Raw genomic sequence first — 142,680 nt, forward strand, 5'->3', positions numbered from 1 at the left:
CCTACCAGGAAGTAGCCTCGTCCAAATAGTCTGGAGTAGGCTTCATATTCGCTCCGTTTTTTTTTGTTTTTTTTTGTAATTTTCCGTTCCACCTTAAATAGTGCAGCAGCTACGGCCTGGCGCCTATGCAGGCCTATGTGACTGCCGCGCCATTTAAGGTGGAACAGAAAATTCGCGTCACCAAGTTCGAGCACAACTTCTCTGAGGCAGTAAAGGAATTAGCTGTAGCTCATGTTAATAGTTCGGTCAGATGGCAACTTCAGCAACTTTTAATCCAGGCCTGGGTCTATAATGTGAACATGACAGTGGTGAAAATTGGACTTAAATGTTGTAGCTAAATGTTTTCTTGGTACGAAAGACGTCGACTGGCCAGCTACACCACACTGTCTGAGGCACACCATGTTGTTTACAGCTGATAACGGCCGTTCCTCAGCTTGGAGTTCAAAACTAAGGGTCATCTTTTGCTCTGGGAACCTCATTGACATGTTATTTGAATGCTAATGAAGCTGACAGCGGCTTCCCAGCTTTTCTTTTTTAAACTGGGGCCTTTTATTTAAACCTATCCTAGAAGAAGAGCATAAGTAGAGCTGGACGATATGGAGAAAAATAACATCACAATACTTTTGTAATCATTTTTCATGATATTTATTTTTTCTGGCATCTGATAAGTTATAGAGTGCCACATTTTAAAGTGCTGTCAATAATTCAGTGATTTGTATTCAACATTTCACGTACTAAATCGACTCCAAAATAACTAATTACAGTCTTGTGCAAAAGTTTGAACACCCTTGGTTAAATTCCGCTTTGTTCATTTTTTTACGTTGTATTGTTTTTGTTTTCCTCCCAATATGTTTCAATCAGCCAATACACAGTAATTGTGCATTAAAAGGTGCAGAAGTGTGTTCTCTGTAGAGGATGATGTAAAGAAACATGCAGTTGGAAGGATTTTTAAGTACTGACAATATCCTTGATACGTCCAGAAAAGCAGATTGTGACATATTATGTTGTATTTTATTATGGTAATGATAAATACTGTCATATTGCCCAGCTCTGGGTATAATAATACTTTTAGATCCAATAGATTTTTGATTCTGATGTCCAGATTTGGTTCAATTGTGATATTTTTTGTGTTTATAGTGTCTGCATTGTGCATAACTCGAATTATATGCTTCACAGGTTCAGTTTCAATAAACACTAGGCCTCCATTTAACTGTTATTTAAAAAAATAAGATTGCCAAGTTTCATAAGCTTGTGCGCAATAATGATCTTAAAAACAGTGCAGCTGTGCTGTAGACAATACAGAAATAGACAGGATGCCTGGTTTTGCTTAGTTTTGGTCAAAAAAATGGTTTCTACAAATGATTGCAAAGGAGAGACCCTTGGAGGTGCATACAGTGGTATGGGAGGGTTTAAACACCCCCGGCACAGAACAGACTTAAATACGGCATTTTTAATTCAGCAAATAAGTAGCAACTGTGCATTGAAATGTCCATTTATTATTTATGTTCATGTGAAAAATCAACAAAACATGCCACTCGACCAGGGGCGTCCTAATTTTTGCATATGACTATATTTTTTGGATACCTGATTTTTCTCATTACAGCCTTGCTTAGAAACCTCTTTGCAGCTTCTCAGACCTCTTATAATACGCCTGAAACCTCAGCCACTACCCAGTATATTATCACTGCGTTAGTGGTGTGTTCTGGTGTAATCTCCTCAACATAGGCGCTCTCTCACAAAAGTGCTGCAGAAGCCCAAGGGAGGAGGGGGTCAGATGAGGAAAGCTGTTCTGTCTGGTGCTTTTTGGTGCAGAGAAAAACGCAGTGTAGAAAGAGCACAATATAACAGGGGGGATTCGTTATTGCAATATAAGCTTCTTTAATGTCACAGTATAAACCTCTGATATCATGAAATATTGAAAGCCTGAGAAAATCGAGTCGCTCTTTCGATCTGTATGAGCACACTAACCAATCTCAGATGTTTCTGATGAATTCAATGAATGTTCTGACAAATTACAATCATTCATGTGGTCTGACAGCAGCATTATTTGGTCAAATTGTAGGCCTGCCCTGAACCATAGGACACTTAAATATGCGTTTATATGGCAATTAATGTCACAATGTTTGTTGCAGTATCAGTAAAAGTGTCAACTGCATTTCATGAAGGCCTAATTTTGTATCTGATGGTTCTGCACAGCTTACACTTTCACCAGCAGTTCGGATTACATGTATTTAATTTAATATAGAGCAAGTTGAACATACAAAACTGTAGAGATTCAAGGTTTATATGGTCATTTCAGTGCGCGGTGCTGGGAATGAGGCTGTGCAGAAGGAGAGAGAGATAGCCTAAACTAGAAATGTGGGCAAAAACGAATTGCTGTCAGAAAAGAAGCTGACAGCCAGGTTTTCTTTGTCTAGTTTCCATGGTTACTGTCTGGGCTGCTTTGGAAAATGTACTCCTGCCCAGCAAGTTGAACTACCTTATTAATCATTTCCCCACCCACAGTGCCACTCACGCACACTGAACACGGACAAACAACACTTGTTTATTGATATTATAGTAGTATTACATGTCCATTACTGCGTTCATGTAGATCTTCAAGTGCTTGTGTTTTCTAGATGTATATAAATTGTTATTTTTGGACTCTGTAATCACAGTCTTTGTACATGTCTGGGCAAAATGTCAACAAAGATTATGCATCGGTTCCATTTCAGATGTGCTTTTAAAAGGCCCTGAAATGAAAGCAACGTGCTAAATGTGCTTGATTTGTTTGCATAATTTCCACTTCATTAAAATATCACTGCTGTCAGAACAAAACCTCATATCTCCAAAATGGTAACTTTACAGGAGAAGCAAAAAAACAGCTTTACTTTTAATGTGAGTCAATGGAACCAGACTTTTTTCCAAGTAATTTTGGGCTGTTTCTTCTGGTTCCTTCATTGTGAAATTTACACACAATGTAAAGGATGACAAGTATTTTCGAATTATGTCAAAAACTGAAAAACAACAAAAATGCGAGGTTTTGTTTTGACAGCAGCGATATGTTACAAAACACGGCCGAAAATTGAAAGGCAGTACTGTTGAATGTATCTTATTAACGTGGAAATAATGGATCAGGTGCAAAATTAAATGACTTCAGTGCATCATTTACAGTATGTCCAATGCAAGAGCTATTATATTAACACTGTCAGTTTAATTCATGATCCTAATCCCCGATTCAGGTCTTTAATAGGAGCAATTTGCTCATGCTTTAGTGTAATTGAGAACCTGTTCTCAGTGTATGAATATGTATAATGACTGAAGAGGCCCAACACTGTGAATTCCTGGTGCGTTGTTGCCTCATTGCTCATGGGGTGTGTCGTCACAGAGTGGTATGCTATGATAGCAGAGCTAACTTGCTTTTTCTCTTCTTCTCACACAGTGATCCCCACTCATACAGCGCTCAAAGGCCCAAAAACATCACAATCACGGACTGTCTATGTAAGTTACTTGTTTACTTCTTTTTTCACTTGAGAAATTATATTTATCCTGCTGTTAAAAGTGCTGTAACGTCCGTCATATATATACCAGGGGTGTCTGCGAAGGGCTGGCATAGCTGCAAGTTTTCATTCCAAACAAGCAGGAGCGCACATGATTCTACTTGATTAATCAGGTGATCTCAGTCTTCAGATAATTGGTCATGTGTGCTTCTGCTTTGTTGTAATGAAAAGCTGCTGCCAAGAGCTGGTTAGTTTGACAGTTTATATCATAGTGATAAATTGTGTGACAATACAATATAATATGCTTTTCTGAGCATATCATGAATATCGTCAGTATTGTAGAACACTGACCAACTGCCTGTTTTATTATAAAGAGAGCAGAATTAGTCCCTTTTAACTGGACTTAGTGCAACACAGTATGCAAAATATTGCATAAAAATCATAAAATCATTGTATTCACAGTTTTTGATTTCTTAGCACTGTAGCACTGCTGGATCTTTTTTCTCTGTTCTAACTGATCAGATATCTGAAAATCTAAATATCATGCAGATTTCTTGAGGTATCGCAATATAATATTTTTTGCCATATCGCCCACATCTACTGCAGCCACGCCAGCCCTTTGCATATACATTTGTACACCCGATATGTACAGTCTTATATCATGTTCACATCAAGTATTTGAACCTTACTAATCTAAACTTACTAATCTGTAACTAACATAAATTATTCAGTAATTAGTACTTTATATTCCTTACTTGTGAGTCAGTATCATGATATTGGCTTTTGCAGTAATATGCAGATGAGGCCTCTAAACAGTCAGAATTATTTTACTGTTTGCCGTGAGCATCCTGACCGGTTACAGTTTAAGATGTGTGTTTCTGTGGTTTTTGATGAATCAAGGTATTGATGCAGCCTAACAAAAGTACATTGTTTTGCACAAAATAATACAAGTCAATCTTAAACCATGCTGCATTGTTGATTTGTGCACTTTTAATATACTGCAAGGTACAAGTAGCAATATAATCACCAAACGAGTATACTTTATCCATATCATGCAGGCCTTGTAACTTACTGTGAAATTATTATGCAAGTTATGTACTTCAAGAGTAAGGAATTAATGTGTGGACCTGCTTACAGTGCTGTGCAAAACTAACCCTTCCTTTGTTTAATTTACAGTCAAAACAGCCAATATACACAAGTTGTTTTGATATTTCTGAGATACATATACAATAATTCCTTTGTGTGAAGAAGGGAAGAACTATTTATACTATTTATGCTAGTTCAAAAACTATTACAATTGGGGATTAAAAATGGACCTTTTAGACCACCAGAATGGCCACCAGTACCTAAAGCATATAGAGAAATAGCAAAATGCCACACGAGAGTCCAGACCTCAACATTGCTGAATGTGTTTGATTACTTGGATTGTAAAAAGCAGAAAATGCAACCAACTTCTAAGACTGAACATTAGAGGAAAAATATCCCTGCAGATTTCTTTAAAAAACTAAAAGCAAGTCCCCTGAAAAGATTGGAAGCTATAATAAAGGCTGTATAAATAAAGGGTGGACACAGGTTGGGTTCCTTCACCTCACAAGAATGAGCCATATTAACTTGTACCTAATATCCGTTTTGACAGGAAATTAAATAATAAATGAAGGGTGTGATGTTTGCACAGTGCCGTTTAGACCACTTTACAGGATTTATCTGGTTTGTGTTTGAAGGAAAGTGATACTTTGTTGTCTGACCTTCTCTGTTTCTTTGCACACAGAGTTACATTGTTTGACTTCACACCAATCATTAAAAATGGCGGATAAACTTCAGAAATTAGTTGCGGACAAAAAGGATGTGGTGGAGACAGTGATGGAGGTATTTGAGCAGGGTGCGGAGGTGGTGGCCAGCATCGCTGGAGATTTGTTCCCGGTTTTCTCCATAGCTGCTCCCGTTGTGAAGCTGGCACTGGATAACGTGGAGAGCAAAGAAGCGGAATACATGAAGGAACAGTTTCAACGGGTCCGTGAGCGCCTGGAGGTCGTGTCAGAGGAGATCCAGCGCATAAACGAGGAGGTCAAGAAAAGCGGGGCGGACGCTGCTTACTTCTCGGTGGAGGAGAATCTGACCAACCTGTTCCGCAAGTATATGGACATCCTGAATGCCAAACCGAAATTCCGGGAGGCTAAGAAGAAGCAGTTTATGGAGCACTTCAGCAAGACCGGGGGCGACAAAAATCTGCACACGCTGTATAACGCAGTTACAGGGGATAACTTTTCCGGAGAGTCTGTGCTGGAGATCACTCTCAACTATGAGCAAAAGAGCCGTAGGGCAGTGGAGGACTTTTGTGCCAGGCTGAAGCAGCTGTTCTGCATAGGCCTCATCGCCTTGATGGGCCACGCGGCCCTTAAAGGCAGCGAAGATGAGGAGCAGCTGCTGAAAGAGTGGGCCGAGAAGATGAAGGTGGTCCAGGAGAAAATGAACATTGTCATCGAGGACTGCATCAACAGCTTTCCGAGTCAGGCAGAGCTTGACATCAAGAGGCTTGTGAGGGACAACAGGGACAAGACCAACCAGCAGCTTGCAGACATGATTCTGGAAGCCCTGAAGAAGAAGTACGACTGGGTTGGCTGGTCGGTCCGTGTCTTTAACTCACCCACAGGCCTTTTCACCAACAAGAAGGACTACCATTGCCCCACAGGAAAAAGCAGGTTTCAAGTGCCTACGCCAGATGAGAAACTGAATGTATTTGTTTCTTTTAGTGCTTCTCCAGAACCTCTAGACAAAACCCAGATCCAAAAGTTGGTTGAGGCCCAGAAGAAGCCTTCAGTTACAGAAGTTGCAGAGATCCTGTTTGAGAAGGTCCCTGTATGTGTGGTCCATACCGTCAAAACTTCCTGCAAAGAAATGGCCTATGCCTGGAGCTTTAAAGATGAGCTTCACTTCTTTGAGCAGTACAAGAACTTCTACCTGTTTGTTCATTCTGCTTAGACACAAATAGTATAGAGACTATAATGTTTTTTGGGCCAAAAATAATGACAAATATATTTTTTGCCTTTATGCTGAGTTTAGTCCTCTTTAAGGACTCCTTCTAAGCATACTTCACAGTAGGGGTGGGCGATGTGACATGAAGATAATCAACACATTTTCACGACATGATACATATTGTGATATTTAGTTGCCACGGTGCCACATTTGAAAATGCAGTTTTAAAGTACGAGTATAATTATATAATTGTGATTCAGACTTGCAGTCTTGCAAACAAAGGGGGAAACCTTGCACAGCAATGCCATTAGGGAGCCTCTTCTAAACTTTAATTAACCCTTGTGAGGTGTTGATGTGTTTGGTTCTCAGTGGTCCGGTGGACCCACCGCATTATTATTATTATTTTTTTTTAATCAATACAGCCATAACACTGTATGTAAAAATACCAGATGTTTTAATTATCACAATTGTCCAGTGTAGGGTTCTCCTTTAGCAGCTGTAGCCAGTCAGCAGCCTGTCCATGTTGTCCACCCTCACACACACATATATACAAACACTTACACGCAGACACACACACTAACAGCAGGCCATGTAGGAGGAGAACAGAGTGAAGGAACACAGCAGCTAAACGTGGGTTCACCCCAACACCACATGTGTTCAGTGTGAAGTCACTGAAAAATTTTATTTTCTATGTTCTTCACAGAAAATGAGCAAAAGCCAAGGAATCTGGCATTGAAATAATAAAAAATCGTATTATTTTTTCTTATGGTAAACAACGAAAATGGGTCCACAGACCTCAACACCACACAAGGGTTAAATGTGCTGTTTGTAAGGGCTTCCAATTGGCACATCTGTCTTAAGTGTTGGCTTTTCATTAGGAGACGAAGTTTGATGCCACAGCCATCCGTGGGAACATAACTGGCCTCGCTCTCTGTGAGTGGATAGGAGCAGTGGGTCAAACATCACTCTGCGCAATGCTAGCCAGTGCTGGCATCTGTTAGCTGACATACTAGAAACTCTCCAAGTGCATTGCGTCTAATATTGTTGTATTGTTTTTGCCAACATCATACACCTTTATGTATTAACATCACACACACAGGCCCAAAAAGAAGGTCTGGCTCGATTTTTAGTCTCAAGTGCAAAATGACCCCACAATTTTGAAACCAATCAGGTGGTAGATTTCTAACCCATGACATGCCCAGAAAAGCTTATCAAGACATCATTTATTATGATAATGATAACATATTGTCATATTGCCCGCCCCTAATCCTCTGCAAAAAAGTGCATATATAAAAATGTAGTAAAGTATAAGCATTATTCTTACTTTGAGCACAAAAGAACAATTACTATTTTAGATGCAACACTAACATTCTCTTGTAATGCTGAAGGCACAGTTGTGAAGTGTGAGAACGTCTGATCTTCTCATTGCTAAATTTACACTGTGTTTGTACTCTGATATTTTAAATATAGCAGAAGTGCCTTGTATCTTTTGTCTCAGTTTATCTATGAATGTTCTGGGGGAAAATCACTAATCCTAAAATACATGAGGATGTTTTTGAAAGAACAGAATAAACCAATGAATTGAAATGAGGAGATTATTTCGTCTTGATGCAGTAATGCAAATGAAGTGCCACCCTTTCAAAACCGAAAAAATCACAGCACTGATCTCTGTTTCTACACCTGTTTGTCCCTCTGTGCTTTTAAAGGTGGAGGATGACACGATTCCATTTAAACTGGAGTTGCTACATTTCAGCAGGACCAATCTGGGCATGTTATAACGCATTTAGTATCGTGAAGGGAGAAGAACTTGTTGCCCTATGAATGTTTTCCACAGCCCGCTGGAATGCCAGACGGTTTATCAGGCGGGTTTGTTGTTTTTCTGTCCTTGAGCCGTGTAACTGACTGAAATATGCTCCCACACTGTTACTCATGGAACTGTGCACCCATAATTGCACTGATTGACACGCTACTTTTGGTTGTTGTCGTGGGCTGTTGTGTTTACTTGATTCAAATGTGTACATCATGTCCTCATGCATACAATATGTTACCTCGACACAGTTATTGCCAAAAGTATGTAACATAAAAGACACATTTGTGGTGGTGTATTATGTCATACATGCTGAAATGTACATATTTGGATTAAGTCAATTCAGTGCATGACCTTTTTTGGGATATTCATTGGCTTCATTTGCCAGTGTCATGCAAAAAGTTTCCTAATACAGCCCCTTCAGCATGGATAATAACCCTATCAGTGGTTTGTAGCATCTGTTTGCCAAGTGCCAGGTGTTTTACTGTGTTAAACAATTGCCCTTTGGTCATTTGTTCTCTGTTTTTTGACCACCATTGATAGGGTCTATAGGGCTATATGCGCTTATATGCTTTGACTGCTGTTTTTATTAGAGGAATATGGAGAATCCGGCCATCTTTTATGCTTCTGAACAAAGTGATTGAGATTTTGTTTGGATGTTACTTAAGATTGGCTAGATTTAAGCCAAATCCAGGAGCTATAAGCGATGGTAAGAATCATCCCAAGCTAGCCTACTAAGATCCTTTGGCAAAAAAAGCAGTCTAAGGCCTTGCACAGACATCCAGACTTTGGTTTAGATCTGTCTGAATGGAAGCACAAGCCAAAAAAGACATGAAGCTCATTTTTGCATTTCTTTTTCCCTTTCAGCTCTCCAGTAGAATGTTCTTTATAAACTGGATATTAAACCCGACATTAAGTTTATGCATGATGACGTCATTCCAGCCAGTGGCTTAGCTAGGATCTTAGGGGCCCCAGTGAAAAACAAATAATGAGATCCAGTGCAAAAAATACTTAAAGTCAATAAACAATGACTGCAGTTTGCTTGTTTACTCGCTGTTGTTATACCTCAGACACAATGCTTTTTAAGGCCTGTCACTCCACCCACCAGCATGCAGTGTTAACCTAAATGTTTACATTACATCACCTATTTTAAATCACAACAATCATATGTTATATTTAGCTCTCTGACAAGCCACTGGCCAAATAAGACGGTTATGTAGATTGCTTGCTGTGCGACCTACATATTTTGATAACATACATGTTTTTTATATATTATTTGAATGGAATGATTTTGATTTTAGAGTTATAAATAATGAATGTATAATGTTATAGGTTGCAGAGGACCCGCTTGAAAGTGGTTACCATGGATGAGACTTTGAATTGACATTATGAATAAGAGGGAGATACATATGTGTGACTTCTGTCTGTGTAGTGTTGATGGAAGCTGACTATTGAGGTATGAGTATTGAGTCATGTATCAGTATCTATGTGAGGGGCCCAATAAAGATTTTAGGGCCCATGACCCCCACTACATGAATAATCCGATCATAATCGTATTTCTGCAGTTATCTGATTATTCAAATTATCATGTAAACGGCATACTTTGATTTCTTAGATTGGAGTAAGTGTACTCTTACTCTGATTTCTTTCAGATTTCTCAGTCTGCACATGTGCGAAAACAGACGAAGGTACCGGAAATAAGTAAGCAGCGTTGCCACGAGATGCAGCAAAAAACTTTTGGAGTGATGCTGCAACCAAACACATGCTTGTCGGAATGAAGGTGACGTAGCAAGAAGTCATATAGGTTGAGTTTTGCATTACATTTACATCACATCATCTTCTGTGAGTTTATTGGCTGGTTGCAAAGCAGAAATCTGATTACTGACTCACATAGACCCAGAGATTACTGAGGCGCATGTAAATGCATTGATCAGATTACTGACAAAATCTGATTTTCTGAAGTTAGCAGGTTATGAAGTGCATGTAAGAGTTTTTTTTATGTTTTTTGTGCTGCATGTCAGATTGTCGGTCACCCTTTCGCTTACAGGGAGCAGCTAACTTCAACTTTATTAGGTTTTGAATTTTCAGAGGTGGGTTTTCGGACAAGAAATCAGTTTAGGCTGATTCTGTTACCAAACTAATTCTGACAAATCTGCTCAGCAGATGCTCTACAGTCTGTCTGTTTTGCGCATGCATTGGCAATCAAAACTCTCCTTTTATATTGTAATAGATTGCTGTTTTTTCACCTTAACATTTTTTTCTATTGACACATCATTTTTCCCCACATTAAGTTAAAATTGTAGTTGCAAAGGACTCCATACAGTGAACATACAGTGTTCCTCCTTAAGCATGCAGTGCCTGTAAAGTCTCTATGTTTTTCTTTTGTTTTTCTTACTTATACTCTGTTTTCTTACATATACTCTGTTGTATTCAGTGGGGCTGTCACTACCAATTATATTCGTAATTACTCTATGAACTAATTAGTTTAAATTGTTTCCTCCAATGTGTTAAGTTCAGCAAATAAACAGTAACTGTGCATTAAGATGTGCAGACGTGTGTTCTCTGTAGAGGCAATAAGGAATCTTATGTCGTTTGAACAGTGGTGACTGTAAGTTGGTGTCCATCAGGCTCTGTTTCTTACTGTAAGAGAGAGCAGTAATTTAAAATATGCATCATGCAAACTGCCAAATAGTCATTGCAGATTTACCAAGAAGGTACATTTTAGTCAATAATTTTTTTAAAATTGAGCAATAAAGTTCAATAATCTTGACAGCCCTATATTGCAGCTGGCTCCTGGTTTTCCAGTCAGTGGTAACACAGCATAAAGCCCGGGTGTCAAACTCAACCACTAAAATGGCCATAATGAGAAATCTCAACAAATCTGTGGGCCAGAAATCACCTGTGTTTTTCTTTGATTTTTAAAGAACATTTTGCTAAAACCCAAACTGGGCGTTATTTATTCAAAATCTGACAAAACATCAACAGCAAAATACAGGCACTTGTAGTAGACCTTGAAATATTACACAGATACTTGGGCCCAATCCCATTTCTTCTTTTTACCCCTACCCCTTTTTTTTCGAGTGTCACCCTCAGTAACTCAGTTCCAAGGGGTAGTGGTTGGAATCTTGCCCTTGCTTCATTAACAGGCTACTTGCGCTGCTCTGTAGGTGACCCGGCCCGTCTTCAGTGATAGCAGAGGAGTGTAAAGTTCAGCAACCTCACTGCCGGGCTTTAGTTACATTTAGGGCATCATATACTTTCAAAGAGGGACAATTATTTATTATCACCCACTGAAACGGCATTAAACTAAGATACTACAGTGGTTATCATCATTTGTTAATGGAGAAAATCCTCACATTTGTGGGTTTCTTTGGTCGCTTATGCAGCCATCTTGCCAGTTTTTCTTTTTTTTCTCATATCACTCCGTTTGGAGTGTGAAAAACCTCCGTTTGGAGGGCCATGTAGCCCTAACCCTGCCCCTCTATTTCAACAAAAATTGGGACACCCTAACCCTAGACGTGAACACGCAAAACAGAGGGTTAAGGGCTAAGTGGTAGGGCCGAGGGGTGAAATGGGGGCCTTGGAGTATTAACAAAAATAGGCTACATAAGCTACAGATTACTGTTAAATCTCTCAAGTAAGGTCTTTTATACCGATTTGCTTGAACTAGACACCTGGCATATTTTCTTTGCTGCCAGTTCTTTAATTCTTGGGATCAATTTCTGTGCTGCTGAGCCAGATCATGCCCACAGGCCTTGTGTTTGACATTTGGGGCCTAAAGTGTAAAATGGTGTAGCAAGCATCACTGTGAACATGTTCTGTTTTGCAGGTAAGATTATTTTATTATTGCTTTTGGTACTCCAGGCCAGATCGCATTCAGTGCAGCAGTAGTAGAAGACTTTGCTTCACTGGCTGGAGAAATAAATGAATAGATGTGGTTCTGCTCTGAGAGAAACACCCTTCTTACTCTGTCATTATGCACAGGAACTGTGGCCTGTAGTGCTGCTATATTAAGTTCCACTTTCCCCTACCACGTGAACACACAAAACAAGTTTATAAATACATTGCCACAGAAAATCGTGACTAAACTGACCACTAGGTTAGAAAGAAGAAATAAAAGTCAATACCACTGACTGCTACTGATACTATCATACTACTTTCTGTACTATCTAGTGCACCAGGATGTCTGCATGTGATGAATACAAAAAAATATAACAAATGTGTAATCGTAGGGAAGCAACGGATAAGAACAAATGTACTGCATGGCAAAAGCATTGTGTATGCTGCCTCACTCTGACTACACAAATCAGTGGGACATGCAAAGCAATTTGAATAGTAAGCTGCAAACAACATTGGGACCACAGGTTGCATCAACCTGACTTCAATCAACATCATAACAAGAAAAAGCTCATGACCTTTGACACTCATACATCTCATTTCCAATATTAGTTCTTTAAAGCCCCAAAGCCTCTAAGTATGTTAATCTTGCTTTTGTATATATACACTGACTGCCCACTCCATTAAGTACACCTCACTGTTCATATAGGTTCACTTTGTAGTCCTACAATTACAGACTGTAGTCCATCTGTTTCTCTGAATACTTTGTTAGCCCACTTTTACCCTGTTCTTCAATGGTCAGGACCACCACAGAGCAGGCATTATTTGGGTGGTGGATCATTCTCAGCACTGCAGTAACACTGACGTGGTGGTGGTGTGTTAGTGTGTGTTACGCTGGTCTGAGTGGATCAGACACAGCAGTGCTGCTGTAGTTTTGAACACTATGTCCACTCACTGTCCACTCTATTAGACACTCCTACCTTGCTGGTCCACCTTGTGGATGTAAAGTCAGAGGCAGTAGCTCATTTGTTACTACACAGTTTGTGTTAGTTTCCGTCTAGTTCTTCATCCGTGGTCACTGGACGCTGTTGACTCGATATTGTTGGTTGGTGGACTATTCTCAGCTCAGAAGTGACACTGAGGTCCAGCAGCACTGCTGTGTCTGATCCACTCATACCAGTGCATCATTTTTGTGAGGAAGAAATCCAGCTTTGACCCAAACTCACTAGTACGGGCATGACGTACGACTTCAGAGGTCTATTTCACCAAAAATCTCCACTTTCGATTTCAACTGGACAGTCCTAATCTTGGGCAATGCTTACATAAGCATTACCCTCACTAACCACAAGGCTCCCGCCCACACAACCTTAACAAATGTATGCATTCTCCACCATCTCTCTGTTTTATGGTGGAAACATAGCCAGGGAAAGCTAATGACCAAGTGAAAGCTAACTTAGCAAGCATGACAAAGCTAACAAGCTAGCTCATCTGCCTGTCTGTCGTTCATCCCAGTGAGGTAATGCAACCCATCATTGTGCATGGTGCACAGATTTGTGCACACTAAGAACCACAATCGAAAGACTAAAGTTCAGTTCATAATAATAATAAATTAGTTAGTTAATTAATTTAATTACTGCATTCAGCTACATTAAGGTGCACTTATTGCTGACACAGACATTCAATTGTGCACAAATGCTTTGCTAATAGAATGGGACACTCTGGTGCAGTCGTCACCATGCTCAGTACCAGGTGTCCTCTAGAGGGGTATAAAGTCCCCCCACATTGGGCTGTGGAGGAGTAGAACTGCGTTCTTTGGAGTGATGGAGCTCCAACCAATACCTCTGGGATGAGTTAGAGGGATTGAGAACTGATCATCCAACATCAGTACCTGACCTCACTAATGCTCTTGTGGCTGAATGTAATCACATTCACACTCAATGTTCCAACATCCAAAGTAAAGCCTTCCCAGAAGAGTAGAGGCTGTTACTGCAGCAAAGGGGGACAAATCCCTCTTAACATACTTGATTTCAGAAGAAACATTTGATAGGAAGGTGTCTACAAACTTTTGGCCATTTAGTGTATTTGTAGTAAAGCACAAATTGTTACATGAATTGAAGCTGACATGGAAACTAGGAGTGTGTGGCTAAGCTGCGCTTTTATGAGGTTCAAAGAGAAGAATAAACCCCTTAATCATTTTATTACACACTTCTATAACTTAAGAATGGCTCAACCAGTTTGCACTAAAGTTCCTGCAGTTACTGAATAATAAGCCTTAGTATGTAAAAAGCCTGGCATGTTCAAGGGTTGAAGGCAGTCTTCAAGCAAATATTAGCTACATTCCAAAGCCTAGGCTGCAGCCGGGGTAGGCTGCATTTCTCTGCCGCTACGTCTGAGAAGGACCCTTCGTATACAGCCTTGAAATGCAGCCTACGTGATTTCAAGGACGTATCAGAAGTGTCCTTCCAGGCCTTCCATTACCCACCGTTCTCTGTACACAAACGATGCGACCGCACCACGAAAATGGCGGGACAAAATGCCGCTGGAGCAGAGCTTGTTTTAAAATGTGAGTTGTTCACGTCCTTAAATTCATCTTTGTTACTTTATAAAGTGTAAAATCACTGATTAATTCAAGCATTCATCCATATATTGTATATCATCCATATATCATATTTTATTTAGAAGTATTTTTGTATTTGTAGTTTATCGTACTACATAAAAACATCAACTCCATTTCCGTGAAGAAATGAAAAAGCAACAAACACAATGAATTAGGCTCCATTTTCTCTCACCAGTTCCCTCACAAGTTTCGCGCCGCTCTGGTCACGTCACCACGCAGCCTCATTAGGACTGTTTGACCATTTGTGTGACCAATACACCACTAAGGACGAGTCTTCACAGGACAGTCCTACCTAGGACCCACACTACCTCGGCTGCAGCCTAGGCTTTGAAACGCAGCTACTGTTTGGTTTGCATTGAGAGGATTTGTGGTAGTTCTTTGCTAGTTTACACCTGCCTTCAACAGATCATCACAGTATGAAGTGAGACTGTGTGATTGTAGAGAACTCTACACAATTTGGCTGGAGATCTGGGAAGCTTCTGCTTGAACTAGAAGGCTGATCCCCCCCTTTTGGTGAACAAAGACAGGACTGAGAAAGAACTGATAAACAGGGAGGACATGGGGAGGTAGGGGGGGAGTGTGAAAACTTTATCACAGGAAACAGGAGGTAGAGATGGAATTTTGTGTTTGAATTAGGAGAAGGAGAAGAACTCCATTGTGAATTTAAAGTTAGAATAATTTACACCAGTGGTCTCCAACCCCGGCTCTGCCGCAACGGACCGGTATGGCTGCAGGTTTTCATTCCAGCCAAGCAAGACATCAAATGTTTGAAGCCTGAGAGGAACTGACTAAACTAGTTGAATGTCAGGTGTGTTTCAGCTTGTTTGGAGTGAAAACCTGCAGCCACACCAGCCCGTTGCGGACAAGATTGGATACCCCCGGCCTTGTTCCATCTGGCAATTTAGCACACTTGCTCCAGCTAATCAACATCTTCCAAAGTCCCTGATTGGCTGGATCAGAGGTATTAGAGTTAAGTAATTGGCCAGGCATCTTATTGGATACAGTTTGGAACTAAACTCTGCAGGAACGTGGCTCTCCGGGACCAGAGTAGGAGACCGCTGGCTTAGACCATTTTAAATTCTACAATAATTAAGAAGCAGATTTTGATCACAAAACGTTACACAGCAGCCTAACCTCACTTATTTTTGCTCATAGACTTCCTCTCCATCCTGCTGAACTTGCTTGAAGCTAAGCTAATATTAGCTTACGTGCTAGTATGACGTGCAGCATTAATCAAAGCATTAATCTCCAAAATAGTAACTTTACAGGAGACGGTAAAAACTTTTTTAACTCTCAGTGTAAGTTACTGTAAAGATGTTTCATTCCAAGTAATTTTAGGGCATATCTATTGGTCCATTCATCATGAGAAAAATAAATGAGATTAAAAAATGGAGATACATGTTTTTCTTTGGATAGTGATGATAAGTCTAGTTAGCTAGCGTTCACTTTAGTTTAATGAAATTGTGATTTACTGAAATCACTTGCAATAGACTGTAATAAATGTCCCCACTTGGCTATCTAAGGTCAGCTAAAGTATATTTTGGTGCTGCTCTTTTTTGCCATGTGGGTTAAGAAAAAGAATTGCCTACACCTGTTTACTAAATTTAGAATCAGAAAAAGGCTTATTTTTTCAAAATACAGAATTACTACTTCAAAATTAAGACTTTCTATGTCAAAATAAAATTGAAATAATTACTTATTTTCTCAATGTACTGACACACCCTGTCAAAATAACGACTTAGCATCTCACTATAATGACTTATTACCCTGAAAGAATTACTTTTTTTCATTATTTTGAGATACTCAGTTAATATTTTGACAAACTGCCATCAAAACATGGCACTGCCTGACGTCACATGGATTCTGCAAACTGGGGACAGCCAGTAGAAACTTTCCTTCAACACTTTTGAGAATTGGAATTCCCTTCAAGATGGTGCCAGGGATTTTCCCAAGGCCAAGCGTGGAGGGGAAGTCGTGGAGTGCCTTTTATTTCCAGAGTCAGCACACATGGGCAAGTTCTTGGTCGAGCGGGGTATCTAATTCATTTGTACGTTACAGGAAATGGTACAGTGAATATACTAAGGGTGAATTTTATGTTCTGGCAAATAAAAATCCATGTGACTTTCACTGCTGCTCATCCACTTTATTCGTCCCTTTCCCCAAATGATCTGCAGCCGTGATGATCTTTATTTTTCAAACTGAACAGATGACAATAATTCAGTTCTGGGATTTGCTGTATTGTTCCTGCCATTATTTTGAATTGCACAGCTATACAGTGATTGTCAAAGAGGCTCAGACATATACTGAGTGAACTGTTACAGATAATAAAGATATGCAGACAAAATGTCTTTTCGTTTTTGCCAGGGCTGAAAAGACAGCATCGTTATATAAAGGGCATCTAATCTACTTTTTCCTATAACGAATGGAAAATTTGAACCTTGAACAGCAACACTGACTTGACCCGTTTTTAAGTGTGACTTCACTATTCCCAATGAGAGTGCCAGACCCTTTTCAGGTTAAGAGCTGAAACCAAGACTTAACCCCTTAAAAGCCCAGAGTTATCGCGTCCTAAGGCTTTTGTTCTGTAACTACAAGGAAATGTAATCAAGTTATTCTTACATTACAAGGTGATTCAAAAAGATTCATCTGATTTCAAAATGATTTATTTCACTTGTAAATCATTACAGAACAATGCAGTGAATTGTAAATGGTTTAGTTGAGCATAAAGTTTATTGTGTAATTTTATAAGTGCTCAATATGAACCTCCTCCAGCTGTACAGACAACATCAACGCCATAGTCAAACTCATCCCATACTCGATTGAGCATGTCGGGTGTCACTGTACTCACGGCTCTTTCAGTGCGATTTTGGAGATCATCCAGGGTTGTAGAACCAACGACGAACGCTCTGAGCTGTTGGAGGTTCACTGCCCACGAAAATCACACTGCACAGTTATGATGGATTCACTCTTATTGAAGTGGAGAACGCAAAACGCTTTCTTCTCAGGGGTCTCCATCTCCTCTCAGACTGAAGGGAGCCATCTTCCGGTGACAGTCAGAAACTCTATGAGCCCCTCTTTCAATTGGTATGTGATTGGTTCCTAGGTGTCTCATGGTTGTAAAAATAGGGCGCTTTGAAATCGGATGAATCTTTCTAAATCACCCTGTATAAGTATATAATAGAAATGTATTTGCAGTATAGCTAGTTTAGACCTTAACTTCATATGGAAAGAAATTGTCAGATCAAGGCTGGACCCCCTTGACGAACAGAGATAGGACTGAGTGATAGGCTGGAGTAACAGGGAGGAGTTGGGGAGTGAAAACTTTTTCACAGTGGAATTTTTTACAGTTCTTTGCAAAAGTCAGAGACCACCCATCATTTATGTCTTTTCCGGTCAAAACGTCATTAAGTATAGTTATTCATTTTTTAGTGTCAGGAAAAAGCAGAAAACATACGTAACAGAAGATTCTTATGTTTAACAGAAGCCTCAACAATTAAATTTGATATATTTCATTATTTAGTGTGACCACCCTTTATTCTTTTCAGGTGATTTGGTTTCAGCTTTTCAAAGAAATCTGCAGCAATATTGTTCCAAAGTCCTTTATTTTGAGAACACCAGCAGCTTCTTAGTTTAATTTGCACATTTTCTTCTTTTTTTGTCTATTTCCTTTACTAAGTCATTCTTACCACATCTACATCTCCTTTATAAAGTGTTTGAGGTTGTATGACGTGGAATGACATGTTTTGAGTTTTTAAATGTCGATTTGTTAGATTTTTTTAATGTCGGTATATAATTGACCCTGATTTTTCCTTAGCATGCTAATGCTAATCTGCTTAACCATAAGAAAAAACAGGTCAAAAGTCTGTGACATCAACAGGGACCACCTAACTCCACCCCAAAACCATCCCATTTTATTTTTTACACATAAACAATGCACAAAGCATAAATAAAACCAGATTTTGGCCTTCTCACTTGAAAAGATTTGACCTATTGCACTGAAAGCACGAGTAGCATTGGAGCAGCATCTGTGCTCTGTGGAACCTTGGCAGTGGTACGATGATGCTACCCTGGTGAAATAGCTTAAGAGATTCTTTTAATCAGACCAGAATTACTCTTCCATAAATATGATTTGGTCACACAGCCCTGCATTGAGTCCGGCCCCATCAGGTGACCACAGGAACGCAGAAAAACATCACGTGGCATCAGGACGCTTTCGCCCGGGATGCAGGAATACATTGTGCTACCATTCCTCACCGTAATGTTACCCCGTCTCTTGCTTAATGCCACCTTTATGGAAATAATTTCATTTTGGTCCCCAAAAAAGGACATAGACATTCCTTATCAGATGATTGGCTCCCGTGAAGCATGAGCAGTACCATTAGGCCTTTGTAAAATGGCCTGATGCAGCCACAGAGGAAGGACAGTCTGCTGAGGTGCATCCTGGTCCAAGAAGCTGAAAAAAACAAGGATTAGTGTCTGCACGGAAAAAGTGTCAAGTTTCCCCTTTGAGGAACCAAATGGATGCCATTCATGAGCACCACCACCAAGATACAGGCCTTGGAGAAATGATATAAATTATCACCTGAAGGCCTTAAACTATGATTTTTTTTAGCCATCTCTGTTCCCAATTCTTGAAGTTCTCTACAATAGCACTGTTTTTTGCAGACAGGTCCTGCTGGCCATGTAGCATTTCAGTGTTTCAGCACATTTGGAGGAGAGCTAAATGGTTTGGCCATTTACAAAATTTTCCACTTCCCCTAGATGTAGTCAGACACTGTATGATATGCTGTTATCCATAAAAAGTGTAGAAAACTACACTGCACTGCTAAAAAAAAGTAGGAACAGTCATCTGAAAACATGAATTTTGCTCATTACCTTGTCCATTTTTATAGATAACAGTATGCCACTGCAGCAATGAAGGAGATGAGGAAACAGGATGCAAGTGTGAGTCTGAGATTTTATTGCTTTCCATGATGAAAACAAAGGGAATCCACAGGAGTAATGAAACAAAAGAACTAGACTAAGAAAGAACACTAGAAAGAGTGTAAGATATTAAACTGAAAGAGAACTGGGGAGAGCGATGAAAACCAGGAAAATCGAGACAACAACCAGGGGTATAAATAGATATGGGATATAAAGGAAAACAAGTATTGGGAATACATATTCAGAATCCAAAAAAAGTTTTTGTATTCATGCCAAGTTACATTTTGTAAAGGCAGTTTTCAGAATACAGTTAAGTTTTTAGGAGAATACTTGTAGAAAACGTACTCACTAAAAACAAACAAGTCTTTTTGTTAAAAGAATTGTTAAATACATAATGCTTATTTATAACTATTTCAAAATGCAAACAGTGTTAAGCAAAAACTCGTTAGAGCTCAACAACACAGAAGTTCTTGCTAAAGCCTGAGTAGACGGATAAATTCTCAATGCTCAGAACTTCAGAACGTCAAATGATTTTTTTTATAAAACATATTAACAGAAGAACTGAATAAAGAAAACTGCAATCAGGAGATTTTTTCCATGTGCCTTATCAAGATATATTCTACATTTATTCTGAATATGTTACATTTTTATGTATCGTAATGGAGTAGAAAAAGTATTGCCTGCACACTGTTTAAAAGTCAGACAAGTCTAGCAAAAATACACATTTTTATTCCATTAAATAGAGTACAAAAAAAAACGGACACAATGCGAGCAAACATTTCAGCTTCTTGTTGTCATCAGTGCTAATAAAGCAACTCTCTCAATCTACTTCTAGATCTACATCTGTGTAGGTTCTGCTAGGGCCTTCTTAAAGTGGCAGTACACCAACAAGAGGATATATTCAGTTGCAAAAACAAAAATCAAATACATAAAAAAGATCAGTACGGAGGTCCAGAGAGGCCATGAAGTGTTGCTTTAATTTTCTGGATTGTTATCTTGAGATAACAAAATAAGTAACTGGTTATTTTAAGATAATTTTGTTATCTTGAGATCACAAGATAGTCAGCTCATTATCTTAAGACAACAACTTTTGTTATCTTGAGATAACAAGATAAATATACTCGTTATATCAAAATAACAATCCAGAAAATTACTGTTACAGGGTGGATTAACAGACAAGCCACAGGTGAGTGGCATGACAGCAGGCCAGAGGAGCAGGAAAACTAAAACTGCATGGTCAACATGGTTAAGATGCAGTGCAAGATCATTTAGGCATGCATTTTGCACAGTGATCAGTAGCGACTTATGAGTTTCCATTATTTATTACCTACATTAAACCAATGCCAAACATGTCTTGGCTGATGGACGACATTTGGGATACGGGGGAAATTGTGTACATTGGAACTGTTGATGAACTCTTCCTCTAACAATTTCAAACATTTTGTCGTTTATTTTTGCATTTATGTGGTTGGTGAGTCTTTAAATGATGCATTAGCAGGAAAAATAGCTAAGCTGGTTCAAGAACTGCCCCCTTATGATTTAAACGAAAGCTTATTTATAACTAAAAGTGCCTTGTTTTGCCTGTGCTATTACACTTACTGAAGAAATATCAGTGATTGTATTGTGTAAGTGGAGCGTGGAGAACCAGAGGAGCTCCAAAGAAGCTCTGTAGGGAATTATTTAGCTTTAGTCACACTGTTTGAGTGAAATTTGTTTCATTTACACAGTGTGAATGTCAACCTCACTCTGCAAAAAACATGGATCATATGATAGACTGCAGGCACTAAAACAGAGTGAATGGAAGACAGCTGCAAACTAAATCAACTTATGATTCATATATTGCGCAGTTATTAACGTAATTCTTCAGGATTAGGGCGTAAAATCTCATCTCTTTCATGACAAATAGCAAAAGAGGTTTAGCAATATAGCAGAAGGAGACATCCTACTTCTACTGTACTGAACTCCAACAAGGGCATATTGTATTATATGCAGTGTGGGCGTTGTCATTACTAACAAAAGATGCCCGGGGGTTACATCCATGAGCAAACTGTATTGTATTACAACATTCTGCAATGACCAAGACGCATACAATAAAAACGAAACTCAGTTAAGGGTTCTTTGGTGTGATGCCAGTAAAAAAACATTTAGGTCCCTAAAGAACCTTTAAATCAGAGGGGAACCTTTAGGGCCTTCTAGGCCATCAGAGAAGGTCTAATGATTTCTGGCAACTAAACAATACATGTCTGTAATTTGAAGTTAATTTGTATTAAATAGAATCATGCTTGTATTTGACTCTTTAAGTATTACAGTGCTGCTCTTGTTTCATTGTCAAGTTTTTGATGGATACAAAAGAGCTAAATTCTAAAAAAAAAAACTGGATAATCAGGCACTGTTTTTCTCCACAGTATCACGGTAGATTCAGCTAAGTGAGCTCTCCTATTGTTTAGCACTGAAGAGAAGGCCCACAGCAGGTGTTGGCAACACAAATGTTAAGAAGAGCCATTTTGTCCTTTCAACAAAAATCAAACCACCTTGGGAGCCACAAAATTTTGTGTCCATTTTACCATCTTGGCTGTAAATATGTCTCAGTATGTGCTAATGTGCTAGTAAAGGTTAAAAATATAATATAAATGAAAATGCAGACTAAAGCTCTGCTTTAAGCTTTAGCTCAGCTACAGCCACTTTTCTCGCATCTCCAGCAGGAAACTTTTCCACAGAAGTAGAATAGTTTCTTATAAAATGTCTCTCAACATATGACTGAAGTCGCTTCTCATTCGTTGGCTTCTTGTTAGAATTTTCTCGTTCCACCTTAGATGGTGCTTGAGGCTCCAGGATGTAACTGCTGCACCATTTAAGGTGGAACGGGAAAATTTAAACTTTTTAGTATTTGACAGTTTTCCATTGCAGATTAAACGTTTTAGGAAACCAGCTGAGTACTTATAAACGCAAATAAGCCCATTAATTTCCAAATTATCGATGTTTGTCTTAAATTTTTTATCTTTGCCATTTCATTAGCTACTAGCTAGGCAAGATAGAGTTGCTATGGCGACCAGCAGTCTGCGTGCTAGTCAGGTTAAAGGTTGGTGAATTAGCAGTTATAGGCCACATTTAAGACCATTTATTGTTAAAACAGTGTTAGAACGATCACATTTACGGTCTGAATAAATAGTCTGAAATGCCCACTGCTTTCAATTAACTGGTTTCATCTGAGGTTTTAAAAAACATCCAACATCCATTCAAAGGTTCTTTAGGGAACCATAAATCGTTCTTCTATGATCATCAATCCAAAGAACCCCTTCTGGCTCCTTTATTTTTAAGAGTGTAGCTAAACAGAAACGCCTTTACTGGCTGTTTGGTGACAAATAAACCATGCGATGTGGTCTTGGCCTCAAGGGACTCAACCTGGCACCCAGTGATTCACCCTGAACCTAATCCAGCTAAAGCAGGGCTGAGAGAAAGAGAAAGGACGAGCCCAGCACTGACAAAGGCACAAAAAACACAGACATGCCTGTGGTATTGACCAAAGCGCTTCTGATATCTGCCTTTGTCTGGGGACTGCTCGTTGATCCCTGGTCTCAGACCACTTGAAACTGGCACCTGTAACAGAAACTCATTATTTTGGGTGGGATGGAAAGAATGCTGTAATTATGGCAGGTACTTCTTCTCAGTTCCACGCTCCAAAGCTAAATCTATCTAGTGTCAATGTTAAGAGATAGAAAGTACACATTTACTGCGATTTTACATGATTTACATTTATATATATATATATATATATATATATATATATATATATATAATATATATATATATGATACATATAAACATATAAACAGGCCAACAGTATAACTGAGAACAGTACCACTTTATACTCGTCCAGTATTGCAGGCAATATGAAGCGTATATGAAAACGTCCTGTGGGCCGTATCCTTTGACCACTGATGAAAAACTAGAGGATGACCAACACAAACTGTGCAGTGACACATTGGCTACTGTCTCTGACTTTACGTCTACAAGGTGGAACAACAAGATAGGAGTGTCTAATAGAGTGGACAGTGAGTGGACACGGTGTTGAAACACTTCAGCAGCAACACACATTAACACACCACCACTATAGTCTGTTTGTTTCCCTGCATACTTTGTTAGCCCCTTTTCTTCAATGACCAGGACCCCCACCGGACCACCACAGAGCAGGTATTATTTGTATGGTGGATCATTCTCAGGACTGCACTGACACTGACGTGGTGGTGTGTTAGTGTATGTTGACTTTACATCTACAAGGTGGACCAACAAGCTACAAGGTGGACCACTACAAGGTGGACCAACAAATGAGCATCTAATAGAGTGGACAGTGGGTGGACACAGTGTTTAAAAACTCCAGTAGCACTGCTGCGTCTGATCCACTTGTACCAGTGCAACACACACTAACACACCACCACCAAGTCAGCGTTACTGCAGTGCTAAGAATGATCCATCTGCTCTGTAGTGGTCCTGTGGGGGTCCTGATCATTGAAGAACAGGGTAAAAGGGGGCTAACAAAGTATGCAGAGAAACAGATGGACTACAGTCTGTAACTGTAGAACTACAAAGTGCACCTATATAGTAAGTGGAGCTGATAAAATGGACAAAGAATGAATATACAAGGTATGTGTACTTAAGGAAGTGGTTGGTCAGAGCTTACGTCAGGTTGGCTCATTCATGTTAAAGTTTTAAGCAGTGTTTCTATGTGGACAGCTGTTTCAGTCTTAATCAAAGCAGCCAGTCAGAGCAGAGGCCATTTACATATATCTGTCTTAAGGGGACAGTAACAGAAACACTGTTTAATTCAAAAAAAGAAGAGAGGTTGGAAAACGGTCCTGTAGAAATGAACTGCAGCTGTTTCTTGGTACATGAAACCAAAGCAAACACAGTTCTATTTGTAGACATCTGACTAGTACAGCTTTAGAAATGATCTGATGAAGACTTTCTGTTTCAGAATCATGGGGAATCTTTACTGCCTTCAGATATTTAGGCTTCATCTTATCCTTTCATTTCCTCCTCTCTTAAAATGGCAACTGACAGTTTAATCAGTAAGTTCCCATGGCGCCATCTGGTGGTGGAGGACTACAGCACAACTGATTAAAAGTTAAACAGCAGACACCTGGATATATTTAGATTTTTAGTCCAGTAAGCAAGGTTGGGTAGAGTATTCTAAAACCATATAAGTTTAGACACTCCATATACAGAACCTAAGAAGCCAAAACAACATAATTTGAAATCATTTTTTATTCGCATTTTTTCAGCGATCACCGATAACATTAAAACCACCTCCTTGTTTCTACTTTCCATTTTATCAGCTCCACTTACCATATAGGAGCACTTTGTAGTTCTACAATTACAGACTGTAGTCCATCTGTTTCTCTCCATACTTTGTTGGCCCCCTTTTACCCTGTTGCTCAAAGGTGAGGACCCCCACAGGACCACCACAGAGCAGGCATTATTTGGGTGGTGGATCATTTTCAGCACTGCAGTAACACTGACGTGGTGGTGGTGTGTTAGTGTGTGTTGTGCTGGTACGAGTGGATCAGACACAGCAGTGCTACTGGAGATTTTAAGCACTGTGTCCACTCACTGTCCACTCTATTAGACACTCCTACCTTGTTGGTCTACCTTGTAGATGTAAAGTCAGAGGCAGTAGCTCATCTGTTCAGTGGTCACAGGACGCTGCCCACAGGACACTATTGGCTTAATATTTTTGATTGGTGGTCTATTCTCAGTCCAGCAGTGACACTAAGGTGTTTAAAAACTCCAGCAGCACTGCTGTGTCTGATCCACTCATACCAGCACAACACACAATAACACACCACCACCAAGTCAGTGTCACTGTAGTGCTGAGAATGATCCACCACCCAAATAGTACCTGCTCTGTGAGGGTCCATGGGGGTCCTGACCACTGAAGAACAGGGTAAAAGGGGGCTAACAAAGTATGCAGAGAAACAGATGGACTACAGTCTGTAATTGTAGAACAATTTTTTTTTTTTATCAGCTCCACTTACTATATAGGTGCACTTTGTAGTTCTACAGTTACAGACTGTAGTCCATCTGTTTCTCTGCATACTTTGTTAGCCCCCTTTTACCCTGTTCTTCAGTGGTCAGGACCCCCATGGACCCTCAAGGAGAAGGTACTATTTGGGTGGTGGATCATTCTCAGCACTGCAGTAACACTGATGGGGTGGTGGTGTGTTAGTGTGTGTTGCGCTGATGATATATATATATATATATACAGTAAAGACAACAACAGCCTGTTTAATTCTAAGGGATAAAGAGAAGGTAAACATTAACTAGGATGTTATGGGTACATAAACCCATACAAACATTGTAGGTGGACATTGGACAGACTTATGGCCCTGTATAACAATCTCATTTTTTAAAACTGTCAAAGCCAGGGAAAAATTCAGGCTTCTACTGTTTTAAGCCATGAAACGTATTTTTGTCCATTTTTAAAGAAACCACATGACACTATTTAAGATTACTTAACCGTAGGAACATAATAGGCCTTTATTATCTTGCAATCACTTCTATTTCAATAAGAAAAGAAGCAGCAGGTAGTGTAGATGAATATGCATTCTCTTTATCTTTATTTCAGTCTGTATAATCAAGATTACAAACAATAATGTAGTGCATGTGAAAGATTAAAAGGTCAGAGTCAGCCCACAGTAATGTAGTGACAATAACAGTAATAGTTAGGTAGGAAAAGTCTCAAAAATGAATGGGATAACATTTCATTATGCAAGAAACTGAAAGCAAGGGATTGAAAGTGTTTCTAACATGCAGGATCTTCCTCCACAAGAGGCTGGTGAAGCTCAGGATCCTCCTGTGAAAATAATATAAAAACAAATCATGTTTAAACCGGCCTAGTTTCAAGAACACATCAGCAGTTTCCACACTCATGATATCAATACTTCGGCTACCGAGCTTAATAAAAGCCAAAAATCAGATTTACAGTCATCTCCAAAAGTATTTGCACCCTTGGTAAAGATCGATAAAAAGGTCACAATGTATTTGGGACTAATTAGCTCAGTCTCACACTGAAATTGTGAGAGAAATCTAACCTTTAATTCAAATATTAGTCTATTAGTCTAAATGCAAAAGTCAAAATTATTGGCACTCCTATTTTTTCAATACCATTACACTTTTCTAAAGGCCACTTGAGTGTTCAGGAACTCTGAAGTGGTCATCCCTGAGTTCCTGTTACATCAACATGAAGAAGATTAGAGCATATACACACGATGTATTTAAAACAACTGGAGCTGTAGTGAACCTGCCTGGAAAAGGAAGCATGTTCATTTTACCACCAAGCACAGTGAGGTCCATGGATCACAGCTGGAGATCTGATTATGAAATCATTTTGGGGTCACCAAATCTCCAAAAATACTATTGTATAAAACTTCCATGCCAAAAAAAAAATTGGAAGGTGTGCCAGAAGAAAGGCCTTTTCTTTTATTAACCACAAATGGATAAACAGACAAAAAATGGACAAATGGAGCTTTGACTGGTGCCAGGTTCTATGGTCAGATGAGAGAAAAATAGAGCTTCTGGCAACAAACACTCAGTGTGAGCTGGTTATAAAAAGAAAGATGGTTACAGAAGAGAACCTCATCCCCACTATATGGTAAGTATGGTGTAGTATCTGTCATGTTTTGGGGCTGTATCACCTACAAAGGCCCTGGAACCTTGTTAGGACATGTGGCACTATGGAACCAGGAGATTTGGCATGAAAATCTGGCTGCCTCTACCAGAAAGCTAAAACTAGGTCAAAACATCCCTCCAAATCCACAGACCACAGAATCAAGCTTTTGACATAGCTGTCCCAGTCCACTGATCTAAAACATACTGAAAACCTGCAGGGTGAGCTGAAGACGAGGGTCCAAAAGAGAGGCCCTAGGACTCCTGATGATACTGAGAGATTCTGTACTGAGGAGTGGTCTTACTTGCTCTGTATTCTCCGATCTCATCAGATATTATAGCAGAAGACTCACTGCTGTTATACTGGCAAGCAGAGGTTGCACAAAGTGCTAAATGGGTATCAATAACTGTGGAATTGTGACACATTTTTGTTTAAAAATACTTTTTCGGAAGGGTGTTTGTTTGAGTATGAGGTTGAGCTAACTAACCGGAAAGATATGTTTTTCAAGAGTGCCAAGAATTAATCAGTGTAGGTTTGTGTTGAATTAGGGATGCAGTCTGCTTGATCCTAAACTGGCAGAGAAGTTTCTGCTTCTTGTTAGCTACATTAGCCTCGAAGCTCAAGTGCAAACTAAATAACCATTTGAGGTAGGTGGAATTTTCAGACAGTCCATCACAACAAAAGCCTTTTATACCATTTCGTCTCCTTTCTTCTTCTTGCACAGAGTCTTCAGGATCAGAACACATGAGCTGATGGTGACACAAAGTAGAAGGAGAGCCAACACGATCATCAGGATGTCCAGTCCTCCGTACACTATCTAGATGGAGAAGACGAATTCTTCAGACAATGCAATTTTAACCTTAAAGAATCCTGAGTAATAAATGTCTCTTTGCCAAAAATGTGTCGTACTAACATGTTTCCATAATTATTTACACTTGATTTACATTCTGCACTGACAGGTTCAGTATTAGAGATTGCTATTTGAGAGAATTTTCTCAGTAGACTGCATTAGAAAAAAAAGACATTTGAAAATGACAGTACATAAAACAATTACATCACATGTAAACGTACGACATGTTTATGTATTGCAATTACAAAATTGAAATACCTTGAAGATGTGCTGGTTGCGCTCACAGTTCTTTATCAGGTCTTTCTTCTGAGGAGACGGTGTAGTTCCATAGTCATAGTAACCGCGTTGACTACAGTTGGAACGTCGAGACACCCACGCTAAGTCTATTGAGTAGAATACAGTGGCAGTAATAGCCAGTGCAGCACTGACCAGATTCACCAGGACCGTAAAGCTAAGCTGTAAAAGAGAAAGATCAGTGTTTGGTTTGATGAAAAACTTTGCTTTTGTTCATCTGAACTGATATTTTTCAACAACTGATTTAAAGAATTAAAAAACTTAAAAAACAGGGAATATGTTGATATGTTGAACACAATTTTTTTCCCAAATTTTCTCCCCAGTTTAGTGGTCTCCAATTCCACCCACTAGTTAGGACTCCCCCAATCACACGACACCACCAGCGCTAGGAGGGCGAAGGCTAACACAGGCTTCCTCCGAGAGGAAAACGCCAACCGCCAGATCTGTTATGTCAGCTTACGTCATCCCACCCATCCAGAGAGAGCGAGGCCAATTGTGCTCTCTTGGACTCCCTGCCATGGATGGCTGTATCACCAGGGCTCCTGATGATAGGGCCAACACTTAGATGGTTATGACACTCGGGAGGCCGGGAACACAGTTTTAAGGTTAAACTGGCCTTTACAAATACTTTTATTGTTGTTTTTTATACAGTAGGTTTATTGTTTGTACATACTGCACATGATATTATTACCACACACAAATGATGAGTGCTACAGAACACAGGCACACATTAGGACTCATTTAAAACCTTTGATTTTAATAATAAAGACTTTAACATTTTTTCCAGTCTAGTATTATGAAGTTTCAAAGGTGGGAACAAATCACTAAGTTGAAGGTAACAAGTAAGTCTCAAGTCTTGGCGCTCGAGTCCCGAGTCAAGACAGTCAAGGCTCATTTCAAGTCCTTAGTCAGTACAGACGGGTCTTAAGTTGAGTCCAAGTCCTAAACGATGAGTCATAAAATGGTCAGTATGCATTCAACAGCGATCTAATACCATTTAAACACCAAAAATGATGGAAACAGTAAAACAGCCCATTCAATGACACCATCTGGACAGTATTTGGTAGTATGTTAAATGTATAAATTGCAAAGCGTAGTGCTTTATATCTTGAACAGCTTATAGTTCAATAATTTCTGATGATTTTTGGACTGCATGAGAATGTATCTGTGGCACCATTTAAGGTGGAATGGAAAATTACAATATGAAGTTCGCGAATAAGAAGCCAACTTCATCCATGTGGTGAATGTTTTAACTGCAGAAGTCATTAAAATCATTTAAACTCGGATTAGGATTAAAATACTATCGCCTGCTCGCCCCTAGTGACAACACTATATTTTGAGGGGGGTTAACAAGCATGACAGCAGGTGGGGAAAAAATCTACCTGGTGCTGCTACAGAACGTTCTAAAGCCAGAAGATATATGAGGGTTGATTCAGGAGATCAACTAACATTATAAGGAAACTCCTTTTGTGCATCTTAAAGCCGCAGACAGAGTGTTTTCAGGTATTCAAACTGTCTAACTTGATTGACCATCAGGATAGATGTAAACTATCAGTGACTGAATATACTATCATCAATCAGCTCAAGCCTGGCTCAGTTTCTTTTGTTTGACTGTCATGAGGAAAAGGATAAGTTAGTCTGGCAGTTTCTTCAGTAAGACTGGAGTTTAAGTGCTGAGTGAGGGCTTATCGACTCTGTCAATGCTGTTGTTACTTCGTTTGTTTCTAGCTTAAGGTGGCGAACCTGTTTTCTCACACTTGTCTTTTGAAATAACAGCACATAATAAGAGACATTTAATGACATTACTGTATAGCAAAGTTTCTTGTGACGCAGTTCTGGTAAATCCATTCACATGAAAAGTAACTGTGTAGAGTTTCGTCTGCAGTCAGACGCCTCTTCACGTCTCTTCCACTTTCAGTCTTGAGTCCTTCTGAGTTATAAGGCTCAAGTCCAAGTCAAAGTCCAAGTCATTGGTGTTCAAGTCAAATTCGAGTTGCAGGTCCTTCTTGAATTTGCTGAGTCGAGTCTTAAGTCATCAAATTCGTGACTCGAGTCCCAGTCATGATTCGAGTCCATGTCGAAATCACAACTCACCAGGCAACTGCTGGGAAACTTCTCAGCAAGGATGCAAACGATGCCAGCTGCAATAAACTTGGAAATAAATGAAAAACAAAAAACATGTAAACATGTGAAACTCTCCTTTTAACAACACTCTGTAAAACTGCTGTAGTTCTGAAAGTGAAATGTTTTCCTGTTCTTGTTTGATATAAGATTTCAGCTGCTTAACAGTTCGGGGGTCTCCTTTGTCATATTTTTCATTTCATAATGCGCCACATGTTTTCAGTGGTGACAGTTCTGGACTGCAGGCAGGTCAGTTTAGCACCCAGACTCTTTTAATATGGAGCAATGCTGCTGTGCTTTTACATTGTCTTAATGAAATAAACAAGGCCATCCCTGAAAAAGACGTTCTCTGGATGGCAGCATGTGTTGCCAAAACATGTATCTATCGTTCAGCATTAATGGTGCCTTCACAGATGTTCACGTCAACCATGCCATGTGTACTAATGCACCCCTATACCATCATGAATACTGGCTTTTCAAATGTGCACTGATAACAAGCTGAGTGGTCTTTAGCCCGGAGGACACAGTGTCCATGATTTCCAAAAAGACATACAAATGTTGATTCATCAGACCACAGGACACTTTTCCACTTCCCCTCAGTCCCTTTTAAATGAGTTCAGGCCCAGAGAAGGTGGCAGCGTTTCTGGATCCTGTTTATATATGGTTATAAATTACAGAGTATGTCATTGAATATGTCCTAACCTATTCTTGCCCAGCAACTAATTTTAGTATGATGAGGAAAAATGCTACAGAGCTTCTTCTAATTGGTCTAATGTGATAACATCTGTATTGATATACTTTGGATAAACTACCAGTCTCCATTTTTATTACTTTTCATACTTCACATTTGAATTTCTGTCTTTTGTAAAAAATCAATCTAAAAGGCCCAAAACATAAATCTGATATCAATAAAAAAAAAAAATTAAGATTTGTCCTCAGTCAAGCTGACACAACATATAAAAATAGTAAAAATGCCACAGAACTTGTTCTGAAATGAATTTTTTATAGTTATACATTGGATGAACATCCAACAGGAATCATTTCAATTTAATTCATTACTTAAAAATAAGCAGTTTTAGAGTTTAAGACTAAATTTATTATGATAAAAAATTTTTGTAGCCACATGGTTTGATCAACTTGAAAAATTTCTTAGATTTGTGCTCAGACTCAGAGAACATATGGACCAGTGGATATTTAACCCCTTAAACAGCCAGGGCCTGCCAGCAGTTACTACACACTTCTATAACCAAAGAATAACTCAGCACTCAGCTAGTTTGCATTTAATTTGCAATAAAAAGCCTTAGTATGTAATAATGCTGGGATTTTAAGGGGTTAAAACCTCATACATGGACATAAATGTTTCAAATTACTGAGTAATAAGCCTGCAGTTTAAAGGGTTAATGAAATCATGAAAGTTCTTACCACTGCCCCCAACCAAAAACAGCCGTCCCAAAGTAGAGAGTAGTAGTAGCCCACGTTCCTAAAGATACATCCGAAGGCCACATTCATTAATCCAACCAGAATCTGTAGAGTCTACGGGAAGAGAAGAGTAAATTAGAACATAGTCTAGATTCTAGAGAAAGAAACTGTTATATCATTATTTAATTATTACTATAAGTAAACTGGTAAACCACAAACAACCACAAACCCCAGCAATCATAGCATTGCTTCTCATCTGGTAATCAGAATCTTTTTTTAACATACTTTAAAAGGACCAGCTGTCATTCACTCTGTGTCAAAATTTCTGGATTAACGGACCAACAGAAATCATCCAAAATCACTTAACTTACAAAATCAGTCAACTTACACTGAAATGTATAAATGTTATTTGCTTTTCCTGTAAAGCTACTCGTTTGGAGATACAAGGTATTGTTCTGACAAGTGTATACATACACACATACATATTTATATGCATGTTATTCATACATTTATACATTTCCTCTTATGCAAGGCACTTCATGGGCCTGGCTTGTAACTCACTAACTCCTTCAGCAGGCTGAAGATTCTCTACAGGGGATGCTATTTGCACTCAAGTAGCTGTTGTTGTGTTCCTGTTATCTCAGTCAAAGAAGCAAACCAACACGATATGTATGTACAGTGTGAGTGTGGAGTCCTACCCCCAGAGCTGTGTGAGTCCTGCCCATATTCTGCTTCATGCTCTGAGACACAAAGCAGATCGGACTGCAGCACATCATGCCCAGAAGCTGGCAAATCAGCGGCCACTTGCTTTTGGGGTTGGAGGTGACGGTGAACACGGTCACCCCCTCTGCTTTACTCATAGTCAGTGACATCCTGAAGATTACAAAAGGGAAATTCCACTTATTTATTTATTTTTTTACTTATTTATGCTAAATCACTCTGTTACAATACAGTAATTCACAGTGGTTTGAGGTAAAATGGTCCATTTGATAGGAACCAGGAGTTGCAAAGTGTACAATGCAAATATATACATTTGATTTACCATCCAAGATGTGCAGTGAACCTACATGTGTCTTCTGAGTTTGAATATGTAATGCTGATGGCGGTAAAATAGTCATAAAGTTTTCTTTGGGGACTATTTTGCCTCACAACACCCCGCATGGACCTCTCCACCATGAATATACTTAAAATACATTATAGGCCAAAAACTATTATACAATGTCTCAGACATCGGGCAGTGATGGAGCTTTTAGACACATTAAACTCTTCAGACGTCTGGTTCCTATCACCACCACTGTGAACAATTCAGACTCTGTAAGTTTCTCTAGAACTTAGCATTTATAAAATGTGGAATTTGTGACTGAATCCAACTCACATTACAGAGAAATATAACATTTATCTGTAGACAGTTACAATGTCCAGTAAAGTGAATGAAATGCAGAGATATCTGGCTTTAAACCTCAGAAATATGACTTGTGACAACATGCTGTGCTGAGAATATGAGAGCAGATATTAAGTTCCTTGAACACAATACTATTTTGGTAAAACCTGTATTGTTTAAAGTATTATTTACTTTCACCAAGCAACATTACAGTGTAAGAGATATATGCAGTGTCCTATTTGCACCTTTAGCACAGATAAAACAATAAAAATCTGTGAAATATGACTGTACGTGATATCACTCTGAACATATTCTGAGAAAAAAAGAATTATTTATTTAAAAATAGGGCATTTAGTACGACATTCAGTGCACCTTGAGTCTTGTCTTATAATTCTTATGACAGCACATAAATATCTTATACTGAAAAACTGGTTTTGTTGTTATGGGCCTAAAAAAGGATCCAGATTCCACTTCCTTAGCCTAGCTTACATCCATCGACCGCACTGATTTTTCCCACCTAAAATGGCCTCATATTCTCTGTACTATAATCCCAAAATTTTCACACTAGTAGCATCACATGAACGTACTGTAGAAGATTTAGTGACCGTTCACCTTGTCCGGTTGGTGCTTCCCCACACAACTGGTTCTGCAGCTCTTTACCTGAGTTCGTTCCTGACAGTGACTCAGTTTCGGTTCTTGTTTAACCCTCAGCAGCACAAAACACGCAGCTTCTGTTAGAACAGCTAACAGCCACAAGGCGGCGCTGCAGTATTAAAAATACTCCCGGCTGTTTATCTCTAACGTTCAGCTTCGTTCCTGTTAGCTGAGCTCAAAGCTGTTCAGGTTTTTTGGTGAAACGCCTCGAATTAAGACTAAGTTAGTGAATTATGCGGGCTTATTTTTTAAGCTACAGGTTTTACTAAAGTCTTAAAAAGAAATATAATAGATTTAATAATCACCATCAAACCACAGTGGCGTGTGGTTTATGTCGTCCAGCTGCACTTCTGTTTCTGAGGAGTGTTTTTTGTTGGCTTGGTTTGGAGAGTTTATTTCAGTGATTCAGTGATAGAAGTGATTTGACAAAAGTCCTAAGACTGACAACTGAAAAGACAGACTATGCTTAACACCACATGTTCCCACGTCTGACAGGAAAAAGCTTAATGCCCAGCAGAGGAGATGCTATTCTTGATTTTAAATATGGGTCGACACTCCACAGGTACTTGACCCAACTGGGGTTAGTCATCATGGTAGAGTATCACTGACAACAAAAGGTGGAGCCTCGTCTGAACATGCAGAGGATTTAGCTTTGGTCTTTACTCATCTCAGTGTTTGTCAAAAGGAAAGATACTGAAAGACGCCTATTCTGGAGGAACGAGGAGCAAACCAGCCAGAACAGTACAGACCAGTTTCCTTAACCAGTATAGCTGGTCAATTACTTGACATGTGTGCGCAAAAGACACTGCAATCTTATTCTTTCAGAGGTAAAAGATAAATACGCCTATCAGAAGAAATCAGTCTTATCAGTCTTGGTTCACTGCACTGGATCAGAGAGGTGGTAAAGTGGTGCTTCAGTGATGTTGTTAAGGATCCATGTGAGGTTGCACAGACCATGAGCTACAGTGGTATGCAAAGGTTTGGGCACCTCTGGTCAAATGACGTTCTGTTGATTGGCTAAATGAAAACAAGTTAACACATCTTCTACAGAGAACACACTTCTGCACATTTTAATGCACACTTACTGTTTATTTGTTGAATTTAACATATTGGAAAAAGAAAACATGAAATATGACCTGTACAAAAGTTATGTCACAAGTTTTATGTGATGTTTTACATTTTAAGTCTATGAAATAGTTGTTCCAAACAAATATGTAGCACAGGTAAAGGTTTAAAAGGTGTGAGTCTACGGTAAAAGTAACAATAATAATAATAAAAACAGTAAAAACGAGATGCTTCTTGACAGAAAGTACAGCAGTCTCTAATAATAATAGATTAACATTTCAATTCGCAAGAAAGGAAAGTGCTAGATAGAAATCTGGAATGACATGAATGATAAGGATTGAGAGTGTTTCTCTACCAGGCAGGGCTGGAAAGAACTTCCTCTATGAGGGGCTTGTGAAGTTCAGGATCTTCCTGTAAAAACCAAACCAAAAACAAAACAAGTTAAAACAAGCCTTCTCAAGAACAGATCAGCAACTTCCACTCTCATAATATCAGTGTTTCAAGTGTTTAAAGTGATTGTTTGGCCAAAATATACAGCCAGTTCCAAAGTCTTTGGCACACTTGGGAAACATGGTTACAAAAAAGGTTATAAAAATGTCCGCTGGTTAATCTCACACTGAAAATGTGAGAGAAATCTTACCTTTTAATTGAAGTAAATTTTTCCACCATATTGCACCTGTTTCAAATCCACCTGAGTGTTCAGGGATTTTTAAGTGGTCATCCATGACTTTGTTTCATCAACACGGAGAAGATTAGAACATATACAAATGACATGTTGACCCTTCATAAATCAGGCAATGGCTATAAAATGCTTAAAAATGCCCCTATTCAATGTTAGGGCAATAATTAAGAAGTTTAAAACAACTGGAGCTGTAGTGCACCTGCCTGGAATAGGACGCATGTTCATTTTGCCCCCACGCAAAAAAGAGTAAGGAGGATAGAGAGACAAAATGAGGCAAAATGTTTCTCCAAGGATCACAGTTGGTGATTTGCTGAAGATGGTAGCATTTTGGGGTCACCAAGTCTCCAAAAAATACAATTATACAAAACTTCAGTGCCAACCAAATATTTGGAAGGTGTGCCATAAAAAATTCAACCACAAACGTAAACACCTGGAGTTTGTTAGACACTACTGGAGCTTTGACTGGAACCAGGTTCTACAGTTAGATGAAAGAGCTTTTTGGCAACAAACACTCAAGGTGAGTTTGGCATAAAAAGAAAGATGGTTGTTAGGACACGTGGCACTATGGAACCAGAGGTTTTAACATGAAAACCTGGCTGCCTCTGCCAGAAAGCTAAAACTGGGTCAAAACATCCCTCCAAATCCACAGACCACAGAATCAAGCTTCATGGGTGTCCCAGTGCACTGATCTAAAACATACTGAAAACCTGCATGGTGAGCTGAAGACAAGGGTCCAAAAGAGAGGCCCTAGGACCCTTGAGGATATCGAGAAATTCTATTGAGGAGTGGTCTTCTCTGTCCTGTATTCTCTGATCTCATCAAACATTATAACAGAAGATTCACTGCTGTTATACTGGCCAGCAGAGGTTGCACAAAGTGCTAAATGGGTACTGTGAAATTGTGACGTGTGGTTTTGTTTAAAAATATTTTTTCCATAAGGGTGTTTGTTTCAGTGTGAGATTGAGCTAATTAACCATAAAGATATGTTTTTAAGAGTACCAAGAATTCATCAAATTAATTAAATAATCAGTCTATTTGATACGACTTAACAACTCAGTATAGGTTTCTGTTGAATTAGGGATGCAGTCTGCATGATACTAAACTGGCAGAGTTTCTACTTCTTGTTCTTCTACTTCTAGCTACATTAGCCTCATAGGTCAACTGCAAAACTAAATAAGAATTTGGGCAAAGTGGAATTTTCTGCCCTCAACCCCATCGAACACCTTTGGGAAGAACTAGAACAGAGACTGCGAGCCAGACGCTCTCGTCCGACATCAGTGTCTGACCTCACAAATGCTCTTCTGGATGAATGGGCAAAAATTCCCACAGACACTCTGCAAAATCTTGCAGAAAGCTTCCCAGAAGAGTGGAAGCTGTTACAGCTGCAAAGGGGGACCAACCTCATATTAATGCCTATGGATTTAGAAAGGGAGCTCATACAAGCTCCTGTAGGTGTAATGTGTAGGTGTCCCAATACCTTTGGCCATATAGTGTATAAACTCAGGCACATTATGCACTTCATTTTAGCAAAATGAAGCAAGTGCAAAACTAAATGAGCATTTGGGCTAAGTGGATTTTTTAGCCAGACCATCACAGTATAAGCCTTTTATACCATTTCGTCTTCGGTCTTCTTCTTGCACAGAGTCTTCAGAATCAGAACACATGAGCTGATGGTGACACAAATTTGAAGGAGAGACAACACGATCATCAGGATGTCCAGTCCTCCGTACACCATCTAGAAATCATGAGTAACAAATGTCATCTTGCTACAAAAATAAAGTGTTTTAGTAACATAAATACATTTTATGTTACTTCATACAATTATTTACACTTGATTTACATTCTGCACTGACAGGTTCAGTATTAGAGACTGCTATGTGAGAGAATTTTCTCAGTAGCTTGCATTAGAAAAAAAATACATTTAAAAATTACCAAAGTACATAAAACAATTACATGACTTGTAAACGCTGTGAAAGATTCACAAGACATGTTTATGTATTGCAATTACAAAATTGAAATACCTTGAATATGTGCTGGTTGCGCTCACAGTTCTCCATCTGGGCTTTCTTCTGAGGAGACGGTGTAGCCTCGTAATAACCATATCCATATCCATAATCGCGTTGATTACAGTCGTAACGTTGAGGCAACCACGCTAAGTCTATTGAGTAGAATACAGTGGCAGTAAAAGCCAGTGCAGCACTGACCAGATTCACCAGGACCGTAAAGCTAAGCTGTAAAAGAGAAAGATCAGCGTTTGGTTTGATGAAAAACTTTGCTTTTGTTCATCTGAACATCAATTTATTTAAAGAACTAGAAACTCTGACTAAAAACAGGTAAGCTGCTCGTTACCACATGGAACACAATTTTAAGGTTCAACTGACCTTGAAATATTTACAAATGCTTTTATTGCTTTTTTTAATATAGTAGGATTTTTGTTTGTATATATATTACATGTCATATTATTACCACACATATCCTAAAAGCTATACCTTATCTGACAAATGATGAGTGCTACAGAACACAGGAACACATTAGGACTCCTTTAAAACCTTTGATTTTAATAATAAAGCCTTTAACATTTTTTCCAGTCTAGTATTATGAAGTTTCCAAGGTGGGAACAAATCACTAAGTTGAATGTAACAAGTAAGTCTGAAGTCTTGATACTCGAATCCTGAGACAACACAGTTAAGTCTCAGTTCAAGTCCCGAGTCAGTAGAGGCAAGTCTCAAGTCGAGATCTACACAGGTCAGTATGCATTCTTCAGCGATGTGATGCCATTTAAACACCAAAAATGATGGAAACAGTAATACAGCTCATTCAATGACAGCATCTTAGTAGTATTTGGTAGTATGTTACAAGTTGCAAAGCGTAGTGCTTTATATCTTGAAAAACGTATAGTTCAATAATTTCTGATGATTTTTGGATTGCACAAGAATGTATTCTGTACATTTAAGGTGGAATGGAAAATTACAATATGAAGCTCGCAAATTAGAAGCCAACTTCATCCATGTGGTGAATGTTATAACGGCAGAAGTCATTAAAATCATTTAAATGCTCGGTTAAAAGCTCAGTTTAGGATTGAAACATTATCGTCTGTGATTACTTTTGTGCATCTTAAAGCCACAGACAGTGTTTTCAGACATTTCAATAATGATTGACCATCAGGATAGATGGAAACTATCAGCGACTGAAGATACTATCATCAATCAGCTCAAGCCTCAAGCTCAGTTTCTTTTGTTTAACTATCATGAGGAAAATGGCAAGTTAGTCTGGCAGTTTCTCCAGTAAAACTGGAGTCTAAGTGCTGAGTGAGGGCTTATTGACTCTGTCGATGCTGTTGTTACTTCGTTTGTTTCTAGCTTAAGGAGGTGAACTTGTCTTCTCACGTTTGTCTCTCGTCTTTCGAAATAACAGCATATAGTAACAGATATTTGGTGACGTTAATGTATGGCAAAGTTGCAGTTCTGGCATGTCCAACAGGAAACAAATTCACATTAAAAGTAACTGTGTAGAGTCCCATCTGACGTCAACGCCTCTCTGTGTTTCTTCCACCTTTGGTTTCTAAGTTTCTCAGTCTAAGTCAAAGTCATTGGAGTTCAAGTCGAGTCAAAAATTTTCTCAGTTTTGTCGGGTCGAGTCTTAAGTCATTAAATTCGTACCCGATTCCACACCTTTGCAAAGTCATCCTACTAATGGAGATCACAACTCACCAGGCAACTGCTGGGAAACTTCTCAGCAAGGATGCAAACGATGCCAGCAGCAATAAACTTGTAAATTGTAAAGGAAAAAACAATGTTTATTCACCAAACTTGTTGGAACAACATAGTAATGCGGCCTGTTTAAATATATATATATATAATATATATATATATATATAATATATATATATATATTATATATTCAGTAATATATATATTACTGAATATGTTAATGAATGAAGTTATTCCTATGAACTTATGAAGGTCATAAAAACTAACGTTTAAGCTGGTTTATGCTGAAAAATGTCTTCCTATTTGTCCTAAAGCTGACACAACATATAAACTCAGGCACATTACCCACTTCATTTTAAGCCCACAATTTCACAATTACCTAATTTACAGAGTAAAAATGCCACATATTTGGTCTAAAGTGAATTTTGTATAGTTATACATTGGATGATTCATAACCTTTCTGACTTTGATTTTTAACTTATGGCTTAAAAACGTAATCTAAAAGACTAAATTTATTATGATATTTTTATATTATGATAAAAACTCTTTTTTAGCCACATGGTTTGATCAGTTTCTTCAGATTTGTGCTCAGGCTCAGAGAACATATGGACTAATGGATATTTAACCCCTTAAACAGCCAGGGCCAGTCGGCAGTCCCTAAGTTTTACTACACATCTTAAGAATAACTCAGCTAGTTTACAATTAGTCTGTGTAGTTACTGAATAATATGCCTTAGTATGTAAAACTTTATATATGGACACAAAAGGTTAAAATTACTGAGCAATAAGCCTGCAGTTTAAAGGGTTAATGAAATCATGAAAGTTCTTACCACTGCCCCCAACCAAAAACAGCCGTCCCAAAGTACAGAAAAGTATGACCCCATGTTCCTGAAGATACACCCGAAGCCCACATTCATTAGTCCAACCAGAATCTGTAGAGTCTACAGGAAGAAGAGTAAATTATTACATAGTCTAGATTCTAGAGAAAGAAACAGTTATATCATTGTGTAATTACTATTATAAGTAAATTTAAACTTTGACTGGTAAACCACAAACAACCACAAACCCCAGCAATCATAGCATTGATTGTTATCTGGTAATCAGAATCTGAATCCTTTATTTCTCTTGGTGATGGTGTCACAAATCAAAAAACTACCCAAACTGTAGTCACTCTCAGAACAAAATCTTGTATCTCCGTTTTCATTTGTGTTTTATTATTTAACATAATGAAAAGGACCAGCTGTCATTTACTGTGTCCAGTTTTCATGACAAACGGAGCAACAGAAATGGACCAAAATCACTTAATAAATAAAATCAATGTGCATTAACGTACACTGAAACGTATACATGTCGTTTGCTTGACCTGTAATATTCATACATACATAATATCAAAGAGGCAAACCAACATGATATGCATGTACAGTGTGAGTGTGGAGTCCTACCCCCAGAGCTGTGTGAGTTCTGCCCAACTGCTGCTTCATGCTCTGTGACACAAAGCAGATCGGACTGCAGCACATCGTGCTCAGAAGCTGGCAAATCAGCGGCCACTTGCTTTTGGGGTTGGAGGTGACGGTAAACACGGTCACCCCCTCGGCTTTAGTCATAGTCAGTGACATCCTGAAGAGCAACAAACACACAAACAATACTGTACAATCAAAATAGTGGTGTTCATTTTTTGGCCTGTTAAACACAAAAAGAAAATTCCACTTATTTTAATAATAATTTAATAATTTATGCTAAATCACTATGTTATGATAAAGTAATTAATACTGGTTTGATGTGAAATGGTGAAACTTTCATACTCAGATTTCTTTAAGTGGTAGTGACAGGAACCAGGGGTCGCAATGGGTACAATGCAAATATGTACATTTAATTTACCATCCAGAATGTGCAGTGAACCTACATGCGTCTTCACAGTTTGAATATGAAATGTTGATGATGGTAAAATAGTCATAAATCTGAAAATAAGTTTTCTTCAGGGACTATTTTGCCTCACAACGCCCTGCATGTACCTCTCCACCATGAATGGACATTATAGGCCAAAAGTTTCTCAAAACTACCATACAAAACTATCATACATCTCAGGCATCAAACTCTTCAGACGTCTGGTTCCTATCACCACCACTTTAGAGCAACAAACACACAAACGGCAATGTACACGGTAAAAATAGTGGCGTTCATTTTTGGAAAATCCACTTATTTTGTATTTTACACTAAATTAATTGGTTTAATGTGAAATGGTGCATTTTACAGAAACTTTCCTACTTCTTTACAGTGGTAGTGAATATAAATATAGCCATTTTATTTACAAAAAATGTATTGCAAGACGTTCAGGGAACAAACATGTGTCTTCTGAGTTTAAATAAGTTTAAAATGCTGATGATGGTAAAATAGTCGTTTAGATGACAGGTTTTTCTAGAACTTAGCATTCATAAAATGTGGAATTTGTGATGGAATCCAACTCACATTACAGAGAAATATAACATTTATCTGTAGACAGTTACAATGTCCAGTAAAGTGAATGAAATGCAGAGATATCTGGCTTTAAACCTCAGAAATATGACTTGTGACAACATGCTGTGCTGAGAATATGAAAGCAGATATTAAGTTTCTTGAACACAACACTATTTTGGTAAAATATAAACCAGTGTTGTTTAAAGTATTATTTACTTTCACCAAGCAACATTACAGTGTAAGAGATATATGCAGTGTCCTATTTGCACCTTTAGCACAGATAAAACAATAAAAGTCTGTGAAACATAAGTTTGTACCTGATATCACCTGAGAAAAACAGAATTATTGATTAAAAAGTACAGCATTTAGTACTTTCTCCTCTTATAATTCTTATGACAGCACATAAAATATCTTATACTGAAAAACTAAGGTTTTGTTGTTATGGGTCTAAAAAAAGGATCCAGATTTCACTTCCTTAGCCTAGCTTACATCCATCGACTCCATTAGCTGTTGTTACCTGAAATGCCACATGGCCTCTAATTCACATTAGTAGCATCACATTAATGTAGTTTAGAAATAATTATAAGTTAGATTTGGTGGCGACTCACCTTATTCTGTGACCAAAGGTTTTGTTTTAGTCTTGCTGTTGACGCTTTTCTACAAAACTGGTTTCCCACAAAACTGATCAGTTCCTTCCTGACAGTGACTGACCTGAATTTTTTGTTTAACCCTCAGCAGCACAAAACACGCAGCTTCAGTTAGTACAGCTAACAGCCACAAGGCGGCGCTGCAGTACTACAATACTTCTGGCTGTTTATCTCTTAAGTTCAGCTTCGTTCCTGTTTGCTGAGCTCAAAACTGTTCAGGTTATTTGGTGAAGCGCTTTGATTTAAAAGTACATTATATAAGCTTATTTTTATCTTTTTTAGCTACAGGAACGTCTTGAAAAGAAATCTTTTAATAACCATCATCAAACCACTCCGGTGTGCAGGTTACTTCATCCAGCTGCACTTTCGTTTCTGAGGAGTTTTCTTTTTTAGCTTGGTTTGGAGACAAAAAAAGATGTATGGGTCAATAATATGACACTCTACAAGTACTTGTCCAGTAGTGTATCACTGAAAAGGTGGGGCCTACAGCCTACAAGGGGTGAATCTGTATCTAAGGAAGGTCAGTGCTACATCTAAAGCAGGTCTCAGCCTTAGGATGACCCTTACAGATTGGTCCCACAAGTTTACAGCAGAGTGACTTCAATGCAAAGTAGAGGCTTTCAACACTACAGTCAATTCCATGTTAGGCACATGTATGTACTTAGCCAAAAAACAATATCCAACAGCTGTAGAAGGAGCACCCAAGAAAGTGGTGGGAATTAGGGAGAAAACAGAAGGAATCTGGTCATGTAAGGCCAGTGATATTTGGTGCAGCCTGGTGCGAGAGCTCTATTGCATGATGTTGCCTCAGGGCAACAAACCCATTTTCCTCAATTTACAATAACGTTATACATATTTAAAGACAACGAAATGGTTAACAATAAAGGGAAGAGTTTGAGTAAGTCAATAAAAAGCATGTGCTTAGTCATACTTTCTCTTACTGGGCACATTTAAACCTGTTTTTTTTAACATTCAGTATAAATTTTTTTGTTATGAGAATTTGCAGGAATATGTTTGTTGCCTAGAAGCAACACTGTGCGACAGCGGAATGGATTCAGCCAGTCACAAGCCAGGTCTCACCCCTGGAAAGGGAACACAACTCTGTATCGTTTCTTCTTATTGTCACAGTGTTGCCTCAAAGCAACATACTCCAATTTACGCAAGAAAAATGAATTGAATACTTTTGTTAAATTGCTTTCATAATGTGTGCAGTAGAGGGTTAATTATTTTCCTCTCCCACAGTCGTCATGGCAGAACGATCTTTGTTCTACTGGGGAGGTGAACAACGATGAAGAAGGATCCAGGGCCTGATGGCATTCCTTCAGGGCTCATGAGGGAATGTGCAGAGGATTTGGCTCCAGTCATTGCACATCTGTGTAACCTGTCTATTTCCAAAGGAAACGTACCAACTGTATGGAACAGCACTGATGTCCTGCTTATTCTGACGGCACAAGGAGCAAATCAGCCAGAACATGTGATGTAGCACAGACCATGAGCTACAGTTGTATATAAAAGTTTGGGCACCAATGTTCAAATGACATATTTAGCTGATTGTCTAAATGAAAACAAGTTAACACATCTTCTACAGAGAACACAGTTCTGCACATCTTAATGCACACTTACTGTTTATCTGCTGAATTTAACATATTGGAAAAAAAAACATGAAAAGTTATGTTTTATATTTTAAGTCTATGAAACAGTTGTTCCAGACAGATATGTAGCGCATTTAAAGGATTGAAAAGGAGTGATTCTACTGTAACAGTTAACAAAAGTAATAATGAGATGTCTCTCAATGAAACGTACAGCAGTCTCTAATAACAATACGGTAACATTTCAATTCACAAGAAAGAAAAGTGCCAGGTAGAACATCTGGAATTACATGAATGATGAGGATTGAGAGTGTTTCTCTACCAGGCAGGGCTGGAAAGAACTTCCTCCACAGGGAGCTTGTAAAGTTCAGGATATTCCTCTAAAATCTAAACCAAAAACAAATCAGGCTGTTAAGAAAAGATCAGCAACTTCCACTCTATACAAACAATAATAGTACTTTGGTTAATGAGCTTAATTAAAGTGATGGTTGATATACAGCCAGCCCCACAGTCAGTGGCTCATTTGGGAAAGATGGGTAAAAAAAAAAAAGGTCATAAAATGTCTATGTGGTTAAGTAGCTCAACCTCACACTGAAAATGTGAGGGAAATCGAACAGAAATTTTTAGTAAACAAACAAAAACAGTTAACTTTGGCTGGCGAGTTTTAATTAAAACAGTGTTAAAAGTGTGCACCGCACCCCCATTGCACCTGTTACTGTTTTTAGATATGCAATATACTTTTCCAATTCTAATTACATTATAACTTTCTTACTGTGTTTAAATGCCCCAAATGTTTAATTGGAAAAGAAATATGTGTAAAGTGTTTTCATAAGATACATTTTTGAATACATGAGATTGGACAAATTTTTTATTTTGCATTTTTTGCTTTTGTGTGTTTGAAATACATTCTGGAATGAAACAATGTATTGGAAATGTATCGCACACATTAGAAATGCCTGTGCCCATATATTCCTTTTCCATGGGGTGAATAAAGCTTAGAATTGATTCATGTTGCGCTCTTGTCACATCTTGCACAGCTTGCACTGAACTTCATGGTGTCGGAAGTTCTGTCACAAGTATTACATAATTGCCTAATAATTATCTGAGATGATCGCTGTAATTTGAGATGATTGCAATTAGGCTGACTGCACATTTCCCACAGTCATTAGATTTCAGTCATATTATGTCACCTGCAACAAATTAAACATAAATTGGGAGTGTTTGGTTGAGGCAAATAAATGTAAATAAAAGAAAGCAGTCAATGCATTCATCATGGGAATTATGAAAACAAAAAAAGTTTGTTTAGAGGGCAGCGCTGGGCAGTGTTTATTTGTTAGTTATGCAGCTAACTAATTAAGCTAATTATTAGTATGTATGCTGTGTGCTATGTATTTTCACTCTTATGAAGAACATGTAGCTGTGCTGCAGTTTACACATAATTCTATGAAAATGTAGACATTTGTGTGAGTGTGAGCGCAGTATTGTGTCAACAATACAACCACTGTGTGCTACTAAACAAACATAACGAGCAAGTAAGGTGGCTAATCAGCCAATGTGGCTACTTTAGACTTGTATTTTAATAGTTGCAAACACTGAACATTAAAAAAACTATTAAATTGTTAATTGCAATTATTTGTGTGACAAATAATCGTCAGTTAAAATCTCAAGATCGTCTGTCTTTAACGGCAGGTCAGAAAAAATGTCCTGCTGCTCCAGACAGCTACCAAACTCTCATTTATGAAAAAGAAATAAAAGCACTCGGGCGAACTCAGATTGAGCCCTACCATTGGATAGTCCTTAAACTTTATGCTTTTGTTATTAATTTAGTGCATTAATAACAGCTAGTTCAATATTAATAATTAGGAACATGTTAAGAACTTTTCAGATCTGGATCGTAATGCTGATTGTTATGAATCTGATCTGCTGTATTGTCTTTGCTCCAGAGGGATCCTATCACCAGCCACAAGTATCATATCATAGAAAATATTACTTAACTTCTTATGTCTGTTCTCGTCCTTATTTCAATTCTGACCAATCATTTATAGCCAGATGTTGGAAACCATTTGGCTATAATTGGCACTTCATATGAATATGGTGCCATGTAAATTAGCTGTCTAAAAAATGAAATAATTTTGTGAAAATCGGTTGTGTAGTAAAGAAATAAAGGTTGGTTCAATTCTTTGTATTTGTTTACAAAGTGGATCTTGACTCTGTTGCCGCCACTGAGAACAAAAGTCTGCACAGCATCTATGTGTCACGCTTCCGGGTTCTTCTCCCTTGCTTAGCACGCTCCAGGACTCCATTTCCCATAATCCCAGTCCCGATGACATCACCAATTCCTCCAATCACGTGCAACTGCCTTGTTCTCAGTCACCTGATTTCAAATTCAATTCACCTGTGCTTGTGTTTGTCTGAGAACTTAAACAGGCCTTGGTTTGCTCTCCTCTTTGCGAGGTATTGCCAATTTCTTGGTCTACTGAGTGGTATTTCTCTGATTGTTTGACTTGTGCCTTGAACCTTTGGCCTGCTTTCTGGATTTTGCTCTGTTTGCCTGTGTGTTTTGGTTATTCCGGTTTTTGAACTACAATATTGGATTTGCCCTGAGATTGTGTTTTAGTTGGACTTACATACTGATACTCTCTCATTAAACAGATTTCCATTTTTAAGATCCGCAAGCGTTTTCTTGTGTTTGTGCAGCGTTACAGTATGATATTCCCATATTAGCGCATGTCCTTTTTTTAAACATTAGCCTTGTAGCTCCGATGCAAAACTAAAGAAGCAAACTTGAGACACCAAACATGTTGTGTCTGATGGACTACCTTTGCAGTGAAGAGCACTGTCAGCCAGACCATCACTTCAAAGATATTCATACCATTTTGTATCCTTTCTTCTTCCTCCACAGAGCCATCAGACTCAGAACAATCGAGCTGATGGTGACAAAAATTATGGGAATAGACAACAGGATCATCAAAACGATCAGTCCTCCAAACAGCACCTAGGTGGAGAAGACCAATCCTTTAGTCAATGCTAATTAAACCAACAGAGATAGCAAGCAATTAATGTCATTTCGCTACATTTTAATGACATAATTATATAATAATTACTTTTTACTTTACATTTACATTATAAATCAACAGGTTCAATGTGGGACACGGCTAAATGAGAAGAGGTTGGAAAATTACATCACAATCACATTACATGAACACAAATAATAAGAAAATGTGTTTTTGTACAGCAGCACAAAATAATACCTTCATGAAGAGCATGTAGTACTGACAGCCCTGCAGCATTTCGTATTTATGTAGATCACAATTGTAATTCATGGTTACTAAGTACACTGGTAACAACCCAACGGTAGTTAAAGCCAGCGCAACACTGACAAGATTCACCAGGACCAAAAAGCTAACCTGTAAAAGAGAAAGATCAACATACTGTAAAAACTAAACAGGTTTGTGACATTTGGTTTGGTGAACAGTTACCTGTACTGTGGTTTAGCTTAAAGAGATGCTAATTATTGACAGTTTACAGACAGTTGGTGCTGGTGGGTGTGGCCGATTTAGCAGGTGGCCAGTTTATCTACTAAAAATTTCCCAGCGAATGAGCCCAGGGGTGTCTTTGAATTAACGTATGACCTGCCCATCTGCCACAGGCCTGGCTCAGGTGCTTTTTGAATCATAACTGTTTCCAGTTATGGAAGAAAAAGGTTTTTTTTCTCCTCCAGTTTTAGGTTCACACTGTGTCTAATAAGTAAAACAATGTAAGGGAATTGTATGATTTTATCCTTTTAGCTACATGCAGCACATCAAATAATGGCTGATATTTTTGCACCAGCTAACACATAAGTCTTCCTGGATCGGGGCCTTGCCATGATGGAAGGGCTTGTGTGGTCTAGGGATCTTCAGAGCTAAGTCCTCTGGAGCAATATGCCCAATGCAAACGAGTCTGGAGTGAAGACTCGATCCAAAAATCCTCCATGACTAAGGGACACAAGAAATCGTGAACCCTGTCCGGGAGAGCGTTACCAGGACCTACCTCTGTAGCCAGGCCTGGGGGTAGTGCTTCTCAGCAATCACCTGGTGGCCAGGCCACCCATGTAACCCAGCCAGACTCAGCCCGAAAAGGCAACATGGGGGGAACCGTGTGGGCCCATCACCCGCAAGGTCCAGCATGGGGGACTGGTGCAGTGTGGTGGGAGATGGCAGGGAGATCCTTGGTGGCATGGACCCCTGCGGTGGACACTGGCTCTTGGTACGCGGAATGTGACCTCACTGGGGGGAGGAACCAGAGCTTATGCGGGAGGTTGAGAGGTACCAAGTAGATATAGTTGGGCTCACCTCCACCCACAGTGTCAGCTTTGGAACCAAATTCCTTGATAGGGGTTAGTCCCTCTCCTACTCAGCAGCTGCACGGGGTGAGAGGTACCAGGCAGGTGTGATACTTACGAGCCCCTGTCTGGCTGCCATGCAGTTGGAGTCTGTCCCGGTAGACAAAAGCGTTAAAATCAGAAGAAGGAAAACCCTGACTGTTGTGTGTGCTTATGCACCAAACAACAGGTCGGAGTATTCGGCCTCCTTGGAGTGAGTGGGCGGGGTTCTGGAAAGGGCCCCGCCTACAGACTCCACAGTCTTGCTGGGAGACTTCAATGCTCATGTTGGAAATGACTGGGGGACCTGGAGGGGGTGATTGGGAAGAACGGCCTGCCCGATCTAAACTCAAAGGGTGAATTGTTATTGGACTTCTGTTCTAGACATGGATTGTCCATAACGTAAACCAACTTCGAACACAAGAATATTCATAAGTGTATGTGGTACCAGAGCTCCTTGGGTCAAAGGTCAATGATTGACTTTGTTGTTGTTTCATCTGACTTGGAACCATATGTTCTGGACACTCGGGTGAAGGGAGGTGTTGAGCTGTCAACCAATCACCATCTGGTGGCGAGTTGGATCAGATGGCAGGGAAGACTGATGGTCAGACCCGGTAGGCCCAAGTGAACAGTGAGGGTGTGATGGGAACAACAGGCAAAGGCCCCTGTTTGGAATGATTTTAACTCCCACCTCCAGGAGAGCTTTCCAGTGGGGTAACACAAAAACTCCCTGGTGGATATGGGTGGTGAGGGGGGCAGGATGGCCCGACTCAGCAGATAGGTACTGACGGCAGTGGTGGCTGAAGCAAAATTCAGGATGTGGGAGGAGTTCAGCGAGGCCATGGAAAAAACTTTTGGTTGGCTTCAAGGAGGTTCAAGGAGGTTCTGGACAACCATCCGGCAACTCAGGAGCGGTTGGGGTGGCTTCACCCAAGCTGTATTCGGCAGGGCTGGAGAAACTCTGACTTTAAATGAGGATGATGTTTGTCAGTGGAAGGAGCACTTTGAGGAACTCCTTAATCCGAGAGACATGCCCCCCTCACAGGAGTCAGGGCCAGAAGCTTCTGGCATGTCAGACTCCATTTTCCTGGTGGAGGTCATTGAGGTAGTTGGCAAGCTCCTCAGTGGCAAGGCACCGGGGGTGGATGAGATTAGCCCAGAAATACTTAAGGCTCTGGATGTTGTGGGGCTGTCATGGCTGACACGCCTCTGCAATGTCACACGGACCTCGGGAACAGTACCCTTGGATTGGCAGACCAGGGTGGTGGTCCCTATTTTTAAGAAAGTGGACCGGAGGGTGTGTGCCAATTACCGGGGTATCACACTGCTCAGCCTCCCTGAGAAAGTTTATGCCAAGGTGCTGAAAGGAGACTCCAACCAATAGTTGAACCTTGGTGGAAATGAGCTTTCTTCACAGGGTGGCGGGCTACACTCTACTTGATAGGGTGAGGAGCTCGGTCATTCGGGAGGAGCTCAGAGTAGAGCCGCTACTCCTCCGCATTGAAAGGAGTCAGTAGAGGAGGTTTGGGCTTCTGATCAGGATGCCCCCTGGATGCCTTCCAGTGGGTTTACCAGGCACTGCCTACTGGAACAAGACCCCGGGGTCGGCCTAGGACCCGCTGGACGGATTAAATCTCCAAGTTGGCCTGGGAGCGGCTCAGTGTCCCCCAGAATGAGCTGGAGGAAGTTGCAGGGGACAGGGTTGTCTGGGATTCTCTGCTCTCCCAACTGCTGCTACCGCAACCCTATCTGGACTAAACAGTTAAAGATGATGATGATGATGATAACCAATAAACCACAGCATGAAAAAAATAACAAAGGAACAATGTGCTTCAGTAAAGAAGAGATTACAGAACCATTAAGTTTTAATATGTGCTTTTAGCAATCGTCTGAAAACTGTTTTTCTAATACAATCTAGTTTTTAGTTCTTATTTTCTTTGCCACATTAATTTTTATGAAGAAAATAAAAACTAAAAACTAAATTGTTTTAGAAAAACAAAAAAACAATAAAATTCCTCATTTCAACATTTCATATGTAGGGTTTCAATGATGCACATCATTGTATTCTGATTTATTTACACTTTAGAGTGCTGTATAACTAATAATGTGGTTAATAGACTGTTGTTTGACTCATCCTTCAATTGGAGAGTGAAACTCACCATGCATGGGCTGGCGAACTTGTGCACAAGGTTGCAAAAGATGCCAGCTGCAATTAACTTGTAGGTAAAACAGAAAAAGAGAATTTGTCAGATTTGTTGGAAAATCATAATAAAGCAACATGTTTGAAATGGACGTCATATTATACAACTAATTTTAATCCTTTATAAGCCCAAGGAACTGTGGGTCCTCACTCTCATAACTAGTTACTTAAATCATGACTGCTAGTAACTGATAATAAGAAAGTGCATTGTTATACCTTGTATAAATATCTAACAGTAATTTTCATATTTTCATTTTCATTCAAGTTTCCTGTTTGTCAAAAATCAGCAGCATTTTTTTCTGCTGAAATCCACTTTAATAAAACATTATTATACATGACCATTCTCCAACCTCTCTTCTTTAAACTGTTTTTCTTACTGTGCCTTTAAGACTGAAATATGTAAATGAGTTCTGTTCTGATTGGCTGCCCTGTATTGCTCCTCATTCAAAAAGCAGTCCAGACTGAAACACTCCTTATAACTTCAATGTCAATGGGTGGGGCTAAACTACTGTAGGCTGCATAGGTGGATGTATGTGGATGTTTTGTTTTTTTTCATGGCATCACAGGAACAGTAAATACATAAGAAGTTGTTTTTGGAGTTATTTTGTATGGAATGGTATGTACATACTACATCAAATGTAACGGTAAACGGTATATTTTAAGACTTTAACAGTGTTTACATACTACATCAAATTCTTATTTCGAAAAAGCAAGAAAAATGTGTTTTTCCATGATATGAGGCAATTAAATGACAAAACCCACAGGCACTCAGGCAACATTAGAGAACATATGGACCAATATGGAATGCTTTAAATTTCAGAGACGGACATTAGGAGGTTAAGAGGTTAAGATGAATAACAAGTCTGCAGTTTAAGGGGTTAATGAAATCATTAAAGTTAATTCTCACCACTGCCCCGAACCAAAAGGTGGCGCTGAACAGCAGATCAAATAACTGAAGGCGTGTATAGATACACTCAACAGCCAAAGTCATTAATCCAAACAGAATCTGTAGAGTCTGTGGGAAGAGAGGAGTAGGTTTTTACATAGTCTAAACTCTGAACAAAGCTACTGTTACATCAATCATGAAAATTAAAATGTGACTAACTTCTTAACTTTAGATCAGAACTAGAATCTGTTATTCAACAAATACAAGAAATAGAACAAGAATATTTTATATACTGAAGAAAATTTGAATATATTTTCGTTCCCTTTTCCAAGGTGAAAGTGTCCTGATGTCAATGTTTACCCTTCTTGTGGGGTGTAACTGATTTCTGTGCCACTTAAAGACATTCTGCCTGCTTGTTTCTTTCACAGCAAGAACAACACGGCAAAATAAAAAAATCCCTCTGCATCCAGTCTGCATTCCTTTGATGCGGAAAACTGCTTCTAAATATTTTACTTATTCATGTTGTTTCCCTGCCAGAAGAACCAGCATAGCAGGTCACAGGTGAAACCAGCGTATGTTGAGTTCTGTGAATTTTCAGACTAGCCTTTATGTACATGTGTGCAAACCTGCTGAGATGATTTTTTTTTCTTGTTTTCATTGTTGCTAGAGGTGGGTAGTAGTTCCATTTACTCAGTTCCATGCACTCAGCTAACATTCTGTTGGGTATTTTCCCAAAATTTTCCATTTGTAACACTTTTATTTCTACTCATGTATATTTGTACAAAAAGGAATCTATATTTTAGTCATCATATTTAGTTACAAATCACGTGTTTGTATTTAGTGTGATTAAATTATGCTGGTGAAAGCATCAGTACAGCTTTGCAGTTGCTCACATCTTTCACTTTGGAGCTTTACAATTTCATTTTAGACCAAACGATCCCAAAAAGAGAAGAACAGACTGCAAGAAACTTCAGTTCCTATGCTGATAGATGCAGGATGTACTAAGAAGTTCTGCTGAAGTTATTTACTTTATTAAGTACTGAGTAGTCTTTTGACCTTGTGTACTTCTACAAGATGTTTTTTTAAGGAAAGGTACTTTTACATTTGCTTACGTAGCTCTACACATTCTCTTTTTATGGTTTGAGGGTAAATCATGATAATCATATCAAACGTGATATGTATGTACAGTGTGAGTGTGGGAGTCCTACCCCCAGAACTGTGTTACTGCTGTCCAGCTGCTGCTTCAAACTCTGAGACACAAAGCAGACCGGACTGGAGCACAAGGTGCCCAGAAGCCGGCAAATCAGCGGCCTCTTGCTTTTGGTGCTGGAGGTGATGGTAAACACGGTCCCCCCCTCGGTTCTGGTCATCATCGGCGACATCCTGATAAGCAACAAACTAAAAAAACAAAAAAGAAAAAAACACAGAAACACAGAACATTCATTTCTGGAGAGTTAAAAATGCAGTAAAATTAATAAAATGCGCATATTTAGTGCAACGGCCCAGAGTCATCTAAACATACTGCGTTTCCAGGGTACAGTAAATAAAGTTACTATCAGCCAAATCTGTCCAATGCCATTATGCTTACTGGGTTTAGTGTGTTGTTAAGAGAAATGAGATTTTGGCAGCATAAATGTATGAGAGAAGATATTAAATTTCTTCTTCAACAAAATTTTATATTGCTAAAACAAGCCAGAATTGTGTAAAGTACCATTTACTTTAACCAAGTAACACTTTGTACAGAGCAACTGATCTGCTCCAGCTAGTTACGCTGGTAAGTCAGCATACCTGGTTTACCAGGATAGAGTATGTTTTTAGATTGAGTTTGATAATTTAACTGGCCTATCAGCAAGACCAGCATTTGGATGTCCAGCTTGTCCATCTAGACCATCTGAAACCAGCAAAAGCTGATCTTAGCTGGATTTTTTTTCAGCAGGGAGAAATACAGTGCCCCATTTGCACATTTAAAAAGATGTGAAAAAAAATGCCAGCTTGATCTCACTCTGGAAATATGACTTTCAGTAAGGCACAGTTATTCAAATAATAGAGAAGAATCCTTATTAAACATTTAATAAAGACTTTTTTTTTGGTACTAAAGTACAGTATTTTGTACTTTTGCTACACTCAAACATGATGGTTCTTCAAGGGTTCTTAAGTAAAGAAATTAGTTCTATATAGAACAATGATCACTCTAGGGTTCTTCTATTGGTACAAGCTTGGCACTGTAACAACAGCAGAACCCTCTTTGGTGCTAAATAGAACCCTTTTCAAGTAGGTGCTATATAGAACCATCTATAGCACACTCTCCATCAATCTGAATAACGCTTTCACCATGAAAAGAACACCTTAAACATGCCAAGGGTTCTTTGAGTGTTCACAGTTCTATATAGAACCAATTTCTTTACTTAAGAACCCGTGAATAACCATCATTTTTAAGTGTGTCCTACATTTAGTGCACCTTAAAGAGTCTTCACTTATAACGCTCAGAACAGCACAAACAACACAAAACCGCACAAAATAACAGCACAAATATGAAACAAACCATGGACGTTTTGCTGTTATGGGCTTAAAACACAGTGACCACTTCCTTAGTCTACCTTGTATCTTCTTCTTCGACACCAAACCTGAAAGTTTCACCTGGCTTTAAAATCTCTCCCGGTATTTTCACACCAGTAGCATCACATTAGAGTATTTTACAGATAATGAACAGGATGTGTGATGACTCACCTTATTCTGTGAAGGTCTTTCAGCCTTTTTCAGTCTCGCTGTTGAGGCTTCCCTACAAACCTGTACTGCAGCTCTTTAGCTGAGTTCCTGACACTGACGACTCACTTTCGTTTTTTCTTTTATTTTTAATCCTCAGAAACACAAAACGAGCAGGTTCTGCTAGCTCAGGGTTCGGCAATCCGAATGTCCAACAAATATCAAACCACTTTAGGAGCCACATTTTATGTCCACTTGACCTTCTTGGCTGCAAATATGTCTCAGTATGTGCTAATGTGCTAGTAAAGGCTAAAAATATGATAAGCTACAAACGAAAATGCAGACTAAAGCTCTGCTTTAAGCTTTACCTCAGCTACAGCCGCTTTTCTCGCATCTCCAGCAGAAACTTTTCCTCAAAAGTAGCTAACCTAGAATAGTTCCTTGTAAAATATCTCAACGTTTTACGAGGCTAAAGTCAGCTCCTCATTCGCGGCTTCTTATTCCAATTTTCCCGTTCCACCTTAAATGGTGCAGCAGTTTACTCTGTCACTATTTAAGGTGGAACGGGAAAATTCGAACATCTCGACGTTTTTTAGTGTTTGACGGTTTTTCGTTGCAGATTAAACGTAGCAGTAGTTCTTATAAATGCCAACAAGTCCATTCGTCTCCAAATTATCGATGTCTGTCTTTGCCTTTCCGTTAGCTACTAGCTAGGCGAGACTCTTGTCTGTGTTGCTATGGTGACCAAGGCCCAATCCCATTTCACCCCTTGCCCCTACCACTTAGCCCTTAGCCCTCTGTTTTGCGCGTTCACGTCTAGGGGTAGGGTGTCCCAATCAGTGTTATGAGAAAAAAAAAGAAAAAAACGGCAAGATGGCTGCGCGAGCAACCGAAGAGACCCACAAATGTGAGGATGTTCTCAGTTCAAAAATTACAACAACCATTGTATTATTTTAGTTTAATGTTGTTTCAGTGTATTACCGTCATTTCTTCATAACAAGCATAATTAATCGCTAAAAGTATACTAATGTTTTGGTAGCTAGTTAGCTAATTTTCTCGTTCCACCTTAAATAGTCCAGCAGTGTAACTGCTGCTCCATTTAAGGTGGAACGGGAAAATTTGAACAAGAAGCTGGTGAATAGCTGACTTCAGCTTCGTATCACCGAAGAATTAGCGGTGGGCGATAATAAATAATTGTCTTAACCCCTCTTTGAAAGTATATGATGCTCTAAATGTAACTAAAGCCCAGCAGTGAGGTTGCTGAACTTTACCCTTCTCTGCTCTCACTGAAGACGGGCCGGGTCACCTACAGAGCAGCGCTAGTAGTCTGTTAATGAAGCAAGGTTTCATAGGGCAAGATCAACCACTACCCTTTGTAACACTATAAGGTAGCATGGCTCAAAGGAGCACCAGCACAGCCCGCCTTAGTTTCGTGTAGTTTAGACATCAAATTGATGCGCAGTAGCTTTAGCTCGCATGTAGCAACATTCATATTTCAACTCTTTGACGGCCTCGTAATTCAGAGGATCCAGTGTTATTTGAGAGAAGAATGTTTACAGGACAAAACATATCGGGTTCTGAACATTTTTATTTAACACAGGGCGATAGAGGCAATTTTTCGAAAACCCTATACATTCTGGCCATAGAGAAATGGAGCTCAGACCCGGAGTTCCTAATATGGGCATAACGAGGACTATAGAATGACGCACAGCTACAGTGGTCTATTAACAGATATACATTTATCTCCAGCGTTTAAGACCATTCAGTGCCAATCTTCAGAGTTAAAGGGTGCATTAGCAGTTATACATCTCCAGTATTTAAAAACATTTTTTGTTAAAACAGTGTTAGAACAATCAACAGAGCTTTATTTTACTGCAAAGGAGGATATTTTATTTTTACCTAAATATCTAATTCTGCTGTGGAGCCGCAACAAGAAAGTAACAGAGCCGCATGTTGCCAATCCGCTCTAGCTAATCCCTGCTACATCATCTTATACAGTCTACAACCACAAGGCAGTGTTGCAGCATTAAATCAAAGCAGCTTAACACAGCAATTTCCCAAAAGGTACAAAGGCTGAATTGTTACTCATTTCTCAAAAGAAGACAGAGGAGGAGATGAGTAAGATCTGAGTTAATGTGTGGAAGAGCGCATTACCAAATTAGACGAGAATTTCCAAAGGAAGATTTTTTAAACCAAACATTTTGCTGCTATTTAAGCCAGCATCAGCGTCACTATGGACAGTAACTTAGCAGCCAGTCAACAGGGGCCCCCCTCGTAAAAAACCAGTGTGTATTTCATACACTGAAGGTAATAGTTATTTACCTAGTTACAGCTAAGCTGCTATTGGACATTAAGTATTTAGGGGATGGATTTAGTGTACTTTGTTTACCGTCCACCACTGCAAAATATCAGAATGTTCCAATAAGAATATTCAGAAAAACCAATTTACAATTCCACTTTAGCCCAAATAATCTAGCAAGACATGTTTGGTGCTTGAAATTTTCTTTTTTAACTTTGCAGAAGCTTTGAACAGAAGCAGCAGGCAGCACAGATGAACATGCATTTCTTCTTTATTTAAGTTCATGAAATCATGGTTACATATATGTAGCACATGTGAAAGATCAAAATGTGTGAACCAGACTACATTCTCAGCAAAAATCGTTCTATACAGTACCAAAAAGGTTCTATGACGGCAGAACGCTTATGGTGCTATATATGACCATTTTAAAAGGTTCTTCACAGAACCATTTACTGCATGTTTTCCATCATAGCGAAGAACCATTTAACGATGCAAAGATCCATTTATGCATGAAATGGTTCTTTGAGTTGTCATAGTTCTTTATAACACTGTTGTTTTTAATAAAGAACCCTTAAAGAACAGATTTTTAAGAGAGTACCGTAATGAAGATCACAGTAATAATAATGTCTCTCATTAGAATATAGAACATTACAGAACACAAAGACTACAGGAAAGTGCTGTATAGAAATTCTGGAATTACGTGAATTATGGGGATTGAAAGTGTTTAACATGCAGGGCTGGTCAGGCCTTCCTCCATGAGCAGCTTGTAAAATTCAGGATCCTCCTGTGAAAAACCAAACCAAAAACAAATCACATTAAAGCAAGCCTACATCCAAGAACAGCCACTTCTTCACTCACGATTTCAGTATTTCAGCTATTGAGCTTAATCAAAGTAAAGGTTTGGCCAAAACTTATATTTACATATTTTTCCTCTGAGCACGGACAAAATCCAGGTTTTTAGATGGTTGCTATTACTGTTTTCAGCTGTGCAATGCCACATTAGGAAGTCTATAGGCTACGTTCACATTACAAGCCTCATTGTTCAAATCCGATTTTTAGTTCAAATCTGATCTCTCTGACAGGATGGTTCACACTCGTTTAGGTAAGTGATTCAAATCTGTCATTAATGTGAACGAACCGGCGTCCTGAAATGACCCACATGAACATCCTACTCAGTAACGTCACGTGATTGAATCATATGCATCATCATCAAACAAACTAACGAGCAGAACGAGCTCCGCTGAGAAGATAATTAACTCTGATCAGCTCTCAGCTTTTTGGAAGCGAGACGAAGGTGAAAACGGTGATATGTGTTGCTTTTCCAGCGTTGACAGGCTTCTGTTCGGCGCTGTTGCCATGGTAACGCTGAATGATTCAAGTTTTACAAAAGCACACAAATTCCAATCTGAGCGTCACATTAAGGTCGCACATCCACAAATCAGATACGTATCCGATCTAGGACCGCATATGAAAGTGGCTCAGGTCGGATTTGAAAAGATCAGATTTGTGTGTTCACACAGCCCTGAAAACATCAGATCTGAGTAACATTAGGGCAAAAAATCGGATTTGTGCCACTTCAACCTGGTAGTGTGAACGTAGCCTAAGGCTTTGTTCGCACAGCAGGTATAAGTGGCCCAAATCCGTTCTTCATATGTGACACAGATGTGTTCTCTGTGTGTCAGTGTGAACCAAAAAAAACTGATTGAATCTGGCATTTTCAATTCCGATTTGAAACACTTTCATATGTGTTACTGAAAACCGACCCGTATCTGGTAGCGGCAATGTGACTAAGTCTTAACAGTCATATCGGAATTCATGCGACTTTTACGTCAATCCAACTCGACATTCGTCATAATTCTGCCCTGCTGAGACCTCATAAACATTTAGGCTGATGTTTCTGTACCAAAAAATTAGAAGACACATATCGCAACTGCTCCGTGTTTGAAGAGAAGAGAAATGAGGCCATAGGAGCCCAAGGTCGCAGCATCAAAAAAATTGTAAGAAATTTAAAGAGAACACGAACCAAAGAAGTGGCTGTGGCCGAATAACGTGCACTTTTTACAGCAAGCTCAAACACATTCTGGGTGAAGAACCCAGCTGTCAACCTTTGGAATTTCAGATCTACCACCCTGTGGAGTTTAGCTCCTACTCTAATCTAGCACACCTGATCCAGGTAATGAAGGCCTTCAGAAGCACCTGAATGTTAGAGCCAGGTGTGTTGGCTCTGAACTCCCCAGGGTGGTGGATCTCCAGGACCAGGATTGAGCACCTCTGCTGCAGCATCTCTTTTGCTCTGAAGGGCTCAGTCACAGCAGGCAACTGCTTGCAAAAGTGTGTACTGCTTGCAAAAGTGTGTACACATGGACATGGACATGCAGCTCAAATGCAAAACTAAGGAAACTTCAGATACCTAACATCTCAAGGCTGGTCAACTACATTAAGGGGGATTTTCCAGACCATCCAATTAAGGACATTCATACCATTTCATCTCCTTTCTTCTTCTTGAACAGAGCCTTCAGACTCAGAACACACGAGCTGATAGTGAGACAAATTTGAAGGCTGGCAAACACAATCGTCATGATTTCCACTCCTCCCTGCACAAACTAGGAGGAGAAGAATGAATTCTTTAAGCAATGCAATTTTAACCTTTAGAAGCTGTGAGTCATTGTTGTCAGTTTGCTGTGAAAACACAGCATTGCAATAACATACTTACATGATTAATTAGATTTGATTTTATGTTTGATTTACATTCTAATATTCCAGAAGATTGGAATTTAGAGAGATCTATATTTTAGTGATTTTAAAAATTAGCCAGTGTACTTAAAACTATTGTTACATATTAAAAAAAAAAAACTTATAAAGTGTGTTTTTGTACTGCAGTAATAAACAAAATACCTTCAGCATGTCCTGGTAACGCTCACATTCCTCCAGCAGCTCATTAATTTGAGCTTTCTTCAGAGGAGATACTGTTGTTATCTTCTCATGATGAAAACTATAATATAAGTAATCAACTGGATTACAGTTGTTATCAAAATACATCAGTCTCAACGCCACTGAACAGAACACAATGGCAGTTACAGCCAGTCCAACACTGACTAGATTCACCAGGACCATAAAGCTCACCTGTAAAAGAGAAAGATCAACACACTGTAAAAACTTCAAACAGGATGGAGGCTCATTTCAAGTGTTTGTGACATTTAGTGTAATGAAACATTTAGCTTTTTTAAACTGTTATTTTGGTTCATTGTAATAAAAATAAATTTGAATCTTTGGGCTGCATAACCCAGGCGGTGGCGGTGGTGCTAATTCAGGCCCATGTATTTTTTATTTATTTATTTTTTATAAGTCAAAACAGCCATCGAGCACAAGTTACTAATTTTTCAACATCATTAAAACAGAAAACAAGCAAAAGCAACTAAATATACTAGAAGTTGTCAGGAGTCACATTCATTCATTACTCCAGGTTTTGGAAACTCCTGTTTTTTTCCATTTATTTATTATTAATAATAATTATTCCATATATTATTCCACATACCTTTACAATCCTTATTTTTTAAGCATTAAATAACTTTTCACAGATGCATTTATATTTTTATTATTATTAGTTTTTCTGTAATAATATTTATTGCATATCATATCATTACCGTACATATTACAAAAAAAATGATCTTGGACAAATGATTAGCATTATAGAATACAGTATAACCAATTTATAAACTTTGGTTTTAATAATGAAGTATTTAAAACTCATCTTTTAAATCTAAAAAGTGAAACTCACCAGGCATGGACTGGGAAACTTGTCAGCAAGGATGCATGTGATGCCAGCTGCAATTAACTTATGAAATGAAGAAAAATAGAAAAAGATCATTTGTCAGTTATATAGAGAAAATGACACAGAACACAAAACTGAAGTGATGATTTTTTTTTATTATACACGACCAGTCACCTCATTAACACTACCTCCTTATAACTACACTCAATGTCCATTTTATCACCTCTACTTACAATATAGGAGCACTTTGTAGTTCTACAGTTACAGACTGTAGTCCATCTGTTTCTCTGCATACTTTGTTAGCCCCCTTTTACCCTGTTCTTCAGTGGTCAGGACCCCCATGGACCCTCACAGAGCAAGTATTATTTGCATGGTGGATCATTCTCAGCACTGCAGTGACACTGACATGGTGTATGTTGACTTTACATCTACAAGGTGGACCAACAAGGTAGGAGTGTCTAATAGAGTGGACAGTGACTGGACACAGTGTTTAAAAACTCCAGCAGCACTGCTGTGTCTGATCCACTCATACCAGCACAACACAAACTAACACACCACCACCACATCAGTGTTACTGCAGTGCTGAGAATGATCCACCACCCAAACAGTACCTGCTCTGTGAGGGTCCTGTGGGGGTCCTGAACATTGAAGAACAGGGTAAAAGGGGGCTAACAAAGTATGCAGAGAAACAGATGGACTACAGTCTGTAATTATAATATTACAAAATGCACCTATATAGTAAGTGGAGCTGATAAAATGGATAATGAGTGTAGAAACAAGGAGGTAGTTTAAATGAAGTGGCCGGTCAGTGTATACTTATACTTGTATACATAATTGATTTAATTAATTTACATACTTTTATTCACAGTTACATTTGTTGACAATAAGAAGTCCAAAAGGCCAAAAGGTTACATTTAAAATGATGAATTAAACTGGGGTTTAAGTGTTAATGAAATTATGTAAATCAAGTTAAATCAAATTCTTACCACTCCACCAAACAAAAAGATGCTGACCCAAGCATAAGTGAAGATGGGACCATCTATGAAGATACACCAAACGACCACACTGAGTATTCCAAACAGAATCTGTAGAGTCTGTGGGAAGAGATGCGTAGATTTTTACATAGTCTAGATTAGGGGTCACCGATGTTCTCGGCTACAGGTTTTCTTTCTAATCAAGCAGGAACACATCTGACCTGAACAGATCATGCTCCCAAACTGACCCATATGTGCAAATGAACAATGCTTCACATGGCCACTCATCCAGAGGTAAACAATAACAACAGCCAACAGTAACAGCCGCGCCTGGAGGTCTCAGTTTCATCTTCGCCAGCATCACGGGAGCTTATAAGAAGTCTGACAGCTGGGCTCATCACCCTGAATACATTCAAGCTGTAAAAAGGACACGTTATTTAGCCACATTATTTATTTGAATTGCGTCCTTGGTTTCTTTAAACTTTGCTGTCAGACACTGCAGCCTCGTTCTCCTATGGCCGTGTTCAGAATGTCGAGTTGGATTGACGTAAAAGTCGTCTGAATTCCGATCTGGCTGATCAGGTCGAGGTATTCATATTGAATACGTATCAGATTTCAGTACCACATATGAAAGTGTCCCAAACTGGAACTGAAAATGTCAGATTCAAAGAGTTTTTGCGGTTCACACTGGCACTCAGATAACACATATAAGAAAAAGACTGGATTTGGTCCACTTTTACCTGCTGTGCGAACAAAGACCTAATTAGCCTTGCATTCAGTATTGTTATCCATTCCCTTAATTATTATTCATCATTTTCATGTTCCTGTAATTCTGAAAAGTACTTTTTCTATTCAATTTTACAATCTTTTCAAATGAGTTCTAGTTTCTTTTTATGTTTGACAGTAAATCACATCACTGAAGTTTTGAAAGTGTGTTTTTCATTCATTTATAAAGTCTTATCTCAGTCTTGCTGTGGTAAATTACCAAACAAAGGCAACAAAGAAGAAACCCCGCGATTTCCATGTACAGGGTGAATGAGGAATCTTACCCCCAGAACTTTGTTAATGCTGCCCAGCTGCTGCTTCATGCTCTGAGACACAGAGCAGACCGGACTGCAGCACAAGGTGCTCAGAAGCTGGCAAATCAGCGGCCACTTGCTTTTGGGGTTGGAGGTGACAGTGAACACGGTCACCCCCTCGGCTCTGGAGATCGTCAGCGACATCCTAAGGAGCAACAAACACGAACAATACTGCACACTGTTCAAAAAAATTGTTCACTTCACAGTGGTGGCGACAGGAACCATTTTATTTACTCTCCAAAACAAAGACCTGTCACAGTTATTACGTAATCGCCTCATTGTAATTATTTGAGCTGCAATTATTTTCCGCAGTTGTGAGCTGAACAATGTTAACATCACAACAAACAGAATGTGAATGGGTGCATTTTCATAAGCTGGTTTGAAGATAATAGATACAGTATATAATAAATACAGTAAATAAAAGAAAGCAGGACACACATTTATCAAGACATTCCTTTAGAGGGCGGTGGTGAGTAATGTTTGTTTATATGATGTTTTATTAATAACATCTTTAGAGGGCAGTAGAATAATGTTTGTTTATATGATGTTTGTTAACAGTAAAAAAAAGTCAATTTCAAACTACACCCTCAGAAAAAAAGGTACTAAACTGTCTCTGGGGCAGTACCCCTCTTGTCACTGGGGTGGTCCCCTCAAGGATACATCTCAGTACCTTCACTCAGGGAACATAACTGTCCATTGAATAATCCATTGAAATGATATTTTCTATTGACTCCACACACCCCGTCTCGTCTCCAGGCTTTTCATTTTATTGTTCTGTTTTAAAACATTAGATTATGAACAGGTACAAATATACATACATACATACATCATCTAAACCGCTTATCCTTCTGGGTCGCGGTAGGTACAAATATATACTTTTCAATTTATTTAAGGTGCACATTTGGACATTAACACCACTGTTGTACATTTGAGGTACACTAACATTGTTTGTACCTTGATGAACAAAAATTTACCTGCACAGAACCTTTATTTCTAACGGTGTATGATAAAACAAAGTCTTAGACCTCAGACAGCGTATCTGTATCTTTTTAACTGTTATTTAATTATATAACTTAAGTTACATGTTTATAAACAGATCAAAAATGTAAGCACATACAAATATTTTCGTTAATACTTTTCCATGTATACCAACCTCACAATTATTGGCACTCCTGAAACTGGCATTTAGTGCACCTTCTTGCTCAGTTTGGATAGTAAATAAAAAGTCTATATTTGTTGCTGATGATGCAACCCCTGGTTCCCATCACCACCACTGTAAAGAAATCTGGTTCGGTGAGTCTCTCAACAATGCTGCGTTTCACGTCAACAGATTCTGAATCACAGTGTTTGCTACTCAGCGAAATTTTGAAAACCCGGTGGAATTCCCCTTTAAACGCGCCGGTCCCGCTAATACAGGTTACGACCACTGGGCGGCGCTGCAGCATAGATGTTTCTGAAAACACTCCGTACCAGTGAAGCTGACCTGAACACCAGCTCACGCTTTTGGGAAACTGGATCCTGATTATTTGGTGACTGGTTTTAAGAAATAAAGTTATGGGTTATGGCTTCTGTTATTTTAACTGAAACGTTAACCAGCTTGGAAAGAAATAATTCAACACCTCCGTAATAATTCAATAATCATTTTCCTGATTCATTCTTAATGTCCTTCTCCAGCCATTTGCTTTTCTTAATGAGCAATTTATTTCTAATTTTACATTCACTGCACTCTGTGACGAGAGACTGAAGTTTAGTGTTTATGCCTGTGCTCTGTTTTGTGAAGCAGCCATCGTGAAACTCGTGAAACTAAAGGCACATATTCAGAAATGGAGAGCACAGTTATTAATAGCCAAATAAAGTCAAAAATTACCACCAAATCATATTAATGCGTGGTTTGTTTCGTCCAGCTGCATCTCGTTAGCTAAACAAACGAGGCTGAAGTTGACCTCCTATTCGCCATTCATTCAACTTTTCCGTTCCACCTTAAACGGTGCCGCTGGTGCATCAGAGCCGCTTCATCAGTACAAGTTCTGAGAATGTAACGGCCGCGCTATTTAAGGTGGAACGGATAAAATAGAATAAGACGCCAATTTCAACTTGGTCTTAGCAGAAGGAGATTTCATTAGGTTTAAAACCGACAACAAAAGTCAGGCCATGTTAACTAAAACACCTCATTCTGGATAAAACATACTCATTCCTCATTCTCTGAGATTTAGGCTAAAGCCAACGGATCTGTGGCTGAAATGTTCAAAACGACATTAGCATTATAGCAATAGCGGCTTTGTGGTCTGCATTTTGTGGTCTCATGTTTTTATGCTCGTTTTTCTTAGATAAAAGCCGTGTAGCTCATCAGCTCACCTCCTTTCTTCAGTCAGTGTTGTTTTATTGCTCTTCAGCTCGGTTTCATGAGGATTTACAGTTCTCTGTAGGCTGGACTATTTTTCCGGTAGTGGGCGTTTCATTCCCGTCAGTGAGCCTCCGAGTTTGGGGTCATACAGGTACACACAGTTACGTTTTGAATTTATTTATTTTTTTAAATATAGTATTTCACACAATTTCGACGATTTCACGGTTTTATTTGTCTTTTGAACACATTTCTTTTACATTTACTCATAAACCTTAGAATCAAGGCACCTTTATCAGAGATTACTGAAAGAGTATTAGAGATTACTGAAACAGAAGTAGCAAGTAATGTAGATCAACATTCATCTTTACTGAAATCATGGTCAAAAACAAATACACAGCACATGTGATATACAAGATTAACACGTGTGTCAGCTGCATTCCTAGCAAAAATTGCTTTGTAAAGGTTCCATGAGAGCCGAACTGGAGATAAATAACCATTTTGAAGAAGTTCTTTAAAGAACCATATGCTGCAAGTTTACCCTTAGAAATTCTGGCATTATGCGAATTATGAGGGCCCAAAAGGTAATCCAACCTGCAGGGCCTGTGAGGGCTTCCTCCACGAGGGGCTTGTGAAGTTCAGGATCCTCCTGTAAAAAATCAAACCAAAAACAAATCACGATAAAACAAGCCTGCTTCCAAGAACAGACCAGCATCTTCCACACTCGTGGTCTCAGTGCTTCAGCTACTGGGCTCAATTAAAGGGACGATTTGCCCCAAAATATTTACACAATTTCCCCCCTGAGCATGGGCAAAATTGAGGCTCCAAGATGTTTGCTATTACTGTTTCTAGCTATGCAATGTCACTTAAGCAGGTATATTTAAGATTACTTAACAAAAGCACAGTTTAACCCCTTATATGGCCAGGGCTCGCCGGTGGGCCCGAAGTTTTATTACACACTTCTATAACCTAAGACAACTTCAGTTCTTAAATGCTGGATATACTAAGAAATTTTACTGCGATTCTATTAGGTGCTTAAAGTACCTTCTTGACCTCGTTCTCTTGTGCTTGTACTACCTTTAGTTGTTTTTAGAAAGGTAGTTTTACTTGATAATGGTGTTTAGGCTACTCTACATAGACTTTACTTTTATCCATTCTCCTAATTATTTCCTATTTTCAGGTTCCTATAATTCTGAAAGGTACCTATTCTTCTCAATTTTACAATCTCTTCATTTGAATTCCAATTTGTGGTCACCTCTTTTTATGTTTTGACAGTTCATCACGTCACCGAAGTTATGAACATCAACAAACATGATATCCATGTACAGGGTGAATGAGGAATCTTACCCCCAGACTGTTAATGCTGCCCATCTTCTGCTTTGAGCTCTGAGACACAAAGCAGACCGGACTGCAGCACAAGGTGCCCAGATGCTGGCCATTTCAGAGGCCTCTTGCTTTTGGTGTTGGGGCGACGGTAAACATGGCCATCCCCTCGGCTCTGGTGAACGTCAGCGACTTCCTGAAAAGCAACAAACACACAAACAATATGTCACCCTGTGAAAAAGAAGTGTCCAGCCTATTAAAGAGGAATTACACTGATTTTTAAAAATTCTGCAATATTCAAATGTTGATGCAAACAAAGTCAGAGTGGTTTAATGTGAAATGGTCCGTTGTAGAGAAACATATTGACTGAGATGTCTTTACAGTGGCGGTGATAAGAAACATTTTATTTACTATCCAGAATGACCAGTAAACCTACACATTAACTTGTCACAGTTATTACATAATTGACTGATCGCAATTATTTGAGCTGATTGTAATTATTTTCCACATTTGTTAGCAACACAATGTTCACATCACAAAAAACAGAATGTAAACTGGGTGCATTTTCATCAGTTGAACTGAGGCAAACACAAGTAAATAAAAAAAGCAAGCAAAATTGCCTTTATCGAGACATGCCAGAGATCATATAAAAACAATAAAACTTCTAACCTAGCGACTTCTAACTGAACGACTTGTGCTATAACACTTTTAGAGGATAATTTATGTTTGGTAACACCTTTATAGGTTTGCACCAATACGAATACTGTATCGGTATCGGCACCAACGTTGGCACTGGCACAGTATCGTTTATAGGGATACCAATACCTATGACTGATACCGAATGTATGTAATATATATACACAATACAGGCTAGTTAGGTTAAACAGAGTATTGATACTCTGTATCGGCCGATACTCAAGGATCAGGTATCGGGCATTGAAAGGGAAAAGGCGATATTGGTGCATCCCTACTGATTTACGCAAAATTTTTGAAAACTCGGTGGAATTCCCCTGTAACCTTCGACAGCACAAACACGCAGATCCCACTAATACAGATTACACTCACAGGGCGGCGCTGCAGCATCAGTTTCGGTCTGCTTGACGAGAAAAACTGTTCAAGCTGGATGTCCAGACAGCATCTCAGCACAAAGAAATGGTAGACAAACTACACGTGTCTGAAATGGTAGAGCGAGCATCACACTGAACGCTCTCTCTCCTAGTTAAAATGATTTGAACACTAAGAGGCTTTTGGGAAACTGGATCCTGATTATTTGGTGAAGTGATCTGATTTAAGAAGTAAATTATATAGGCTGCTATTATTTTTTTTAACTTATCAGCCTTTTGGAAAGAAATCATTCATTAACTCAATAATAATTCAATAATAATTTCTCGGGTGAATTCTTTATTGAAATTCCTTATGCAGGGATTTGCTTTGTTTAAAATGAGATATTTATGCTTCTATTTCTATTTATTTAACATTCACTGCACTTTGTAACTATAGAGACTGAAGTTTGGTTTTCATATCTCTCGTCTGTGTTCTGTGCTGTGATTCAGTTTCCATCGTGAAACTATGGTCAAATTCCAGAAACGGAGAGCACAGTTATTAATACAAGTCAATAATTATCACCAAATCATATTACTGTGTGGTTTATTTCGTCCATCTGCATCTCGTTAGCTAAACAAACGAGGCTGAAGTTACGAGACCTCCAGCTTCTTCTTCGACTTTTCCGTTCCACCTTAAATGGTGCATCTGTTTCATTAGAGCCAGTATTAGCATAGATATACATACATGGTTGTTAGATGTATCTGCTGCGCCATTTAAGGTGGAACGGAAAATTCGAACAAGAAGCTAATTTCAGCGGAAGGAGATTAAACGTTTAAAACCAGCAATAGAAGTAAACATATATAAAAATAAAAATACAATATATTCTAGATAAAACATACTTATTCTTTCCTCATTTTCGGAGTCTTCCTGCACTCTCTGCTCGCTCTGAGATTTAGGCTAACGCTAACGGTCTGTAGCTAAAATGTTCAAAACAACATTAGTTAGCATTATAGTTAGCGGCTTTGTGGTGTGTATTTTGTGGTCTCATATGTTTTTATGCTCTTGTTTTTAGCAAATAAAAGCTGTATGGTTCTTTAATTCACCTTCTTTCTTCGGTCAGTGTTGTTTTTATCCCTCTTCAACTCGGTTTCATGAGGATTTAGTTTTCTGTAGGCTGGACTATTTTACTGCTAGTGGACGTTTTATTCTTGTCAGTGTTGCACCTTTACTAAAAACGGCTCTTCAAGGGTTCTTTAGTAAAGTCTATTCAGAACCATGAGTTCTACATAGAAGCAGTTCATAAATGGTTCTTAGCATCGTAAAAGGGCTCTTCAGATTGATGGACAGTGTGCTGTAGATGGTTCTATACAGAACCTTTTTGAAAGGGCTCTATATAGCACCAAAAAGCTTATGCTCTTGTTACAATGTCAAGCTTGTAACAGTAGAAGAACCCTATTTTGGTGCTACATAGAACCATTTTCAAAAAGGTTCTAAATAGAACCACCTACTACACATTCTCCCTCAATCTGAAGAACCTATTCACAAGGCAAAGAACCCTTTAATCATGTGTTCTTGTTTTATACAGAACCATTTTCTTTGCTAAAGATTATATTTATAGGGCAGAATGTTAAATAAGTTATGTTGATTCAAATTTCAATGTTGATTTTTTTTAGTATTTTGTTAACTATTTGACAATAAACGTTGAAACTACAACTGGCATTATTTCAGCCACGTTTCATTGTTGAAAGTTGGTCATGTGCCAGCTGGGTTGATATTGAAACAATAGCAGCAAGAACCCTTTTTTGGTGCTAAAAAGAACCATTTTCGAAAGGGTTCTATACAGAACCGTATACAACACATTCTCCATCAATCTGGAGAACCGTTTCTCCATGCAAAGAACCATTGAAGCATGACATGCTTCTATTTAGGGACTCACTTCACTGAAGAACCTTTAAAGAACCATCTTTTATAAGCATGTACTTTGGGGTCATGGCTGATATGTAAATAGAAATAATTATTATGACTACATTGTAAACATATAAATATAAAACATCTGCCTTTAACATATTGGAAAAAGAAAATATAAAACAGTAATAAAAACGTTTTGCACAGACTACATTTTTTATTTATTTTTTCAGTATGTTAATAAATATTTGTTAGCAAATAAGCAGCAATTGTGCGGTGAAGTGTGTAGAAGAAGAAGTATGTGTGTTCTCTGTCACTTATTTTCACAAAACATAATTCGACCAGGGGTGCCCAAACTTTTGCTGAGGTCTTGTTGTTGTTGCTGAGAGCCACTTGTTGGGGGCGTTTGATAATTTGTGTTTGTCTTAGAAATACATTTCTATGCTAATTTCAATTCAAATTCATTTATGTAGTGCTTTGAAGGATTAGAGATTATTTCTGGTGTGCACATTTATCTCGTATAGAATATATTTCATGAGAATATGTTTCTGACACCTAGAAACATACAGTTCATCCTTTATTTCATGTCTCTATGAGGCCTGCGGCGTATTTGTGTGCTGTTTGTTCTCTTCATGGACATCATGGTGCTTTAGGGGCGACTGTTTTTAGGAGAAATAACAGAAGTGCTTGTTCATGTCCGTCTCCAAACTGTCTTCCCAGACGTGGAGGTGTGGCCTACGGTAACAGAACTGGAGCTGGACATTTTCATCAGTGTTGAAGTGGGTGAAAGGTGACTTTGTGGAGATTATGTGATAACCTTCGAGACCTCGATCCGTCACGCACATCCTAGTGACGGCTGCAGACGAGGGGCACTATCTAACTATTGACCAACTGTGTTTACTTTTGCTCATGTACCAGTCCAAGTCTCTTACAGTAGTTTTGATGTGTACAGACGAAATAGCGAGTGTATGTGTAGTCAGTCTAATTTACATGTCATTTGCCTCAGGGTATAACTGCTTTGCCCAGGTCTGTGCTCCCCCTCCCCCCCTCCCTTCCCGCTCATCTCTCTCTCTCTCTCTCTCTCTCTCTCTCTCTCTCTCTCTCTCTCTCTCTCTCTCTCTCTCTGGCCAGGGCCCACCGGCAGGCCCAAAATTTCATTACACACTTCTATAACCTAAAAATAGCTCAGCTAGTTTGCACTGAAGTCCCTGTAGTTACTGAATAATAAGGCTTAGAATGTAAAAAGCCTGAGATTTTAAAAGGTTAAGCCTTTGCATGTGAGGTTGTATGTTAATGAGACCGTGTTGACCTGTTGAGATCTCCATTTTTATCTAGTTTCTTGATTATCGCTGTTGTTGCAACAAAACCTCGTATCTCCAAAAAGGTAACTTTACAGGACGAGGAAAATGTTTTAATTTTGAATGGAAGTAAATGGAGACATTTTTTCAAGTAATTTTGGACCATTTCTGTTGGTCTATTCACCATGAAAATTTTGACACAACATGAAGAGAAACTGCTTTTTTTAAATTGTGTCAAGAAATGAAAACGACAAAAATGGAAATTTGCATGTTCCTGTATTTGTGTAAAAGGCACATTTTCTGTTACATTTTATGAGCTTCCTATTTGAATTCAAAATCGTGATCATCTCTCTTCTTGCCTTTTGGGCTGTGTAACATCACAGAAATTATGAATAGAGAACAGTTTTAAAAGTTTTAACCATAGCTTTCACAACAGGCATCAACACAAACTTTAAAGAAATAAGGGTCCTGAAGAAACTGTTAGAACCAAGATTTTTCGTTCATCAAGGTACAAACAATGTAAACTACCCTCAAGGGTACAACAGTGGTTTTAGGGTCCAATTGTGTACCTTAATTATGTTTTTCCAGGTAAAAAGTACATATTTGTATCTTTTCATAAGCTAATGTTTTAAAACAGTAAAATAAAAAGCATTGTTGTCATTATTATTATTATTATTATTATTATTGTTATTATTATTATGGCTGAGAAGATATGTTAGTCTATCCTGCCATGTTTAATGCTGCTGTCAATTCTAGAGAAATCACAACAACCCATTTTACTACTATTAGCTTTATTATGTAATTCATTCCATTCACAGATACGTGTTGACATGAAAAATGACGGTATTCCCAACAAAGTTACTCAGAAAGGTGTTCTTAAGCACAAGTATCTAATGAACTACATGTAATCATTTGCTTTTTTGTTCTTAATTGATCAATATGAACACTAAACTATGATTTTATCTCTGTCACAAATTTCACAAAGTGAAATTTTGTATTCATCATTTGAAACAAACCCGCAAAGGCCTGTCTACGAGTTATTAAAATCGATGACCGCCTGGATCAGGTCAAGTCCTGGGAAGTCCATGGCTATGACACCGAAACAGAGATTAGGGACATTGTTATAGAGAAGTTGCAGATAAGAATAGAGCCAAGGGTCGATCTTCTCTGCCACTCTTTTGGGGGTCAGGAACATGCCCTCGAACGTGCCAATGCCTGTGCCACTGGAGTAGGTCAGAACAATAGAAGCTCCTCCACATTCATTCAAGGCCTTGTTCAGGTTCCTCACAATCTCTTCCTCTTTGTGCCTGATGTGAACGACCTCGTAATCTCCCTTGGTGTCAGTTTCGTTCAGAGGGAGACCCAGCTTGAAGCTGTCTTTCTGGACAAATACAACCATGCCTCTGACCTCACCTAAGGTTGGTATGGTGGACACCACCCAGATGTTAGGATCGTTAGCTGTTGCCTCCTCAACCAGTCCTTCAACTTTACTCTTATCGAACAGGTCTGGCTTCACTCGGACGAGAACGGTCTCGCTCGGGTAAGCAGACAGGAAGCTCTTAATGGTGTCCATAGCTTTGGTGAAGGTCGAGTGCTCGTAAACGATCCCGTGCATGAGGTACAGCTTGTCTTCAAAAGCAAACGCTCTGAGGTCCAGGTAGCGGATTCCGGCCTTCAGCTGATCCTCCAGCGACCACGCCTGGCAATCTGCGGCTGGGCCTCCGTAAAGAGCCATGGTGTCATGGGTTCCAGGCAGGGTGATTTCTGAAAGGAGCTTATCGTCATTCAGGCTCTTCATCCAGTCGATCTTGTAGTTCTCAGGGAGCTGGAGCTTCCCTCCATCATTGAAGGTCTGTCCTTGTCCATTAGTCTTCCCTTGAAGCACACTGCAAAAAACAGAACAAGGCAAGGGTTGATTTGAGCTGTCTGAGATTTGGTTTGATGAAAAATATTACTTTTGTTCAGTTGGGACTGTTATTTTGCTTTGCTTGAGTTCAATCAAAGAACTTAAGTGACTTAAAGCAAGAGTTTGCTTTAAAAAATCCAATTAACATGTTTTCTCTTACTTTAAATGTAGTTGATAAGCTTTTTCATTCTGCACTGCAGCCGTAAAGCTAACACAGCTGAAGAGTAATGGAAGCTGATACTCCACCGATTAGCACAGTACAAACTGCATGCCTAAATCATCACACACTTGCCTCAGAGTTTAATGAGAATAAAAAAATTGTGCATAATTCAAATATTAATATGTAAACAAAGATGTAATCCAGTTTAACTAAATTGTCATTTTTTTTTATTTTTCAGTTCATCTGGTTGTATGTTTGTTGAATCAAAGCTCAATTCCTCAACCATAAAGTGAATTAACATCACTGTAACTGGTTTACATAATGGCAGTGCCACCTCGTACTGGTCTAACTGCACCCAGTCATTAATTTTACCTGCCATATCAAAACATACACTCAAATAATTATGTGATACGTGAGATAAAATGCTTTAAAGGGGAATTCCTTCATTTTTTGATTTCTGTACACTCTTGGTGGGGTTCTTTAGTACAGAAAATGATTCCATAAAGAACCATGAACATACATAGAACCCTTTGCATGATTGAAGGGTTCTTTGCATCGTGAAAGCGTTCTTCAGATTGATGTAGAATGTGCTGTAGATGGTTCTATACAAAACCTTTTTGAACTTGAAAAGCACAAGCTTGACATCATAACAATAGAAGAACCCTTTTAGTGCTATATAGAACGCTTTTCTAAAAGGTTCTAGGTAGAACCATCTATAGCACATTCTGAAGACCCCTTTTGTAATGCAAAGATCCCTTTCATTCTGCAATAGGTTCTTTGTGTGTTCAAGGTTCTTTATTTTTACTAATGAACCCTTGAAGAACCATCTGTTTTAAGAGTGTACAATTCAATCGTTAGGATGTTAACGAAGTCATTCGGAGTGGTTTGGTGTGAAATCCTCCGTTCTACAGAAACTGACCAAGACAGAATTGTTCTCAGTGGTGGTGAATGGAACCAGACGTCTAAAAAGTTTATGACTATAAAAGCTATATGCAGGGCCCTGTAAGGCAAAATACACTCTCAGAAATAAAGGTATGAAACTGTCACTGGGGCAGAACCCCTCTTGTCACTGGGGTGGTACCCTCAAGGGTACATCTCAGTACCTTTAGTCAGAGAACATAACTGTACCATAATCCACTGAAATGATATTTTCTAAGTTGTACTGACTCCACACACCCCGTCTCGTCTCCAGGCTTTTTATTTTATTGTTCTGTTTTAAAACATTCGGTTATGAAAAAGTACAAATATGTACTTTTTACCTGGGAGAAACTTATTTAAGGTGCACAATTAGACCTTAAAACCACTCTTGTACCTTTGAGGAAACATTTACATTGTTTGTACCTTGATGAATGAAAAATCTACTTGCACAGGACCTTTATTTCTAACAGTGTAGTGAACTGAGTAAAACATTTTTTCCAGAATCACCATTCATTACATACAAAAACTCGGATAACACATATAGGTGGTGGTGGTTTTGGATAGTAAATAAAATGGTTATATTCGTGTTGTACACAACCACCGTAAAGACAATCCTAATGAACCATTTGACATCAAACCACTCTGAATGACTGTTTACATCTCAACTAAAAAAAAAAAATACATTTTTTTAAACCAGTGGATTTCCCCTGTAGGTCATCTCAAACTGACTTGCTTATGTGGTTTCTGAAACTCTATGACCAACTGTAAGCTATAAATATGGACAAAAGTACATTGTGTAAAAAGTACATTGTGCAGCCATCGCAAGGTGTGAGTGATGTCTGTACTTTTGTCCATGTTTATAGTTAACGGTATGACATACCGTGTCAGAAACAATATAAGCAAAAAATGGAATATTTGAGTTTACTCAACAACTCAACGTAACTAAGGGAGGATACTGTGTAAATTGGATTTTTGGCCTTTCTGTTACTTTAAATTAAACCATTTCTTAACAGTTTATCCTGGGACATAAATGGGCCAGTTGTATGTTTGTTGAATTAGAGGTCAATTCCTTGACCACAAAGTGATTTGACTTTAATGAAACTGGGTTACAGAATGGCAGTGCCACCTCATACCTGTCTGACCACACCTTAGCATTAATTTAACCTGCTATGTCAATATATATGCACAAATAGTTATGTAAGTCAAGTGTGATAAGCAAGATAAGGTCATTCCTACTTAATGAAATGAATGCAGTGAAGTTAGCAGAACTGCAAGCTGTAAGAAGTTAAACCTGTTAAAATCTCAGGCTTATTACATGCTAAGGCTTATTATTCAGTAACTACAGGGACTTTAATGCAAACTAGTTGAGCTATTCTTAGGTTATAGAGGTGTGTAATAAATCTTTGGGCCCACCAGCAGGTTTAAATGACTGTTAATCATTGTAGAAATTAATAGAAAAAGCTATTTAGATACTAATAGAACAGCTGGCACATCTGGCATCCTTTTGCATACTCACAGAATAAGCAAGGACAAACCCAACATTAGTTCAGCTCCCAGTTTCTTCATCATTGCCTATAATTTGGAGGATAAAAGTAAAAATCAGTTATGGAAAACATACAAAAATGTTCAGATACACATAATGCACACCTAGAAAGTGGGTGATACAAAATAAATTTAAATTTCTGTGCAAATTATTGACTGAACGACACATTAGTTCACACACTAATGAGATGTGCTATTGTAACTTTTACGATTTCAATTTTTGTGATTGTGTTTCAAATAAATTTAAATGTTGAAAATAAGTTTGAAAGTTTAGTAAAGTATTTCACATTCGTTTTATGGGTTAAATAAAATGTATGACATCATTTTGCCTTCTTTGGAACAACCTATTGAACATTGAAATACATCATAATGAATATATTTGAACATTGAAATACATCATAATGAATATATTTGAATTTGTGAACTAAAGTCTACAAATCAGATCAATAAAAAGCTAAATATAAAAGCTAAGGTGTGAGATTAATATAAAAAGCAGGCTACTCACTTGGAGTGGTACTGGAGTCAGCAGCGGACGAACTAAATCTGGTAGCAGGCTGGCAGCTGGATGTCCCAGTGGCTTTGGACAAAAATCTTCCCACTTAAGTAGTGCTGAAGTAGGGCGTGCACAGTTAATGTTAAGCAAAAACAGTACTGAATGTTATCTATGCACACCCAAACTCTAAACAGTACCTGACGTACACGGTCTTTTAAGGTAATGTTTTAGACTGAGTTGAGGTCAACATAAATGCATTGTCATAGTTCCAGGTCATGCATGAGATAAAGAATAGCGTAGGCGCCTAACACACTTTAGATGTTTGGTAATGAGTACAACCCTTTGTGCATGGTATTGCCATATGGCAACAATTGACTACAATATAAATGTTTTTTTTTATTCTTTTGCAAAAAGGCTTTATGTGTGAAATGATATACTCTTATTTGATGGCTTCATTTTGTGGACTGTACATTTACACAAACAGATGACAGGGTGCGGTCTGGCGCCAGTATAATGCTCATTTACAAATGTAATTTACACACAAATCCTTAATGAACACAGTCAGTGAAGAGTAACAGTTTCTTTTTCACAAATAAAACCAGCTTAGATGCTGTGATTTTTCCAAAAAGTAAAATAAAACATAATTGTTGCCATATGGCACCCTATATATAACAGTGAGACTGCAATCTGCAATGCATCCTTTGGTGAGTAAGTAAATACACTGCCATAGAACAGATTGGATGCTGACATTTTTAACTTATTTACATTTCAAAATGAGATTTTTTATCAGTATTATTATTTTCATATACAAACCCAATGGCAAAGTTGAGGCAGTATGTGAAATGTCAATAAAAAAGCAAGAAATGGTCAATTCCATTTGATCTGTTTTGATTTGAAAACAGCACAAAAACATGATATTCAATTTTTTACCTTATGAAATTTTTATAAATATCTGCGCATTCAAAATATGATGCCTGCAACATATTATTAAAAAAGTTGGGACATGAGGATGTTAAACACATCACCTTTCCTTTTAGCAGCACTTAATTAACTTAATTTGGGGACTGAAGACACCACCTGATCTAGTTTTGAATGCGGATTTTTTTTTGCCATTTTTCAGTTGCATAAGTCTTTAGGTGCGCAACCAGATAGGGCCCTCGTTGTTGTATTTTGTACTTCATAATGTGCCATGTTTTCAATAGGAGGCAGGCAGGCCAGGCAAGCACTCGCACTCTCTTATTATGCAGCTGTGCTGTTGCAAGACATGCAGAATGTTTTCTGCTTTTTTCATCTTGAAATAAGCTTGGATGTCCCTGAAAAAGACGTCATCTAAAAGGCAGCATACGTTGCTCCAAAATACTTACGTATCTTTCAGCATTAACGGTGCTTTCCTCAAGCACCAAGATGCAAGTTGCTCATGCCATTGGCACCAGTTCTCCCCCAACCACAACAGAGCCTGACTTTTGAGCTTGTAACAATCTGGATGGTCCTGAACTTCTTTGGACCGGAGAACATGACATCTGTTATTTCCATAAACAATCTGAAAGTTTGGCTTGTCTGACCACAATATACGTTTGCACATTTGACATCTGTTGACATTTGACTTCCACTGTGCATAGTACAGTCTTAACTTTCATGGAGGCAGCGATGAACAGTGTTTATTGACAACGGTTTGTCAAAGTATTCCTGAGCCCATGTGGTGACATCTATCACAGGAGTATGCTGTTTTTTCATGCAGTGCCATCTGAGAGATCGAAGGTCACAAATATTCATTGTTGTTCCAGATAAGGTACCTGGTACCGCCTGTAGCACAGACTACAAAGTTGAGTAGTACAAAGGAAAATTTAGAAGAACACAGAGGATTACCATTACAACATTTTTTTACTCAAGCCTGAGTAGACTGATAAATCAATGTGATGATCAGTTATTAATCTCAGTGTTACTGAGCTCTGCTAAAGCCTGAGTAGACTGATAAATCAACATGATCAGTTATTAATCTCAGTGTTACTGGGCTCTGCTAAAGCCTGAGTAGACTGATAAATCAATGTGATGATCAGTTATTACTCTAAGTGTTACAGAGCTCTTTTAAAGACATAATCAGACTAATAATCTCCTCAGTAGTGAACATGTTTGCACTGCGTTGTACTGGACTCTTGGGGGATTGTGGGAGCAGCAGCGGACAGAAGCAGAAAAAGAGAGTGAAATAAGTCGAGAATTTGCAGAACTTCATTTAAACAGAAGAAGAAAGCTGCCAACCAGTCACAGCGAGGAACAGAAAAAGAAATTCCATGTGCCTTATTAATATGTGACCGGAATACGTTACTGTTTATGTATTGTAACAGAATACGTTACTGAATACATTTAGTACAGTGTATTCAGTATTCAGCCATCACTGCTTTTTAAGGTACCCTGCCCAACCCTGTTGTTTACATCGTAACAGCTCGCGTATGCGGGCATGTTGAACATTTGGTGCGCTTCCCCTTTAAGCCAGGGTGTTCCTCCGCGGTGCCGCTGAAGGCGCTGTGCTGATCCGCTCCTCTCGCAGCTCTTCTCGCGGTGACGTGATGAAGTGAAGAGAGAGGAGAGAAAAGATGGCGGAGAACAGCGGCGCGGACCCCGCCGTGGAGAGCAAATCCGAGGAAAATGCGGCCGCCGGCGGCACCATCATCATGGTCACCGTCAAAACGCCCAAGGACAAGGAAGAAATAGCGATATCCGAAGACGCGTCTGTCTCTCAGGTACTCGGCGGCGGCTGCCCTGCGCTTGTGTTTTTGTGTGTGTGTCAGTCAGCTGTCCGACATGAATCGGCTGCTTTAAGCCCGAAACGACGACGATGTACTCGGCGCAGATTTTCCGAGGAAAAACCACTTCATAACTCGCGTTTAAACACTCCATTTTCACACATAAACCTTTTCTAGCTTGTTGTGTGTTCGTCTAGAAGCGACTCGTGCGATATTATCTCAGTAGTCCTGAGTGAGATTGAGAGAGATTCGGCCTGGCTCTGTGTCGCTAGCCGGCTATGGCGGCAGCGCGTATTCTCGTAATAAAACGCACTCCGGTTTACGAGTATTGCGCTTTTTCAGCTTGTTTTATCACTTATTGTGTGTTAATGGTATCCAGATGTGGCTGGTTTGCTTCATATGTGCTTATTTTGTCTGGTCAAAGTGGGCGCTGACTGTCCTGCGTACCGATTCGTCGGCATAACGAACGGGCTAAGCTAACTTAAGCTAAGCTAACGTTAGCCGAGCCGCTCGCCTAGAGAAGGTTCTAGCTGTACAGCTCAGCTGGCTGCTCTTTTTCTTAGTCATTTTCCGCGTTTTTGTTTGTTTATGTTGCCATAATGGGCGTGTAAGCGGTTTTACGGTCTTAAAGCAGTCATTACCCACCAAAAAACTTGTGTATATGCTTTGGCTGATAATTAAGGTCGTTGTAGTCGATGTTTCACCATAAGTGGTCGTACTGATGTAGATGTAACGTTAACGTTTTACAAGTTTACAGACAAAAGCTGTTGTGTGTTCAGTTGAAACAAAGATGGTTTAAGGTTTTATTGTGATTTTCAGTTTTCTCAGTAGACTCCAATGTTACTGGATGTGACATTCAGTCAGAATGTGCAGTTTTTCATTCACCACCATCTGCTGAAAGAAACAGTCAAAACCATTTGGATTAAAATCTGATGATCTTGACTCCTGATGCGATGTTCTCATGAAACCGCTTCAAAACAAGTGCACACACATACGAGTGTCATAAGCATTATGCATGTAAACAGTATTCGTATCGCTCAGTAGATCAGTAGATGGCTTTAACTGGTAGTACAGATGAAAAGTTTGAGGAGCTCATTTTTCTATTTTGAATTTTTACCCTAATTTTCCTTACAAGACTGTGTCCAGATGTGTTTCTCACACTGACGTTTATCGGTTTTTCTCTTTTTTTAATGAGAATAAATGATCTTGTATTAGAGGTGGGGCATGTGGCAAAAATGTTATCACGATACTCCAAGACATTTTCAGAATACACAATATCATGTGTAACTTTCTTGAGATGTAATAAGTTGGAACAGACAAAACAACTTTTTCTGGCACATATAATTAATAATAATAATAAGCCTAACACTGTAAAGGTTCTTGTTCAGTGTTTAACAAACTGTGCTGCACTACATCCATATAAACAGGCCTAATTATAATCACTTTATAATGAAACATGTAGTCAGGGTTCATTTTGTACTGACAGTCCAGGATATGCACAGAAAATTAAATTGTGACAGAATTTATCATTACAATTTATATCAGTTTGCCTACAACCAGTATGTTTCCGCTGTTGAATCTCTTCACTGTACAGAGGTAAACCAAAATAACGCTATGTGGCTCAAGTTAGAATGAGAGTATTTCAGTAGCTGTTAATGTGTTGTGGTAGTGAAATACAGTAGTGAAACACTATTTTGAAAAGTGCGTTTTACCAGTTGGCTTTAAAATGATTAATTTGACAACAGTATGCATATTGTGGGGAAAAAAGTAGGGAAAAATGTTATTTAGAGGTTTATCTCCAGACCTTACTGTGTTTCAGTAAAAAGAATTTGGTCACTTAAATAGGAAAATGTTACTAAAATCAATTTAATATAAATGAAATCATTCAAGTTTAATTATTTAATGAGGTGTCCTTGTATATTACAAAAAAAGAAAACATTAAGTTTTAGTCGTTTTAATTTGGGTCCCAGTATTTGTCATGTTCATGAGAACCCCAATGGGAATTGGCTAATTGGTTACAACACCTTTATGTCCCTTTAGAAAACAGTCAAATGCATCTACTGGCAGTCACAGGTCATCGGTTAACCCTTTAGGATCTTTTACACTGTGATATCAACCCGTCAAGAAAACACAATGTGATCAGACGTCATTTCAAAACCAATAGCAACTAACAGAAACCTGTAATAGTTCCTGTGGGAGTTTTTTCCAGCAGGTTTTGGCTCTTAGATGAAAGCAGATGGACGGTGCTAAAGGTCTTAAAGTGCAAAAGTTTTGGCTGATATTTGTTGACTTTATTGCACATTATCACAACAGCTGTTTCAGGGCAACAAGTGTACATCTTAGCAGTTTGGATTTGTGCTTCAGTGATAACATAGAAATGTACTAAAATGATCATTTCCAAAATGCACATTTAGATCTGACATTTTTGATTAGAGGAGTATTGCAACAGTCTTATGTGTTATAGATGTTTTCTGTACAGATGAGTCACATTAAGATTTGGATATGGACACATTTGTTCTTTTTACCCTGATTAAAAGTCATACTCTTGAAACAAAGTTAAATTAGGAAATGTGTTAAAATGTTATTACACAGCATTTTAGTTCAGCCTAAACAAACCCAAGGCCTAGAAGGCTTTCAGGGCTGTTTATTATGTGAAATCCTGGGGGATGGTCTCCTATTACTTCACCTTGAGCGGGTGGGGGTGCCATTACTTAAGGAAATAATTGCCACAGTGTAATCAGGTTGTGAGAATGTAACATTTAACAGTAATTTTCCCTTCACTTATAGTTCAAAGAAGAAATCTCCAAAAGGTTCAAGGCAAAGCAGGACCAGTTAGTGTTGATCTTTGCTGGTAAAATCCTGAAAGATGGAGACACGCTCAGTCAGCACGGTATAAAGGATGGCCTCACCGTTCACCTTGTCATCAAAACTGCACAAAAGTAAGATGCCCATGATTCTTGCATGTCTTGCACTAATTTTGAACCTACACACATGTGCTCCAACACCTGTAAACCATAAATATTAATGCTAGGGCTGCACAGTGTGGACAGATTTCTAGGATTGTGATTATATTGCTATGTATTGCGTTTGTGGATGTCTTGTGATATTTTAAATGTATTGGTGAATGAATAATCTCACATCATTAAATGTTGGCCTGCATTATTTTGTCCAAAGTAATTTACTTTTGTTGGAATATGAATTCTCTCCAAACTGTGATGTCAAGAGACTCACAGCTTAGCGGTTTCAGTACTTCAGAGGCTAATATCACAATTAACAAATATCCTGCAGCCCTAATTTATGTGTTAACAGTATGTATCATGTGCCTAGACTCAGTTAAGTTTCTCTTGCAGGGCCACAGGTGGTAGTTCCACGGCTGCTCCATCCAGCTCCGGTGCCACACAGGCAAACAGTGGCAATGCAGGCACCGCTAACCCCAGCTCAGCTAGTAACCTGGGCACATCACAGGGCAGTGGGCCTTCGCCAGCCCCCTCGCAGCCAGCCAACATATTCAGTGAGTGTGTGTTATTGCTGTTTTTGAAAAGTGCTAAAGGTTCAGATCTGAGAGCTGCACAGTGGTTCTGAAATTCTTTAAAGCCTCACAGTTCCCTCTTCTGCCATGGAGGGGAGCCAAGTAAGGTCAGCAGACACTGCTGAATAAATTCAAAGTGAAAACGAAAGGAGAAACCTCCCTTTGAATTGCAGGGTCTGGAAAATTGGGCAGTGGACTTTCTTAATGATCTGTATGTCACCATGAATAGTTTTCAATGCACCTATAAAACCTATAAAAAAGAAAGCTTGTGGTAGTCAGTGAGCAAAATTGGAAGCACATATTAGATGTTTTTTTTTCTTTCTTTCTTTCTTTTTCTTTCTGTGTCGTCACTTTCCAGTTTGAGTACATTCCTGCCTGTAGGGCAAGTTCAGTAACCACCACAGTATGTGTGCTCAGTGCTGGCCTAGGAAAGTATGTGTATTTATTTATTTCATAATTAGTTTGAATCTCATCCTATAGGTTAGTTTATTTTATCTTGTATGTTATGTACTGTGACAGGATTGCCTCTAGCTTACTTGCTGAATGTTTCTGTCCACGTTTCTCCTCAGCTGGGTTCGGTGACCTGTCCAGTCTGGCTGGCTTGGGCATGGGCTCCGCCAACTTCATGGAGCTGCAGCAGCAGATGCAGCGGCAGCTGATGTCCAACCCTGAGATGCTCTCCCAGATCATGGAGAACCCCCTGGTTCAGAACATGATGTCCAATCCAGACCTGATGAGGCAGATGATCATGGCTAATCCACAGATGCAACAACTGATGGAGCGCAACCCTGAGATTTCACACATGCTCAACAACCCTGAGCTAATGAGACAGGTGGATGAGGCGAAAGAGTGGTCTTGTTGTTATTAAGCTTTTTTTGGTTGAAGCTGCAGATTGAGAGCTCAGCTTTTGCTTAATGAATCTTTTACCTGTTTGTGCTAGTAGCTTTAAAATTTCCTTTCTATTGTTACCTGGAATTGAAAGAAACATGTGGTGTAAAGCCCAGTATCACCTGTTGTGCACCACATTTACCAGTTAATAATACATAGTTTGCTTTTTCATATTTTTTTATTACTTAAACCCAAATAGTGCAACATTAAAGATGTGTGCTGAAGGAAAAAATAAGATTTTGGCATGTTCAGTGGAAATATGCAGTTCACATGACATTAAGTAAATCCTTTTATCCTTATTTAGACAATGGAGTTGGCAAGGAACCCAGCCATGATGCAAGAGATGATGCGTAACCAAGACCGAGCGCTTAGCAACTTAGAGAGCATCCCCGGAGGATACAACGCTCTACGGAGGATGTACACTGATATCCAGGAGCCCATGTTTAGCGCAGCACGAGAGCAGGTATAGGAAACTGTGGATTTTGTACCCGAATACACCACATTTTAAATAAATAATTAAATAAATATCATAATACGTTGTTTTAGAAGCTCCGTCAAAAAATATTGGAGTGATTTGTGAAATCAATAAATGCTAAAAGCTAGAAAATAAGTTTAAAAAAAACTATTAGATTTTCACATTATTTTCATAACAAACAAATAGGCTGTTTAAGATACCATAGTATCATTACATGATATCATGTGTTTTTTGTTTAGTTCGGAAACAATCCCTTCTCTGCCTTGGGGGGTAACACAGACGGCTCAGGAGCCCAGCCCTCCAGGACGGAGAATCGGGAGCCACTGCCAAATCCATGGGGTCCACCTGACACCACCTCTTCTGGGACTGGCACTGGCACTGGCACAACCACCACCTCTACTACAAGCTCCACCACCCCCAGTGTCTCTAACCCCTTGGGTGTCGGCTCCTCTAGCTTGGGCAACGGTACCTTGAGCTACCTCCTATCATTTCTGAGGTGTTTGAGAACTGGCAAAAAGTAAACTGTTTAAATATTGTGTACAACTCTTAACATATTTAATGGTTTCAGATAGAAGTGCGTCTTCTAATTTAGTGATTTGTTGTTAGCATCTAATAACGTGCTAAATGCATATTTTGACAAATTCTTGTGACCGACAACCATTAGGTCAGTAAATAGGTTTGTTGGTTAACAATTAGTCATGGACATGACCCATCGAGCACACCATGCGTTTGTAAATAAATAAGGTTTTAGTCTGTATACAATGAAAAATGCGGTCTAATTTAACAAATATTGCAGCTTAGTCTCCTTACTTACGTTTACCACATGTTATTAGCCCAAGTTAACAAACACAAATGGCCTGACCGGGGCTAGCTTGAAATGCATGAGCATAATTTAAACAATGATCAGCATAGTTGGTTGCTCACAGCTTTTAAAAAGTCAATATCATGGAGAACCTTTTCATGGAGAATATAAAACTTTGATGTAATATGTAAACGTTATTAAAGTTTCAAAGCAATAAGGTGTGTAATAAAAGTTTGTCAGGTTTTGGTTCTAACCATAGTACCGATAAGCATTGGTTCATGTTGTCTGTGACCTCAGGCTGTTCCTTCTATTCTGGTCTTATTGGATCTTCGTGCGGCTTTTGATACCGTTGATCACAAGATGCTAATCCACTGTCTTGAGTACTGGGTAGGCCTCTTAGGCACAGATAAAATAGTTTAAATTATATTTGGTTAAGTACAAAAAGTAAGCATGTATTCGTTTTGCTGTTGAGAGGCTTCTGCACCTTTAAATGCGGCATCCAGCACCGTCCTTGATCGGTATCATCTGTTGGCCGATCATGCTAAAAGGTATTGGCCCCAAAAACACTGAGCGGTCCATCTCTAGGAATGGAATTAGAAGGAATGGAAGGGAAATGTATAATTGCGTGTGATCAGCATAGCTATAAAAATTAGTATGTTTCCTCATCACATCACCTAGAGGTAATGTGTACGAAAAGAAAAGCAAAGGCCCTAAAACTGAACCTTGTGAGACTCCATGAGAAATGTTAACTTTTTTTAAACATTAACGCTACTAGGGACTGACTTTTAACTGGTTCACAGTAGCCTTCATTCATGGTTAGCAATTCTAGGTAAACGGTTCCCTAATATTTATTTATTTTGTGCCGTCTCCCGGACAGGTATATTCAACAGTCCTGGCATGCAGAGTCTGATGCAGCAGATTTCGGAGAATCCCCAGCTGATGCAGAACATGCTCTCTGCTCCCTACATGCGCAGCATGATGCAGTCCCTGGCCCAAAACCCTGAGATTGCTTCACAGGTGTGGCACATTGTTTATTTTAAGGAAAATCTGACCAGTGTCTCACTAAAAAGGCTAACCTTGCTGTTAATGAAAGGTGATACCCATCGATTAGAGTTACACAAATGTGAACTTCGACGTTTCCCTACAGTATGTCATGTTTTCATGTTTGGAAATGAAAATGCTTTAGTTGTCCTTGGCACTGTCATATTTATTAATATTTGCATTTGCTCTGCTCCCCTAGGTGTTATTGAACAACCCTCTTTTTGCTGGAAACCCCCAGCTACAGGAGCAGATGAGACATCAGTTGCCTGTGTTTCTACAGCAGGTGGGTTTGCTAAAATGTTTAGATAAAAATGTTTTTACCCTGTTAAACGGAATCACACCTCGTTAAAGATTGGAATAGCTCAATGTAGGGGGACTTCATGAAATATACAAATTCCATACTGTTCTATCTACATTATATTTGCTACATGGAAACTCAGTGAAACACAAACATTCTGGTTTTGGCTGAACTTCAGTTGGTCAAATGATATAACCACAGACAGAGCAGCTGTGATGAACTCATTATTTTTTTTTTAGTAGTTGTGCTTTTTATTTTTGTTAGTTTTTTAGTCTACGCAGGATTATTTTTTTTTTAAATAATGTTATTTTTTGTATTCCAAATTTAAACCTTACTCTTAATTTTTTCAGATGCAGAATCCTGAAGCCCTTTCTGTGATGACAAACCCACGAGCCATGCAAGCTCTGATGCAGATCCAGCAGGGCTTGCAGACCCTCCAGACTGAAGCCCCAGGACTAATGCCAAGGTACGTATCTTTTAGCTTTAAGAAACTGGTCAGTGTTTCGGTAATGTCACATACAATGCGGTGTGGGAATTCCCAGAGCACATCCTCTTTATCAAAAGTTATTTCCTTTTTGGTGATGCATGACAAACAAGTGGACCTTTTTTTTCCCCTGTAAAAATGTGCTTATGCCTTGGCCTTTTGCAATAAGGCTTTCCTTGTTTGTTGTGTCTCTAAATACAGCAGTTTTAAGAAAATGCAGCGCTCAAGAACTTGTTTGCGGCTAAACTGAGTATCTTTTTTTTCCCCTCTGTTTTAGTCTGTTTCCTGGTGGGATGCCCGGTGGGATTCCCACGGGAGTTAATGTGACTCCGGAGAATCCTCCGCCTCCCTCCTCTGGACAGGGCTCCACCCCCGCTGCTGGAACCAACCCCACCCAACAGCAGCTCATGCAGCAGATGTTACAGATGTTTGCCGGAGGAAGCGCATCGGTACAGTTTTCATTAGTTTGAATTGCTAAATAGGAAAGCACAGAGTTGTGTAAATGTGGCTGATATAGATGGGCTTTTTAACTTTTTTTGATATTTGAATATCTGGATTTTTAAGCAAATGGTATTTTTGTGTGCTGCTTGCACAAAAGTTGATCCGTACCTCATTTGGCTCAGTTGATCTGTGATTTTTGTCTTTGTTAATGTTAGGTGTGTGTGACTACCAGTGTGTAACCTACAGAGCAATACAGCTTTGATCATCTTTTTACTTGAAACATTTCCATATACAGTTTCACTCAGATGTGATCATTTGGCTTAACATGAGATGGAGTATCAGCTGCTTGAGTCCCAATAATTTCTGCAGTTATACATCACACCTTTAGTCAAAAACCTATTTAAAGCCAAGATCACTACAAAAAACATCTGCGCTATGTAAGTTTTTTTAAATTAAGTTTGAAAGAAGTAGCATTGCTGAGTCCGGAGGAAAAAGGCAGGCTAAAACATTGTTTTGAGAGTTGTTCTTGTGCGTCTCCCTGTAAAGCTTACAATAATTAAAATATCTGAGGTGTCTTGTAGAATTTCACAGAAGTTTTTCGCTCCGCTCGTATTAACATCACATGCAGTTACATATTTCCACCAGAGAGGTCTCCAAATCCTCAAATCTTAAATAGTGTAGCTTTGAATTACAGTCCAAAAATTGCATAATGCCCAGTTTCATGCCCTATTTCAGCTGTTTTAGCATTTTAGTGTAGTCTAGGTAGAGACAGGTGTCCTCATGTTGCTGTTTTGGTTTCTGAACTGTTCCTTTTTCACCTCACCATGCAGACCCAGACTCCGGAGGTGCGTTTCCAGCAGCAGCTGGAGCAGCTGAGCGCAATGGGCTTCATCAACAGAGAGGCCAACCTGCAGGCCCTCATCGCTACAGGGGGCGACATCAACGCCGCCATCGAAAGACTGCTTGGCTCACAGCCCTCTTAATCGCACCAGGAGGAAATGCCGGGGCCCGGGAGCGAAGCAGAGAAACGAGACATGAACACAGTCCTTCACCACATAATATCTGACAAGCCCCCCGTTAATAGACTGAATTCCAATTACTTCTCTCTTTTACTCGGTTGATCTGAGAATCTTAGGAAATTGGGGTTTTCAAATTTTTTTCCTTAGACCAATAAAGCAAAAATGAGATCACAGTGGATTAACATCAGGCTAACCCCTCTCCTCTTTCGTTTGCGTGCGTCCCCAAATAAAATGGGACAATGCTTCTATGAACCAAGTGTAGCTTACCATTCCTTATAATTGACACATACTCACTTGAGGCACTACTTTCATGATTTCGGGAGTAGGGGAAAAAATACAGAAGATATACTAAGACAGAGGAACCCATGTCTTTCATGAAGATGGTCAGTTTACTTAAAAATTTTCTGTCTCTCCTAAGTCAAGCCTGACTAAACCAGTATTTATTGCAGACGATGTAGAAGTTACCCTTTATTCCTGTACCGCGCCTCCACGATTCACAGTGCTTTAAGACATCCTTCTCATTTGACATTGTTAATTGAAATCTAATAGAGGAAGATGTTGGAAATCCCTGTTTGAGCATTTATAACAACCTCACGCAGATGATCGCTTACTCTTCAGCTATTTAGAGAGGAAATGAGCTTCTGGGAGTGAGATTCAAGATATTCAGTCATCTCTTTAGTCTTTTACCTTTTAGGGGGAGTGTGAATGATTTTGCCGGTAAAAGCTGGTGGTTATGGGGAAAGGTTGTAACAAGGCATCAATAAAATACTTCTCAGCTTACGAGCAACGCCGAAAGCAGACACCATTTTTTTTGTTTTGACCATATCTTTATGCTTTGACATAGAAGTACTCTAGTGCGTGGAAGGCATTGTGTACTGGATACGTCATCCTATACAGTTGATCTGCCAGTGAATCTGGTAACAGCATGAAAGTTGATGCTAGCTTTTCTGTGCACCAATCTCAGTGCTAACCAACAGCAATCTAATGGAACTAACAGTTGAGTTTTGATGTGAATTAAAATGTGTTCAACTTTGCTTTTTTGCTGCACGTTCATAATCCACTCTCTCATCTTATTTGATTAATTACATTGCAATAATCTGAACTCATACTTGAGTTGGTATGTTTTTTTTGTTCTTTTTTTTTTCCTCAAGCCAAAGCAAGTTGGCAGGTCATTGGTTCATCTTTAACAGTGACATTGTTTTAAACACATTGAAGGAAAAAAAAAAAGGTTGTTGTGTGGTGAGCAGTGTGTATGAAGTGTACTTGTGGAAGCCTTCATTGAAAAAGCTTTCTCTTGCTCGCTCTGTCTAATCCCGGGGCTGATGATTCCTGGTGCTGGAGATCTACCACCTTTGATAGTTCAGATCCGACACACCTGGCTTTAAATTTGAGATGTCCCTAAAGGCCTGTAAGAATAGTTTTGGAGATAAACTCTGCAGGTTGGTAGAATTCCAAGACCAGGATCAAGTACCTTCGTCTTACCTGATGTCTAAACCTGGGTAATGAGTGATGAGACAGATTAGCCATTAATAGCAGCTTGGATACACCACCTGCATCATTCTGTTCATTCAAGGTTTCTCCACTTTTACTGTCTGGGATTGCTTTGTGCTGGAAGGTCTCATAAAGTCTGAACTCTTGCAGGCAGGCTTCTTCATAAACCAGTAGGATGGGTTCAAGAAGGAGATGACGATACCACTTTTTCCTTTCCAGTAGAGATGTTGAAAAGTTAAATATCGTCTGATATGGACACTGATCCAATGTTTCATATTTAAAAGCTATTAAGCTTTAGAATGAGTTATTTTTTTAACAGAAGGACTTGAAAATTAACAACTGAAAGTAGGCTGTCATGCTCAGACTGCTTAGATGCGTTACTACTCACTTGACAGTGTGTGACTGAGGACTATTTTAGGTTAGATTTGTTACTGAATCAGATTCATTCTGTTTCCTCTGGTTTTTCCATTTAGCGTTTTCTGCTGTTTCCCTTTGATACCAATATGCTCTCTCTAGTCCATGATGCACCATTTGACCTTCTTATTTGGTTAATTATTATCCCATTTCCACTTTTTGTAACATCCCTAGTGGAATTCTGGGTAATGGTTTAAGTAAGAGCAGTGTCACATTGAACATGGAGTGATCAAAGGTGTAGCATTATGAAATGTTGGCACAATTTCAGGGATGAAAGATTAATCATTTTTATATCAAAATAGAAATTTCAGTGCAGTTTTCAAATCTCCAGAACCATCATATTATTAATAGTTTACATTAGGGGTTATAATACAGACACCCTGAGTAAACACAAAGTTTTTAAATGATCACTTCATTTGTTGAGGGGGAAAAAGTTAGCCAACACTAACTGGCCATATGCAAAAGAAGTAGTAGCACCCTTTGAGATTTAGTTAATTATTGGGGTCAATTAAACTAGACATGTCTAGGCTTGATTACTGCCATCTGTGTTGAATATAAACATCACTTAAATAGAACCTTTTCAGCAATGTAAAGTAGGCTAAAAGGTCTCAAGAAGAAGCACATTGCAAAAGAGATGAGAAAGAAAGTTATTGAAATAGATCAGTCTGGAAAGAGTTGCTAAGCCATTTCTAAGGCTCTGGGATTGTGGTGAACCACTGTGAGGGCCATTATCTCCAAATGTATGAAACTTGGAGCAGTGGTGAATCCTCCCAGAAGTGGACGGCTTACCAACATACCTCTAAGAGCACAGTGACTACTCATCCAGGAAGTGACAAAAGAACGTAGACGAACATCTAAGAACCTGCAGGCCCCACTTGCCTCAGATAAGGTCAACATTTATGATTCCACTATTAGAAAGAGACTGGGCAAAAGCAGTGTCTTTGGGAGAGCTGCATGGCAAAAACCACTGCTAAAAAAAGGAACATAAAGGCTCATCTCACATTTGCCAAAAAACATTATGACCCCCTACCCCCCCCGCGGCCCCTCCGCTGCCCCCGCTGATGTTCTGTGGACTGTATGATTCGAAAGTGGAACCGTTATAACAGAATTCCACAATAAGAACACCGTACCAGACGTGGTGGTAGTGTGATGGTGTGGGGATGCTTTGCTGCTTCAGAGACTGTGTGACTTGCCATAATTGATAAAACCATGACTTCTGCTCTCCACCAGAAAATCCTACAGGAGAACATCAGTCTGTGATCTGAAGCTCATGGTTGTTATGCAGCAAGTCAACGATCTGAAGCACAAGAGCAAATCCACCTCTGAATGACTCAAAAGACACGAAATGAACATTTTTGAAGTGTCCGAGTCAAAGTTCTGACTTGAACCCTATTGAGATGCTGTGGCAGGACCTTAAACAGGCAGTTCATGCTTGAAAGCCCTGGCTGAATTAAAGCAGTTTTGCAGAGAGGGACGAAATTCCTGCACAGTGATGTAAAATATTGATCTCCAGTTATAAGACATGATATTTTTTTTTACTTTTACTTCACTAAATGAAATGAAGTCCGTTTTGTGTTTCCTCATATTTGCCTTGTTTTACCTTGTGTATGAGGATATGACACCAGTTAGTGTGACAAATACGCAAAAATAGAGGAAATCCAGAGCAGGGGGGAGGAAATACTTTTTTCCCTTTTCATGGCTCTGTGTACAAATCAAGAGCAACCACACACCCGTGTGCTGTGTGCATGACTATACAACCACAATTAACTAGCACGCCATCATACTACACCCAGTGATTATGCTGGTCTTGCTGGGAAAAAATTAGGCTGGATCTCAAATTATGGAAAATAATAACAGTCGCAATATTGGCCTGAAAAATCACAATGAGATATTTTACCCAAACCTTTTAGTCCCACATAACTCAACACTGCAAGGCATAAGGTCTCAATTACACATGTAATGTGGAAACAAATGAGAAGGCCTTCAATATTATTATCCCTAAACCTTTTGGTATTTAATGTTAGTTTTGTGATGTGACCGAAAACAATGCACATAACTCCCAATTCAGCCTACACAGTTTAGCTCCACCCATTCATGCTGAAGTTATAAGAAGTGTTTCAGCCCGGACAGCTTTTTTATGAGGCACAATATGGAGAACTTTGGGCCTAATTATCTGGCCAGATCCTGCTTTGTGAAATGCCCCCAGACTTCATTTACATATATCAGCCTTAAAGAAGACGCTGCAACAAAACTGGACTGAAGTGAGACTGGAAACAAATGAATTATGATTACAGCTGTGATCTCAACAAATAATATGGTTATTCTCCAGCCAGTTCACTGTATGGTAAACACTAGATAGTGAATAGTGAATAAGTTTATAAGTGAATCATTCCAAATACATTCTGATACATAAACACACACAAATGTCACAAGCGGACAAGGCAAAGAAAATGTAGGATATGGGCCCTTTAATAGGAGAGACCAAATTTAAGAACTACTATCACTGCAGTACTGAAGTACTAGACTACTATGACCATTACTTCACTTTGGTTCTAAACCTACATCTACTACTGTGTGATCTCTGTGTCCCGTGTAGGTTTAAAGTCTGCTTTGACATTTTAGTTCACCGAGAACCTGATGTAAACCAGTTATGTGTGCACATACTAGTTCCTGGAATGAATCACGCCAGAGAAACGTCATTATTAGTAGCTGCAGAGCGATTTCCCTTTAAAACTACAACTCCCACAGTCCCTTTCGCCCCTCCGTTAAGGAAGTCGGTGTCAGCTGATGTGTGTGTAAGTTCAGGCCAGTTGTTAAAGTCCAGATTTCAGTAACAGTTTTGGGCGTGTAAACCTTTTATTTTTCTCGCCACGACTATGTTACGGCCAAAAGCGCTAACCCAAGTTCTCAGTCAGGCAAACACGAGTGGAGTACAAAGCACGCTGTAAGTATCAGACAAGATTTAGCAGCAGGTTTTGAAATCTTTCGGCTAGCCGGCTAACTAGCTTAGCAGTTAGCCAGTTAGTTTACCGATGGGATGTTTGTGATTAGTTTTATTCAGAGTGAAATTTCAGAGGAAGATTTTAATGCTGTCTGTTTAATAAATATGCCTGAGGTTTGTTGTATTATGAACTGGGTTAGTTTAACGGCCACTGTTATCAAAATGGGAAGTTAACTGAGCTCGAAGCTGAAATTGGCTTCTTATTCTAATTTTCCGTTGCAGTTTTCCAAACCACTGCTGAGCCTCTCAGCTCTGTCTCTGTTGGGACCATGGCTGAGGGGACAAAAGCTCCAAAAACGAATAAATTGCGGAATATATGAAGTTTGTTATTAAGTACTGGTATTAACACATACATGCCAAAAGTTTGTGGACTCCCCTCCTATTTATTGAGTTCAGGTGTTTCAGGCACACCCATTGCTAACAGGTGGATAAAATTAAGCACATAACCATAATCTCGATAGACAAACATTGTCTATGTATTATTATTTCATATTAATATGAACCCCCATGATTTTGGAATGGGATATCCACCCAGCTCGTATGGGTGTCCACATACTTTTGGCCACATAGTGTATTTCACATTTAGGTTCAGAGGAGGCTAAATTGTTTTTTGTTAAGCAAAATATATATATTAAAACTGTGTTATATTATCTTGGTTTTGATGCTCTCTGTTTCTGTTCTGTTTGGTTTGGTTTGGTTTGTTTCTGTGTCAGATTACTGAATAATGAAGGGTCACTCTTGGCTTACTCCGGCTATGGGGACACGGACGCACGAGTAACTGCAGCAATCGCCAGCAACATCTGGGCAGCCTATGACAAAAATGGGCATCAAGCCTTCAATGAGGACAAACTGAAGTTTATTCTCATGGACTGCATGGTAAGGAGTGGAGTCTGTGGCACATGAGTAAAATTATCTAGTAGTAGTATAGTAACTTAGTTTTTTTTTTTATTTTAATACAGGTAGCTTTTTCTGTTAAGGTCATTTAGGTTATTTAAATATCCTACCTATAGTTTTATGGACAGGCTCAGTCTTCCCTGAGAAGACCCCAAGCCGCTCTATACACACACACACCCACACATCCAGGCCTGCCAGAGAGGTTTGAGATGAGTCAGTTGCTTATAAATATAGGCAATGCTTGTTTGTAAATCAAATTAAAATATTTTAACTGCAAACACTGCCTTTTTTAACAATATAAATGTTTTCTGCAAGCTTTGTTGTTGTACTAGTTTATTTTCTTAGTCCTCCAGTCACTTCTCAGCAACACTTGCTATCTGCAGTTACCTCAAGCTTTCAGTTCTTTAGCAGTGTACCAGCATTTCTCATGTGCATGTTTTGAATTTGTGGCTCCAAATGTGGCCAAAAGATGTTCCTTAAGGACCTCTTGAATCGAGACCCAGTAGCTAAAGATAGAATATTGTTTTCTATCTATTGCCAAAGCCAAAAACAAATTAAAAAATGTCAGCATGTATTAAAATGGTCCTGTATCATTGTTGTTTCTGTAGTCATTGTCAGTAGTCGGGTATTCTGTGAATTTGGTACTCTTTTACTAAAACAGCTTAGGTTATGCAGAAATGTCACAGCAAATATACTTAATTTTCTCCCTCATACCCCCTTAAACAGTTTGTGATTTGGTGTTTTGCTTTCTTAGTGTTTATGCTTTTGAAATACAGTAATAAAAACTTCCTAGTCTGTAGCTTCCAAGAGTGATTAATCAGGAAAGCTTGACACAAAGTGTGATGATCTAAACACATGGGAACAAAATAGCCCATCTGGCAGAGCTACAATTCAGTTTTATTTGTATAGTGCTTATTGCTGCCAAAATGATCCCAAAGCAGCTTTCCAGAAATCCAGGTTCAGACCCATAATGAACACTCCGAGGGTGGCAGGAAAAACACCTTAAAAGCAGAAACACTTAGGGAAAATTTGGGGATAACTGCCTAACCTGCTAAACTGAACATACCAAGCTTACATGAAAATACGTGCTCTCCCATAGGGCATGCTGTTAGTTTTTGTTGGCTATTGAGGGGATCAGTGGAGATTTGAGCCATTGACAAGCATTCGCTGGTTATATCCAAATTATATCCAGATTCCAGTTGAGAAAATCAAAGATATTTGACATGCTGGCATGAAACTAGACTCGGAGGCAAGAAATTGGAGTCTGTGGTCTTCTGCATACTGTTCTGTGCAAACCATCGACTCTAGTTTCCCCAATATTTGGAAAATAACAGGCCCTGATTGGGAAATGTGGCTGTAATCGGGGGAGAACTTGTGTAATGTAACACCAGCTTTCCTTTTTACGGACGCACAGGATAATTCAGTAAGGATACTGCAGTACAATGAGCACTATAATAGGAGAACTTGAAGAAAGAACCTCTTTAATTACAACTCAGACAGTTTTAGGGTTTTGCTGTTAGACCAAGGCTCAATGAGATCTGTGTGTTAGGCATTCCCTGCAGAGTTGAGGGGGGTGATTTAAAATATTGTGTTCAATAAAATGTTAATCAGTGTATGTAGTTTCAGCACTGAGATTACTGAAATGACTTGGTTGTTTTTTGGCTGGACAACGAACAGAAACAATATTCTTGTGATTACAGGAGGGCAGAGTGGCCATTACCCGCGTCGCAAACTTATTACTGTGCATGTACGCCAAGGAGACTGTGGGCTTCGGGATGCTGAAAGCAAAGGTAAGATGCGCACTAGTCAGGTTTTTGAATTAAATTTAAGCAAATAACTAAAATATTGCAATGAAACTGCGCGTAAAAGGCTACATTTCCATAAGCTCTGAATAAAACTCTCAATGGCTCATCTGTAAAAGATTTCTTAGAAATATGGGTTGAGTTTACAGTCTTTAATGTTGAGCAGTTTCTTTTTGCTGTTTTGTTTAATTTTATGGATACTCTTCAGGAAATTTCGCCTTATGTTGCTTTACTGTCTAATGTCACCATGTATTTTATTTTTCTTCGATAAGATAAAGGTACGCTGTAATTTCTTTATTGATCCACTATTATCAGCTGCCTTCTGTCATCTTTCTTTGGTACAAAGAGGCAAAAATAGAATCATCCAACCAGTGATATGACTTTCTTTATTCACATTTACAGTGAATGTCTGAAATTGGCTTCTTTAGGTTTGCATTAGAGCTACAGGGCTAAGAATAATAGAAGCTTTTACCCCACCAATTAGCATAGTGCAAACTGCATCACACATTGCTTCAGACTGTACAGTTATTACGTAATCTCAAATAGACTTGCTTGTGTGGTTTGTTGTGACACTGTATAACCTGCTGTTATCTATGTAAATGAACAGGAGTGCAGACAAAATTCAAGCTTCAGTGTGGCTGCTACTACAGTTTTTAGCTCTGTGGTTGTCCATTTTGTGATAGATGACAGTATGTGATAATGTCAGAAACCGCATAAGCAAGTCAGTTTGAGAGATTTTTTTTTATTAAAATTGAAAGTAGCATTACTGAGTCAGGAGAAAACGCTCGCTAAAATAGGTTGTGAAGCGCCCTGTAAGCCTGAAATAATAATTTAAGAATACCCCGCTCAATTCCAATTTTTTTTTTCCGCCAATCTGATATTAATAACAGGACAGTACACATTTGTGACTGTCATTAATGTGAATAAACCCGTGTCCTGTAATGACCTGCAAGCGTACATTCTACTTGGTAACTTAGGGAGAAGATCATTTCTTCGGAACAGCTCTCAACTGTTCATTATAAGAGCAAAATGAAGGCAAAAACAGGTCAAATGTGTGAGGTTTGCCCCATTTGCTGGCATTATTGTGGCACATGTTCAATGAAGGAAACAAAAATGAATTCCGATCTGAGTGTTCTCATTCAGACCATTCACGAATCAGACGTGTCCGATTTGAAACGCAAAAATTGCATTTGTGGCACTTCAGCCTTGTAATGTGAACGTAGCCGAAAAAAGTCAGGGGTGTTGGGTCGGATTTGGCGTCAGTTTTTTCAGACCGTGTCATACGTCTTTACCTGTTGACATCACACACTCTCTCAAAAAGAAGGTCTGGCTCAATGTTTAGGTCTCAAATGCAAAATCAACATAACATTGTTGAAGATGTGATGAGAACAGTTGATAAATTCATTCACATCCTCAGAACACTTGTCCTTCACCAACTTTTGACTGAGTTCTCTTTGAAGCCTCTTTCAATCATCAGATTCGTCTGCTCGGACACATAGACTGAGGCACAAATCACGTTACAAAATGTTCTTCTGCCCGTTGCGTGTAATTACACATCCAAATCCCCAAAATTTAACAGTTCCATACAGTTTGAGGCATTTTAAGGCCTGCAGCAAAGAAGCAGACTTGAGACATATCTTGACAGAGAAGCTACGTTTGTGAATCTGAATTTTCATCAAAGCTTTGCATTAATGATAGCATAAGTCTTGTTTATCTCTTCAGTTTAAAAAGCAGAAACGTACGATGGTTATTTGTTGGCCCTGGCCTGAAAATCTTCTGTGTTTTTCAGGCTGAGGCTCTGGTGGAGTACCTTCAGGAACCATTAACTCAAGTGGCAGCGTCATAGGAGGCTGAATCTGAAATGGTCGTTTCTCCGGGGATTTACTCATGCGTCCTTGTTTTTGTGAAAGTCTCTTTCTGGCTTTATTTATTTATGTTTTTCGTGCTTATGTTCATAACACAATAAGATGTGCTGGCAGTGCGGTTATGTGATCTTTATGTAAGCCTGAATGTGAGTTCTCATATACCCGAAACCTGTTAACAGACTTTTCTCTCTCTTTGTTAACCCTGATCTTTCTCAGTAAGTTTGTGGGGGTGCAGATAATAATCAATTAACTTATAAAGAAGCCAATATTTGGTGGAAACATAAATCTGCTTTTTGTATCTTGCTGTCTTGCTGTTTTTTTTCTGATTACATTATTATAGTTGTCACGTGTCCATGTTCTTAGACAACCCACTGCTTCTGTCCTTTAAAGATTTGGTTCTATGGAAAGCGAGTGCTAGGAATTAGAAAGATATAATCTAGTGATATATAGTGTGTGTCTGTGTGTGTGTGTGTGTGTGTGTGTGTCTGCGCGCATGCCATTAAAGGATTTTCATTCTCGTGAAAAGAATACTTATCCTTCACATTATGTGAGTAAATGGAGTAAGATATTATTTTTTTTTTTTTGTTCGTTCATGCACCAAAACTCATTTTCACAGCACTATTTTGATGCTTTCTTTATCCCTAATGACTGAGGCTGAAAGACGAACCATTTAATATCAAAATTGTGATTTAAATAGTCCTTTTTTTAATTATAGCCTACACAACAGTGTTGCCTTAAAGGGGAATTCTGCAAATTTCTAGATAATTCCAGAACAAAATTAGATAATTTCATATCGCGATGTCTAATATAGCCGTTTTATTTCCTGTCAAAAACCACCAGCGAATATGTATTTTTTCGGGGTACTATTTTGCCTCACAGTGTGCACTGCATGTACTATTCTGCCATGGTTGGATTTTGAAAAATACATTTAAAAAACAAATCTTATAGTAAAGCTATTATAAAACAATATTTTAATGAGCAGACAGTTTAATCACAACCATTTGATGTAATACGTTTCTGTAAGGGGAACTTCTAGAGACATTGTACTCTTCAGACGTCTCACCACTGCTGTGAGGCATTTAGGTTTCCATAGAACGGATCTTTTCACGTCAAACCAATCACTGAATTACGCAGAATTTTTGAAAAGTCAGTGGGAGTCTCCTATAAGTGCAAACTTTTATCTCTTAGCACTGTGACATCACTACCAGAACTAGTCTGGCAGACTATGTTCAGGCTTCAAGTAAGAAGATGTAGATTTTCTGGTCTTCTTGGCTGGAAAAAACAGGTTTAATCAGTTCCAAGTAAGCATGTTAATGGTTGTGACATCACAACCATGTTGGTTTCAAAATGGGTTGCTGAGTTTCCACACATGGACTATATGGAATGTGGAGTGATTGTAGTATATTGAGCTCTTTTAGATACAAAGCACCTCGAGGACCGGGCTTGTAAGGGGGAGCTACTCTAAGTAGAGTGAAAACAACCTTGTGTTAGCCAAGTCTGTGGAGCAGTGTGGATGTGTGAGATTGCATACTTTCTTGGACTTTTGGGGAACTACATGCTGGTGCTTTGCATTAATGACACCGTGTTGCCTTTTTTCCCCCCAGAAAAGTAAGGAAACTACTTAGTTTTTCCGTGATATTAGCCCTTTAACACTTGAATTATTTTTTTTCAGACCAATAGGAAAACTGCTGTACTGCTTTTCCTTTTCCTGGGGTTGTTCAGGAGTAGCAGGAACTGTGTTGTGTACATACTCTCAGCGGCCATTTGACTGCCACAGATATGTGGGTTACATTAAAGGGGAAATTCACAATTTTTTATCAATTTTTTTCATATTTAAATGTAGATAGTTCAGAGTGGCTTGGCTGTAATTGCTCAGTTCTAAGAAAACGTACCAAGTCAGATTTGTTCAAAGCAGTGGTAATAGGAACCAGACATCTGAAGACTATGAGACACGTTTTCCAGTAGTTTTGTGATGAGATTTTGGCCTAAAATTCTATTACAAGTACATACATGGCATAATTGGGCAAAATAGTCGGCAAAGAAAGCTTATTTTTTTCCGATTTATCACTATTTTACCATCAACAACATTACATATAAAAGCTCAGAAACATGTTGGTTCACTGGTGGTTTTGGATATTAAATAAAATAGCTATGTTTATGTTGTAGATATCAGGACACCTGGTTCCATCAACACCACTGTAAAGAAATCAGAGTCTGCCAGTTTCTCTACAACGAACCATTTCATCTCAAACCACTCCGAATGACATTGTTTATATCTCACCCCTTGAAATATGCAGAAATGATGAACAATCAGTGGCATTTCCCCTTTAATGTGGGCTGTTAGGTACAGCTATAGGAAGTACACTTTCATACAGGAGGGAAAAACAGGTAGGTAAACAAGCACATTGTCATGCATCCATATTTATGCATCCAGTGCATGTTGGAAATAGGCACTGTGTGTGCTGAACCAATTGTTTGACTACTTTGAAACATAAAATCTATCCAGAGCAGAGAATAAAAAAGACTAACAGGCAGATCTTCAGACCACAGCACTCAGGCTTACTGCTCTGAAGGATCAGGTTTTGTGCTAAAGAGTCATTTTTGTAATACTGTGACATTATGCAAAGCATTAGAGTCAAACTAAGTCTTGGCTTTTGCAAACAAACAAATATGAGTTTATTTTTTGCTATTGACTTAGAAATAAAACTAAATGGCAAAAGAGGAGTCTTGAGCATAAAACAGGGTTATGACTGTCATCAGGATAAGGGCGATACCAGACTTCATAAGAGTTTAAAATAAACATTTCCACAGCTTTATGGCTGGACAATCAGTTAAAATGTTGTGCTTTCCTACAATTACATTGCCACATGTTTTTCCTTGTTTCTCTTCTGTCATCACATAAACAGTCCTGCTTCAGTGTTGTTGCTGATGCTTTTGTCCTTGGCAGAATGATGTTGCTGTTATGTCTGACACTTGAAATCATGTTCTAAACATCAGACACTGTCACAACCTGTTAGATGAGTCCTTAAGGCTGCGTTCACAAGGACCTTTTGACCTGTTCACACCTTGCAATTTCATATTATCTCATAATAATGACCTACTATCTCATAATGATAACCTACTATCTCATAATGATGACTTGCTATCATAGTTATGATTTCTGTCAATTATGACTTAGTATCTAATGATGTACTATCTCATAATAGTGAGTTTCTGTCTCATAATTATGACTTGCTATCTCATTATTATGATTTATCTCATATTTATGATGTAGTATATCATAATAATGAAATGCTGTCTCATATTAATGATTTATAATCTCATAATTATGACTTAGCATCTCATACTTATGGCTCATAATAATAAACTCCTATCTCCTCTCTCAAAATTGTCATTTATAATCTCATAAATAAGTTTTAGTCTCTCATAATTGACTTAACATCTCATAATAATGACTTAATATATCATAATCAAAACTTAGTATCATAATTATGACAGCATTTCAGATTTATGACTTAGTATGTAATTATGACTTAGCATCGCAAAATTCTGGTATCTCATATTGACGTAATATTAATTAAGTCATAATTCTGACATACTAAGTCATAATTCTGAGAAACTTTCTTATTACTATTGGACACATCTTATGCTATATGGCCTTTTTCCCCCCAAGTGACAGAAACGGCTTCCATATGTTTCTGTTTTACTTGTTAGTGCAAAGTGTAAACGGGCCCTTTGACATCTGTCATAAAAACGCATTGATAGGCATCACTGGTTTGTTGTGAACCAGTGATGTGAAGCAAAAAGACGTGTTAGTTTTAATTTAACTGGCTGCTGTTATACTGAATCTTTACAACTGGATTTCACAGCTCTTTGTGTCAGCAGTCATTCATGTCTCCAAGACTTAGTGGCATCTAGCGGTAACTGAATCCTCCTTCCTCACTCCTCCTTTTCCAAACGTGTAGTAGAACCTACAGTGGCCAACAGGTGTCATGTTTTTGCTTCTTTGATGTTGAGGATTCACCCTCCTTTGTTTTTCCTGGGGTAAACAGTAAGTATGATCCACCATTTGTCAAAATTAGGGTCCTCAAACTTCTCACAACACAAAATGGTTAGCCAGCACAGGCAGCAACCACTGATTCTTCTTCTTTCTGCATTTTCCAACCGGTGCTAAAGCACCACCAAATTCAAGATGCTACTTCAACTTAAAAATGCAAAAGGCACAATCTAGATCCAGTGTTTGGTTTGTCCGTTCTGGGCTACTGTAGAAACATGGCAGCGCAACATGGAGGCCTCTATTGGAAGAGGACCTGCTCCCTATGTAGATGTGAACATCATACACCAATGAGAACATGCTGTTTAATATCATTTCTGCCAATAGATCCCCCTAAATCTTACACACTGCCCCTTTAATGCATTGCATTAGTTGAAATCAATGGCAAGATGTTCTTAATAGACAGATTAGACAGACATGCTTGGTTTCTGAAATTCTTTAGTTTTGCACTGGAGCAAAAGTGAAGGTTTGTGGCCTCACTTGAGCATTCTGGCAGCTCTGTGTTGGTCCTACTGGTCTATGCTGGATTAAGCTGGTCAGTGCTAGTCTAGTGTTGGCCTGGTGCTGGTTCAGCTGGTCACTCAGCATGGCCATGCTAGTTGACCATGATTACAGCATCCAAAACACAACATATTGTGATGTCTTGGCAAAGAAGGAGACGTGGGAAACACTGTGCTTTAGACAAATGCTCTTTATTTTTCATTGCCCATCTGCTCAGATATGTCCTCATCCTCCTTAATTAGCTTTTTCATTCTTGTCGGTGCCACCTTGATTTTTTGCAGCTCCTACTGCTGCTGTTCAGCTTCAAATAATTCGCGTATGAAAATTCATACATTGCTAAGGCAAAAAATGATGAACTCTGTAGAGCTGCCTGTTGCGTCAGCCAGTATCACACCGTTGTGCTGAATTTGATACACTAATTTCTCAAGGCTGAATTTAGCTACTTATTCAAATTTCTGTTCCACCTTAAATAGTGTAGCAGATACACACTAGCGCTCACACTGGCATCTGAATGTAGCTGCTGCTTAATTTAAGGTGAAACGGGAAATAAGAATAAGAAACTAACTTCAGCTTCATCTCTATTCACTTTATGAGACTCAGTTACAATCAGCAAACTGGGACTGCACCACTTGAGGTGGGGATGCTGGTTTAACCCCTAAACTACTACAGATATACACTTGGATGTAACATTTATACATAAGCTCACTGTAACCAGCCCAAAAAGCTAACAGCACACCAGGAATTCCCCCAACTCTCCTGATTACCCACCCCAGCACTGGGCGTGTATAAATTATAAATGCTTCCAAAAATAAATTAAGCAGAAATGAGGTTACTGCTTCAACATATACAGACCAGCCATTTCATTAGGTGCAACTCTTTAAATCTACACTCAGTGTCCATTTTATCAGCTCCACTTACTATATAGGTGCACTTTGTAGTTCTACAGTTACAGACTGTAGTCCATCTGTTTCTCTGCATACTTTGTTACCCTGTTTTTCAATGGTCAGGACCCCCACAAGACCACCACAGAGCAGGTATTAATTGAGTGGTGGATCATTCTCAGCACTGCAACAACACTGACGTGGTGGTGGGGTGTTAGTGTGTGTTGTGCTGGTATGAGTGGATCAGACACAGCAGTGCTGCTGGAGTTTTTAAACACCTCAGTGTCACTGCTGGACTGAGAATAGTCCACCAACCAAAAATATCCAGCCAACAGCTTCCTGTGGGCAGCGTCCTGTGACCACTGATGAAGGACTAGAGGATGACCAACACAAACTGTGCAGCAGCCGATGAGCTACTGCCTCTGACTTTACATCTACAAGGTGGACCAGCAAGGTAGGAGTGTCTAATAGAGTGGACAGTGAGTGGACACAGTGTTTTAAAACTCCAATAGCACTGCTTTGTTAAATTGAATAAATTATTGGGGGAAAATCGTTTTAATGTTAAATTGCATTGCTATTGTGGTGTTGCTGGAAGTTTTTAATGACTATATTTCATAGAGTCCAATCAGTTCAATGTCAGTGAGGTGTGACAGCCCAAAATCACCAGATTTAAAGTGGATACAGACATTTTGTTTGTTTTTGTGATCATTTAAATGCTAATTTTAATCATTTTATTTTAGGTTAAAGTATAGATTCATTCACTTTCCACAGAAATAAATAACAACTACAGTCACTTTATTGCTAAAAATATAATGGGACTTAAACTAACAAGCAAACCTCAGACACCAAATATGTCTTGGCTTTATCACACTAAAGCACTCTGTGAGCCCAGTAATGACGAAACCTCCACACAGCAACAGGTGTCATCTGAACTGTCTGCACTAGGGAGAGGCTTCCTGCTTCGGACAGAAACCAAACAGATTGGCTGTCCCTCGAAAGTGGGCGAGGCCTGCGTCTGTCTGCGTCCTAATTGGCCAGGCAGGTGCAGCACTAGAGGCGGTTTCGTATGACTGCACCTGTGCTCGCCCTACTTGTTCAACCTGCTTACGATTCAGCCTCACACACACACCCCCACCAGCCCCACCCCACCCCACCTCCATCCCCCCTGTCTGCTTGTCAGCGGAAATGCCTGGCCAAACACTACGGCTAGTTCCTCGTACCAGCAGGTAAACTTTTCACCAAATACGCACTGAGTTGTGATTGAAAACATACATATTGAGTTTTATTTACTTACTAATTGCTTATTTTTTGCTGTGCAGCTAGTGGACGTGTTCCGTCACCTCTGTTTTCTTTTCCCCGTCTACACACGCTGGGATTTTGACTCATGAGCTTATCCAGATTTTGAGAAAGAGGAACTCATGTGAGAAATGGGGTCAGATGAGGCCTACAACTTTGTCTTTAAAGGTGCGTTCTTTGATTTTTTTTCGCTTTTGACATTCTGTTTTTCCGCTGGTTTGGAAATGACACCGTGTTTGGATTAGGAATTTGGGGCTGTATTTAAAAAGCTTGGAAGGAGAGCAGAAGAAAGAAGAAAACCTTTAACTCTAGGCAGTTTCAGTGAGACTTTCCAAGTGTCCTACTGGTCCAGTTACACTTAGAACCACAGATTAATTAAAATATCTTAAATGTTTATTGGACATGTGGACAGGAGCATGTTTATAGCAGGCCAGATCAAACTAGTCCTCCAAAAATACTATCATATGATTTTATAGATATGATCCAACACCTGATCTGAATAATCACTCGATTCATTAGGCATCATAATATATCATTATATATCATTATATATCAAGAGTGCTGGTGATGGAATTGACTTATTGATCTGTGCAATGACTGAGGAGAAATCTGTGACCAAACTGTGTTCTTTAAACGATATCAACTACTTTTTTTTTTTTTTCAAAATACAATATTTCTATGACTTTTTACTGTATTTCTGTTTATTTGCATCTATTCTAATGATATTTCGTGTTTGGTGAAAATACACTTATTGTCAAAAGAAATGTTTTATTAAATTGTTTAAACAGCCACATTAAACCTGATTACTGGTTTATTTTAGAGAATTATACACGTTTTGTATATTGTATTTTTTGAAATATATTGTGGGACAATCAGATATTAGTGGCATGTCCAGCAAAAGTTTGGGCACCCCTGGTCAAATTACATGTTTTGTTTATTTTCTAAGTGAAAATAAATGAACGCATCCTCTACGGAGAACACACTTCTGCACATTTCAATGCAAAATGAATGTTTACTTGCTGAATTTAACATGTCTGGGGGTGGGCGGAAGGAACATAAATTGAGGCCTGTGCAAAAGTTATGACACATTTTATAATTCAGGTTTTTCCAATACATTAAATTCGGCAAATGAATAGAAATTGTGCGCTAAAATTTGCACGACAAATGCTATATTGAAGATGCTAATTTATTTTCACTTAGAAAGTCAACTAAAAATACTATTTGACTGGGGGTGCTCAAACTGCTTTATAAAACTGATAGTTCCAGTCCTAAAATCTGTTTGGCTGAGCTGTGTTCAAAGCCTGTAAAATCTACGATATAGGCACTCCTATGACCGCCGCTATCACTGTGCCACAGCACAAAAATCCTCTGCTTCGCATCGTGCCTAACAACACCCTTCCCCATGATTAAATTGCAGTAACGCACTGCCTCTTGTGGCTTATTGCTTTAGTATACAACTGTATGCACTGCAGAGTCCGAAAGAGTAGAACTTTTTAGAACTGAAACATTTTAAACAAAGAAAAGCTATGAGAAGCAAAATGAAAGAAAAATATTCAAGATTCTTCATTTGGTAGCTGTTTGTAGGTTACTATTCAAATTGAAGCACATTTATGACAATGACAGTGTTGAGGCCTTATCTCTTCCAGTGAAGCTCGTGTTCAGAGGCTTTTGCACTAATTTGTGGTGTGTGTACCTGTCAGTAAAGCGAAAGATGGACATATGAAATACGAAGAAATTCTGAAATTTGTGTTAAAATTTTAAAGATTCTTCTTTTTATTCAAAATGTTATGCTATTAAATTAGAAAGAAGTGCAAAATAGAAGCTTTTTCACGAGTGGTCTCAGACATTGGGACCCCACTGTATATACACTAATGTTGCCAGAACCATATAAACTGCTTGCAGTTGAGTGTTATGTTTAGGTCTAGATTATGACACATTTTGAGAACTGCCTCTCTTATTTATCTGATATCCACTCAGTTAATTTCTGTATCAGTGTGTCACTCATTCAGTTGCACCAAAATGCCTCTGAAGAGGAAATGGTTTGTGCACAGTATGACATGCTGATGTATGTATGCAGAGCAATGACTGATAACGTTGGTCACATGGGTAATGAGGAACATTTGGTGACTGGATTGCCACGACTGCGCGATTTCAGTAATTAGAAAAGCAGAAACAGTCAGGTGAAAGGCCTCAAGGAAGGCCATTGTTTAATCCGATGATTTCTAATTTGCTTTGAACATGTGCACAACTGCAGCTGAATGCAAGACAAATGGACATAATGTCCAACCTGGTGCAAAGCCAGTGGATATTTTCGCCCAGCGGAGGATTCGTTTCTCACCCAACATATAAACAGAAAGCTCCAAGGTCACAGATCTGATTTGCCATAGCAACCAGGGTGCTGTTTGCGCAAGGCAGGTTAGCGTGTAAGGGAGGGGAAGTGTGTGGTTTTTCTCCCAATCTTACTCTACAAAGCACAAAGTAAGGCTTTTCAGTGGTTTCCTTGATTGGAAAAGCAAGACAGGTGAACGATGTGCTGAGGTGATCCTTTTGGTTGAAATTAAACATGAGATTACACCTGGTTTCTTGTGCAGCTCTTCACCAGTTAAGGTGGTGCAAAGGTGTCTGGTTCAGTGTGAACAAATTCAGCCTTAAACTTTGGCTGCATCTCAAAAGGCTTAGTGTAACATCGCGTACTGGGGTCCTTTCAGTCTACAGCTAAATCCCACTGCCTTTTGAATGTTTGCTCGTATTTCATGACTTACAGTCATATGCAAAGGTTTGTCAAATTACATGTTTTGTTGATTTTCTAAGTGTAAGTAATTTTTTGGAAAAAAAAGCATAAAATATAAAATGTTCTATAATTTTTGCAGAGGACACAGTTCATATAACCACCCCCCCCCCCAATATGTTAAATTTAGCATATAAACAGTATTTGTGCCTTAAAATGTGCAGCCATGTGTTCTCTGTAGAGGATGTGTTCACTTGTTTTCACTAAGAAAATCAACAAAACAAGTATTATTTAATCAGGAGTGCCCAAACTTTTGCATATAGTCATTTTATTTACAACCCAAGCAACCAGTGGACCTACATGTCTGATATATGATGTTGATGAAGGTAAAACAGTGGTAAATCAGAAAAAATGCATTTTCTTTGGAGACTGTTTTGCCTTAGGACACCCTGCATGTACCTGTCTGCCATGAATGGATTAAAAATCATAATTTTAGGCCAAACTCTTCTCCCAAAATTATTCTAAAACAATGCCTCAGGAATCAGGCAGTAATTCACTACCTTCAGGCATGTAATTCAGCACCTTCAGGCCAGAAATGTCTCCCATTGAAAACGTGTCTTATTACACTCAAAATACGACAATGAAAGCCTTGTACGGTTGTGTAGCTGAAGACTTGCACAACAAAAGGATAGCAAAAAAAATTCTGCTTTCAAACCTCGATCAGTTTGTGTCTTCTGTCCCCAAACCATTATTCAGTGCTGTTAAAAGTTTTATTAGCATTTCACATACAGTCCCATTGGTTTTGGAATTGGGGTTGTACTTAATTTAAGACACAGGGCCTGTTTTTGTGCGAAGGCAGTTAGCAAAGTCAAACGTCACGGTAAACAGCAAAGGCTACATTTCACTACTACTTGTATAGTGCACTAGTGAACCAGACATCTGAAGAGTTATAGGCCTCTTAAAGCTCCAATATAGAAAGTTTTAAATTGAAATGGTTATGAATACACTGCTTGATTCCTGAGGCGTTGTTTTAGAATAATTTTGAGAGAAAATTTGAAATGTACTGTCATTAACAAACAATGTAATGTTAGTGAAACTGTGAGAAATGTGTGGAACAAATGTGATTTATGTCGTTGCCCTTTAAAAATCATTTTTTCTACATATACTTACTTGCGTTGGGTCATTCGGTAAATGGATCTAGAGGTTTTAAAACTGGGCATGTTATAGCTAATTTTAGCTAGCTAACGTTGGCTAACAACAGCTAACCTAGGCGCTATTCAGTGCTATGAGGTACCGTGCGGAATTTGTCTACATTACTTTTTCATTTAGTTCAAAATACTCAACATTCGGGCCATAGTGCATAGTGCAAGTGCATTATGGTGAAAATGAGACACTCTGTTCTCATCAGTGTTAGCATTAGTCTTTTCCTCCTCATAGTCTTGCCAGATACTACAATGTATGTGATTCAACCACTGTCTGTTTGAAAAGGTGTGACGTTCATTTTCAATTATGAAATGTTTAAATCTCTCTGGCTTGCCTGGACATACCCTGCAATTGCCTAATTTGTTACAGGGCGTGATGGCCGGCATTTTAAATGGTCCACCTTAGCAACAGAACATCCCAAATGAGTCATAATACCTTTAAGATTAGCTTTTGATTTGGATCAGACGACCTAAACTGAGCTACCTATTTAGCAAGCACAGGTACTACATAGCTAGTGCAGGCCTGGGCCTGTAGTAGCAAGAAGATGGTTAGCCTGCCATTAAATGGTTCTCTATTTGTTTTCCAGTGGTGCTAATAGGGGAATCGGGTGTGGGCAAGAGCAATCTTCTCTCGAGATTCACCAAGAATGAGTTCAACCACGACAGCCGGACGACCATTGGCGTGGAGTTCAGCACAAGAACCGTGCAGTTAGAGGGCTTGACCATCAAAGCCCAGATATGGGACACGGCCGGACTGGAAAGATATCGAGCCATAACCTCTGCGTGAGTACGGCCTCTGCACACATACAGTGGAAAGGCTGTTTATGTTGCGCTTGGACAGTTTTGTCAACTCATAATGTCGTAAGATCTGCTGAAATGGACTTCAGCTTGGTCTACTGCACTCGTATGGTATCAGGGAATGTTCTGGCTTGCAAACTTGTAAACCCAGCTAACATGGAGATTACCTACATATTTATGTCTACAGTCCCATTTCAGTATTGTTTTTAACAATAGTCTTGCCAAATCTGACTCCAAGTAGTTCTCAGAAGTGTGTCACACTTATGTTACACAAGTGGTCACTCACAGCTCAACAGAAGGAGGGGACAGTGACCCCATGGTGAGCCAACTAGCCAGCCATGTAAGCTTTGTAATGCTAAAAGGTCTGAACATAACATGTTTTGTGAATAATTGATTTGATTTAGAACCAATGGGTCTTGCCTTTCTTTTTGTTGTTGCTAGCTGTGTAGCCTTTAGCTTGCTAACTAGTTAGCAAAGTAAAGTAACAAGGTTGCCTCAACAGTCTTATCAGATGGAGTAGTCAGCCACAAAAACCCCAGCTTGAACATAGCAAATCATATTTTTAGATATGTAATATTAAGTATTATGTGTAAGTAATCTATGGTTTATAAACAGCTCTGCCAGATATTTTTTCTTTGGGTTTTCAGAGGAAAATGTGTAAGATCGCAATGATTTCTGGGTAAGATGTGCTGCTAAAGTCGCCACTTACCTTGATTCCCTCTCTCACTTGAGCTAATAGTTATGGAACGGCTTTCAAGTTGGCCTTGATGACTAGGGCATGTTAAAAACTACTGAAACTGGTATTTGGTAGCTATGAATGCAGTTTTTGTGGTCAACGTGGGAGTTCATTAGTTTTCCTGGTCTATCCAAACACAGCATCAAGAAGGTCCCTCTTCTTGCTTGTGGTTTCAGTTGGACTGTGAAATTGTAGGTCACCACAAGGGCTAGAAAACACTAATTTCTGCACGTTTCATTCAAGACACTTTCAAATCCAATTCCGTTCAAATTAACTCTTTTACAGTTCCTTTCATTATTTGTTGCTCGTTTGAAAAAAAGTGCAGTCCTGCTCTTCCTAATAAGTGACATAAGCAGCTACTTAGGGCCCCATGATTGCCAGGGGCCACCTATTACTGTACCATTACTTTACTGGGTTAAATCGAATTAAGCTTAACTTTGGCTATTTAGCCTAAATTTTGAGAATCCATGTTTAGGCATTAGCAGAATGACAGAGGTGTCTTATTTGTCAGGTCCAAATAGTCCAAAAACCTTCCCAGAAATTTCCTACCATGGATCAAGACCAACCCAAAAGCCTTGTGCAGTTAACTGAGCCTTGTTTCTTCTGTTCCTCCTCCTCAGTTATTATCGGGGTGCCGTTGGAGCGCTGCTAGTTTATGACATTTCAAAGCACCTGACCTATGAGAGTGCGGAGCGCTGGCTGAAGGAACTTTATGACCATGCGGACCCCCACATAGTGGTCATGCTAGTGGGCAACAAATCAGACTTGTCAACGATACGGTCTGTGCCAACAGAGGATGCAAAGGATTTCGCAGGTACTAAACTGTTTTTTAAATGTGTCTTTATTTTGAATAACCCATTAAACTGCAGGGGCCTGTATTTGGGCCTACATTTGAATTCACTCTCATAACTGCAGAAACAGTTTAGTAGTTACTGAGTAAATTCTGGTAGTTAATGAATAACTTCTCTGAAATGGTAACTTTATTGGAAGAGGAAAAATTTTCTTTAATATAATGTGTAGCCATGTGCAAACGTTTGAACACTCCCCAGTCAGATTACATTTAGTTGATTTTCTAAGTGTAAATAAGTTACATTCACTACAGAGAACAAACTTAAATACACTATATTGCCAAAAGTATTATTATAATCATTGAATTCAGGTGTTCCAATCACTTCCATGGCCAAAGGTGTATAAAACCAAGCACCTAGGCCTGCAGACTGCTTCTACAAACATTTGTAAAAGAATGTGTCGCTCTCAGGAGCTCAGTGAATTCCAGTGTAGTACCGTGATAGGATGCCACCTGTGCAGTCGCTACTAAATATTCCACAGTCAACTGTCAGTGGTATTATAACAAAGTGGAAGCGATTGGGAACGACAGCAACTCAGCCACGAAGTGGTAGGCCACGTAAAATGACAGAGCAGGGTCAGCGGATGCTGAGGCACATAGTGCACAGAGGTCGGCAACTTTCTGCAGAGTCAATCACTACAGACTTCCAAACTTCATGCGGGCTTCAGATTAGCTCAAGAACAGCATAGAGAGCTTCATGGAATGGGTTTCCATGGCCGAGCAGCTGCATCCAAGCCTTACCTCACCAAGTGCAATGCAAAGCGTTGAATGCAGTGGTGTAAAGCGCTGCCACTGGACTCTAGAGCAGTGGAGACGTATTCTCTGGAGTGACGAATCACGCTTCTCCATCTGGCAATCCGATGGACGAATCTGGGTTTGGCGGTTGCCAGGAGAACTCATCTGACTGCATAGTGCCAAGTGTAAAGTTTGGTGGAGGGGGTTATTATGGTGTGGGGTTGTTTTTCAGGAGTTGGGCTCGGGCCCTTAGTTCCAGTGAAAGGAACTCTTAATGCTTCAGCACCAAGAGGTTTTGGACAATTTCATGCTCTCAACTTTGTGGGAATAGTTCGGGGATGGCCCCTTCCTGTTCCAACATGACTGCGCACCAGTGCACAAAGCAAGGTCCATAAAGACATGGATGAGCGAGTTTGGTGTGGAAGAACTTGACTGGCCTGCACAGAGTCCTGACCTCAACCCGATAGAACATCTTTGGGATAAATTAGAGCGGAGACTGTGAGCCATGGGGATGGGATGTCACTCAAGTTCATATGCGTGTGAAGACAGACGAGCGAATACTTTTGGCAATATAGTAGTGTATGACATTCTTCTGCAAGTTTAATGCACAAATTCTATTTATTTGCAGAGCTTAAAATACTGGAAAATATATTATCTAAAATGTCAAAATGTGCCAATTGACCAGGGGTGCTCAAACTTTTACACACAACTGTATATTGATGTAATAAGATTGTATTCCAAGCAGTTTCAGTTCTTTTGTCATTCATGGTCACATGTAAAGGGCTGCTGGCATTATAAACTGGTGTAATTGATATGACAGCAGTGATGTGCAGCGCTGACACACATCGCTCTCTCATTTAGAAAAAAACGGGCTGCTGTTCATGGAAACTTCAGCCTTGGAGTCAACAAACGTGGAGACCGCGTTCAACAATGTCCTAATAGGTGAGTTCTGTATACAGTCAATACTTTGGCTCAGATTTCTGTGGCTTTTTCTTCCTTGTAGCTCTGCTCTTGGAATTACGGTACTTACTGTCATCTGGCTTCATTATACAGTGAAATGTATGGTCCATTCCTGCCAGATAGGGGAGGAAAAAACTTTTTTTTTTTAGCTCTTTCTGAGTTTCCGGCAGTAACATGTTAATATTTTGACTTATTATCTAAAAACGGACTTTTCAAAATATCAATTTAGTATCTTAAAATAATGACTCATGTTTTCATGACATACTTCTCAATAATTAGACTTAGTATCTTGTATGAGTATGATTTGGTATGTCGAAATAATCACTTAATTTCTCAACATATTGAAATAAAGAGTTTGAATTTAGATGTAAAGAAAGTAAATCATTATTTTGAGATATTAAGTCAGTAGTTTGATGAAGTAAGTAATTTAAGATACTAAATGAAATTATTGAAAGAGTAAGTCATTATTTCAAGATTCTGGGTAACAATTTGATATACTAAATTCTCAAAAAAAACCATCTCATTATTTTGAGATAGTAAGTCAAAATGTTGAGAAAAAAGTCATTATTTTGACATAATGTGTCAAATCTGTGAGAAAGTAACTCATTATTTTTGAGATATTTAGTCAAAATGTTGAGAAAATAAGTTATCATTTTGACATACTATGTCATTCTTTAGAAAGTCTTTATTTCAAGATTCTATGTTAAGATTCTAAGAAAATGACTTTTTTTGACATACTATGTTGAATTCTTAAGAATGAAGATTATCATTTTGAGACACTTAGGCAACATTTTGAGAAAATAAATCATTATTTAAATACACTATGTCACATTTTTGAGAAAGTAAGTAATTATTTTGAGACACTAAGTCAAAATGTTAAAAATATTAGTTTTTTTGACATACTATGCCAAATTCTTAAGAAAGTAACTTGTTATTTTGAGATTTTAAGTAAAAATGTTGAGAAGAGAAGTCATTATTCTGACATACTATGTCAAATTCTTGAGAACGTAAGTCATTATTTCAAGATTTTATGTTGAGATTCTGAGAAAAAGACTTTTTTGACATACTATGTCAAATTCTCAAGAATGTAGGTCAATATTTTGAGATACGTTATCAACATTTTGAGAAAGAAAATCATTATTTGGATGTACTATGTCAAATTCTTGAGAAAGTAAGTAATTATCTTAATATGCTCAAGTCAAAATGTTAAAAATGTTAGTCATTATTTTGACATGCTATGTCAATTTCTTAGGAAAGCAACTCATCATTTTGTGATACTAAGTCAAATTTTTGAGAAAATCAGTCATTATTTTGACATACTATGATGACATAATATTCAAGATACATGGTCAAAATTTTGAGAAAGCAAATCAGTGTTTTGATATACTATGTCAAATTCTTGGGAAAGTAAGGAAATGGGCTTCTATAGAAACGTGTCTTGTGTTTGCATTTTATATTTTAATACATTTCAAAATTACCACACTAAAAAAGTGATGCACTGAATTTACTTAACTCCAATATGTATATATCATTCAGAAGAAAATGCAAAATAAAATACCAAAATATGTTTACATTACTTGTCAAACGTGTTATAATTTAGCTATGTCAAGAAAATGCAACTCATAATACTGTAAAATGCCAAAATATGGTGTGAATTATCATTTATCGTAAAAAAAAATCCTATAGTGGTGCAAATTTTGGTACATTTTTGTCAGATGGCTTGAATTTGTGCAATAATTGTATTAATGAAATACGTTTTATTCATGTCAAATTATGTTCATGCTTGAATTCAGAAGTGCAGCACTTTCTTTACAAAACACCAAAACTAATTCTGTTGCAGAAATCCATAAGAAAGTGAGCAGTAAAGAGGTGACCCGCGGGTCAATCAATGCAGTGTCACTGTCCAGTCCCAAAACTGCACCAGCTGACCCTCAGGAGGAGAAGAAGCCTTGCTGTAAGAATATGTAAGAATAATCTGGAGGAATGGCAGAGAGGGACTGAGGATAGGATCGACTTCTATCCTCCTTCATCGTCCAGGAATGGACACTAGGCACCTCCATACAAATCTTGGTCAGCCAATCACCACACATTCATAAGAACCACTTTTCAATGACTGATGTTTTCCTTCATGCCATGTGGCTGTCATGAGAAAGTATTTTTGTATGTCTCAAGTTTCATGATGCTTATGAAGCCATTTAAATAGCTTTAAAGGAATACTGCAGCATTTTCAACCTGATCTCCATCTGCATCATTGATTTTCTAAGTGAAAATAAGGTAACACACTCTCTCTAGAGAACACACTAATATTAAAGCAATAAGCCACTTGAGGCTGTGCGTTACCATTAATAATAATCGACATAAACAAGTATTCCGCCAAGAAATGTAGTTTCTTTAGAGTACGGTATCATTGCCAAGCAACCATGGACTGCTGAATGAGGAGAACGTTCATTCGCCCATCGCTGTATACTGCGGTCATTTCATGATTTGTTAATCTTTTGTCATATAACAGTAAACAAAGGATAAAACAGCACTGTTTAATGCAAAAACTTTCGCTTATAAGTACTTTTTGGTCACCAAATTACCACCGTGAGTCTTATTTAGCACCAATCCAGCGGCACCCCTCTTCTCACACTGGGGCTGAACCTAAAATAGCTCCCTGCTCCCTACATAGTGCACTATGTAGGAATTTAAATACTGGATCCTGCAGCCCAACAGAGCTAAATACAGCTAAGAAATAATCATTTGGGGCTCAGACACATCCACACTCGACAAATGATGCACTATTTGGCTGTAGAGGCTAGAATTTCTAAACTCTCATAGTTAGCACACTATTTAGGGAGTACAGAGCCGTTTGGGACTCAGCCTGGGTTTGATGCGACTTCTGACTGAAACATGAACATTTGAAGCGTGTAAGACTTTCAAGTGACATTGATTAGGCTTTATGCCCCTATTTTACAGTTAATCATACCGTAAGTTCTTTAACTCAAGCCTGTGATATTAATGATGGAGTTGTTTAGGCTGTTGGCTATCTAGCTGACCAGCCTAGTTTTAGTTAAGAATGTAAGTTGCCAGCTCCTCAGTTTAAACAAATGTCTTACAGACATCTAATTTGACCAGGGTGCCTATAACATTATGATAGAAGCCAATGGGCAGCTGCTGAATTCTGAGAACAAACTTTTAAAATGCTTGACTATATACTTTATATTATATGACAGTCTAATAGAGCAGGTTTAGGATAAGACAGACACCAATGTCACCTACCAAAGCTGCTCTTAAATTTTTTATATACAACTTTTACCACAGTAAAAAAGTAGTTCCGGTAACTTTTGCTTTCCTCAAAGGGGAATTCCACCATTTTTTAAAATTTCAGTATAATTCAGTAGTGACATGAAAATGTGGGATTTTCAGAAGTATTTTTTTTTGTTGGCTACATAGAACCTTTTTCAAAAAGGGTTCTTTAGCACATTCTCCATCAATCCGAAGAACCTTTTCACAATGCAAAGAACCCTTTAATCATGCAAAAGGTTCTTTGAGTGTTCAAGGTTCTATATAGAACCGTCTTCTTTACTAAAGAACCCTTGAAGAGCCATCTTTTGAAAGAATGTATGATGTCAACTTGTAACAATTGTGACATAGAACCATTTTATACATACTGCATACATATTTATGGTTCTATAAAGAACCTTTGTCTTTACTAAAGAACCCTAGGAGAGTGTGCAGATGCGAAGATAGAGATCAGGTTAAAGAGACGCTGATGTATCCCTTTTAAAATAAACCTGCCTAGCCTCACATGGACACTTCTGACTGTGTGAGGAAGATGCCATTTATGAAATGATTTAATATGTTATGTAATAGGTGTGGTTTTCAAATAATTTGAGATTTGACAGATTTTGACGTCTTAAAATGATTTGTTCATGTTACACTCAAAGTGGAAAAAACACTAAAATTAAAACGGCATACTTTATTTTTACATATATTGATCTATTAAGCTTTTCTGATTAATACAGTGGGCTGCAATTGATGATTACTAATAAACTGATTATACAGGCCTGCTGAACTGTTAAATACTTGGCTTTCTTATATATTATTTGAACCAAATTATAATATTTGTCACATGTTAATCATTTTTAAATCAGGATCAAGAATAATAAAATATGCATTCATATAGACTTTACTGCATCACAGAGAATATTTATTATCATGTACTGGTGTTAAAGGATTAACACTATCAGGGTAAAGGTCAACTTCAGTATGATAAATATGAACTTTGATTTGACTTTAAAGACTTTAATATAATAACGGTGTGTTTTAGTGTAATATTTTCTTTACTGGTCAGGATTCCTCTGCTGGACTGTAGACCTTCCAGCAAAACAGCCTGCATCATCTGATGTTTCGCAAACAGGTTTATTGTGTACTTTGACAGACATTTAACTTTTTTCCAACTATTATTCCTTTTAAACTTGTTCTACTTGTTTCCTAACTGCCGGGTCCGGTGTGGTCCAGAGGAGGATGGGTTGAAACCCGGATTTCTGGACAAGCTGCTTTGAGACAATGTCTGCTAATAAAAGTGAATTTCATCCAAATGAGTCTTTCTGAATTATGTGTGAAAGAAAACAATAACATATGAGGTATTATGTATACAGACGCCTTTATATACAGTTGTATGCAAAAGTTTCGTGTAGTTGATGTTTTTAAGTGAAATTAAATGATCAAATTCTCTACAAAGAACGCAGTTAAATATGACATTTTCTGCTAATTTATAGAGCACATTTTTATTTCCTGAATTTAATGTATTGAAAAAAATAAAACAAAATAAAAAATGTGCTCATTTTTTTATTTTACAAACCACATTTTGTGTTTTTTCCCCAGTATATTTAATTACATTTTTTTTATTATTTAAAAAACATACTTGAACTGTGGCGCAACAAACTTTTGCATAAGGCTGTTCAACTGTATCGATTGTTCCACTGAATTGGTTCAAAGCTGAAAACACATTTTGGACTTTTTAAACTGACTTAGACTAAAATCCCTTTTGCTTTGAGTGACTCTATATGCTAATTACGTTTAATTTTATTAAAACAAATGATTGAACATTCCATTTTGTAACTACCAAAACAATCATAACTACACGAACTTTACCAAATGTTTCAGTGGTGACTGTTTCAGTAGTGACAATTTTAGCTCATTTTGTGCAGAACTCAAAAACACTAGCCAGTGCATGACTAGCAAACACAGCTGTGAACAGCTGTGACACACATAAAATCATAATATTTTTCATTAAAACACAAGACTACTTCACTGCAGAAAATATGTGTTTCGGTAGAGACAATTCATAACATTCCACACTGATTTTCAGACTTTAGGAAGCACTTATTTTAAAACAATGGGATCTAACTGATCACCATGTGGCCATGAGGGACAGGGATGCAGTCCTGCTCTATAATGCAGGGGCGTGGCTAAAATAAGGCTCCGCCTGTGGACTAAAACTCTTTTTGTTTCGGTAGTGACATGAAAATGTGGGACAGCATTTTCTACATTTTTTATTTCAAATTAAACTTATGATAAATCTAAATCTTTTAACTTTACTTTGAAAGAAATTAAAAAGATTAAGTTTTAGAAAATTCTCAAGTGCAAATTTAGGGGTTAGGATTTGGGACAGCCACCTCCCAAGTACCCTATATATGATGATTTTGTATATATTTAACTCATTATTATCTCAATTTATGCTTTAGCTTTAAATAGATCATAACGGAATCCTTGTAAATATATAAGGTCTGAGTGCTTAATTATTTTTTAAATAGCTTCTTTACTGTCTAGACAAATTTGGTAGAATGACTTTATTTATATATTCACACATAGTTTGTCTGTTTGGTTACACTTTACTGTACAGCAGTGTTCATAAGGCTATATGACACCTACATAAGCCTTTTATGATAACTGACATTAACATAAACACGATTGTAAATGCTTATAATACAGCTTATAAATGTTTACACACAATACAATAAGCCAAAACAGCAGCTGTATGGTCTAAAAAGGTCACAGCTTGCTGATATGGTGACCATGGTCGACTGCCGAACCATAGACGCTGTCCAATTGACTGAAATCACCCACGTGGTTACCTATGTTGCTCAGACAAATGTCACGTATGATGTGAACTGATAAAGTGTTTTTGTTTGCCAGCATGCCACTAAAATTAGCTACATAAACAGCCAAGGGTGGTCTTTGCACTAGGCAACCACCAAGGGGCCCCATGACCTGAGGGCCCAGTCAAATTACAAAACAAAATTCAACACAATTTCTTCTATTTTATCTAATTTGTCACATCAGATCATCTAATTTGAATATAGGATAAAGACAAGACGAGTAAACACAAAATGCAGCTTTTAAATGATGATTTCCATTTATTGAAGATAAAGATTTATTTGAAACCCTGTATCACCCATGTGAAAAAGTAATTGCCCCTAGACCTAATTATTTAAATTCAGCTACATTAGAAAGATTTTGAGCAGGAACTGATCGTTTAAGGTCTTGCCACAGCGTCTTAATGGGATTCAAGTCAGGACTTTGACTCGGCCACAAAAACTCTTAATTTTGTTTCTTTTGAGCCATTCAGAGGTGAACTTGCTTGTGTGCTTTGGATCATTGTCCTACTGCATAACCCAACTGTGCTTGAGCTTTAGGTCACAAACTGACGAGCAGACATTCTCCTTCAGGATTTTCTGATTGAGAGAGAGAGTTCATGGTTCCATCAATTATGACAAGTCGTCCAGCAAAGCAGCTCCATACCTTCACACTACCTCCACCATGTTTCACTGTTGTTATGATGTTTTTATGGCAGAATGTGGTGTTAGCTTTATTCCAGATGTAACGGTTCCACCTTTGACTCATCAGTCCACACAATATTATCCCAAAAGTCTTTTTTTGCAATTTGCAACTCTCCCATGGATGCATTTTTGCCTAGTGTTTTTCTTATTGTGGAATCGTGTACTTGTGTAATCGTGTAATCGTGTAATCGTGACCTGTTTGTCTGAGTTCTTTTGTGACCTCCTGAATGATTCATTGATGCACTCTCTGTAAAAATCTAGTAGTCTGGCCACTCCTGGGAAGGTTCACCATTGTTCCAGGTTTCCTCCATTTGTGGATGATGGCTCTCACTGTGGTTTGCTGGAGTCCCAGAGCCTCAGCAATGGCTTTGTAACCCTTGTATGGTAGATTTCAGTGACTTTGTAATGCATCTGTATTTGAACCTCTTTAGAACGTGGCACAATGTGCTGCTTTTTGAGACCTTCTAGCCTACTTCACTCTGCCAGACAGGTTCTATGTGATGTTTAGGCTCAACTAATCTGGCAGTAATCATGTCTGGGTGTGGCTAGTGAAACTGAACCCAATAGTCAAATGATTTTGGTTAACTGGTTGATTTTTCATGTAGGGCCAGGCAGGGCTGAAGAGCACTTTTCCTTGAATAAATTATATCATCATTGAAAAAACAGCATTTTGTGTTTACTTGGGCTTTTTTGTCTAATATTAAAACTGGTTTTATGATCTGAATCTTTCAAGTGTGACAAATATGCAAAACAGAAGAAATTGGTAAGGGGCAAATACTTTTTCACAACACTGTATACTGTACATGTTGAGTACATGAACACTCAAAGAATCTTTCGCATGCATAAAAGGTTCTTGATATGATGAAATTGTTCTTCAAGTTGATAGAGAATGTGTTGTTTATGGTTCTATACAGCACCAAAAAGGGTTCTGCTATTGTTACAATGTCAAGCTTGAATCAATCACTCTATATAGAACCATATACAACACACTCTCCATCAATCTGAAGAACTATTCAAGGTAAAATAAGATAATCCTTTATTAGTCCCACAACAGGGAAATTCTCAACACGCAAAGAACCTTTTATGCATGCAAATGGTTCTTTGAGGGTTCATGGTTCTATATAGAATCGTCTTTCCTAACCATCTGTTGTAAGAGTGTAGGACCCCAGAATCACTAAACCCACCCCTGTATATAGCAAACATACTTTCATACAGTAATCATTGACACTGTCATTGCAGTGCCAAAAATAAGGAGAGATTATTTGGGCAAGCAGCCGTTAGCCAGCTAGCTAACACCATTTTATGCAAAGGAGGACCTTCTGGGCACAGATGGTATAAAAGTTATATAGATTTTACAGGATGTGAAGCTCAGAAAGTAAAATAGCTGGGGGTTGCTTTCTCACTCAGTAAAATGTCGTCAATAAAATAAATAATAACCTGGTCTAAAACTGGTTATTCTTGCTTTAGCTAAACAGCAACTAATGACTTAAACAAACTCGGATAACGTCAGGAAGGACCAGCTCGACCGGGGGGGGGGAAGGAGACCCACACAGGTAAGTGTCTAAGGTCAGTACAAAAATAGAGACAAAAACATATTCAGAACATTGTACTGGAATTTAAAACTAATCTCGAGACGCCCCTCAGTCTCTCCCGAGTGTCTCCTACTTACTTTTGTGTCAGTGATCAAAACTGGGCCTCTAGATGCATCATATCTGTATCGTTCATAGCTCAGCCACACTTTTTAGAAGATCAGTGGGCCTCATTCACCAACTGTTCTTAAGAAATTTCTTCTTTAAACCCACTTGCAGTTTTCTTATTTGAGATTTGTTCTTAGGAAAGAACAGAATCTACAAACACTCAAGAGCACGAAGGTGTGAACATCTCTATGGTTTAAGAACAGGTCATTAATCTGACGTAGACTTGTTCTTAGGACCTTTCTCAAGAACACATTTAGGTCATTGGACAGAAACATCAATTTTTGTGTCCCTGGCGTTTACAGATATCTTACACTTCACACATTGGATTTCAGAAGTTATTTTAACAATTACACCTTCTTGAGCCTCAATTTAGCAATATTGGTTTTTAAATCAATTATATAGAATTCCAAGAACCACAGAAGTGCTTGTCCTCACAGTCATGTGTAAAGGCTGAGCGCCATATTTTGACGTAAAAAAAATATCTTTTTCTGCAATTTTAACTGCAATAATCTACACATGACTAGGGAATATACGATTTAAACGACATAAAGAAAACAGATGCCAAATAAATATTATAAAATATATAATGAAAGTTGGGGTCCCCAGGAGTCATGTCACTGGTGTTACTGCGTAACAAAAAGTCTCTTATTTTGAAATAAAAATCACACTGATGACATCACTTGACTTCCTTTTACCTGTTTCCTGAGAATCTATGAAGAAAAGCTCATGGTGAGTCCACTGTGTCTCTCAGTTATCAGAGATTTTCTCATTTAGCTCATGATTTCACATGAAGCTTTTAGTTGACGTCACTGGTGTGACCGACTTTATTCTTAGGTAATTGTGAAAAAAATAGAATACAAATGGATTAGATTACATATTTTGGTGGACATTCCATGATTGACAAAATGTGGTTTGATGCTCTTTTTGTAAAATGCATTTTTCATTAAAAATGTCACTGGTGTTAATGTGTCTGGTGCTACCTTTCTTATGTGTAAAACCAATGACGGTCAGTCACACCAGTGACTCCTATGGACAGATAAAAAAGTGGACATTTCTGTAGAATGACCCATTTAAGAAACAACTTGGGAAGATATTGGTGAATGAGGCCCAGGGTGTTCACAAGGACATGCTACTTTGCAGTCTTTTGTACTAAAATAAAATTCGAAGCCATATCAATCAGTGTACCATACAGTTGTACATAAAAGTTTAAACACCCCCAATAAGTGACACTTCCTCTACAGTAAACACACTTCAACATGGCATTTTCCAGCAAGTTTTAGTGCACGATTTGTATTTATATCCTGCGTTTAACATATTGTGAAAAAAGAACTCGTAAAATATAAAATTTGCCAAAAACAGGACACATTTTAATTTTATTTTTTCCACAATATGTCAAAGTCAGCAAATAAACACTAATAGTCCACTGTATGTTTTCTGTAGAGAAATTCTGAAGATCAAAACAAAACCTGTCATGTGACTGGGGGCGCGCAAACTTTTGCATACGACTGATGTTTTTTCCTCATAACAGACTGAGCAGAATGTTGAGCTGAAGATCGTATAGAGCCTGAAAATGTGTGTATTGTAACAACCCTGCTTACTGGATAGTCTTAGAGGTGTGTTTGCCACTCATACAAAGGGCTTCATTGGGTCAAATGAGTGAAGGAGGAGGTATTTAAAGCTGGTAATTCACACCAGTGAGTGTATGAAATTTCATAAGCCAAGCTTATTTAATGAATAGTGAAACGGTATACCACTGGTTGCATGGCCAGATCTACCATATGGGTGGCCTGGGTGACTGCCCAGGGGCATCAAAAGGTTGCTCAAAAAAGTGCACAGTTTTAAATGACTTTAATCTGTTAGCACAACATTTGAAACATTCAGTTTACTTGAAGTCTCTTAACATATCACAAGAGACAGCCTCAAAATTCAGCCAGAAATATCCAGAAAGCATGATCACTGTGTAAATTAGGTGGTCAGTTGTGTCTGTATGGGGAAAACATAGACAGGATCATGCTTTACCCACAAACATATAATAGAAAAGTTTTCCTACAAATGAATTATTTCTCATCAAATCACACTAAATGACTTTGTTTATACACTATATGGAAGTATTGGGACACCCCTCTTAATCACTGAATTCAGGCGTTTCATTCAGTGCCTTTGCCACAGGTGTATAAAATCAAGCACCAGTCTGCCTTTATGAACATCTCTAAAGAAGGGGTCATTCTAAAGAGCTCACTGAATTCGAGTGGTACTGTAATAGGATGTCACCGCTGCAACAAGTCAGTTCTTGAAATTTCTTCCCTCCTTGATGTTCCGTGATCCAAAACAGAAGTGTTTAAGAACCACAGCAACTCAGCTACGAAATGTCAGATCATATAAAGTTAAAGAGCGGGTCGCTGAGTGCTGAGGAGCATAGTGCATAAAAGTCTCCAACACTCTGCTGACTCAGTAACTGCAGAGTTCCAAACCTCCTCTGGCATCAACATCAGCACAAAAACTGTGCGGCAGTAGCTTCATGGCAGGGTTTCCGTGGCTGAGCAGCTGCATGTAAGCCTTACATCACCAAGCACAATGCCAAGCGTCAGATGGAGTGATGTAAAGCACTTTGTTTGCACAATTAAAACACAAATGCATGCTTCTAACTTTGTAGGAACAGTTTGGGGAAGGCCCTTTTCAGTTCCAGCATGACTGAGCCCCAGTGCACAAAGCAAGGTCCATAAAGGTATGGCTGGGTGAGTTTGGTGTGGAAGAACTTGACTGGCCCACACTGAGCCCTGACATCAAACCCCATCTGACACCTTTGGAATGAACTAGAACAGAGACGCCCTCTCGTCCAACATCAGTGTCTGACCTCACAAATGCTCTTCTGGATGAATGGGCAAAGATTCCCACAGACGCTATCCTAAATCTCGTAGAAAGCCGTTCCAGGAGAGCGGAAGCTGTTATGGCTGCAAAGGGGGACCAACTCCATATTACTGCCTATGGATTTAGAAAGGGATGTCATAAGAGTTCCTGTGGGTGTAATGTGTAGGTGTCCCAATACATACAGGTGTCCATATAGTGCATCTTAACCACTGAATTATGGAGAAACTGAAAAATCAGTGGTCTTCCCCTTTAATACTTTTATGTAATATAGTAGCTAGAGGGAAGCACCCCTGGCATACTTGACATGGTCTTAGCTGAGGAAAACTACTTCAGATTAGACATTTTCAGCCAACGGTTATTATTAGTGGGCTTGTGGGGACATTGCACTGTGGCTCTTACGCCCAAAGGCACCACACGATCATAATCAGGCCCTGACTACTGCTTGACTTCCTAGTAATCGACACTTCAAAGGTCTGGATGGCTGAAAACCTTTTCCCTGAGAGGAAGTTTTCCTCTTCGGAACATTCCGCCTGATTAGAGTCTGATAAGACTCTCGAGAGCAGCAGGTTGCGCACTGATTCAGCGCAGTCAGGTGTTTCAGTATCGAATGGACTCCTCTCTGCCTCCTACGTGGCAGTTCAGGTGCTATAATCGCCTTCTTTGCTGTCACCGGGGGGCGGAGCGATACGGCGATGACGTCGCACACCTGCCAAAGCCAGTGCGCTCGCTCATTGGGCGCCGCTTTGTGATTGACAAGCGGACGAGCCAATCAGATGCCGGCTGGTGGCAGGTGTTAACGTCGCTAGGAGCTACATACGAGGACCGAAAGTTTTGGTGACGCAGGCAGGCGAGCTCCTCAGCGAAACGGCGACGTTTTCGCTTTAAAATCGGGGTTAAAATTCAAATTTATCACATGTTTACTTCACTGAACGTTTTTTGACAGATAATTTTAAGCGGTATGCGCTTTTTTTGCCCCCCCCCGGCAAACTAACGAGCTGCTGTCTTCTCTTCATGACAACTTTCTCTGACGTGAACGGTAGTTAGCCGAAAGCTAAGTTACTTGTTCGACCGCAGTGTCAACTCTGTAAAACTCTTCAGAGGAAAAGCGTTTTGCTCGTTGTTTCTACAGGATTTAACTTGCCTAATCGATACAGGACTGAAGCAATGACGGGTAGAGAAGAAGAGTATGACTATCTCTTCAAAGGTGAGTGGCTAAGCTAGCTACAACTTCACCACAGAAGCTAGAAGCTAACTCAGCTGTCACTCAGCTCGACTTAATGGCACAGACGACACTGAACACTCATTAGATGCTTAAAAGTAAGATATTTAGTACCTGTGAACCGAAATACGAAGTACGTGTTGATACTACTGTTGCTAAAAAATAGCCTGAACGCATCACGTTTCAAAAGACTTAAAGTGGAGCTCCACCAAATTTGCATTTTCTTTTTACATAATTCAGCGGTTAAACTATAAACAAAGTCATTCGGAGTGGTTTGGTGTGAAATGCTTCGTTCTAGAGAAACCTAACGAGTCAGAATTGTTTACAGTGGTGGTGAATGGAACCAGACGTCCATGTCTAAAAGCTCCCTCACAGAAAGTTATTACACGAAATGGTTATGAATAAGCTGCCCGGCATCTGATTTTATGGTAGTTGTGTAACAAAATTTTGGTATAAAACATATTTTTTCAGGGTGAACACTGTTTTGCCATCACAGTTACATATCAAGGCTCAGAAGACACCTGTAGGTTCACAAGTGGTTTTGGATAGTAAATAAAATGGCTATATTTGCCTTGTAGACAACCAGGACCCCTGGTTCATATCACATTAGTAGGTTTCTCTACAAATGAATTATTTCTTATCAAATCACTCTAAATGACCTTATTCATATTTTAACCACTGTATTATGTAAAAATTTTGAAAATCAGCGGAATTTCCCTTTAATGGTGTTATGTAATGTATAGTAGCTAGAAAGATGTGGCCTAATACCTGGTGTTCAGCCTAAATGGATCAGTTATTTCATTACTGATCCTTACTAGTTACTGTTAACTAGTAATAAGACCAAGACATAGCAATAGACATTATAGCTAGCTAATGTAATAGCTGTGGAAAAGAGATGTCACTCTTCAGTAGGACTGAAACGAGTTATGAAAGCTGACACTTAGAAAACGGCCGTTTATTTCCAAATTGTGTAGTTTCACAACAGCCAGGTTGTAATGTTGCAGCTGAGGTTTCTGCAACAGCTCCCTTGTAAAATGACCTGGAGCTTTATTGTCAAGTATTTTTTATACTTCTTGAGAAACGTTTTTGTCCAGGTTTTTTTTACTAAAAGCTTACAGAACTAGTTTTAAAAAAAAAAACCCCAGAGGTCTTTTGAATGAAAAACCAACATTAGCAGTCTTTGTTTCCAAGCGGAAAGGCCCCAGATGCAGTAGAACCGGAAAGACCTGCATGAATCTCCTTTTACACCATGTATTTTCCATACAGACACGAACTCAGACCTCTAGTGATGATGCCTCGCTGAGTTCAGGTTAGGTTTAAAAAAAAAAAAAGTGAACATTATCTTAATATATTCTATTCTATTGCTTGTCCTGGCTCCAGGTGAAGCAGGGATTTGTGAACCACCCTGTGGGGGCGTTTTATTTCGACATGCTTTGAATCTTCCCCTTGGTGTGTTTTAAACAAAGAGCCCCACCTCTGAAGCGCTGCTGCACCCCTCACTGTTTGATCATGACTCAGTCATTACTAATGAGTTACTGCTCGGCCTTCTGCACAGAGCCAGTTCCTGCTGAATAGCCAGTTGACCAACTTTCCATCAGGTGCACGTTTTAGCTGAAGGTTAACTACATCACCCTGTCAGTGGTCTGTGTTTTTTGCTGTTGTAACAAAACCTTCTATCTCTGAAATGGTAACTTATTACATTAATGTAATGAGATTTTATGTCTGGAAATTTTGGATCATTTCTATTGCTCCATTTACTGCACTTTGCAAAAGTCAGAGACCAGCCTTTGTTTATTTACTTTCCAGTCAAGGTCACTAAAGGGGAATTCCATTATTATTATTATTATTATTATTATTATTATTGTTGTTGTTGTTGTTGTTGTTGTTGTTTCTATTTGTGCATAATGAAATGGTTAAAATGTAAACAGTCATTCAGAGTGGTTTGATGTGAATTACTCAGTTCTAGAGAAACTTACCAGCGCAGTTATTTACAGTGGTGGTGATAGGAACCAGACGTCTGTGGAGTTTAATGCCTCTAAAACCTCCCTCTCAGAAAGTTATAACATGAAGTGGTTATTAATACATGGCTTGATGTCTGAGATGTTGTTTAGAAGGTATTGGCCAAAAAAGCTAGTTTTAAAATCCATTTATGGCAGAGAGTAATTAAAAGTAGTCCCCAAAGAAAACTTTTTTTTTTCTTTCAGATTTACTATTATTTTACAATCAATATTACATTTAAAAGAAGAAGAAACATGTAGGTTCACTGGTGTTTCTTGGTAGTAGCTGCAGAAAATGGCTATTGAGGTCTTTGCTTTTTTTCTGTGGTTAGACCAGTCCTTTTACAATTCTTTAAGAAAGGGCTTAAAACCAGCCAACAAAACCTACCAGTCCCATCGTGCCTCCTGTGTGACATGATAAGCTCACTGCCTGCCGTTTTGAAACCTCCTCAGTGGTGCTGATTGGAGACTCCGGTGTCGGGAAGAGCAACCTGCTGTCCCGTTTCACGCGCAACGAGTTCAACCTGGAGAGCAAGAGCACCATTGGCGTGGAGTTCGCCACGCGCAGCATCCTGGTGGAGGGCAAGACCATCAAAGCTCAGATTTGGGACACAGCAGGCCAAGAGAGATATCGAGCCATCACCTCAGCGTGAGTATTAAAGCAGTAATCTACGATTTGCAACTGTGAAATTATAAAACAGTGACAAAATCTAATGATTTATAACATAGCAATGTTCAATAAATAATTTTAATAATCTCAATGATAATCAGTCTGTCAAGCAACAAAGTTCTTTAGCAATAGACAGTGCTTTCCAAGTAACATAACGGTCAAAGATTATTCCCTGAACAGAACAGTGGATTTTAATAATTTGACACATTAATGCAGAGTTCATTAATACTGAATTCGGAGCCTTGTGATCATGTGTGTGCGTTCTGAGTACTTGTGACTTAGTGAATCAGATTTTAGAGTTGAAACTGAAAACACATTTTATAATAGACCTTTCATCTCAGACCTTAGCTTAAGCACATTTTGGCCATGGGTTTTTCCCATAACCAGGTGCACGAGGAAGAAAAATTCATAATTGCAAATTGAAAATTTACATGTATATTTACTGCTTTAAATGAACCCCATAAGAATTTAACTGACAATGAAACAGATCTGTTCTCCGAGCAGCCGCAGGACTTTATCCCTAAAATAATTTGTAGGACTGTTAAAAGGAAAAGCTGGAAAAAAGGAATGCTGATCTGGGATCAAATTTAATGATACAAGATTAGCGTTCATTCTGAAATGTCATGCTTACTGGTAACCATAGTTTTCATTTTCGTTTGTATGAATTCCTGTGGCTCTGGTGTGTTTATAGGAATTCCAGTGACATTACCTTAACAACTAGTTACGCTGCTCTTCAGACATTCTTATTTTTATTAGCTCTGCCTGAACTTTTATTAATCCTATTTGCCGGGGTTTGTTTGCAGATACTACCGTGGTGCTGTGGGTGCTCTCCTGGTGTATGACATCGCGAAGCATTTGACGTATGAAAACGCGGAGCGTTGGCTAAAGGAGCTGCAGGACCATGCCGACAGCAACATTGTCATCATGCTGGTGGGCAATAAAAGTGACCTGCGGCACCTGAGGGCTGTGCCTACGGATGAGGCCAAGGCATTCGCAGGTCAGTTTAGCATAAATTCCTTTCACTCATGCTTTATTTACAGTGGCATTTATTGGTGTGTTTCATTTAAGATCCTCACAGTTCACACATAGTAGTCTTTATATTCCAGTGACACCTGATGTTTCACTCACTGGTGAAGTTTATGAACTGAAACGTTAGTGCTGAAACTTTAAGCTGGTGAAATCAGGAAGTGATTTATGCCATCAGCTGGTATTTTAAATGGTTTTTATTTGCCTTTCTAAGGATGAATACTGGACAAGCGAGGGTGTGTTTTCTAAGCACTGAACTTATTGAACTCTTTAAAAACTGAAAGAATTTTAGACAGTTCAGTAGAAAATTCCTAGTGACTGTTGTCATTGGTTAGTCACTAAGAAACTACTAGGATTTACCCCTTTAAAAATGTGCCTTAATACTTAAGAGCTTCACATTTAGCTGTTATTGCTTTAAAATTACTAGAAAATTAAATTACATGCCCATTGACCCTTACTTCTTATTTCATGTACTATTTCATTAGTATTATCATGAACTGAAATGTGTCCAAAAAATCAATATTTGTAGATAATTCGTTTATTTATTCTTGTTTGTATCAGCAAGAGATACATAATTACTGCGGAAACTCAGAATAAATGACTACATAGTACAGTGGTGTAGTGTACACTCTAATGATAGTGTAATGGAATAATCTTACACAATAAGAGTTACAGGAGGGTAATTGAAATATAGTGGCTCATACCAGCTTTTCTGAAATGCTAAGCTTCATCCAATTTCTGAATTGTGTGTGTTTTTCAGAGAAGCATGGGCTTTCTTTTCTCGAGACTTCCGCTTTGGACTCCTCTAATGTAGAGCTTGCCTTCCAGACCATTCTCACAGGTCAGTCCACTCATAAATAACCACATTGAATAATAAAGTAATGCACTGGATTTGCTTGATTTTAAGGCCTGGATCATTTTCACATGAATAAAATAGATTAAATCAATACAGTTTTTGCCTTCTAATTTACTTATTTTGTCAATAGTTGTTTTTATGTTATATCTTGTATTCATGTCAAACCGGCATACACATTCGAATAAGTAAAGATTAACGCACTACCCGGTGCAGAAACGCCTAATATTGTTTTTATCATCTGCCATTAGGTGGCAGCAAATTCTAAGACACTGACTTGTGTAAATCCCTAGTGACTTAACACGTTTTCAGGTCAAATTATCAGTATTTGCTCCACAAAAAGTATCTATAAATTTCGAAAGGTGCTTTCTAAGAAAGTGTTTCTTATTTTAGGTGTACATTATCACACCTTGGATTTTTAACCTATTCTGTCTGAATGTAATGGAGTTCATTTCCATTTTGCGAAGTTAAGCACTGTTGATTTTGCAATCACTGGCTGAAAGTGCTCTCTCTCCCCCTCTCCCTTGCTCTCTCTCTCCCCCTCTCCCTCTCTCTCTAAATCAGCAATCTATCGCATTGTTTCTCAGAGGCAAATCTCAGGGCGTGGTGATGCCGATTTCTCGCCCAACTCCAACGTAGTGCCCATCACAGTGCAGCCCACTCAGAGCTCTGCCAAGCAAACCGTCTGCTGCCAGAACAACTGAGCAGCCACCACAGCACTACAGGATCATGGGAAAAACCGACATCAGGCTGGCCATGGGCTGCGAGACAGGCCTTGTGCATGTCCAGCTCTGCTTAGTTTGTGGTGTCACTTACTATGCAGCCTGTCGTTATCAAATGTAACACGCTTTATCGGTTATGCCCTGATTCATAAGCTTTAATATAGAAAAAGAAGAGAGAGGATCATTTTTTATTTACATAGACTGGACTGGACTGATAAATTGTTCTTTATATTTTCTCACTAGTTAGAGATGGTACTGGGAGACCACATTTTTATGCACTTTTGTCGAAAGAAGACAAACTAGTTACGAACAGAATGCTGGAAGAACTTTATCACTGAATAGCGTGTAGAATGTACAGCGGTAGTCAAGAATCGTGTGTTAAATATTTTTAGATGGAAGGAGGGTGCTACAGTGAAATTCTGTGCTTTTATTAACCACTACACGTTGAGTCTAACTTCTAATGCAACCTTGAACAAGGGAAACAAGCTCATCTCAGTATGTCTCATACTGTCTATTCATAAGGCTGGCTCAAGGAGTGAAGCAACCTCTGAGATTATATTGTTGAGATTAAATCCTGAGAGGCTGTAGACGTTTTCTCATGGTGGTGTTAATTTGTTATTCTGCCTATATTAAGTTTTTTATTTATGGGTTCATTAATTGCATGTCATTAATTGAGAGTGAATCTATTCACCTCCTTTAAGTGGCATTCTGTATTTGGGGCACCCAGAGTAAAAAGTAAAGCAGCTTACTCTGATGAGGACCTGAAAGTGTCTATGTCATTAAGTTATTTGACCATTTTAAAAGCAGCAGTGATCAATGCTTTTCTGCTTGTATGTCTGTTTTTGTTTTTGCTGAGCTTCGAATGCATGCCTAGTTTCTGTGGTCAAACTGAAAACATGAGCACATCTAGCTTTTTGAACAGTTTAGTTGAGGAAATAGAGATCAGTGGTTGTTGCATAGGTGACTTTTCTGGGTGTTGTCCTTTTGGTAATAGTGATGTAACAATTTTTTTTCTGCAGCTAGAAAACAGAGAGGCAGGGATTAGACCAAGGCAGGAAGCAGCCCCTCTCAGGCTGGAGGCTCATCCTCTAGGTGGATGTATTATGTTGCAGGATTGAGCAACAGTGGCGCTCGGAGCTGCTCGCTGAGGAGTTTCTGATGTACTGGAAGGGGCTTGTCTTACTGTAAGTGAAATCCTCATTGCCCACCACTATTATCTGCCATATGTAACCTGAAGAGAGCCATACCCTCCGGGATCTCTGTTAATTGTGTCCCATCTTTCTCTCTTTCTCCTGCCCTCCCTCCTTCTCTCTCTAGTTGTAGTTGTGGCCATAGCTAGGTGGTGTGGTGAAAGGGATGCAGGGCTGAATTTGTAGGTCAGGCTAGGAAAAAGAAAAGGCAATGTGGTAAAAATCATTTAACTGTACTGGACCTACTGTAGCATTCTAATGAAATACTTAGCATTTCTCAACCTGATGTCTGTCTGCTCCATGTATAAGATCTTTTGTGACATAATTATTATATTACCTAATAATTTGAATGCATTTCCTTGTATGTAAAAAAGAACAGAAAACCTGTTGACTTGAAACAGTTACAAAAGAAGCCAGTGAGCAGGTGCTGAAACAGCTTATTATAAGTGTTTTTTGAGTGAATGGATTTTCTATTCTTTTGTCTAATCACAGGGACACGTGTTGAACTTATTTTCTCTGTGGTAACTGACCTAATGCTACAAATGCGACGGAGAGATTAGGTTGAAAATGCTGAAGTTTTCTTTAAAGACAAAGAAGCAGACTCAGCTTTATAATTTACACATAAGATTACGTGACAGCAGAAACTTGAGTTCTTTAGCAGTGACCATTGATTATTGCTGGTTTTAGAGCCACCTGCGTATCCCCATCATGCACAATGACTAATGAATTTCTTGTTTAAATTAAGATTTGTAGTCAAAACAACTAAACTGAGGCTGATGTTTGTCCTGTTACAGTACTGTTTGTGCTAATTTCTGCATCTAAGACTAGGTGTGGTTATACTTCATCTGCATTTAGAAATTCTTGTTTGAGTCTATATTCTTAAGTAGGATTCAACAGTACCTTTCACCCAATAATAGTTTCAGTTAAAAGGGCAATAAACTTTTTTTTTCCAAAACACTACTGGAAAACTAAGTACTACTAAGACATGGTGATGTGAAATTAAGGCTCACAGCAGTCTATAAGCTGGGGAAAATGCCATTCTTTCCAGTGGTATTCAGCAGAAATATGCACCTTACATCTTGCTCCGGTCTCATAACTAGACATGTGGCCAACCATGTGACCCTGCATTGTAATGTAACCTACAACTGAAATGAGAAAAATGTGACTTGCTGTTCCTTTAGCATTAGTGGCATTCACACTGTTTGGGATTGAAGAAGGTTTTTTATGGTCTGTATATTTGAATATAATATGAATAAAATGTATTTGCTTTTACCTGCTCACCTCATTTAGTGGTGCTCTTAGATCACAGACTTTGAACAAATTTGGAGATTATTAAATTTGTTTTATTAGAAACATTTACAATACATTTTTGAAAATAACCAAAATCAAAACTAGTATGGCATAGATACATTGATCAAATATCAAAAAATGAAAACTCACAAAGAACATGTGCTAAGAAATCAACCTGCAATTCGTATGCCTCGTGTGGGCACGACACTGAATGAAGTTAAAAGAAGACTTCTGAAAGTATTGGCTAGCCAAGACTATGGTATGGCAAACCCTTCTCACTCACCAACGAGGAACCAAACACTAACAGCAGGAGATGCTGGTCCAAACTAATGCACTAAGACCACTACATGAGTTATATGAAACACTTCTACTGTGTTGGAAGATTTTGAAAGCTACCAAAGACAGACTGTTGGACCGGAGTTATCCATCCAAAGCAAGACCAAGAAAATGATCACCCCATAGCCCCCTTTTGTGTCCCTATCATACTGAAAAACATACCACGCTACACAGTTACCTTTGCCATTACGAAGTCAAAACAGTTGAGATACACTTTCACCATAAAGTTAGAGCTGAGACTGTCCTTTTTCAATGCAAGCTTGAAATTAACAAGCCACTGTTATGTTACGCTAGAGTTCGAAGTGATGGTGAAAATCTACAAGCGAAAAAGAAGTAAGCCCTTCAGTGTAGTGTGTACAAAAGCCCCCACTTGTACGCAACACAACATTTTTAGTACTGTTTTCCAGGCCTGGTGATGATACGAGATACATGCATTGTACTGTATTACCAAGTATTTTACTTTGAGTGTTTTTTTTGTGTGCTGAAACCAGCATAGATCTACTACATTCGCTTCATATATTTAATAGCAGAAATCGCAGGGACAGTCAAAAGAACTTTTTACGTCGTCAGGATTTTGAACACACTCTCTGAACTTCTACATGTATGTAGTAGATGTATGCGTGAACGAAAATGTGTATATGCACAATTATCCGCCTGCTTCTCCATTCCAGACACCTCTGTGGTGCCCATTCACTTCACTGCAGTCAAAACAGATGAAGTGTTAAAAGTACGAGAAATAAAATTAAAAAACTCATTTTTTTTCTTTCTTTTTTTGTGTTTTTTTATACAGGAAATGAGGGAGAAAAGGATTCTGTATTCAGTCAGCAGTATGGGGTTAGTTAAAGGACAGGCAAACAACACTTTCGCCAAGTGTTGACGCAATGCAAAAATGTGATTTTTGAGGCACAAACTTGAAGTGACTAAAATACCTCCTAATTCTAAAAAATATTAATTTTTTTTTTCCTGAAATTATTCCATTATTAATGCACGTCTTTCTCTAAAACCGTGCATATCTGAAGTTAAAATATAAGCCTTTGAAAGCCCACAGCACCCACCTCATTTTACACTGTCAGAAGTATGAAGGATTTATCTAACTTTTATAAATAAAAATTCTATAGTTTTAATCATTTTAGTAGAAATCAACTTCATGTGTTTTAGAAATATATTAACTTTTACTTTGTAATAAAAAAAACAAAATGTCTTGAAGTTACTTATAAATATGTTTGCTTCATTTAAGATATTCATAAATAACATCCAGATACTGACCTCTCCCTCTTTCTATGAAATAATAACCCATGTTAGCAAAATAGAATCTTACGAAAATGTTATAAGACTTTTTTTTTCCCTTAGTTGCTTTCTATAGGGAGAATCTAAACAGAAATGGTGGAGCAACTAGTTTCTCTAAACCATGGCATCAAAAACATAAAGCTTTTGTCTTTGATCGATGGTCAAAAGGCAAAATTACACACTGATTGGGTGGTCTTTGTTTTACATTCAAAATGCATTGGCCATCTACATTGAAAAGGCATTAGAATTGCTTTAGTGCATTATGTACATCTTGTCTGTTCACTTTACGATACGAATGCTGTGTGTGTGTGTATATAGATAAACGCCTAGAGCCCTGCTAACTGGATTATGTAAAAGGGGTTTCTTGAGCTATTATTACAAATCAATAGATAGTAAATATTAACAACACTATACAAAAAGTTAGATTGTATCCTTATGGAAATATTGTGACAGTCCTTGTTTAATTTTAGGTAATTGTGCAGTAGATACTATAGGTTGGTGAAGAAGATAAAGTTTAGGGGAAAAAAATAACTTAATACATTATTATCTCAAACACTAGATGATGTAATTACTAAAGCTCTCTGTATTACATGTAGCTCTTTTATATCCACATCTCAACTGATAAAAGGTAAATGCTCTGTAATTAATCAGCATGCATAACCAATATGTATCTAAGGGATTATCAAACCATATAACACTATGTACTTACTATAAACCACAGTGTTTCTTAATATTTACCTTCACAAATACAACACGTCATTAAAATTAAAATCCTTCTTCCTCTGTAATTCCGAATTGGACCATTTTCCAGCCCCGTACTCTCATAATGCAACGTCTCCTTCCTCTCTGCATTTACAACACTGTCATATTGGATATAGTCTTAAGAACAAACTGTATATACCAAATTTCATTAGGTATATCAAAGTATGTTTTATATTACATGGAATTTGCTGGTTGCATTGTTGTTAAAAGACTAAAGACATTCTGATCCTGAATAACGGTTATTGCGACTTTTCTGTATATTGGTCTCTTTGTGGGTGTGTTTTACATGTACATACAGGTTTGGTTCACATTATCTTTTTTCTCTACGTTTGAACGGACTTGTGTTTTCTGATCCAACAACATGACTTTCGCTGTTTGAACTGAACTGCCCTGGTTTCAGTCCCCTTATAATTTAGAAGGCTTTCAGCCCATTTAATGCTATAGTAATATTTTAACCGTAACTTTTTTTGAATCTCTTCTCAATTCTTTGGCTACCATAAACACTTTAACTTAAACTTTCTATTGGGATAACAACTAGTTACACTATAATATAAACAAACTGTCAAACAGAAGCATTTGTAACTTTTAAAATATTTTCATAATTGGCTTAAATACTGAAATATATTCTCATGATATGCCTATGGTAGTCACATTTTATATTTATCTCCGTATATGTGAGTAAATACAATTCTTTTAAATTTAATAGCAAATAAATGCTACTCTGTGAAAAAAAAATGTACCTGACTCCTTACTATGACGGGCTCTGTTCATGTTTGCTGGGAAAATGTCTTTGTTGTAGTGGCTGAAATCCATCCCACCCAACCCTTATTGTGTTGAAGTACGACTCGTCTTGCCACAACCCTTTTACAAGTAATTCGGTCTCTAGTCTTATACTGAAATCATACAGTATTTATCGTATTGTGGGTCAGAGAAACGCCAACTTGTAAATGCTGATGGGTTCTAGAATTATGCATTTCAAATTTGTCAAACAGGAAATGTCACTACAATTATTCTGCTCCAGAAAAATGTAATGCATGAGCGTTCACTTTAAGGGGGCTCCATCTTAAGGGTTTTCATCATTTTACCAATGCTAGGATTAAATACCGTCACAATGCACATACGTTTGTGCAACGAATCATAAAAAACCTGACTACAAGATGCCTGAATGAGATGCTTAAAACTTTGAAGTTATTTCCAACTTTGAGAGCTACCCATTGTTCTAGGTTGTTGTATTTATGTTAAAATATACTTCGTTATTGCTTTGTGTATTCCCTGATTTGATGAATGTAGAGATCCAGGAATACGCTCATGAAACCTACCTACATGGGCACAGTTTTCTAAAATCCAAGCCAGTGAATGTGATTTGCATAATTGTTTTAGCTGTTTGGCTTCAAAAAATACACAAGATGTGCATACATACATTCCTCCAAATAGGCCATTGTTTTTCCTTGATCAGTGAATGAGATTGATGAAGTCATTAAAAAGTAAAGAAAGCATGCATTGCTTTTTGTTTGAAGAGAAGTGAAGCTACTGTTCGCAAATGAAACACAAAAACCTTGGCATGAGCCTGCGTCACCCAAATATTGTTCGAAGAGAGATTCATTTAATCACTCTTAATTTTGTACCAGTGCAAAGTGAAAAAAAACAACAAAAAACTTGAATGTAACCCAGTTGTAAACAGCAATAATAATGATAATAATAATAATAATAAAAATGACAATATACAGTAAGCTCTCTAAGATGTTCTTCAACTACTATGAATAGTAACGTTTGGTTTCAGACATCCGCTGTTTGTCTTGAAATAAGGTGCTTCACTCTTATCCAGACATAAGTGTAGTTGAAGCATAAGTGCTTTTAATAGCTTAAATTCTTTGTACAGTAAAATCTCACTTCCTTTCGAATTAGAATGTCTAAGCCCATGTGTAGTACTGTAGTCGTTAAACGTTTACCTTTTGAATTTGTAGTCCTATGATAAAAGAAAATGCTTTGAAAATTCTAGTATTGTGCCAGCAACCAAAAAAAAGAAGTAAAAAGGTATGGAGAAATGAAGTACTGCCAGATTATACTGTGGTAGTTGCTGCAAACTACTGCGCTCCCCTCTGCCAAAACAATAAAAAAACCCTGCCCATCTGAATTCCTTACTGAGTATAAAGAATATCAGCGAGGGATATCTAATGTACTGTCAGCTCTATTGTTTGGTAGTACAATCGTGAGCTTACCCTAACATTCGACCAGTCCCACACATGTGGCGGTGGCGCATGGAGTCTCCAAAGGGACAAAACTGACCCATTTCAGATGGACTACATTTTTCAGTGGCTCCTTTCTTTCTTTCGCAGCAGCCCTCTTGAGGCGAAAAAGACCGAAAAGAGAGACTCTTTCCCTACCCTCCAAATGCTCTAATCTCCTCTGCCAAAATCCCCTAGCTTGATATGCGGTAGGCGGTGGGTGTGTAATTTGATTCAGCTTGAGCAGCGGCTAAATGGGGCGTTTCCCCCCACTCTCGTGTCAATTACAATTGTCTGATTTCATTTCGGAGTTCAAGGTCGTTCTCCCATTGGCTGCCCGTAGCCATTGGCCGGCGGGGCTGTCTCGGGGGGGGTAGCGGCAGGATGTCCCGCATATGTCAGAAACTCCATGGAAACTTTGATCGACCAGCAGTTCCTCCTCTCACGCACATTGGATCCGCAGATTTTTTGGGGGGAGGCACTAAAATTTCTGAGGGACTGTGAAAGAGAGCGCATTAACAAGAAAGACTGCCAACCGTGACATACAATTTGCTTCTTTTTTTGAGCTGACGAACATCTAAACATCCGAACAAACTTTAAATATTGAAGTCTGAGACACTTAAAACCAAACTAATTACTGTTTGCTGTCCGATCTGTTTGCCTAGAAAGTGTTCCCCTGCCTCGATTTGGGCTCTCTCTTTGAAATAAAATCTGCACTTGGATTTTTTTTTTCTTTGTCAGGACAAAGGAGGCCCCTTTCCCCATTGGGAATACTAAGGCTCAGAGGAGCAGGAGAGCAGGGAGAGGAGGGAGGAGGGAGACAGTGAGATGGAAGGATGAAGGGAGGGGCCCCCAGCTGCACCTAGTCAAGCTCTTCTGTGAGGGAGCGGGGAGGGGTGCGTGTGGGTGTTTAGAGCACCATGGAGCCGCATAGTGTCCACTGTGGACCGGACCTTGTACATTTACTACAACCACCCCCCTCCTCAACTGCCCACTAGCCAGTTACTTGCACCTGGTCTATGTCACATGACTAATTATCAGCTCCTTATTGGGAAAGGCCAATGTCGGAGCGCTCCGGGGACCATCCCACCACTGCGACAAAACAATATGCTCTCTGGGAAGGGCCTGTGTAGTCGAGCAGTTGTAGTCATTATAGCCCAGGCAGGACGACGGTTGAGCAGTGAGTGGGATAAGGGCACTCGCAAAGAAAAGAACTTGGGTCAGATTTGGAGCACAATATGAAACACCTGCTCCTGAACAGCTTCAATAAAGACGGACAGGCAGCAGGCACTTTGCAACTCAAATGCAGAGCCGTGGGGACCAGGGAGCTGCTGCATATTGTACTATAGCTCAGAGTCTTTCTCCTTCTCTCTCTCTCTTTTGTGCACAGTCTATTCAAGCTCAGATTACCGACCACCCTCTCTTCATTTTGCTTCAAACCGTTAACCCAGTGCCATTTGTAATCTACATTTCATGCGTCCATGATAGAAAACTGCTCACTGAGAAGTTAAAAATATTGATGTAACTATATCTAGAGTGGTAACCAGGTTGAAGAGAAAAATGTGAATGAAAGTAACTTGGGGAGACACCTCTTTGATAATATCCCACTGGACGAGTTCCAAAACGTTGAGCTGACAAATCAGTTTACTGCCCAACAATCAGCAAACCATGCTGTTTGTTTTTTGAAATACACCCTGTGTGGTGTAAAAACTACAACAACAAAAAAAAAAAATATCAGTTTTTGTAACTGATTGACAATTGGCATATGAATAGGTTGTACAATTTTGTGACAATCGGTATATGAATAGGTTATGCAACTTTGCCATTTACATGTGATATTTGAGTGCACAGTGTCCTGTGCCTTGATTCAGGATTATGTGCATTTAGAATTCGTTCCAAATTTAAGTCCACACCTTTACAGAGGCAGAGATACAAGAAATACATAAAAGCGTTCTTTTTCAGTGCCATCTGTAATAGTTGACAATCAAGCTATCCATTTTAAGGTGCAACGATAGATTTAAGATTCAGTCAATATTTAACCTTTAAAAAGCATATTTGCCCCTTTGCAGAAAATGCTGGGATGTAAAACTATATTCTTTCCAATCTTACAAATTAATAATAATATTTATAATAATAATAATGGTAATAAACTTACAAAGTAAAGCAAAAGTGTAAAACGTTCACATTTTTTTCTGTTTCTATCCACACTGCGATTCATGTGGAAAAACAGCAGCAGTATAAAATAAAATTAAATTAACAAAAAACACTAAGCACTAACTTTTTCCCCATTTTAACAAAACCTTTATAAAATATATATGTATATATGTGTATATATAAAAGAAAAATCTGAAAATACTTCTTACTCTTTTTAGTAAAGCAAGCAGTGTCTTCTAAAATATCTGCTTGTTTTTTTTTCTTGTTTTCTGAAAAAAGCAAAGTGTACATGGGGCAAATACTGACAAACAAACACTAAAACAATAAAAAAATTAGACAGTCAAAATGAACGCACCAGAAAAAAAGTAGAAAAAGGAAAAAAAAGAGCTTTTAAGAGAAGATTCGGATAGCCTGTGTGACGAGGGTGTGGCAAACAGGGCATTCAGGATGATTTAGCTCACAGATTCGAATGGCACACTCCATGCAGAAGAGGTTGTGGCCACAGGGGACCAGAGCGGCTGTCACCTTGCTCTCAAAGCAGGTCATGCAGTCCCGGGCCACAGCAGGTGGTGAGTCCGGCACTGGGAGGCGGCCAGCAAATGGTGTCGAGGCGGAAGTGGGCTCGCTGTGGGCGCGGCGTGCCTGGGCGTGGGGAGACCCGACAGTAGTGGAGCTGCCACCGGTTCCACAGGGCTCCGGAAGGCCGGGCGACAGTCTGGTCAGAGGGAGGGGCAGGCCTCCGAAGCTTTTGGAGCGCTGCTGGACGTAGTAGGCCACCTGTTTGGGATAGTCGGGGTCCCCCCAGCTCTGGGAGCCTTCTGAACCGAAATAAGAGCATGGCTTGTCACCGTTGTTGGGAGTGGGGAAATCACCCTTACTGTAAATCCCGCTGCCTCCTCCTCCGCCCCCACTACTTCCAACTATGGCGTCGGAGAAATTCTGGCGGTAGCTGCTGGTGAGCGGCTTGCGCTGGCCCCCCTGCAGCCCCCACACCTGCTGCAGGCGGCTCTCCAGACCCCCGTTGCTACTCTCAGGGCCCAGGCAGTCGTTCTCATTGTTGTGGTCATGCAGACCGCCGGTGCGGAAGGCGATGTGCGCCTCGATTTCCTCACGTGCCCGCTCCGCGTTCCCTGGAGAACCGGTGATCTCGAAGACAGGGTCACTGTCACGGCTGGGCGTAACGATATAGGTGCACGTTTGCTGCTGGATGCGCTTGATGGTGGAGCCCTTGGGCCCTACCACCAGACCCACCACCCGGTAGGGCACCCGCACCTGGATGGTAGTCTGGCCAGGCAGTGGAGTTGGAGGTGAGCCGTTGAAGGAGACGCCCAGCTTGTTCCTGGAGGCCCTCAGCATGGAGAAGTGCTCTGCTGCAGAGATGATCTCACGCCTAGCTAGCGCCACATCTTCCTTACGGCCAGTAATGAGAAAGACCGGCTCTTCACCCCGGACTGGGGTTTTGATATAAGTATTGGTCTTCGCTCGCAAGGCTTTGATTTTGCAACCTGTGGAGTGGAGAGGGGGCAGAATAAGTCACAATGACATGGCCAGACCGGGTATACTTTTGCTTTTCTTTGTGTGAACTTTTTATTTACTTTTGAATATGACTGTTGATAATCACTTAATGAAATATATTACTGTCTACTGTAGGGCCACATCATGAATTGAATTTTGTATTGTGCACTGTGCAAAATGATCAGACTAAAACTGACTGAAAGTTGGAGAACTTGATCTTATGTTTATTTTTATTGTTTACGAAAATACGACCCAATTAAGAAGATATATACATCTCTGCCCTAGCAAAATTTGTTTTTTTAGTTGGTTTTGTTGTTGGTTTATTTACTTATTCATTTTTCCACCATTTAAAAACACCAACTGCTCTTTACATAGAGTGAACATTTCATGGTGACTGGTTGAAGAGAAACAACCCAAAATGAAATGGAATATTCCCTCGTTACATTAATTTATACTGAAGTCAGAACAGATTTTTACATCTCTTATAAAGCTTCCATTTTAGAGATACTAGGTGTTGTTATGACAATGTCAATAAGAATAATATCACGCCCCAGTGTCCCTGTTAAACACACTGACTGAGATATTAATTCCCTTATATCAGAAATTTCCTTGTCCCTATGCACTGGTTATGCTTTTATGGTCAGGTGTAATTAACAAGGTGCTATTAATAAGTTAGGTAATAAGGTTCATTTCAGAATAAAAATGTCTGTGTCATAGGATTGATGCAAGGCAAAATCAGTATAAATTAGCTCTGTAATGATATGCTATTATAATGTTATGAAGTGCACTTTGATGATTGTGTCATATTCTCAAAACGACACTTGATATGATATGCTAATGAAGCTAAGTTTGAAAAAAATCTTCAAAATCTTTAGAAAGTCAGCTATTTCCTTAAAACGACTTAAAATACAAAATTACTTAATAATGTAAGGTGCTATGAGAGGATCTGTTCTCATATTGCAATCTTATTTCACAAAACACAATACAAAAAAATACAGGCCCTTTGACACTGATCGTTACACCCTTAGTGTAAAAAGATTTCACACATTTAATGGTAATGATATTCTAAAAGAACAGTGTACCGCTTTTCTTTACTGCATAAAATTAATATCTTTTTCTAGTTTTAAAAAGGTCACTCTAAAACACCCGGAAACAGATCTGTTAGCTGCCCTCTGACATAATATTAGAGAAAATTATGCTTGATGTTAAACCAAGCAAATGTGCTCAAACTGAGCAAAATTGAGCATCTCCAAGCTAACAGATTCTGCATAAATATGTCTTTCCTCCTCTGTATACTGTTTTTACCAGGCTCTAGCAATATTATTGTGTGAAATTCCCAGTGGACATATTAAAAGGCCTTTGTTATAAAGTATTAATAAGTCATTCAGAATCTTTTTCTCCTGCTGTGAAAAACAAATAACAGATCCTTGAAATTCTTAGATACTGTCTGAATCTAATTCATTTCATAGTAATGAAATGTTTAACATGTCACAAATAATTATTTATTAAATAATTAATTCTGATATAAGCTTGTAACTGATTTATTTGCCGTTAATATACAGTTATGACTGTACAAGCAGTACATGTTTGCTTATCATAGAGAAATATTCACCAGTATTGATATGCATAGGTGCATGCTGGGGTGCCACTCTTTACATGCTATTGATTATGTTAATAGGAGAAAAGGTCACCTGAGGACAAAGAAAGGAAAATGCGAGATGCGTGTAAAAACAGATTATTGGACGAGGCGCTCTCGAGGAGAAATTAATAATTAAAGCCTAGCTGAAATATTACATTCTTTGGTGTACAGAGATCTAAAATGGAAAGCCGCAGTATTGTGTAGGAGAATTTGTTTGGGTGGTTCACATGCAGCATAGCGATGTCTGTTGCTGTGAAGCTACTTAAACGCCTGGCTGCTGGGTGGGATTTGGTGAAGGCCGTGGCCGAGGGGCCTGTTTCGTAGCCAGATCATGGCTCGCTGTGTACAGCAGCAGCTACAAAAAGACAACAACAAAAAAAACCTAGATGGAGCATCTAGCAGCGCCAACAAGCAGCGCGAGCTTCTCTCCCACTGTTGAATAGCTCCGCACACTGCAGGACTACAGCCCCCCTAACAGGCTTGGCAGCCACTGCAGGTGAATGAAGCACGCTTACTACGACCATTCAGATTGAGCATGGTCCCTGCACGCATTCGAGCAGACACCACGGCCTAATGACTGAAGGAGGACAATGTGGCATGAGTGAGACCCATATTGACTGTGTTGTGCCTGTTTTTGTTTTGGCTATGTTTGATGCTGTATTCAACTGTCTCCAAATGTCTTACGTGGACAGTGAAAAGTTAAGTAAGCCAATTTTAGACATGATGTATGTGGTGATGCAAATGAAAGAACCGTAATTAATAAACACAATTAATAAAAGCAGAAACGCCCAAATCAGTCCCTTAAAAAAAAAGAAAATTGCAGCATTCACACCAAATGAAAACCAGCTCGCAGCATCCAAATTTTATACCCACCTCTTTTCAACCGAAGTCTATAAATCAACAATATGAATACAATAAACTGTTCCCTCATTTCTTTGTCAGCACAGACAAATTCTGAGTCTTCCAAAGCAAAGCATGTAGCTGCACTTGAAGTGACTAATAAAGCACCAAATCAAAAGAAGCTCTTCCCAAATCCTCCTAATCAGCACTTTTCAGTCAAGGCAAAGCCCTCTGCTGCACTTGGACCGCCTGGTCCTAGCCCCACAGCCC

General features: G+C 38.8%; 11 protein-coding genes across 13 annotated transcripts in view; 5 read left to right on the forward strand and 6 right to left on the reverse strand.

The window, feature by feature from the left end:
• Positions 1–6,920, forward strand: part of rpz4 (rapunzel 4) — a 7,837-nt gene extending 917 nt beyond the window's left edge. Inside the window, exons 2-3 of the mRNA XM_036558198.1 lie at positions 3,422–3,480; positions 5,248–6,920. Coding sequence (XP_036414091.1) covers positions 5,283–6,458 — 1,176 coding nt within the window. The 5' untranslated portion in view covers positions 3,422–3,480; positions 5,248–5,282 and the 3' untranslated portion in view covers positions 6,459–6,920. The remainder of the gene's footprint in view (positions 1–3,421; positions 3,481–5,247) is intronic.
• A 19,298-nt stretch (positions 6,921–26,218) lies between these two features.
• LOC118798995 (transmembrane protein 176B-like) lies at positions 26,219–34,100 on the reverse strand. Of its 3 annotated transcripts, none has more exons than XM_036558661.1 (7): positions 34,025–34,100; positions 32,682–32,856; positions 31,987–32,097; positions 30,538–30,594; positions 28,408–28,605; positions 27,994–28,116; positions 26,219–26,486 (listed from the first exon to the last, which is right to left on the reverse strand). In XM_036558661.1, the coding sequence occupies exons 2-7, from the start codon at positions 32,853–32,855 to the stop codon at positions 26,436–26,438; spliced, it is 714 nt and encodes a 237-aa protein (XP_036414554.1). In that variant the 5' UTR covers position 32,856; positions 34,025–34,100; the 3' UTR covers positions 26,219–26,435. The 3 variants fall into 3 exon arrangements, with proteins under 3 accessions (XP_036414554.1, XP_036414552.1, XP_036414553.1); XM_036558659.1 differs by having other exon boundaries at positions 33,977–34,098; XM_036558660.1 differs by having other exon boundaries at positions 33,952–34,082.
• Positions 34,101–35,142: 1,042 nt separating this feature from the next.
• On the reverse strand, positions 35,143–43,181 carry LOC118799203 (transmembrane protein 176B-like). The gene is made up of 7 exons (XM_036558936.1): positions 42,537–43,181; positions 40,917–41,091; positions 40,305–40,415; positions 39,476–39,532; positions 37,787–37,996; positions 37,378–37,500; positions 35,143–35,494 (listed from the first exon to the last, which is right to left on the reverse strand). The coding sequence occupies exons 2-7, from the start codon at positions 41,088–41,090 to the stop codon at positions 35,435–35,437; spliced, it is 735 nt and encodes a 244-aa protein (XP_036414829.1). The 5' UTR covers position 41,091; positions 42,537–43,181; the 3' UTR covers positions 35,143–35,434.
• Positions 43,182–44,274: 1,093 nt separating this feature from the next.
• On the reverse strand, positions 44,275–54,296 carry LOC118798913 (membrane-spanning 4-domains subfamily A member 5-like). Its single transcript, XM_036558535.1, has 7 exons — positions 54,211–54,296; positions 52,822–53,011; positions 51,635–51,742; positions 50,687–50,743; positions 47,416–47,571; positions 47,037–47,159; positions 44,275–44,551 (listed from the first exon to the last, which is right to left on the reverse strand). Exons 2-7 carry the CDS (start codon positions 52,993–52,995, stop codon positions 44,483–44,485), a joined length of 687 nt encoding a protein of 228 aa, XP_036414428.1. The 5' UTR covers positions 52,996–53,011; positions 54,211–54,296; the 3' UTR covers positions 44,275–44,482.
• Positions 54,297–56,870: 2,574 nt separating this feature from the next.
• On the reverse strand, positions 56,871–64,836 carry LOC118798931 (transmembrane protein 176B-like). Its single transcript, XM_036558559.1, has 7 exons — positions 64,796–64,836; positions 62,411–62,585; positions 61,374–61,481; positions 60,394–60,450; positions 59,511–59,738; positions 59,096–59,218; positions 56,871–57,399 (listed from the first exon to the last, which is right to left on the reverse strand). The coding sequence occupies exons 2-7, from the start codon at positions 62,582–62,584 to the stop codon at positions 57,340–57,342; spliced, it is 750 nt and encodes a 249-aa protein (XP_036414452.1). The 5' UTR covers position 62,585; positions 64,796–64,836; the 3' UTR covers positions 56,871–57,339.
• Positions 64,837–71,114: 6,278 nt separating this feature from the next.
• LOC118799147 (1-phosphatidylinositol phosphodiesterase-like) lies at positions 71,115–75,512 on the reverse strand. Its single transcript, XM_036558866.1, has 3 exons — positions 75,383–75,512; positions 74,852–74,907; positions 71,115–72,237 (listed from the first exon to the last, which is right to left on the reverse strand). The coding sequence occupies exons 2-3, from the start codon at positions 74,902–74,904 to the stop codon at positions 71,382–71,384; spliced, it is 909 nt and encodes a 302-aa protein (XP_036414759.1). The 5' UTR covers positions 74,905–74,907; positions 75,383–75,512; the 3' UTR covers positions 71,115–71,381.
• Positions 75,513–77,907: 2,395 nt separating this feature from the next.
• On the forward strand, positions 77,908–88,194 carry ubqln4 (ubiquilin 4). Its single transcript, XM_036558278.1, has 11 exons — positions 77,908–78,108; positions 80,899–81,050; positions 81,462–81,622; positions 82,210–82,472; positions 82,833–82,991; positions 83,243–83,468; positions 84,683–84,822; positions 85,046–85,129; positions 85,495–85,610; positions 85,906–86,077; positions 86,900–88,194. The coding sequence occupies exons 1-11, from the start codon at positions 77,962–77,964 to the stop codon at positions 87,050–87,052; spliced, it is 1,773 nt and encodes a 590-aa protein (XP_036414171.1). The 5' UTR covers positions 77,908–77,961; the 3' UTR covers positions 87,053–88,194.
• A 3,542-nt stretch (positions 88,195–91,736) lies between these two features.
• On the forward strand, positions 91,737–96,734 carry lamtor2 (late endosomal/lysosomal adaptor, MAPK and MTOR activator 2). Its single transcript, XM_036558789.1, has 4 exons — positions 91,737–91,937; positions 92,708–92,870; positions 94,589–94,678; positions 96,480–96,734. The coding sequence occupies exons 1-4, from the start codon at positions 91,870–91,872 to the stop codon at positions 96,534–96,536; spliced, it is 378 nt and encodes a 125-aa protein (XP_036414682.1). The 5' UTR covers positions 91,737–91,869; the 3' UTR covers positions 96,537–96,734.
• A 6,387-nt stretch (positions 96,735–103,121) lies between these two features.
• Positions 103,122–113,919, forward strand: rab25b (RAB25, member RAS oncogene family b). The gene is made up of 6 exons (XM_036558608.1): positions 103,122–103,217; positions 103,311–103,455; positions 107,805–108,000; positions 109,372–109,565; positions 111,195–111,275; positions 113,134–113,919. Exons 2-6 carry the CDS (start codon positions 103,419–103,421, stop codon positions 113,259–113,261), a joined length of 636 nt encoding a protein of 211 aa, XP_036414501.1. The 5' UTR covers positions 103,122–103,217; positions 103,311–103,418; the 3' UTR covers positions 113,262–113,919.
• Positions 113,920–123,481: 9,562 nt separating this feature from the next.
• rab11al (RAB11a, member RAS oncogene family, like) lies at positions 123,482–131,634 on the forward strand. Its single transcript, XM_036557943.1, has 5 exons — positions 123,482–123,889; positions 126,355–126,550; positions 127,375–127,568; positions 128,358–128,438; positions 129,015–131,634. Exons 1-5 carry the CDS (start codon positions 123,850–123,852, stop codon positions 129,152–129,154), a joined length of 651 nt encoding a protein of 216 aa, XP_036413836.1. The 5' UTR covers positions 123,482–123,849; the 3' UTR covers positions 129,155–131,634.
• Positions 131,635–138,001: 6,367 nt separating this feature from the next.
• Positions 138,002–142,680, reverse strand: part of mex3a (mex-3 RNA binding family member A) — a 6,674-nt gene continuing 1,995 nt past the window's right edge. The window contains exon 2 of the mRNA XM_036557941.1: positions 138,002–139,921. Coding sequence (XP_036413834.1) covers positions 138,807–139,921 — 1,115 coding nt within the window. The 3' untranslated portion in view covers positions 138,002–138,806. The remainder of the gene's footprint in view (positions 139,922–142,680) is intronic.

The sequence above is a fragment of the Colossoma macropomum genome, unplaced genomic scaffold, assembly GCF_904425465.1.
Source record: "Colossoma macropomum unplaced genomic scaffold, Colossoma_macropomum, whole genome shotgun sequence".
Classification (NCBI taxonomy): Eukaryota; Metazoa; Chordata; class Actinopteri; order Characiformes; family Serrasalmidae; genus Colossoma; species Colossoma macropomum.

Excerpts from the sequence above, each read along its gene's own strand:
- LOC118798995 (XM_036558661.1), bottom strand. The coding sequence starts at position 32,855 with ATGTCACTGACTATGAGTAAAGCAGAGGGGGTGACCGTGTTCACCGTC. Across the intron at positions 28,117-28,407 it reads GCAACCAGCACATCTTCAAG|ATAGTGTACGGAGGACTGGA; the intron begins GTATTTCAATTT and ends TTCTCCATCTAG. Across the intron at positions 26,487-27,993 it reads AGAAGAAAGGAGACGAAATG|GAGGATCCTGAGCTTCACCA; the intron begins GTATAAAAGGCT and ends TTATTTTCACAG.
- LOC118799203 (XM_036558936.1), bottom strand. The coding sequence starts at position 41,090 with ATGTCACTGACTATGACTAAAGCCGAGGGGGTGACCGTGTTTACCGTC. Across the intron at positions 40,416-40,916 it reads GAACTCACACAGCTCTGGGG|ACTCTACAGATTCTGGTTGG; the intron begins GTAGGACTCCAC and ends TTCTTCCTGTAG. Across the intron at positions 35,495-37,377 it reads AGAAGACCGAAGACGAAATG|GAAGATCCTGAACTTCACAA; the intron begins GTATAAAAGGCT and ends TGGTTTTTACAG.
- LOC118798913 (XM_036558535.1), bottom strand. The coding sequence starts at position 52,995 with ATGTCGCCGATGATGACCAGAACCGAGGGGGGGACCGTGTTTACCATC. Across the intron at positions 51,743-52,821 it reads GCAGTAACACAGTTCTGGGG|ACTCTACAGATTCTGTTTGG; the intron begins GTAGGACTCCCA and ends CTCTTCCCACAG. Across the intron at positions 47,160-47,415 it reads ACTACATGCTCTTCATGAAG|GTGCTGTTTGGAGGACTGAT; the intron begins GTATTATTTTGT and ends TTCTCCACCTAG.
- LOC118798931 (XM_036558559.1), bottom strand. The coding sequence starts at position 62,584 with ATGTCGCTGACGATCTCCAGAGCCGAGGGGGTGACCGTGTTCACTGTC. Across the intron at positions 59,739-60,393 it reads AGTTTCCCAGTCCATGCCTG|GTGAGCTTTATGGTCCTGGT; the intron begins GTGAGTTTCACT and ends TCTCTTTTACAG. Across the intron at positions 59,219-59,510 it reads GTTACCAGGACATGCTGAAG|TTTGTGCAGGGAGGAGTGGA; the intron begins GTATTTTGTTTA and ends TTCTCCTCCTAG.
- LOC118799147 (XM_036558866.1), bottom strand. The coding sequence starts at position 74,904 with ATGATGAAGAAACTGGGAGCTGAACTAATGTTGGGTTTGTCCTTGCTT. Across the intron at positions 72,238-74,851 it reads GGTTTGTCCTTGCTTATTCT|TGTGCTTCAAGGGAAGACTA; the intron begins GTGAGTATGCAA and ends TGTTTTTTGCAG.
- ubqln4 (XM_036558278.1), top strand. The coding sequence starts at position 77,962 with ATGGCGGAGAACAGCGGCGCGGACCCCGCCGTGGAGAGCAAATCCGAG. Across the intron at positions 78,109-80,898 it reads AAGACGCGTCTGTCTCTCAG|TTCAAAGAAGAAATCTCCAA; the intron begins GTACTCGGCGGC and ends CTTCACTTATAG. Across the intron at positions 84,823-85,045 it reads ACCCTGAGATTGCTTCACAG|GTGTTATTGAACAACCCTCT; the intron begins GTGTGGCACATT and ends CTGCTCCCCTAG.
- lamtor2 (XM_036558789.1), top strand. The coding sequence starts at position 91,870 with ATGTTACGGCCAAAAGCGCTAACCCAAGTTCTCAGTCAGGCAAACACG. Across the intron at positions 92,871-94,588 it reads TTATTCTCATGGACTGCATG|GAGGGCAGAGTGGCCATTAC; the intron begins GTAAGGAGTGGA and ends TTGTGATTACAG. Across the intron at positions 94,679-96,479 it reads TCGGGATGCTGAAAGCAAAG|GCTGAGGCTCTGGTGGAGTA; the intron begins GTAAGATGCGCA and ends TGTGTTTTTCAG.
- rab25b (XM_036558608.1), top strand. The coding sequence starts at position 103,419 with ATGGGGTCAGATGAGGCCTACAACTTTGTCTTTAAAG. Across the intron at positions 103,456-107,804 it reads CTACAACTTTGTCTTTAAAG|TGGTGCTAATAGGGGAATCG; the intron begins GTGCGTTCTTTG and ends TTTGTTTTCCAG. Across the intron at positions 108,001-109,371 it reads TATCGAGCCATAACCTCTGC|TTATTATCGGGGTGCCGTTG; the intron begins GTGAGTACGGCC and ends CCTCCTCCTCAG.
- rab11al (XM_036557943.1), top strand. The coding sequence starts at position 123,850 with ATGACGGGTAGAGAAGAAGAGTATGACTATCTCTTCAAAG. Across the intron at positions 127,569-128,357 it reads TGAGGCCAAGGCATTCGCAG|AGAAGCATGGGCTTTCTTTT; the intron begins GTCAGTTTAGCA and ends TGTGTTTTTCAG. Across the intron at positions 128,439-129,014 it reads CTTCCAGACCATTCTCACAG|CAATCTATCGCATTGTTTCT; the intron begins GTCAGTCCACTC and ends TCTCTAAATCAG.